Genomic DNA, 144179 nt, shown 5'->3' with positions numbered 1-144179 from the left:
ATATGCTTATTTTTGAACCATTCCATTGTAGATTTTGCTTTATGTTTTGGATCATTGTCTTGTTGGAAGACAAATCTCCGTCCCAGTCTCAGGTCTTTTGCAGACTCCATCAGGTTTTCTTCCAGAATGGTCCTGTATTTGGCTCCATCCATCTTCCCATCAATTTTAACCATCTTCCCTGTCCCTGCTGAAGAAAAGCAGGCCCAAACCATGATGCTGCCACCACCATGTTTGACAGTGGGGATGGTGTGTTCAGCTGTGTTGCTTTTACGCCAAACATAACGTTTTGCATTGTTGCCAAAAAGTACAATTTTTGTTTCATCTGACCAGAGCACCTTCTTCCACATGTTTGGTGTGTCTCCCAGGTGGCATGTGGCAAACTTTAAACAACACTTTTTATGGATATCTTTAAGAAATGGCTTTCTTCTTGCCACTCTTCCATAAAGGCCAGATTTGTGCAATATACGACTGATTGTTGTCCTATGGACAGAGTCTCCCACCTCAGCTGTAGATCTCTGCAGTTCATCCAGAGTGATAATGGGCCTCTTGGCTGCATCTCTGATCAGTCTTCTCCTTGTATGAGCTGAAAGTTTAGAGGAACGGCCAGGTCTTGGTAGATTTGCAGTGGTCTGATACTCCTTCCATTTCAATATTATCGCTTGCACAGTGCTCCTTGGGATGTTTAAAGCTTGGGAAATCTTTTTGTATCCAAATCCGGCTTTAAACTTCTTCACAACAGTATCTCGGACCTGCCTGGTGTGTTCCTTGTTCTTCATGATGCTCTCTGCATCATCAAAATTGGACTTGTTTTTGAATTATTTGGGGGTCTGTGTAATCTGAGGGAAATCTGTGTCTCTAATATGGTCATACATTTGGCAGGAGGTTAGGAAGTGCAGCACAGTTTCCACCTCATTTTGTGGGCAGTGTGCACATAGCCTGTCTTTTGAGAGCCAGGTCTGCCTACAGCGGCCTCTCTCAATAGCAAGGCTATGCTCACTGAGTCTGTACATAGTCAAAGATTTCCTTAATTTTGGGTCAGTCACTGTGTACTCTCTGTTTAGGGCCAAATAGCATTCTGGTTTGCTCAGTTTATTTGCAAATTCTTTCCAATGTGTCAAGAAATTATATTTTTATTTTCTCATGATTTGGTTTTGTGTAATTGTGTTGCTGTCCTGGGGCTCTATGGGGTCTGTTTGTGTAAGTGAACAGAGGCCCAGGACAAGCTTGCTTAGGGGGCTCTTCTCCAGGTTAATTTCTCTGTAGGTGATGGCTTTGTTATGGAAGGTTTGGGAATCGCTTCCTTTTAGGTGGTTGTAGAATATAACAGCTCTTTTCTGAATTAGCGGTTATTGGCCTAATTAAGCTCTGCCTGCATATCTGTCTCTCTGTGTGTGTGTGTGTGTGTGTGTGTGTGTGTGTGTGTGTGTGTGTGTGTGTATAAGCGGTTTCCTTGCAGGCATTTCACACCCCTGCAGTGATAATCAATCTTAATCAAGGTGCTTGTGAAATATTTGCCTTTGCCCAGTCTGGGAGTGGCTCTGGGCTGGAGAGGAGAATGCTTTCCGAATCTCCACTATGATGACTGAAGTCTCAGACACACAGTGGCCCTGTCCACAACCTCTGAATGATGGTGATGATAGCTATGTTGATGATGATAACTATTGTTGTTGTTCTTGCTGCTGTTGTTGTTGTTGTTTATTCAGATAAAATAGTACTATTCATATTCAGGGAAGAGCATTTGACAACAATCCTCTGTCTCGCTCTCTCCCTTCACTCTGTGCCCCTTGATGTGTTCTCTACCCCCTCCCCTCTCCGTCTTCTCTCACTCTCTTCCTCATTGCGGATGCAGAGAGTGTCGTTGCAGCCATAGACCTCTGCGCTGGAAACACCCAGCAGACAAGAAAAATGACGGCCGGCAGAATCTCATTTTCTGAGGGGCTGCAAGTCAGGCAGGAAATGGCTATTATTCCATCGACACTGTCGGTATTAAGTTATTTCCTTCTCTAAATGTCCATGAATATCTATTGAGTTCCAGGTGCGAGCGCTGGAGCTTTTGTTGCCACACACTCGGATGATTGCAGCCCTATATTCCGCCTGGTGCACCCTCACTTCTGAGATTGAAGTGAAAGACAATGGTATTGGAAATTGGCTAATAAATCCAGCGGAGGGAAAGGCCTGCTTGAGAGCTACCGCCAGCTCATTCCATTTTTAAAAAGGGATAAAACCCCTCACACTTTTTTCTAACTCGTATTTCTTCTGAAAAGGGGACTGACGACATGGTTCGCTCAAACAGCTCCAGCAGGCCCAGGCAAGGCCCTGTCGTCTGAACACTAACAGTGGTGTTAACATTGATAGGAGATTAATGCTGCAATGTGGCCACAGGAATGATACACCATGTCTTCACAATGCATCAATAATTCAGGCAAATAAGATCATAAATAGATGTCACTGAGAAAAGACAAACAAAGAGATGGAAGGGGAGAGAGCTCTGCATGTAATTGTTATGCTTGTTGCTTTAATGCTTGTTTATTATGAATCTGAGCTAGCTCACACACTGGAATAGGCCAGGGCTGGGAGGAGGGTAAAAAGAAGGGCAGGATGGTGGAGGGAAGGCAAGGCAAGGGTGTGAGATGATGATCACTGCATCCAATCTAGGATATGAGTGGGCAGTTACCTCCCAGTGCACAGCAACACAGTGGCCAGCCAGCATGAAAAACAGGGCTGGAGACCTGCTAACATGTGACCAGTCTGAGGCAGTCCACTGTAGTGGGGAATGGGGCGAGAATTGATTGAAGGTGTTGGACCATAAATTAAGCTATTGATTTTGGGGTCAGAGACGGGGGATGAGGTCTTGAAATAAATATATCAATATATCAAATATATTCCACACACACCGCATATACCCAGACTCTAACACATATATTATAAATCTTATTAAGCCTAATATATAGTTGAAGGACAAATGTGTAATGGCTTTATAAACAATAACTTTTGAGTGAAAAAACGCACACAGGAAGAAAATGGTTCCCAATCAACATTGTATCTTACATTTATATCAGACAAGTGCATCATTAGCTATTTAGGGTAAATTAATTATTTGTGATAATCAGGAGTGAATTCATGTTTGCGTTTGCTTAAAGGAGACATTTACCTATTATGCCTGTCTCAAATCAAGTAAACATAGTAAATTACTCTTGATTATAAGTATGAAAAGTAACAAACTCTTGAGGTACGAAAGTAACAGATTAAGTTTCACATTAAAAGGCCTCTTTTCAGACAGATTCATCTAGTCAGTGTGCATGATAAAATAATGTTAATGCACTTTAAAGTGAGCACTCAGGAAAGGTTAAAGTGCCAGCGATTTATGGGTCAGAGGAAGATACTTACTAGGAAGAGGCAAAGAGGAGGCAAGCACTGGCTGTCACCAACCAGCGCCAGGACCATGGACAGTTCTAGCACTCGTGGGATATCAACAGAACCGTCACTATTTTAACATCACCAACTAGCTTGGTTTTCTCGAACTCGCCAACCAAAATAGTCGTTGCCTATGTAGGCCTATTGGATATTTTTAAAATTATTATTTATTGAAGTTCTTGTCTCTCATCATTGAATCTCTGCTTGCTAGTCAAATTAATAGAATGATTAGAATGAGCGAATGGGTCAAAACATGAGGACTGCCGACCAGCCACCTTGGATATCAACTTAAAAATGCAAAAACAAATTTACTTGTTACAATAATGTTTTTAATAAAAACAATGTCATTCATATTTTTATAAATATGTTGGTAAAAAAAAGCCCCTCAAACCCGGAGATTATCATGTAATAACTCCCTCCTAAGGGCTGTTCCTGACACTTGGCTTTGATAATTCCCAGGTTCTCATGCCTTATTGCTTAAATAATCACTGCATAATAATCTATTTAAAAACAAATCTAGAATTCTTCTTGACCCAAGGGACTTGTAAAAAGTGGGATGACGCTGTTGTTCATCTGAAGTGCTTTTAATGATTGAAATCTTTGAAAATTACTCTTTGGTTAATTCAACCTATTCTATTCAATTTGTCTGAAATCAAATAACAAATTCGACAGATCAATGATATTTTTGGAATTGAATGAAAGCTTCTAAATTGCATACAACACCTCATGTGCATACATTGAATAGCAGAGGGGGCCATGTAGCGGCAGCAGCCTATCAGAAGAGTTGGAGGTGTGGCTTATTGGGGGCATGGCTTTCAGTTTGTTCTTCTTATCCACCCCTGTGAGTGAATGTAATTCCAGTTATGTGGTCTATTGTAGGGCTGTTACAGTGACTATATGACCGCCACACTGGCAGTAATGAGTCATGACTGCAGTCACAGTAAATAGGCTTCTCCAAAACTGAGCTTTTGATGCCGCTGATGGTCATTAGTGTCCTACCAAACTTGTAAACGGCCAGTTGCTAATGGCCTGGCACGCAGCACTCTATTGTCCCTCTAATCGCTCTGATCTTGCAATCTTGCAATGCAATCGAAAATCAAATCAAACACTTCATGACAGCCCTGGCATTCAGAGTTTGAGCAGAATCAGATCAGATGTTGCTCAGTGAGAGCCAGCTTCTCATAGCTGGTTGATGCATGGAATTAAATAAGTGTTCCTATAAACCCATGTAACGCAATAGTTCTAGGCTATGCTATGCAACTGAGTGAGAAAACAGAGTTTTGATGGCCTCTATTAAAAAGAGAAGGCTTTTTATAGGCTTATATTTATTTATGCGCAGTGGTCTAATGCATCACTACCGACCCAGGTTCGACCCTGGGCTGTATCCCAACCGGCCTTTAGGGTGACGCATAATTGGTCCAGGGTTGTCCGGGTTAGGAGAGGGTTCGGCCGGGATAGGCCGGCATTGTAAAATAATAACTTGTTCTTAACTGACTTGCCTACTAAAATGAAAAAAATATTAAGCACATTACTTCACTTTACAATCAGAGTAGCCTACCTGACTGGCATGAAAATGAACAGTGGGAAAAGCACACGGATGACATTACTTTTTTCCCCCTGCATAATAATGGCTCATTCTAAAAGGAATTTCACACATATATTATTTAGTGCAGTATATGTAAAGACAAGATTACATTGAGAATAGAGTGATGGATGAGAACATCATCACTTTTGATTGATGCCCAGCTTGTGCAGTCTAAGGTGTTTTTTTGTCACTTTTTCCAATCATAGTTGCATGCATCTTGTGGCCACAACTTTAGTTGTGGCCACTTTAGTTGTGATACAAACCTTATCAAAACATATGGCCTATATGTTTTGATAAGGTTTGTATCACAACTAAAGTGGCCACAACTAAAGTGTCCTTGAGAACTATAATACAATCATTGTGTTGGGTGATTTTAATATTCATTTTGACAAAGAGACTGACTCCAAGGCCATTGAATTAATGAATATTTTGAGCTCTATGGATTTTATCCAACATGCTACTGGGCCCACCCATAACCACGGCCATTCTCTGGACCTGGTTATTACCAATAGGCTTTCAATTGACATATCTTCTATTGTTGATGTTGCTTTATCTGATCATCACTGTTTATTTCTGACTACCTTGTTGCCCATAGCACAGGGTAATACTGAAAGCATTATTAATAAACGTTATCTTACCACTGAAGTTGCTACAGATTTGATTGAGTGTATGAACAATACTCCACCACCTATTCTGCCTTCCTCCTGTGATGATTTAGTTCATAACTTTAATAGCAAATGAAGGGCAACCATTGATGACATAGCTCCAGTAAAGTTGAAAAAGGCCACATCCAAACCCTTGGATGAGTGAAGAAACGAATCAATTAAAGAGAAACTTGCCGAAAGGCAGAGCGAACGTGGAGAAAGTCAAAGTTGCAGGTCCATTATGATATTCTGGAAGAACAACTTGGCATATATCACAAGGCAATTAGAAATGCCAGACTGGCTAATATTTCTAACTTGATCACTATTAATCAGAATCATTTGCGAATGCTCTTCTCAACCATTGACGGCCTGATAAATCCTACCAAACTTAAGTGAACTTTCAAACACATCTAAATATGATGAGTTTGCAACTAGACTACCACACAAAGGCACTGTGGATTTATTTTCCCTGGTTGACGCAGACATGCTCAGGAAAGTGTCACAATTTAAGCCTTCAACCTGCCTTCTCGGTCCTATCCCCAATACCTTCTTCAAAACAGTTTTTATTTGCACATCTGAAGAAGTGCAAGCTATTGTTAATCACTCCATGTTCACAGGCACTTTCCCCACTGCACTAAAAACTGCTCTGGTGAAACCCCTAATCTAGATTATTCAGCTTTTAGTTATTTTTGGCCAATCACCAAGCTTCTATTCTTATGCAATAATTCTGGAGAAATTGGTTTTCAAACAGCAAAATATTTTTTAAGCACCATCTCTATTTTTGAAAAATTCTAATCTGTGCCCACCACAGCACAGAGACAGCCTTAGCTAAAGTGGTAAATTATCTTAGCGCCAACACAGATGTCAAACAGCTCTCTGTCCTTGTACTCTAGATTTAAGTGCTGCATTCAACCCTGGTGACCATGGTGTCCATCTGGACAGACTGGAGAGGTGGGTTGGCCTCTCCGGTCCAGTTCTAAATTGGTTTAGGACCTATTTAACCGGTCGAGAGTGTTTTGTCACCCTTGGTGAACATAACTCAGAGGAAATGGAAATCACATGTGGTGTTCCACAAGGTTCGATTTTGGGTCCGGTACTTTAAAGTACTACTTAAGTCATTTTTGGGGGTATCTGTACTTTACTATTTCTAATTTTAACAACTTACTTTTATTTCACTACATTCCTAAAGGAAATAACATACTTTTTACACCATACATTTTCCATGACACCCAAAAGTTCTCTTTACATTTTGAATGCTTAGCCGGACAGGAAAATGGTCCAATTCACACACTTATCAAGAGAACATCCCTGGTTAACCCTATTGCCTCTGATCTGGCGGACTCATAGCACACATGCTTTGTTTATAAATGATATCTGAGTGTTAGAGTGTGCCTCTGGCTATCTGTAAATAACAACACAAAAAAGAAAATGGTGCTGTCTGGTTTGCTTAATATAAGGAATTTTAAATGATGTATTATTTTACTTCTGAGACTTAAGTATATATTTTTAGTTACATTTCCTCTTGATGCTTAAGTATATTTAAAATTAAATCCTTTTAGACTTTTACTCAAGTAGAATCTTACTGGGTGACTTTCAACTTTTACTTGAGTCATTTTTTTATTAAGGTGTCTTTACTTTTACTCAAGTATGATGATTGGGTACTTTTTCCACCGCTGATGTAACCCCTTGGCAGTGTTATCAGAAAGCACAGCATTGATTTTCACTGCTACACAGACGATACACATCATTTCTGTGTCACCAGAGGATTTTAGCTCCACGGATAAATTATTAGACTATTAGTGATTTAAATACTTGGATGGCTCACATCTTCCTCCAGTTAAATCAAGACAAGACCGAGGTACATATTGTTGGAGCCAAAGCACAGAGAGAGAATCTAGCCGCACATTGTAATTCACGGGCAATAAAGATAAAACACCAGGTAAAACATTTTGAATCAAACATTAGGAATGTAACCAAAATAGCTTTTTACCACCTGAGAAACATTGCCAAGGTGCGGCCATTTCTCTCTCAGGCTGATACAGAGAGACTTTTATTACAAGCAGGCTTGACTACTGTAATGCTCTCCTGTCTCCAAGAAAGCCATTGGTCAACTGCAAAACATACAGACTGATGCAGCATGGGTACTGACCAAGACCAGACGAAGAGCACACATTACATGGGGTTTAAGGTCTCTGTACTGGCTGCCAGTGAGTTTAAGAATTCCTTTTAAGATTATTCTATTGGTTTTTAAATCAATCCACGATGGTGTACCCCAATACGTGACAGACATGCTTTTAAAATATGTACCCAGTCAGTCCCTCAGGTCCTCTACACTGGCCTTTTAACTATCCCAAAGTGTCTCCAAGGCCTACGTAACAGACATATTTGGGAAACTGAACGCAAGCATGCAGGGGTAATACAAAATAAATCTACAGACTAGTGGCTGAATCAGCGAAATCCACTTGACTGTGATCCTGGCTCAGGTGACATGCTGTGTGCTAAGTGAAATCGAACAGCCGATCAAGCTGTCATGTGACCAAATGCTGCAGACAACGCATTCACGGGTCACCATGGAGGAGTTTTGGTTCCTGACTCAAAGGGAATACTGTGCTGTCTCCCTCGGAGCATTAAAACCCATGGTACACTGATTCAGTGCTCTCGTCTGCATTAAAAACAAATATCGATCCAGGTTGGATGTGACAGGAGAGATGAGGTGAGCACGTGACTTTGAGAAGCTCAGAGGTGACATGCATCAAGCACACCCATCTCATTAGTGGTGGTAAGAAAAGATACATTACGTCAGACTCATTTACAATTGACTGTCAACTACTCACATTAAAAGTATGATGGTGAGTTGAGAAAACAATCAGAAATACTGTTAGAATGTTTTGCAATTGACCTCCATAGCCCCAATAAATAAACATTGGCTGTTAGTTCCCTATTTTTTTCCACATCGTTGGAGTAGTGAGAATTTTCAGATATCAAAATGGGGTTGTGGTCAAAAAAGGTTTGGGAACCCCTGCTAAAGGCCTAGGACCCCAGGGACAGGGTTGGAGAGCCCATAGCCTACACAGCCTAGTGAAACATGTTCTTACAACCAGGGGTAAACGTAACATAGTAAATGTACATCCGGGACACGGCAACTAGTATGGTATGTATTCATTAGTGGATGTTCATCATCCACAAATTAATACATAACATACTTACTGCTGTGTCCTGGATTTAAGTTTACTATTGTTACGTCTACCTGGCTGTAAGAATATATGTTAAGAATTTGCTAAACGTATGATATGTTAAGAATTCCAATTTGTTGTGGCTAACGTTAGCTAGGTGGTTAACGCTAATGTTAGCTAGGCAAGGGGTTAGGGGTTAAGTGTGTGCATCCTGCGCAAGAAACAGAGCAGAGCGCATAACATTCATGCAACCTTTTTTCAAATCATTGTTAGAGTCGCAACATGCAGCCTTAGCATGTATTACAACATTATTATATTATATCATACATTTAGCAAATTCTTAACATAATGTACGAATTTACTTTAGTTAATTTACTAAACATTTTCTTAACTCTATTTCTTGAACTGCATTGTTGGTTAAGGGCTTGTAAGTAAGCATTTCACGGTAAGGTTGTATTTGGCGCCTGTGACAAATAGAATTTGATTTGAAATAAAAACATATAGCCTAAGGTTTGCATCACAGTTGAAGTTGCATCAATAACTCTAAATGAAGTATATAGGAGGACCTGTTTCAAATAATCACTTTGTTCAGCTCACTTGGAAATTGTTCAGGGGAAAAAAAGTACTTTACTCAGCTATGTTCAATTGTATTATTTTTACCATAAAATAATGCCTCTGGAATTATAAGCAAATATTGTCTGCTAAATGAACTAGTGTAGGCTGCTAGCCCACAGCCATATGGCATAGCCAGATCAGGGCCTAACTTAAGGACGACTTACGCTATTATGTTCGTCCAATGCATAAATGCCTGGAGATGCTTAACGTGTTTATGTCCATTAACTGTCAATTACCTGAGATTGGCAGTTATTTGCGTGACAGTTACCAGCTGACAAAATGTAATGACTGCCACAGCCCTAGTCTGTTGTATTCGTTATTCAAACTTAAACTTGTACACTGCCAGCATCTGTAATTACACTTGCATAAGTGCATGTGATACTAAATAGCCTTATAAGGTAGCCAATATTTGGTAACAATATTGTTGCTACTAAATTTGAAAGTGTAAAGAATATGTTTGAAAACATTAAAGAAGTTATTGAAACCAACTTGATTTTGGAATTTATTGTTAATTCGCTTGTGTTGAAAGAATGTTTTGTATTTACATGAAATATTCATTTGTCGGCTATTTGTTATGGATTAACCAAAGGGGGAAAGTAAGTTGAGTGTTGAAATAAATAGGTTGCAACTTGAAATATAGGTTTAGTAATAATAAAAAAACGGTTGACATTGAATCATAAATCTGGTTTAATTTTTTTTTTTTTTTCAATTGTGAAAACCTAACTAATTCATTTGTTGAACAGATGAAGTATTTTGGGGGGGTTGATCCAAAGAGTATTTTTTTACAGTGTTTAAAAATGTCATGTATAGCAGCACATAAAACTGCGGCCACAAAGTTGTACGTTAAGAAAAAGAGTAAGAGTTCCACCTCCTCCCAAAACAATTTAACCTTGGCATCTGCAGCACCACAGATTACAGACAGACCACTCCTTCAGTGTCATTCTGTTGTCAATATATCTCACCCAATGACAGTGACACAAGTCAGGGCACAGGGATCAGTGTGGTGATTGCTCTTCAGGTGCAGGGCTTTGCCTCAATTTTTAAATCACTATGTCAGACATTTCCACCCACCGACCCCTCCAAACCATCAACTCACACACACACACGCACACGCACACGCACACGCACACGCACACGCACACACACACACACACACACACACACACACACACACACACACACACACACCAATCCAATCCATAGATGATTTAGCATGTTGAACTTCTTGCGGTAAAATGTCAGTTGGACATTTTTGCCCCGCCTATATCTCCTGTCATTTTTCTCTTTTCCATCCCCTCTTATCATCTTTCCATGGGCTTGTATTGCATTACGCTTTGTGTTTCACAGTCTGAGTGTCGTGTGTTTGCGTGGTTGGAGGAGGTGGGGCAATGGGGGAGTCCAGATGATTGACAATGATGCATTGCCATAGACATACGACTGGCCAGTTGCAAATGGATATGAACCATAACTGAGTATGCAGGACAGGAGAGGGTACAATTATTGCTATTGTTCTCATGATGTTCAAGTGATTCTCAGATGGAGGAGCCCCAATATAGACCAGTAACATATTGTTTCTCTGGGCCCCACCCCTCCTTAAACCTACAGTAAAACATGAGGTCACACTGGAGTAACGTCTGAGAGCTGCCCTGACAGGAAGTGAGGTCATGGCGGCTGTGAAAGGCTCTCATTCTCCCAGACCTCTGGCCCCGCCCTCTTTCTCCCCTGGACACTGCCTCAGCTTCAGCTACACGACCATTCAACCATGGCCGCTGCTCCCTGGCTCATTTATGGAATATAATTTGGCTTTGTACAGTGGGTGAGTAGAAGGGGGTGTGGGAGTAGTCAAGCCCAGCTACACTACATTGTGAATGGAAAAAGCCAGTAATACATACAGCCACAGGGATGGAGGGAGCGAAGGGAGAGAGAGCCAGAAGATGGGAATCTGTTTGGGTTGGGGATTACATTTACTAAAGTAATGAGACAGAACCAAAGCCGTTGCTTATCAAGCTGTTCAAATGTATTCTTCATTTACTCCGCGTTGTTTTCAGATATGCTGCTGCCATTGAGAGACTGAACACTAGTGGCATGCTGTGCCTATAAACCACCTTTAAAATACTTTTAAGGGAAAATACGAGGTTTGGCACATCTTATTTTTACTCACTGGTCTCACCTGTTTTGTCCTAATACTGCTAATAATTAACCTCACAAGATACCATAGTATTGCACCTAAGGCCTTCACATACAGCAAAACAATAGAGGAAACATTGCTATGCATGCCTCCCATTACAGATACACAGTGATCATATTATTCTGAGATTCTGGGGGGACTTTGGATGGCGACACCCTGTCCTGTCATTACCTGCCCACACCTACCTCCACCTGAGGAGCAGCTGGCTGGGTACTAGCACATGGGCAAGGGAGTGTGGAGTGAGGGATGACATGGGTAACGGAAAGTGGCATGATGATTAGGCTGGTTATGTGGCACTGGGGGTGGGCTGACATGGCTCGGGAGGGCAGCCAAGGCCCAGGATGAAGGGCCAGGGCCATGAGGGGTTGAACTGGCCAGGCCACGGCCCAATAAGAGAATCAAAGAAGGGCTGGCTGCCAAGGACAGTCATGGAATACATTACAGACAACAGGGATGGTGGAACAGATCACTCAGTGTTAAGGAGAATCATGGGACCAGCATTTAGAATTAGCTGTGTGAGAGAGAGAAGGGGCGCGAGAAAACAGACAGAGGGAAAGTCTGAGACAATTTTTTTTAAAGAGGGGAGTTTCAGAGGAAGCACTAGACAAAGAGAGATCAAATAAAAATCATGACAGAAAGAGGTGGAAGTCTTTATTTTTCCTCTGAAGGAACAACAGGTCCTGGTGACACTTTGACCTGAGACATAGTACAACCTCTCCCAGTCCACCCCTGTATAACACATCCTGGGAGCTGACAGCACAGTGACATCTCGTCACCTCTCTGCTCCCTCTCCAGAGGGCTCCTCCATACTACCTCTCCATTCTCAAGCAACAGAGGCTGGGGTGAGGGGGCCGCTGACACTGCCCTGTCTAGATCTCTTTTACATTCACTTATACTGGATTTATCCCTCCACCAATGGGCTACAATAGATTTCCTTTGCATGTTTTGGCTTAATGCTCCAGGTCTGCCTTTCCGTGCTGTATGCCTATGAGTGAGTGCATGTACAGTAAGTCAGTGTTACTAGCTAAGTGACTGAGTGTGGTCCTGTCACTTTACAAAGTAGGTCTGGATGGTTGTGCTCTGTCATTTGGCTGTGTGCGTATGAGCCAAGTTGTTCTGCAGCGGGAGGCTGGAGGCTGAGCTGCATGGCCTGCCCTGGTGCAGAGGCCTCACTCTGGGGGGCTCTGGTCTTGGCAGCAGAATGTGTTTACATTGTAATTAGGACTTAATTGGTATGATTACACTCCCCAAACCCTGATTACCCCGAGACCTGCAGCCTGCTGAGCCCTGAGCCCAAGACCAACCTCTGTTGCCTCCAAACTCCTGGTGTACAACCTAGCATATAGAGAGGAAGTTCCAAGAACATGTAATATTCCTGTAAAATTGGGTACTATTCCCATAATATTCTCAAACGGTTATGACTGTGAGAAGCCCTTTTTATTACCCAAAATTGCTCTGGGAGCATATAGAAAAAATGACTTTCTGGATGTGTGATTTTTTTTATGTTGCCACACTCTTTAATCATTGATCTGGGGGTGTTCTCCCACTGGTTGAATCAACGTTGTTTCCAGGTCATTTCAACTAAATTACAATGTGGAATAGACATTGAATTGACGTCTGTGCCCAGTGGGCTGAGCCTCATCCCAGCAAAACAGGAACATACCCAGGACATTAGCTAACATTCCCAGGACATTAGCTAACATTCCCACAGTTCTAGTTAGGGTTTTATCAAACATTTGTTACAACTTCTAACAATGGTGAGTGGATGAGTCAAGTGCAGAGAGCAGGTAATTCTGTACGTGGATATTTTATTCCAAAGACTGTGGAGCCACGGACATGCAAAACACCAGGGCGCATGAAACAACCCGTCCCAAAATACAAAGGACTAAAACTGAAAAATATAGATAACACTCTTACACCAGATAACAGAGAACAAGCCCGCACAAATACCCAGCGGGCCTAGTGCCCTTAAATAGCCTGCAAACAAACACTAACTTCAAACAGGTGTACCCAATTAAACCCAATAAACAGAAACAAACGGAAAGGGAATCGATGGCAGCTAATAGGCCGGCGACGACGATCGTCGAGCGCCGCCCGAACAGGAAGAGGCACCATCTTCGGCGAGATTCGTGACAACATTAGGATGATAACATCCCCAAAATATAAAAAAAATATGTTTTTGATAACAACATGATAGTTTTTTCCCCAGAATAATGCAAAAGGAAATATCCTTGGAATGTTCTCCTAACATTCACAAAAATGTTGTGCACAACATCTGTATCAAAAACCGCATAACATTCCCCTAAGGTTCTTATTAGGTTTCCAGGTTATGTATAAACAATTGTTCTGGGAACTTTCTTGCAATATCAGGCACATTTTTCTTCAAACATTGTATAATCATCAGCACAACGGGACAGTGTTTGTGTTATTAGAACTTTTGGGGCAACCTAATGAATGTTCTGGGAACATTCACAGAACCAATTGTGGTTTGCTGGGATGTTATTGAAGTGTAGTCCTATGCAGTGTGCCACTCGGCTTCCGCAGTGCATACCTGCGCTGTATCTCATAACTGTACACTGTACCTTACATTGTCTGTGTCTGTACAGAAGCCAGGTCTTTGCATTTCAATATCTGACACACAATAAACTCTCTCTCTTTGTCTCTCTCTGCTCCCTCCCAAAACCCATGCAATGGGCAGCTGTCCTGGCCCCTGGAGGGGCAACAGGCAGAGCATAAACACACCTGTCTACCTCCCCACCCCTCTGCCTGCCCTGGCCTCGCGGGGCTGCTGGGCAGAAGGACCCATCAGCAGTCCATCTGAGCCCTGTGGCCTGCGCTGCCGAACCCAGCTCCCAGTGGGCCCAGCCAGGCTGATACTCCAGACAGAGCCTGGGATGCAGGGAAGGCTGGCTACTGTGCTGCAAGTAGCGTGGAGCATGTCAAACAAAGAGCCCGCCTGTGTCAAGGCTCTCCGGGGCTCTGCCTGGCTGGACCGGCCTGCCTCTCTCAGGCACAGCGACTGGATCGATCCTCAGCCCATACTGCACAGTAGGCCTCAACAATTTTTTACATTCATAACATACTGTACACATACAAATGACAACATACAGATGCACAATAACATCCACAACATAACCCGTGCCCAGACACACCTACTCACACTCACACCTCCATCTCCGGCGCCTGTATCACTCTCCGTTACATGGCCTCAAACTGCATCATTTTGTTTCTCTCCATCCCCCACGCACTTTCAACATTTAGATAATAAAGCATTTGACCTTTCCATTGTGTTTAGGTAATAAAGCATTTGACCTTTCCATTGTGTTAACAACGGCGGATTGGTTAATTTCCAGTTTTTTTTCCAAGATGATTGATGAGTAAAGTATCATCCAACCCATCGGGTATCTCACTGCACCCTCATACGCCATGTCTTGAAATATGCAGACAGACGGATTAAAAGTGCATTTACATTGTAATGCTTCGGACAGACATAACTTTTGGACTTAATAATCCATATCTCCTGGAAATGCTATTGAGTAATTAGTTAGTTTAAACCTTAAGACATGACTGCCATTGTGCTGTAGAATTTCTTACAGTTAACGAAAATGTAAACTTAATCCAGTATAAACTAACTGGATTAAGTGTACATTTCATTACTTATGTTCCAACATTCCCTCCACCTTGTGCCAATATCAGGTCTTTTTAAGTCTTGGTTCCAGTGGTTTCTATTTTGTTCTATATTTTTTTGTCACTTCTTTTCCACTTGCCTCTTTTTCTCTCTATCTCACTCTCATTATTTATTCTGCTTGACTCACTCACGAGAGCAGCTTGTTATCAATAGTTTCGGCTCTGAGTATTGTGTGTGTGTGACCCCATTGGCAGAGAGAGTACGGAGGTTATTCCACCCTGCTCAGGTGGGGGAGGAACAGAAAGGAGCGATGGCTTTACTGACCAGCTCTGACATTTATCGATACAACCTTTTAATTGTTTTTACTGTTTCCTGTAAGACTAGAGAGCATTTGAAAGACAAAAGGATATCTCAGTGTGAAGTTGCTTCTCTGTGCTCAGTGCTGCTGATGTGGTGGATAATTATCTTTTAGCATTCAGAGCCCTGGCCCCAAGTTCCTCACTAACATCAATTAATGAACCAAGCCCTTTCAGTAATGAGGGTAGCACTGGGCTCACAGGTCAAATTCTGGTTCAGCACACCCACATATACACACGCAAACATACTTACGTACACACACACACACACATACAGTACACATGCTGAAATGCACCAACACACACACGTTCTCAGTCATCCTCAGTCATCCTACCGATCCTTGACTTTGGCGATGTCATTTACAAAATAGCCCCATATACCACCCACCACTGCGACCTGTATGCTCTCATTGGCTGGCCCTTGCTTCATATTCGTCGCCAAACCCACTGGCTCCAGGTTATCTATAAGTCTTTGCTAGGTAAAGCCCAGCCTTATCTCAGCTCACTGGTCACCATAGCAACACCAACCCGTAGCACGCGCTCCAGCAGGTATATTTCACTGGTCATCCCCAAAGCCAATTTCTCCTTTGGCCGCCTTTCCTTCCAGTTCTCTTCTGCCAATGACTGGAATGAATTACAAAAATCACTGAAGCTGGAGACTTATACCTCCCTCACTAACTTCAAGCATCAGCTGTCAGAGCAGCTTAACAATCACTGCACCTATTCACAGCCCATCTGTAAATAGCCCATCCAACTACCTCATCCCCATATTGTTATTTATTTTAGCTCTTTTGCACCCCAGTATCTCTACTTGCACATCATCATCTGCACATATATCACTCCAGTGTTAATGCTAAATTGTAATTATTTTGCCACTATGGCCTATTTATTGCCTTACCTTACTTGTTCTCAACTGGCCTACCTGGTTAAATTAAGGTGAAATAAAAAAAGATATAAAAAATGTTTGGAAACACCTACTCATTACATGGTTGTTGTTTTTTCTTCTGTTTTCTACATTGTAGAATAATAGTGAAGACATCTAAACTATGAAATAACACATATGGAATCATGTAGTAAACAAAAAGGTTTTAAACAAATCAAAATATATTTTATATTTTTATATTTGACAGCTATGCACACTCTTGGCATTCTCTCAACCAGCTTCATGAGGTAGTAAACCTGGAATGCATTTCAATTAACAAATGTGCCTTGTTAAAAGTTCATTTGTGGAATTTCAGTACATGCATTTGAGCCAATCAATAGTGTTGTGACAAGGTAGGGGTGGTATACAGAAGATAGCCCTATTTGTTAAAAGACCAAGTCCATATTATGGCAAGAACAGCTCAAATGAGCAAAGAGAAATGACAGTCCATCATTACTTTAAAATGTTAAGAACTTTGAAAGTTGCAAAAAACATCAAGCGCTCATGAGGACCGCCACAGGAAAGGAAGACCCAGAGTTACTTAAAGTGCAGAGGATAAGTTCATTAAAGTTAACTGCCCCTCAGATTGCAACCCAATGCTTCACATAGTTCAAGTAACAGACACATCTCATAAATACATTGAACAAAAATATAAATGCAACATGTAAAGTGGTGGTCCCATGTTTCATGAGCTGAAATAAAAGATGCTAGATATTTTCCATACCACAAAAATTCCTCTCAAATTAAGTTGACAAATTTGTTTACAACCCTGTTAGTTAGCATTTCTCCTCCAAAACAATCCATCCCCTGACAGGATTGGCACATCAAGAAGCTGATTATCAAGAAGCATGATAATTACAAAAAACACAGCTGTGCTGGGGACAATAAATGGACACTCATAATGTTCCGTTTTGTCACACAACACAATCATTTGTCTGTAATGAAGCCCTTTTGTTGGGAAAAACGAATTTTATTGGCTGGGCCTGTTGCCCACTCAGGCCCACCCATGGCTGTGCCCCTGCCCAGTCATGTGAAATCCATAAATTACGGCCTAATGAATTCATTTAAATTGTCTGATTGCCTTATGTGAACTGTAACTCAGTAAAAGCTTTGAAATTGTTGTATGTTGCATTTATATTTTTGTACAGTATAAGTTAGCAGCATGGCAGTTTCCCAAAGTTTACTTAGCTATCAACCAAGTTGTTGGTCCCAGTTTTAGACCTCTGAGATTTGGCAGAAAATATCAAATCAAATTTTATTTGTCACATGCGCCGAACACAACAGGTTTAGACCTTACCGTGAAATGCTTACTTACAAGCCCTTCACCAACAATGCAGTTCAAGAAATAGAGTTAAGAAAATATTTACTAAATAAACGAAAGTAAAACATTTAATTTAAAAGTAACACAATAAAATAACAATAACGAGGCAATATACTGGGGCTACCGGTATCACTTCATGGATGCTATAGTCTCGTTTTAATCCGATGTCTAGAATTTGAGCTAGGTAGGCACAGAAAATACTCTGAAAACGAAATTGCTAATGACCCTGTTAAAAAATCCGGTATATGGTTCTCCGTAAAGGCCGGACAGCTCATAATGAGAGGTGGGGAGTGTGTTGTGTACATTGATTATGTTAGTGACTCTCACTCAGATATCATATTAACGTGGCATAAGTCATGGGAAAATGTATAGAATTGCAGGAAAATAAAATCTATATAGCAAACAAACTAAAATATGTTTTCTTCTATCAGATCCATCTGTACGCATTCAATTATAGTTTGTAATCCCGGTGCTGAGTTAATGCGAGTTCATGTGTAGCGCCTAATTGTTTAGCTAATAGGCTATGTGTTTGTAGATGAATTGAGGTGAATGAAGCTACAGCAACCAATATGATAATGGCTGGGTAAATTTGTGCTTGTTTTTGCTGTTCTCCAAATAGCATTTTCGTGTTTTTCAATTGGATAGAAATGCAGTAAATGAGCTTCAACTTTCTTAAAAATGATTGGAATCCTGTCCAGACCTGATTAAAACTCAGACCCTGGTTAAGGCCCTGGGTGTATATATGTGTGAGTTTCTAGGAAGAGTCCAGTGTGTATGCATAGAGTCAGTGCACGAGAGTTAGTGCAACATTTTTTCAATTCAGGTAGTTAAATCAAATCAAATTGTATTTGTCACGTGCCGAATAGAACAGATTTAGCAGTGTTGTTTGGCAGTCTTATGTTCAGGGTCCTGTTATCCTGTTGTACTGCTTGCCGTGCGATAGCAGAGAAAACAGTCTATGGCTTGGGTGGCTAGAGTCTTTGACAATTTTTTGGGCCTTCCTCTGACACCACCTGGTATGGTGGTGTTGTAGAACTTTTTGAGGATCTGAGGACCCGTGCAAAATCTTTTCAACCTCCTGAGGGGGAAGATGCGCTGTCGAGCCCTTTTCACAACTGTGTGGACCATGTTAATTCCTTAGTGATGTGGACACTGAGGATCTTCAATCTCTCAATACACTCCACTACAGCCCCATCGTTGTGGATGGAGGCGTGCTCGCCCCTCTGTTCAGTGTAGGCCAAGATCAGCTTCTTTGTCTTGCTGATGTCGAGGGAGTGGTTGTTGTCCTGGCACCACACTGCCAGGTCTCTGACCTCTCTATAGGCTGCCTCATCATCGTCTGTGATCAGTCCTATGAATGTTGTGTCGAACGCAAACTTGATGATGGTGTTGAAGTTGTGCGCGGCCACGCAGTTGTGGGGGAACTAAGCACACACCCCTGAGGGAATCCCGTGTTGATGGTCAGCGTGGCAGATGTGTTGTTGCCTATCCTCACCATCTGGGGGTGGCCCGTCAGGAAGTCCAGGATCCAATTGCAGAGGGAGGTGTTCTGTATCAGGGTCTGAGCTTGGTGATGTGCTTGGAGGGGACTATGGTGTTGAATGCCTTTTTGTCCAGGTGGGTGAGGGCAGTGTGGAGTGTAATAGAGATTGTGTCAGCTGTAGATTTGTTGGGGTGGTATGTGAATAGGAGTGTCTGGGATGATGGTATTGATGTGAGCCATGACCAGCCTTTCAAAGCATTTCATTTCATTATAGATGTGAGTGCTACGGGGTGATAGTCATTTAGGCAGGATACCTTGGCGTTCTTAGGTACGGGGACTATGGTGGTCTACTTTAAATTAATTGGTATTACAGACCGGATAAGGGATAGTTTGAAAATGTCAGTGAAGACACTTGCCAGCTGGTCAGCACATGCTCGGAGTACACGTCCTGGAATCTCCTGTTTCATATCAAACCATGGTGGACAATCAAACTGTAGTCTTCTCTAATCTACTCAGGAGACATCAATAGCCAATCTAAGGCTACATCATCTTCTTGTTTTGAAATCCAGAGGTCTCCTAACATTTCACATTTTGATGTAGCATTTGATCTCAATGCACCTTCAGTCTTGATTGTACATACATGATGTAGGCTACGCCACATCTGACAAGCCTTGAGCTTGTTATGACTCACAAACAATGCAGACAAGATTAAACCGGTCTTAATGTAAACTCTAAACAGTTTAATTTACAGGTCTTATACTGTATCAGCTCACTTGCACCTAGGTGGGAGGGGTGGAAATATTTGTGTGTCCTTAGAAACGTGCATCAATTTCAAGCAGTGCTAGTGATATTTAAGACACACCAAAAGCTGTTCTTAGCACTAACGCAATTGATTATGGCATTGATTTTGCCAGCGTACAGTAGCCTAATCCGTAGCCTTTAACCAATGTTTTATTAAAATATCACGAGCAGCAATGTACACGTCCATGTTCTCAGTCACCTTGCCATGTTTAAATGCGGTGGTTCCCGCTTTCAGTTTTGCATGAATCTATCCACATTTTTTGGTTTGGATAAGTCTGCATCGTCACAGTGGGAACAACATTCTTTATGCACTTCCTGATGAACCCTGTCACCGAGTCAGTGTAAACATCAATACTATTCTCAGAGGCGAGCCAAAACATTTCTCAGTCTGCTTGCCCCAAAACAATCTTGAAGCATAGATTCCAATTGGTCAGATATCCTTTATTAAAGTCCCCAGCTACAATAAATGCGGCATCAGCATATGCGGTTTCCAATTTGCACATAGTCCATTGTAGTTCTTTGAGAGCCATCGCGGTGGTGTCGGCTTGAGGGAGAATATACATGGCAGTGAAGATGAACAAAGAAAATTCCCTCAGGGGGTAATGCGGTCGGCATTTGATGGTGAGGTATTCCAGAGAACAAAAGGACTTATGTTCTGGACGTTATCACAATCACACCATGAGTTGTTAATCATGAAACAAATTCCTCCGCCTTTCTTTTTCCCGGAGAGTTCCGTCTTTCTGCCCGCTCATCTACTTTATTGTCCAGGGACTTAACGTTAGAGAGTAATATACTCTGAAGTGGTGGGTGGTATGCACGCCGCTTGAGTCTGACTACGGCCCTACTTCTTCCTCTTCTCCGCCGTTAGCGTTTTGGTACAGACCCCGGGATAAATAGAGCTGCCTCAGGAAGTTCAAACAAAGGATCCAGTTCATGGAAGTCACATTTCTGCTCAAATGTATGGTGTGACCGCCGATCTAATATCCCACAGTTATTTCCACTTGTAGGTAATAATACAAGAAATGTTCTGAGCAAATAATATAAGAAATAAAAAAAAGTTGGTTAGGAGCTAGAAACAGAGTGATCGTGTCTGTCGGCGCCATCTTGAAACCACATTTTTAACCATGGAGCACGTTCTGATTGGCCAGTGAAGGGCCAAGTCTCGACACATCCACAACTTCTTTATTCACAAAAACCTATAATTCCGGTTGTGAAAATAGCAAAAATATTTCTGACACACACTCAAACCAATAATGCTACCGCCAGTGCCAAGATTTACCATTACGTTAGGTTAAATAGAGTCTCTAAGGGCCTCCCGAGTGGCGCAGTGGTCTAAGGCTGTGCCACTAGAGATTCTGGGTTCGATTCCAGGCTCTTACGCACCTGGCTGTGACCGAGAGACCCATGGGGCTGTGCACAATTGGCCCAACGTAGTCCGGGTTAAGGGAGGGTTTGGCCAGCAGGGATCTCCTTGTCCCATCACGCACTAGCGACTCCTGTGGCGGGCTGGGCGCAGTGCACGCTGACACAGTTGCCATGTGCACGGGGTTTCCTCCGACACATTGGTGCGGCTGGCTTCCGAGTTAACTGGGCATTGTGTCAAGAAGCAGCACGGCTTGGTTGGGTTGTTTTTTGGAGGACCCACGGCTCTCGACCTTCGCCTCTCCCGAGTCCGTACAGGAGTTGCAGCGATGAGACCAGACTGTAACTACCAATTGGGTACCACGAAAAAGGGATAAAAGTAAAAACAATTATAACTAGAGCCTCTAATGAAATAACTCATTCTTGAGATGAACCACACAAAGAGCGGCTAATTCTGTGTAAAGGCATCCCTCACGTACATTAGCATACACACACACTCCCATTCTCCAGCAGCTCTGTAGGCGCTGTCATGGGCCCACTCCTCATCGGCTTTTTTTCTCTTTTCTCTAGCTCTCCTCTTCTTCCTTTGTTCCCAGCCTGTACACCACACCACATCACACAGTCATGTCCAGGTCTCCCCTCTCGGGAACATAGCCTGGCAGGAGCCTTGTTTTCACAGTGCACATATTTTTTTGTTTCTTCATTTTCTTGTGTTTTTGTCTGTACGGGTGCTGGCTAATTACTGGAGCATTCTCCTCCTGCCAACAGCAAGCGGCTGTCGAGCACCCATCACCTCCCACCATCACCACCCCCCCCCCCCCCCCCCTCTCTCTTCCGTCTCTCTCTTTCACCTTTCTCTCTCTCTCAATTATATTCAGGGGCTTTATTGACATGGGAAACGTATGTTTACAATGCCAAAGCAAGTGAAATAAACAAGAAACAAAAATTAGAAGAAACAAAACAACAAAACAAAAACAATTAGAAATTAACACTAAACATTGCACTCACAAATGCTATGTTATCAGTTGTGTACAGTGTTTTAGCAATGTGCAAATATTTGAAGTATAAATGGTAGGGTAAGATAAATACAGATGAATATTGGTTATATTTACAGTGTTGTTGTCCTCCACTGGTTGCCCTTTTCTCATGACAACTGGTGACAAATATTGATGCTTTGATTGCACACTGCAACATTTTTTGCCTCACAGATATGGTAGTTCATCAATGTTTGATTTGTTTTCAAATTCATTGTTATCTATGGGAAATATGTGTCTCTAATATGGTCATACATTTGGCAGGAGGTTAGGAAGTGCAGTTGTTTTCACCTCATTTTGTGGGCAGTGTGCACATAGCCTGTCTTCCTTCGAGAGCCAGGTTTGCCTATGGCGGCCTCTCTCGATAGTAATATAGTAATAATAATAATAATAATAATAATATATGCCATTTAGCAGACACTGTTATCCAAAGCGACTTACAGTCATGCGTGCATATATTTTATGCATGGGAAGGATAGCAAGACTATGCTCACTTAGTCTGTACATGATCACGGATTTTCTTAATTTTGGGTCAGTCACAGTCGTCAGGTATTCTGCCACTGTGTACTCTTTGTTTAGGGTGAGATAGCAATCAGGTTTGCTCAGTTTTTTTGCTTGATTCTTTCCAGTGTGTCAAATAGTTCTCTTTTTGTTTTCTCGTGATTTGATTGGGTTTAATCGTGTTGCTGTCTTGGGGCTCTGTGGGGTCTGTTTCTGTTTGTAAACAGAGCCCCAGAACCAGCTGGCTGAGGGGACTCTTCTCTAGGTTAATCTCTTTTGCAGGTTATGGCTTTGTCGTGGAATGTTTGGGCATCGCTTCCTTTTATGTGGATGTAGAATTTAACAACTCTTTTCTGAATGTTGATACTTCGCGGGTATAGTCCTAATTCCGCCCTGAACCCATTATTTGGGGTTTTAATCCTTATGCTAAGGATATTTTTGCAGAATTCTGCATGCAGATCAATTGGGTGTTTGTCCCATTTAGTGAATTTTGTGAATTCTTGTTTGGTGACAGACCCGGCGCCAGGACAAAGCTGCGCTATATCAGCATGAAAAAGTGGTCTTCTAGAAGTCATAAGGACAAAAATTCAGCAGGAGGAAGGCAGATAGAGGTCCAAATGAGCGTTGGAGATATTTACACAGCGCCGGTGTTTCAAAGATGACGCTGATATTTACAAATGTATATATATATATATATACAAAGTTCTGACTTCAAAATGTCAGCGTTCAAAAGAAAAAGGCCCTCATCAGGCAATAAAACACAGGTGGGGTCTACCAGGATCAGATACAGCCTCCCCTTGAGTTCCCCAAATATACCCAGGTATATTTATGCACGCTAAAGCGCGCGTGTTCACACAACAGTAAACATGACGGAGAAACCGGACACATGCTCTCCAAACAAAGACAAGGAAGAAATTGACAGTAATCTGGTAAATCTAATTAAATAAACCAAAAGTTGCACCGTTTGTGAGCTCGAATGAGAATGAGAATGGTATGCATGTATATTATATTTAATGAATTACCTACATTTCCAAATGAATGGGGGAATATGTTGGGATTAACAGTACCTTCACTGATGAATATATATTTCACGGGGCATTGATAAACATTGACACATTGAAACTAACATCTTCGACCACACACCCTCCCCTTATTCTGGTCCCAAAATTTGAAATGACGCTCGAGACACGTTCCTCACACATAACAAGTAACTGCATAAACATTGTCAGGATGTAGCAGTGGTCATTTTCCCTTCAACTGAAATTATTGCGGGTCAATATTTCGAACCACCACTCTTAGACACACGCCACCCAAACTAATGGACATGTGACAGCAAGGCAGAATGGCTCATTCCAAACGAGCACTGGGTACATGATACACATTGACCCACATGGTGTCAATTTGGTGAATGGAGATTGGCAGAGAAAATAAAGGAACATCACAGCAGTTGCTCCGAGTCAGATTAACATTTTGCACAGGCCCTGAACACTGTCCACTAACCATTTGGCGATGCAGGGGCCTTCCCCACATGGGCCTTTGTTGAAGCAGGTAAGGGAGCATTCTCCCCCTAACAATGCACAGTGGACAATGGGGTTGTCTCCAGACCCCCAAGCAGTAACGCAACTTCCATGCCATACCCAGGAACATTTTGCGGTAGAGTCATTTTCTCTCCAAGCCCGGAGAAAGTGTCAGAGCGCACCCTCTCCTCTCCAGGCTTCAATTCAGTGTCAGTCAATGTCGGGATGAAAACCTCACACACCTAACCAAAGGGCAGACACTCCTGCAAAGCACCCCACATAGGAACAGCAGAGGAGGAGGAACGAGACAGTAGGCCTCCAACAGGGCCCGACTGGTGAACTTGACCTCGCCCTTATACAGTGGGGCAAAAAAGTATTTAGTCAGCCACCAATTGTGCAAGTTCTCCCACTTAAAAAGATGACAGAGGCCTGTAATTGTCATCATAAGTACACTTCAACTATGACAGACAAAATGAGAAAAAAATCCTGAAAATCACATTGTAGGATTTTTTATGAATTTATTTGCAAATTATGGTGGAAAATAAGTATTTGGTCAATAACAAAAGTTTCTCAATACTTTGTTATATACCCTTTGTCGGCAATGACAGAGGTCAATCGTTTTCTGTAAGTCTTCACAAGGTTTTCACACACTGTTGCTGGTATTTTGGCCCATTCCTCCATGCAGATCTCCTCTAGAGCAGTGATGTTTTGGGGCTGTTGCTGGGCAACACGGACTTTCAACTCCCTCCAAAGATTTTCTATGGGGTTGAGATCTGGAGACTGGCTAGGCCACTCCAGGACCTTGAAATGCTTCTTACGAAGCCACTCCTTCATTGCCCGGGCGGGGTGTTTGGGATCATTGTCATGCTGAAAGACCCAGCCACGTTTCATCTTCAATGCCCTTGCTGATGGAAGGAGGTTTTCACTCAAAACCTCATGATACATGGCCCCATTCATTCTTTCCTTTACACGGATCAGTCATCCTGGTCCCTTTGCAGAAAAACAGCCCCAAAGCATGATGTTTCCACCCCCATGCTTCACAGTAGGTATGGTGTTCTTTGGATGCAACTCGGCATTCTTTGTCCTCCAAACACGACGAGTTGAGTTTTTACCAAAAAGTTCTATTTTGGTATCATCTGACCATGTGGCATTCTCCCAATCTTCTTCTTGAGCATCCAAATGCTCTCTAGCAAACTTCAGACGGGCCTGGACATGTACTGGCTTAAGCAGGGGGACACGTCTGGCACTGCAGGTTTTGAGTCCCTGGCGGCGTAGTGTGTTACTGATGGTAGGCTTTGTTACTTTGGTCCCAGCTCTCTGCAGGTCAATCACTAGGTCCTCCCGTGTGGTTCTGGGATTTTTGCTCACCGTTCTTGTGATCATTTTGACCCCACGGGGTGAGATCTTGCGTGGAGCCCCAGATCGAGGGAGATTATCAGTGGTCTTGTATGTCTTCCATTTCCTAATAATTGCTCCCACAGTTGATTTCTTCAAACCAAGCTGCTTACCTATTGCAGATTCAGTCTTCCCAGCCTGGTGCAGGTCTACAATTTTGTTTCTGGTGTCCTTTGACAGCTCTTTGGTCTTGGCCATAGTGGAGTTTGGAGTGTGACTGTTTGAGGTTGTGGACAGGTGTCTTTTATACTGATAACAAGTTCAAACAGGTGCCATTAATACAGGTAACGAGTGGAGGACAGAGGAGCCTCTTAAAGAAGAAGTTACAGGTCTGTGAGAGCCAGACATCTTGCTTGTTTGTAGGTGACCAAATACTTATTTTCCACTATAATTTGCAAATAAATTCATTAAAAGTCCTACAATATGATTTTCTGGATTTTGTCTGTCATAGTTGAAGTGTACCTATGATGAAAATTACAGGCCTCTCTCATCTTTTTAAGTGGGAGAACTTGCACAATTGGTGGCTGACTAAATACATTTTTGCCCCACTGTAAATCCAAATCAAATACTACAGGTGGAGGTATTTCACGTTATTCACTTAGCCTGCCGCAGAGATGAGAAGCATTTTTCCCTGCATTTTATGGAAACCCAAAGGAGGCAAAACTAACCTCCCAAGTGGCTTTCCATAGCCCCCTTACACACACCTCGGCACACTCTGTCCACTGTGCTGACACAGCGCAGTGGAAATTCAGATTAGTCTAGAGCCCTCGCTAATTCATTGATATAAATGTTGAAGAGGGTGGGGCTCAAGCTGCGTCCCTGTCTCACCCCACGACCCTGAGTAAAGAAATCTGTGTAGATTGCCAATTTTATTATTTGTATTTTTTGTGTATTTTAATTAGTTTTTTAATCCATATACAAACGTATACATACAAACAACAACTTATAGACGCACCCAAATAATGTTTATTGCCAATTTTAACTGCACATTTGTTATTTGTGTATATTGATTTTATAATGTTGTTTGTTTTCCTCCCAACACAACTTTCCATCAATTTGTACAGCAGGCCCTCATGCTAAATTCTCTCTTTCTCCCTCTCGCTCTTTCTCTCTCCCCACATTACCATGTTTCTGTCTCTCCCTCTGCTTGCTCTTTCTGACTCTCTTTCTTGCTTGCTCTCCCTCCCCTCTCTCTGTCCTCTTCCTCCTTGCCTCTCTCCTTCACTCTCCGGCTTGATGCCGCTGCTGTTTTGAATAATTCAGCAGAAGCCGGTACTCTCCAGGGCCCCATTGTCTGTGCATGGCAGGAAAATGAGAGGGGGTGATAGGGAGAGAGACAGTAAAGGAGAGAGGAAGAAAGTCAGGGCAGTGTGTGTGTGTGTGTGTGGGGGGGGGGGGGGGGGGGGTTCCTGCCTGCCTACTCACCTGGCTGTAGTTTAAATCAGTCCTAATGAGGCAGTGGAGGAATACCCGGGCCCAGTGACGGACCGCAGACCCCCTCCACACACACCACTTCTATTACCTCCGGCAGTGTGTGCTTCAGCTATCGACTTGTTGCTAAACTCAATCCCTTGTGTAGTCACCTCTGTGTGAGTTCAATGCCATCCAACTGGAGCAGGTGTATCGGCATGGAGAGCAGTGGTATGTAATGATAGAGCACACATAACCACAAACAATCTATGATACACCAACATCTATAATACAATATAAGAGATTGTAGTCTATTCAACCCATTAAACAATCAATAGCACATCATTTTTCAACCAACACATTTTCTTCCAACTGAGTGCAATTTCTGCCATAGTGGTAAGTTAGTGTTGCCGGTAGTTAGGGCCTATGTGCTCAGTCTCTCTCATCGTGAGGTAGATGAATGTAAGCATTAGTGTGAGTAGGACAGCAATCGCCATTCCTCCCAAACCACCAACTCCCAAGTTACCACCTGCAAGAGGGAGGGGAAAGAACTCGTTTTCTAAATCTTTAGGATTCTCAGGGGGGACAGAAAAACAGTCCCTCTTCACAAAACCCCCTGGGTGCTGTGAACGTCACGCAGCACTGATCTCAGACCAGATGACTGCAGTAGCACAAAGCTTCAAACACTACCATACAGGCTCCTCCATTCCCTACTGGTGATTTGTTCCTATAAGGAAATGTGTCAGTAATAGCGACACCTTTATAAATATCGACCAATGAAGACGCTTTGTACTGCCTACATTGTGACTTCAGTCAAATACTGCTCTCTTAGGAGATGACATACTATACCGTCAGACGGAAGGTTTTTAGTCGTAGAAGGAGTAGAAAAAAAAGACAACCATACAATGTCTAGACATCTGAGGAATGATGCAAATGTTGTGAAATGGCTTTCTTTGAGATGTTCTATGAACAAGACAACTGTCAGGCATTTGGGTGTAAAATATGGATACTGTACTAAACGCTTGGAGATTTGAGATAGTAAACTAAGTATTGATCATTATTTATATCAATAATCACAGTATTATTTCTATCTCCTGGTTTTGGGTGAGAAGCCCACACCACATCTCTCTCCAGTAAAAAGCAATGATCCTGGTGGATTTGACATGATTACTACTCTTTACAGGGTATATTGATTCCTTTTGTCCCCTGAGACATAACATTTAATAATGCAATAATAAAACATGGTAAACCTTTAGTGGATTGTTCATTGGAGGAAACGGGGAGGCATAAGAGGCAGTATATTGAAGGAAGATTTACACATTCAACCAGGTTAACAAAAGGAAGTAAGGAAATACTTGTAGAACCTGTGCTTTGGGGCATCTTATTTCAAATCAAATAAATTGCATTAGTCACATGCGCCGAATACAACAGGTATTCACAATATTCACCTTACAGTGAAATGCTTTCTTTCGAGCCCCTAACCAACACTGCAGTTTATAAAAATGCGGATAAGAATAAGAAATAAAAGTAACAAGTAATTAAAGAGCAGCAGTAAAATAACAATAGTGAGACTATATACAGGGGGGGTACCGGTACAGAGTCAATGTGCTGGGGCACCGGTTAGTTGAGGTAATATGTACATGTAGGTAGAGTTATTAAAGTGACTATGCATAGATGATAACAACAGAGAGTAGCAGCAGTGTAAGAGAGAGAGGGATAATGCAAATAGTCTGGGTAACCATTTGATTAGGTGTTCAGGAGTCTTATGGCTTGGGGGTAGAAGCTGTCCTAGACTTGGTGCTCCGGTACCGCTTGCCGTGTGGTAGCAGAGTGAACCATCTATGACTAGAGTGGCTTGGGTGGGTTATTTCAGTTTCTTTGTTTCTATCTGTCCCTCACTGTAGCGCTAGCTTTTCTAGAGCATTTCCTTTCCCCTCCTCCCTCTAGTTAACAAGTCAACATTAGAAGGTGTGTTTCAGTTTGGTCACATACTGTATCTCACATTAGCAAGCTAATACATCTTACTGTATCCAGGGGACTGATTGGACAGCTGGAGTGATTTTGGTTAGAAAGAGGAGTGAAGAGAATAGAGAATAGGAGAGAATAGAGAATAGGAGAGAAGAGCATAGGAGAGAAGAGAATAGGAGAGAGAGAATAGGAGAGAAGATAATAGGAGAGAAGATAATAGGAGAGAAGAGAATAGGATAAAGAGAATAGGAGAGAGAGAATGGGAGAGAAGAGAATAGGAGAGAGAGAATAGGAGAGAAGAGAATAGGAGAGAAGAGAATAGGAGAGAAAAGAAAAGGAGAGAAGAGAATAGGTGAGAAAAGAAAAGGAGAGAAAAGAAAAGGAGAGAAGATAATAGGAGAGAAGAGAATAGGAGAGAGAATAGAAGAGAATAGGAGAGAGAATAGAAGAGAATAGGAGAGAGAGAATGAGAGAGGGAGAATATGAGAGAAGAGAATGGGAGTGAGAGAATAGGAGAGGGAGAATATGAGAGAAGAGCATAGGAGAGAAGAGAATAGGAGAGATAATAGGAGAGAAGGAATAGGAGAAAATAGAATAGGAGGGAGAGAATAGGAGAGAGAGTATAGGAGAGAGGGAATAGGAGAGAAGAGAATAGGAGAGAGTGAATAGGAAAGAGAGAATAGAAGAGAGATAATTGGAGAGAGAGAATAGGAGAGAGAATAGGAAAAAGAGAATAAGAAAGAGAGAATATGAGAAAATAGAATAGGAGAGAGAGAATAGGAGAGAGAGAATATGAGAGAAGATCATATGAGAGAGAGAATAGGAGAGAGATAATAGGAGAGAATAGCAGAGAGAGAATAGGAGAGAGAGAATTGGAGAGAAGAGAAGACAGAGAGAATAGGAGAGAGAATATGAGAGAGATAAGGGGGTGAAGTATGAGTCCTTTGCCAGTAATTCTGTCCAGAAGTAGACTGTTCACCATTTACATTCTTTGAAAACAAAGCCATAAACTGAGATTAATTAGCTCCACATGTTGATAAACCCCCCCACCTCATTTTTGTCACGGGGGTCCCCTATTGCAAACTGGCCCTGCCAAGAACATAGACTGGAGTAATAGAGAATACCCATAGAACATTTAATTCTTTGGTAAAATCATGAGAAATGTTGGGAATTTTAACAGGTGGGATTTTGTTTAAACCTTTCTGTTTATGAGTTATTTTGTTGGCGTGTGTCCAACAGATTGATGATATGCTCCATGGAAATGATAGAGATCACTATTCTGCTGCTGCCAGCCGTTACAGATGCTATCTGTGTGGTCAAACAGCCTGACCTCAGAGCCATACAAAACATACTTGAGTTTGTATTTCTGAAAAGAAAGACATAGTTAAAGAAAGAAAGAGTCAAAGAAAGAGAATGTCTCAACATCTGCCTTGCAGCTGAGAGGATTTTGGAGAGAGAGCGAGACAGCAGGAGAGAAAGGAATTAAACATAAATGGGGGAAGGGGGGGGGGGGGGCCTCGGGGAAGGGTGGGAGAACAGAGAGAGAGGAGCCAAAATGGCAGGAGTGGAACAAAATGGCAGGGGTGAGGGAACACTAATGCATTTACTTGCTGAAGTCAGACAGGTTTAATACCCCATGCCATTCACATCTGCCCTCCTGTGCCCTGCCCCTATTGGTTTAGTTTGGCGATTAGGCCTTGTCTTGGTGCACCCACAGCTGCAGAGAGGTCAGTAGTGGTAGTGTTTTAGCTTGTTACCTTGGAACTCACAGCACTGAAGTACCCCTTCCCTTCTTTCCCCTTGGCTGGCTGGCTGTGTGGCTGGCTGTGTGGCTGGCTGTGTGGGGGGCCCAGCTGTCACTCCTACAGGGCCTGACAGTAATCAGGAGAAGTGAGTGCTGAGGACGTGTCAACAGTAACAAACCCTGCGCTTCGTTTAGGCCAGATTAAGCAGATTGCTCATTGCCAGTGACATAATTTAGATGAATGGTGGGTGTAATCCATCAGACGGGTGTGTGGGGGGGAGAGGAGACAGAGGGGGGCCCAGGGAGTACAACCTTCTCAGTGCCTAGCTGCTAGTAGAGATCCCATTACCCTACACCTGTTAACAACACCAGTCCTGCAGTGTAAACAGTAAAGTGATCTCTTTATCGGAGAGTGGGAACAGGACAGGAGAGGAAGGAAAAGAGAGGAAAAGAGAGAGAGGTTTAGAGAGATGGAAAGATGGGAGGGAATCGTGAGGAAAAGAGGTGTTTTCTTCTGATTTGGGTGTTGGAGGGACTAGCACCTCTGGACATGATGGATGAGCTTGGGCTCTGGAGAGACAGGTCATGGACAGACGCCGCCACAAGGAAACAAGCGCCTGACACTGGGGCAACAGGGACATCTAGTGGCCAGGAGCCAGGTGCATACAAGACCTATAACATGTTCCACAGGGATGTGCTCTGTGTGAGTAGAGAAGGACAGCGGCAGATGAATACCTCCATTTCAACTTCAACCTGGTCCTGGATAAATATCACTCTGATAAGTCAATGATTACAGTTACTGTGACTGCTAGAGAGGGCTCTTGACCCCACGATGTAATTCATGGCACACAAAGTATTTTATCTGTTGAAAACCATGTCAACAACCTTAATGCAGTGCAAGACAGAATCAATGTAACAGACTACAATCAATGAGAGGCAGTACTACAGTTCTCCACAACAGCCTTAAGTATATCATAGTAGTACTATGAAGTAACAGCAGATCTGCCCCAGACACGTGATAGAGATCCGTGTAAATATGCTGCTGGGAGGTATTGTAGAATGTTCCGAGTTTATTTCTCTCCCCCTGGCTGAACCGAGGCCCTTGTGACTGAATACCCAGAGCAATGTGTTAGCACTTACAATTAAGAGGAGCCAAATATGCACTGTGTGATTACTCTAATGGGAGCTTCATCTGCACACACACAGAGCTGTTGGAATTATTCCTGGTTTTGTGGATGCTAGTGGGACTTTTTCTTCAAAGGTACCAAGTCTCAGTTGAAGCATATGATTATATGAACCTGTAGATTCTAGTGTGAAACACAAGATAAAATACTGACTGCCAGCGAAGGCATTTTGCCTTTAATTGGTAATTGCATTTGTAGAGATTAGCAACTAAATAAAAAAAGCCCAAATATTAACTTGTAAATAGTTATACAACCTCACTTTATTTTTCCATGTGGAAAAATCATGTATTCTCCAGTTTAGAACATCTCCCTCCTCATAGCCATACAGGAGTATGAAGGTATAGAAGCACATATAATTGGACACTCCTCACATTGCACTCTCCCTATCATCTCCCCTGGCAACAACACACACACCACACTAGGCGTACAAGTAAAAGTTTGGACTGAGTCACCTGACTATTCCCTCTAGACAATGCTAGCTAAAATACTTCATAGCGGCTTCATATAATCGTTTTTCCAGAGTCCTCCTCCCTCCCTACTCTGAACATTGTGTCTCTGACGAGTCACGTCCATCTAGCAATTATGATGAAATTAAAGCTATTTTCCATGGCCAGTGTTTGCCTCGGTAATAACCGCGGTGAGATAGGCTTCATTCGTTCAGAATTTTAGTTCAGCTAAATTCCTGTCACATTAGGCAGAGGAGCAAAATCAGTGTCACTCAGATATTCCACTTAATGGTTTGGTGAAGGCCTGGGATTTTTTCTCTTCCTTTCGCAATCCTCCTAACCCTAGCTCCCCGCCAATTACGCCTTTTAATCTATATGTAGATAATGGTGTCCAGGACCTCCCTGTTGAAATGTCAGGTGTGAAGAGGTTATTAGCTAACTTTTAATTACTGTCCATCATTCAGCGCCGTGCCTGATAGATTGGGCCTCTCTGCCTGTCCGCTTATCTAGCCTCGCTATGTTGGCTGAACGCGGGGGTAAAGGTGACAGTTTAGAAAGCACCGGGTCGCTGACTTAATATCACCATTTTTACACAGGACTTTGGGGTGGGGAGAAATGAGATGAGGGGGGGGGGGGGGGGGGGGGGGGGGGAGAATGTAAAAGGAAACAAGACAAATTGTGTCGAATGGTAAAATGGAGGATATGAGGAGAGAGAGAGATCAGGAAAGGGGGAAGGACAAGAAGGAAGAATGAGGGTAAAAAAAAAGGGTTGTAGGGAACAGCTCTGGAGCAGCATCTCTAGCCACAGGTGAAGTTATGAGGTAGATTCATTCTATGATCAGTGGTTCGGACATACGCATTTTCTCATTCGAATAATGAATTGCAGATAAAACTAATTTTTGCAAGTTTAAAGTCACATGCAAGGTGCACCATCCATCTATTCATATAGACACATACACCTGCCCTTCACTGTCAGAGAGAGATCACGCTGTTCTTAGAAATTACTTTTCAATCTCTCGCTCTCTCTCTCTGACCATTTTCCTGTACTGGCCTGGTGTAAAAGCCCTTATTGTACTTCCACAAAAAACCCAACCCCATTCATCCTCCCCAATACTTCTAGTCCTAAATCCCAGAATAACATGACCACTGAGGCTCAGAGCTCTGTCTGTATCCATTAGCAATTTAACAAGCTGCAGATTACTTTGGCTAAATTTATGACACAGGAAGGAATTAGATTACCTAGCAATAAGAAAAATAATAATAATTAAAAGGAAAACATATCTTTTGTTTCGTTGGCCATTTTTCAGGGGTGAGATGTAAAAAGAGTACTCTTGCGGTTAAACTTTTAAAAAGCAGTTTGCTTCTCAATGTTATGGGATTGGAATGAATCCACACTAAACAAAAATATAAACACAACATACAACAATTTCTATGGTTTTATTGAGTTTCAGTTCATATAAGGAAATCAGTCAATTGAAATAAATTCATTAGGCCCTAATCTATGGATTTTACATGATGCGGCAGGGGCGCAGCCATGGGTGGGCCTGGAATAGCATATGCTCACCCACTGGAGAGCCAGGCCCAGCCAAACAGAATGAGTTTTTCCCCACAAAAGGGCTTTATTACAGAGAAATCCTCCTCAGTTTCATCAGCTGTCCAGGTGGCTGGTCTCCGACGATCCCGCAGGTGAAGAAGCCGGATGTGGAGGTCTGGTGCTGGCGTGGTTACACGTGGTCTGTGGTTCTGAGGCTGGTTGGATGTACTGCCAAATTCTCTAAAACAATGGCTTATGGTAGAGAAATTAACATTCAATTATCTGGCAACAGCTCTGGTAGACATTCATGCAGTCAGCATGCCAATTGCAAGCTCCCTCAAAACTTGAGACATCTGTGGCATTGTGCTGTGTGACAAAACTGCACATTTCCCCCTGTACGGTGTGCACCTGTGTAATGATCATGCTGTTTAATCAGCTTCTTGATATGCCACACCTGTCAGGTGGAGGGATTATCTTGGCAAAGGAGAAATGGTCACTAACAGGGATGTAAACTAATTTGTGCACAAAATTGAGAGTGAAATAAGCTTTTTGTTCATATGGAAAATGTCTGTGATCTTTTATTTCAGCTCATGAAACATGGGACCAACACTTACATGTTGCGTTTATATTTTTGTTCATTGTAAACTGTTCCCCCAGTTTATAGTCCCCCAGTTTTCAAATCAGCTTGTATGCTTCATTTACTATATGGTTCATTTTAAAGCTTTCCAGAGCATAACTATTGTGTTCTTTGAGAAAAACCTAAACTCAAATCCTGTTCCCAGCAGCGGACTGAAATGTGACATGATTCTGTGTGTTTATTTGAGTGTGTTAGCTAATACAGTATATGTGCTTCATTTGAGAGTGTGGAAGTGTGTGTGTGTACATTTTCCAGTCTCCCAGAGTGACCCATCAATAACACTGGAGCAAGATCATTACTTTTAATGTTGTGCCATGGTATTAAACCCTGTGTATTAAACCATAGACGCTTCATCATAACGTTGTTGAGACTCAGTGTACTCCTGGGTTTTTCAGGTGACTTACAACCTGTAATGTAAAACACGTTTTGTTAAACAGCCTTGGCACAGAAACAGATACATGGACATGTGTTTATTGGCTGTTTTAGAGCACTGAGTAATGCTGCTATTTAGGGTGGTTTTGAGAATGCACCAGGGAGGATTTTATGCAATTTACCCACACTTTGCCCTCCTTCCCCCTCCCCCTAGAGGTGAATTGGGGGTAAATTTAAAATACTAGGCCAACCCCATTTATCCCCCTTTCCTACTGCCTGAGGTACATAGATACAAACACTCAAAAACACACATGTGCTTATTCAAAACCACAGTGAACAGGGTTTCTTCCTCTTGGTCCAGCATGGAAAAGACTACAGGACAGTCTGGGATTTATAGGTTTCCTGGTTGTCTGATATGTTCACCAAAGTGTTAGATAAACATACAGCACATACAAAAACATACAGCTGATAGACATACTTGCAATCAAGACATTGGCTGAAACATTTTCACAAGCTCCCATTCACAACTGTACACAGCCTCGCACGGGCACCCTCACTGATTCAGGGAGAGCCATCACTATTCAGCCCTTGAAATGTCTTCGATCAGATTTACTATTGTAAACTGTGCATGGCCAGGCACTGTCACAATGATTAGAGCGCTGTGGAAATACATATTTCCCAAGCTTAGTTTCTCTCTCCTCCCTCACCATCTTTTACAGCTTAGAGACTAATTATGTTTGAAGCAATCTGCTGCTATTCCAGCACACAGTATATCTGGTTATTCCAGGGAACTCCCTGCTTTAGTGTTGAAGAGGAGAGGAGCATACAAAGGACAGAACTAAAAAAGTAAAAGAATTGGTCAAATCTAAAACATTCTTGCAAGAGGAGTTAATTTAGACCAAGCAAAAAAAGAAATCTAGCCAACCTACTTTTCCCTCTGTCTCCCTCATGTCTCCCCCTTACACCAGATATATACAGCACTGCTCTTCAGCTAATTTAATCTTTATACATTTAGAAGAAATGTTTATATACAATGATAGCATCCAATATGACAGTGAATCCCTAAAAAGTCATGCTTACTGTGCAAAATAAACAAGAAACTCTACTTGATGAATATGCATTTGTATGCTTACATAAATGCCAAACAGTATTGAAAAGTATATCTTGTAAGCCCTTGAGTTACCACTTGATATGGTAATGAATAAAGGTGTGACGTGTAAATTATTTCCTGGCCTGTTCTGTGAAGGGGTCCTGTGTGTTTTGATTCTGTGGGCTGAGCTCTGTGGTAAATTAAAAGTGACCCGTGAAGACCCTGGGCCCGGCCCCGCCGCTCCTACCTATGGAAACCCCTCATCTGGATCACATTGGGCTCAAATGGAAAGCAGAACCCCTTTTCTGATACAGGGAGAGGGGAGGTGGGAGTAGGGGTCTATCGGGAGGGAACAGGGTGGGGGCACTGGTGTTTCTACTCAAGCCTGTCCCTATGTGTATCAATGTGCAATACAATATCTTGGGCTCTCTCTCACACACACACAAACACACACACACTTTCCAGTCAAGTTCTCAGTATGGAGAATGAGAGACAGGTGTGTCCTTAAACTCAGTTAACATCTGAAATGGTGTGCAAGTTTCAATGCTTTAGTTACCCGAAGCAAATAAATGACCAAGTAAGAAAATACTACGGAGTGGCTGTGGATCAGACTATTCCTGGACGTTTCTTCCTGACAGCTAAAGGTCCAAGAGGGCCTGAGCATGTGCAGATGTAAGTAGCACAAACGTCTCTGTGGACAAATGGATATTGGTTACCATTGTACAAATGGTGGCTGCATAGCTTTACCATTAGAGAGAGTCTCTCAGTCTCAGAGAAATGCAGACAGCTGACATTTTGACCATGGTATCCATGGCAACAAGGATGTGAGGAAAAAGTGTGTTCCAGGTGAACTTTTTTTGTGAGCACTCCTGAACTGTTTTTCATTAATCGTCTCGACAATGTGTATTATCACCAATCTGAGTTTTCTGAGTATTAAATAATCATTATCATCTACGTAATTTAATGGTCACAATTATGTGTGTGTGGTTTTTCTATCCTTGTGGGGACCAGAAGTCCTCACAAGGGATTGTAAAACAAGGAAAATTCAAACAACTGGGGACATTTAGTCAGTCCCCAAAAGGAAAAAGGCATTTTAGGCCAGTGTGTGTGTGTGTGTGGTTGTTTTTCTACCTTATCAGGACCCCAACGTCCTAACAATTAACCCGAATGTCCTGACAACGTATAACTTTTTTGTTCTGACAACTTTTTTCATGTCCTGAATTTGTTCAAATGCTATTTTAAGCTTAAGGGTTAGGTTTAGGGTTTGGGATCAAGGTTAGGGTTTTTGGGGTTAAGGGTTAAGGTTTAGGGTTTGGGATCAAGGTAAGGGTTTTTGGGGTTAGGGTTAAGGGTTAAGGGAACATTTTATTTTTAATGGTCAAACATTTTTACTTCCAAAAAAGTCCTGAAATGTAATGAAAGATAATCTGCTTGTGAGATCTGCTATTATGATTTATTTATAAGCTATATTCTTAAGCTCTATTCTTCAAGAATCATTGGGTACATTTGTATAGCCATTTAAGGCCATGCGATTGCATATACTATTAGTCCTAAACACCCCAGGTGGAGGCATTATTGCAACAATTGTAACTTAATCCAGGATAAACACATATGTTTAAAGTGGAATAAATGACTCCTGTAATGTGATTGAAAATTCTGAGTAAAATAGAGCTTTCTTACACCATAAAAGTGTACAAATTCACATAAATAAGTAAAGTACATGCAGTGCTGGTTCAGAATGTTATCGCCCAATCATAATATATGACATCACTTTAAAGGGGCAGTCCGCATTTTAAACAAAGCGTTTCCCCACCACTGTCTTGGTAAAAAGCTGAGGGATGGGGCTGGAGAAATGTAACCAGTCTCAAAATCATAGACAGCTGTGGCCGCAAGGACTGACCCTCTATGATATCAAAAGTATAGTCTTAACCATGTTGAGGCTATACAGTGTTTGGATAGCCTTAATATATTGGGGGTTCTGATGGGGTACGTGAGTTGAACTAAGCTCATGAGGCATTTATAAGCTATATTCTTCAAGAATCATTGGGTACATATAACTCAATTATGTAATTTATTTAAGTCCAAAAATGGATGTAGCAACTGCATATTGCCCCTTGACGTGCCATCTATGGAAAGTGTGTTCAATATAAAATGACAGTACTATCATCCTTATCAGCAGTGGTGCAGACCTTGGCCTGATATGTGTTTAGGGACGGATGGGAGGGCATATTGGTCCAGGAGAACAGCATAGTCTTATGTTGGCCTAATACCTAACCTGGCTGACACACCTGATGCTATGAGCTAAACCAAGCACAATCCCACCTTTATCACCAAGCTGTTGAACAATCACGACCAGAAGAATAATCTAAGCAGGTTTAATTTTCAGACAGCAGCAACACGGTCTTACTTGGGGCGTTACTGCCCCCTGCTGTTAAACCCTAGGAACACAATATGATAACAACATGGAGGGAGAGTGGGGGCGACTTTGAACACAAACTTATTGTAAGGTGCTACTCATATACAGTAAGTCAACAGTTTGGACAAACTTACTCATTCCAGGGTTTCTATATTTTTGCTATTTTCTACATTGCAGAATAACTGTGAAGACGTCAAAACGATGAAATAACATATGGAATCATGTAATAACCCCAAAAGTGTTAAACAAATCAAAATCTATTTTATATTTGAGATTCTTCAAAGTAGACACCCTTTGCCTTGACAACTTTGCACACTCATGGCATTCTCTCAACCAGCTTCATGAGGTAGTCACCTGGAACACATTTCAATTAACAGGCGTGCCTTGTTAAAAGTTAATTTGTGGATTTTTTTTCCTTTGTAATGAGTTTGAGCCAATCAGTTGTATTGTGACAAAGTAGGGGTGGTATACAGAAGATAGCCCCTTTTTGGTAAAATACCAAGTCCATATTATGGCAAGAACAGCTCAAATAAGCAAAAGAGAAACAACAGTCCATCATTACTTTAAGACATGAAGGTCAGACAATATGGAACATTCCAAGAACTTTGAAAGTTCCTTCAAGTGCAGTCGCAAAAAACATGAAGCACTATGATGAAACTGGCTCTCATAAGGACCGCCACAGGAAAGGAAGATCCAGAGTTACATTACCCTTCAAAAGTTTGGGGTCACTTAGAAATGTCCTTGTTTAAAGAAAATGACATTTTTTGTCCATTAAAATGACATAAAATTTATCAGAAATACAGTGTAGACATTGTTAATGTTGTAAATGACTATTGTAGCTGGAAATGGCTGATTTTTTTATGGAATATCTACATAGGCATACAGAGGCCCATTTTCAGCAACCATCACTCCTGTGTTCCAATGGCACGTTGTGTTAGCTAATCCAAGTTTATTATTTTAAAAGACTAATTGATCGTTAGAAAACCCTTATGCAATTATGTTAGCACAGCTGAAAATTGTTATCCTGATTAAAGAAGCAATAAAACTGGCCTTATTTAGACTAGTTGAGTATCTGGAGCATCAGCATTGGTGGGTTTGATTACAGGCTCAAAATGGCCAGAAACAAATAATTTTCTTCTGAAACTCGTCAGCCTATTCTTGTTCTGAGAAATGAAGGCTACACCATCAACTTTTCAGAGACTGCGTGAATCATGCCTTCATGGTCGAATTGCTGCAAAGAAACCACTACCAATAATAAGAAGAGACATGCTTGGGCCAAGAAACACGAGCAATGGACATTAGACCACCGGAAATCTGTCCTTTGGTCTGATGAGTCCAAATTTGAGATTTTTGGTTCCAACCGCTGTCTTTGTGAGACGCAGAGTAGGTGAACGGATGATCTCCACATGTGGTTCTCACCATGAAGCATGGAGGAGGAGGTGTGATGGTGCTTTGCTGGTGACATGGTCAGTGATTTATTCAAGGCACACTTAACCAGCATGGCTACCACAGCATTCTGCAGCAATACGCCATCCTATCTGGTTTGTGCTTAGAGGAACGATCATTTGTTTTCCAACAGGACAATGATCGAACACACCTCCAGGCTGTGTAATGGCTATTTGACCAAAAAGGAGAGTGATGGAGTGCTGCATCAGATGACCTGGCCTCCACAATCACCTGACCTCGACCCAATTGAGATGGTTTGAAATGAGTTGGACTGCAGAGTGAAGGTAAAGCTGCCAACAAGTGCTCAGCATTTTCTTTTTTTAAATTCCAGCCCCCTTCCCCGAAGGAGGCCTTTTGCCGTTGGTAGGCCCTCATTGTAAATTAGAATTTGTTCTTAACTGACTTGCCTAGTTAAATAAAAAGGTCAAGACTGTTGGAAAATATTTCCAGGTGAAGCTGGTTGAGAGAATACCAAGTGTGCAAAGCTGTCAAAGGCAAAGGGTGGCTACTTTGATGAATCTAAAATATAAATATATTGACTTGTTTAACACTTTCAGTTACTAAATGATTCCATGTGTTATTTCATAGTTTTGATGTCTTCACTATTATTCTACAATTTAGAAAATAGTAAAAAATAAATGAAAACCCATGAATGAGTAGGTGTCCAAACTTTTAACTGGTACTGTACATATTCCCTGATTTACTTATAGTATAAGTAATTCAACCAGATGTCACACATAAATGCCACTCTGATAGCAACTTTATACTATTACCCCAATTCATAGGACACAAGATAATATTTCATTTCACAGGACACAAGATATTTAATTGATTGTGGACATTTTGACCATTAAAAGATGTTACAAATATTATACTTATGTTCACATTTGGACAATCCAATGTCTTGAAAGTATGCTTTCGTGATTTGATAAAAATATTTCCTCCAATTCAAACATTGGACAGGAAATTGTTGTTGAAGTGCTCTCCACAGTTTGAGGAGGTTTGTTAAGCACAGGTGTTTTTCAGCATTGTGAATATTAAGGGCTCTGCATGTGTCAAATACACTGTGGTAGTAATCACACGCCGCTATGATTACTGCAATTAGGAGACCAAAGACATAGCCCCAGTCACCTGTCTGTCACTCTACAGAGGCAGGCTGGGGTGGAGTGGGTGGTATGGGGGAGCAGTGACTGGCTGGCTGAGTGAAAGCTGCCTACTGCAGACAGAAAGAGCCTCCATGGGAGCCTTTCACACACTGGAGTACAGAGTGATAACGCAGTATGTTTGAGTGGCAACCTGCTGTTCCCACAGAGCGATAATATACATACAGAAAGATCATTCTTGGACTTAAAATTGGTCCAAGAAACACCAGGCCTGGAGAATGTTTAGCCGCTTTCTAAAAATAATTACAGTAGCGCTAAAACAAGACAAAGAGGCGCTTTTCAAAATGTCTGACAGTTTATTTCACAGTGAAAAGGACATGGGGAATGTGTTTTATCAATCCAGTATTCAGTAAATGGCAGTACACAAAGGACAGAGAAGCTAAGGAAGTAAGACCTCTTTCACACTGTGGTGGTCACTGATTAGTTAGGAGTTAAGGATGACCAACCTATGACTGAGCTATTCTGAAAAACTGCTTCATACAGTAGCTTGATCAATTTGATTGTCAAACTTTGACAGTGGTCTCATTTTTAGGCTAAATCACTTGTAAATAGGGGATGAGGACAACATTGCTATGCCATAATGTTACTCAGCAGAAAACGGATAAACATACTCATTAACACTCAGACACAGACAAATCACCTTGTCGTGCACACAGTTTGAGAATAAATGTACACACATGCAGGCGCACACACACACACACATGCATGCCCACACATGCACACGGACACACACACCAAAGTGAGGTGATGGTTTGTTGAACCAAAACCTCAAAACTCTGAGCACATGATTTTAGTTTGTTAGACAATTAGTAGGCTCGTTTTTGTTAGATGATTAGTAGGTTAGTTAGATAATTAGTAGGTTAGTTAGTTAGATAATTAGTAGGTTAGTTAGTTAGATAATGGGGAGCTATCATGTCCCAAAAGAGCGATTCCATGCCAGCGGAAAATATTTTTTCTATCTCAGATTGTTCTGGCAATTCTCACAGAAACTTCATTAGGAGATGGATGTTTGACATGCTTTTTACATTTGTATCATCAGTTTTTGTTGCTGTTGAAAATCATGATGAAAGTAGCTATTTTAGACCCTTTTAAAGACCCCTTGAACAGTACATGAGACATCTTGGTGTCATTATTCTTCTTATAGTGTACTGTAAAATATGTATATTTCTTGGTTCTGAAATAAAACCTTACACAACTAATATGAATATCTCAAAACTACCTTTAGAATTTGTTTCATTTTAAGACATTGTTTGGAAGCATATACTTTACAACAGGAATCATCAACTAGATTCAGCTGTGGGCTGATTTTACTTGAGCGGATGGTCGGAACATATTTACAAATCATTTGTAGACTGCAAAATGACCGTAAGAAACCTAAACGGATATAATATGACGAAAACAATCATTTCAAACCTTGCTTAAATGTGTATATGATTACCTATCTCTCGTGTGGGAATACATTCCCTAAATTAAAACTCACTTGGAGATGATTTCCTAGTGTTTTTGCAGTATTTTATGTCCAACAATGAAAATTCCAATAAACCAAAAAAAGTTGGGGGGGACAAATAAAACCACCAGTGAGCCTAATTCGGACCATGGGCCACCAGTTGGGGAACCTTGCTCTACAAGTAAATCAAATTTCCAGAGTGGGCTCTCCACTAATTCTGAAGGTATGATCAATTTGAGCATCACCAAAACAGTGAATGGACAAAATATTTCAAAGGGAACTCTGTGGGTGACCTAAAGGAGGACTGGAATTGGTTAGTGACCTATGTCAATATCTATGTATAAAAATGGGTCATATCATTAAAAGTATGATAGAGCCCACTCTGGAAATTCGACATGGTTTGAAGAGTATATTGTTACAATGTCTAAAAAAATAAGCCAGACTCCAGCTACCCAAGTCATAGACTGTTCTCTCTGCTAACACACAGCAAGTGGTACCGGAGCGCCAAGTCTGGGACCAAAAGGCTCCTGAACAGCTCCTACCCCTAAGCCATAAGACTGCTGAACAGTTAATAAAATGTCAACCCTGACTATTTGCAGTGAGCCCCTTTTTATTTGTACGGACTCTCTTGCACCGGCACTATGCAGACTCACTGGACTCCACCCACGCACATTGACGTCACACTCACACTATCACATACGCTGCTGCTACTCTGTTTATTATCCATCCTGATTGTCTAGTCAAGTTTAACCCCTACCTACAGTTGAAGTCGGAAGTAAAATTAGGTTGGAGTCATTAAAACTCGTTTTTCAACCACTCCACAAATTTCTTGTCTACAAACTATAGTTTTGGTAAGTCAGTTAGGACATCTACTTTGTGCATGACACGAGTCATTTTTTCCAACAATTTTTTCCAGATTATTTCACTGTATCACAATTCCAGTGGGTCAGAAGTTTACATACACTAAGTTGACTTTGCCTTTAAACAGATTGGAAAATTCCAGAAAATTATGTCATGGTTTTAGAAGATTCTGATAGGCTAAATGACATCATTTGAGTCAATTGGAGGTGTACCTGTGGATGTATTTCAAGGCCTACCTTCAAACTCAGTGCCTCTTTGCTTGACATCATGGGAAAATTCAAAGAAATCATCCTAGACCTCAGGAAAAAAAATGTGTAGACCTCCACAAGTCTGGTTCATCCTTGGTAGCAATTTCCAAATGCCTAAAGGTACTACGTTCATCTGTACAAACAATAGTACGCAAGTTTAAATACCATGGGACCACGCAGCCATCATACCGCTCAGGAAGGAGGCGCGTTCTGTCTCCTAGAGATGAATGTAATTTGGTGCAAAAAGTGCAAATCAATTCAAGAACAACAGCAAAGGACCTTGTGAAGATGCTGGAGGAAACAGGTACAAAAGTATCGATATCCACAGTAAAACGAGTCCTATATCAACATAACCTGAAAGGCCGCTCAGCAAGGAAGAAGCAACTGCTCCAAAACCACCATAAAAAAGCCAGACTACGGTTTGCAACTGCACATGGGGTCAAAGATTGTACTTTTTGGAGAAATGTCCTCTGGTCTGATGAAACAAAAATAGAACTGTTTGGCCATAATGACCATCGTAATGTTTGGAGGAAAAAGGGGGAGGCTTGCAAGCCGAAGAACACCGTCCCAACCGTGAAGCATGGGGGTAACAGCATCATGCTGTGGGGTGCTTTGCTGCAGGAGGGACTGGTGCACTTCACAAAAAAAGGCTTAATTAAGGACAACAAAGTCGAGGTATTGGAGTGGCCATCACAAAGCCCTGACCTCAATCCTATAATTTTGTGGGCAGAACTGAAAAAGCGTGTGCGAGCAAGGAGGCCTACAAACCTGACTCAGTTACAACAGCTCTGTCAGGAGAAATGGGCCACAATTCACCCAACTTATTGTGGGAAGCTTGTGGAAGGCAACCCAAGTTAAACAATTTAAAGGCAATGCTACCAAATACTAATTGAGTGCATGTAAACTTCTGACCCACTGGGAATGTGATGAAAGAAATAAAAGATTAAATAAATTATTCTCTACTATTATTCTTGACATTTCACATTCTTAAAATAAAGTGGTGATCCTAACTGACCTAAGACAGGGAATTGTTACTAGGATTAAATGTCAGCAACTGTGAAAAACTGAGTTTAAATGTATTTGGCTAAGGTGTATGTAAACTTCCGACTTCAACTGTACATGTACATATTGCCTCAATTTCCTCGTATCCCTGCAAATTGACTCGGTACCGGTACTCCTTGTATATAGTTTTATTATTTTTGACTATTTCCTTTTTATGTTTCTTACTTAAAATGGCTACTTTCATCATGATTCTCTCGAACAGTTTGTGATACAAATAAAAGCATTTCAAACATCCTTCCTCCCAATGAAGTTTCTATGTGAGAATTGAAAGAACAATCTGAGATAACAAAAATATTTTCTGCTCCCACTGGCGTGGGATCGCCCAATAGTTAGTGTTCTCACTCCATTTCAGGAGGTTAGTAAAATGTCATATGATCAAGGACACAAGGATGTCTATCCTCATGATGACTCAGGAAGTAAAGACAATATACTGCATGGCCTACTAGATGCTGTTTGATCTCACCAAGGGGCAGGGTGGAGTGGGTGACAGGATTAAAAGAAGAGTCACATATGAAAAAAATACTATAGTATACTATGCTCTAAATACTGTAGTATTACTATATTTATATACTATCGTATTCAGTGTAGTGTTTTATGGAAGTATATTATAGTTTTCACTGTAGTGTTTTTGCAGACATGACTAATATACTATAGTATTCACTGTAGTTTTTGCATAAGTATACTATAGGTTTCACTGTAGTGTTTTTGCGGACTTTACTGTAGTGTTTTTGTGGACATAACTCTAGTATACTGTAGTAAAGCTTACCACAGTATAAATACTGAAAATATTACTATAGTAAAAACTATAGCATATTCTATAGTAATTACTGTAGTTTTTACAGATATTGCTCTAGTATTTACTATGAGTTTTTTTGTAGTATTTGTTTGTACTTTTTACCCCATTTTCTCCCCAATTTCATGACATCCAATTGGTACAATTGACCCATCTTTGCAAACTAATGTTTGGACTCGGGAGAGGCTCAGAAATTGAGGATTTCTCCTTGAGGAAACCTGCTGGGCAAAAATAGCAAATGTTCCATAACCTGTAGGTAGGTAGAACTGGAGTCTGATCAGATAGTTCAGAGCATCTGTTATTTTTTTATAATCTGTAGGGAAGACAATATATGGTCTGTACGTGGCATGTATGCATCTCACTCATAGTTAGCACAAACTGAGATATGGGGCAATGATGAAGAAAAGCACAAAATGTTCATACTTGAGTAAAACTAAAGATACCTTACAAGTAAAAATGAAAGTCACCTAGTAAAATACTACTTGAGTAAAAGTATTTGGTTTTAAATGTATCAAAAGTAAAATAAAAATATTGTAAAATTCCAGGACGGCACAATTGTCTTGTTTTTTAAATTTACAGATCGCCAGGGGCACACTACAACCCTCAGACATAATTTACTAATGAAGCATGTGTTTAGTGAGTCCGCCAGATCAGAGACAGTAGGGATGTTCTCTTGATAAGTTTGTGAAATAGACAATTCTCCTGTCCTGCTAAGCATTCAAAATGTAACAAGTACTTTTGGGTGTCAGGGAAAATGTAAAGAGTAAAAAGTACATTATTTTCTATAGGAATGCAAAAGTTGTCAAAAATATAAATAGTAAAGTAAAAGTACAGATACCTCAAAAAAACTACTTAACTAGTACTTTCAACTATTTTTACTTAAGTACTTTACACCACTGTATGGGGGATGGGAATGTGAAGCATATGCAAATAAAAATAATCTAGTATAACTATAGTTTTAAAAAACTGTTTGTGGACATTGCTGTAGTATTTACTAGTGTTTTTTTGCAGATAATGCTGTATTATCTAATCTAGTATTATACAGTATACAATAAAAATATATAGTAAGCACTACACATGATCGAGGGATACTACGGTGTGTAGTATAGTATTCTACAGTATATAGTTAGCAGTACACGATAGAGGGATATTACAATGTGGAGTGTAGTATTCACCAGTATACTACACAATCCAATAGTAAGCACTATACAGTCAAGAGATACTACAGTGTGTAGTATAGTATTCTACAGTATACTACAAAAGTATATAGTAAGCACTACACGATCAAGGGATACTACAGTGTGTAGTATAGTATTCTACAGTATACTACAAAAGTATATAGTAAGCACTACACGATCAAGGGATACTACAGTGTGCAGTATACTATTCTACATTTTAGACATTTAGCAGACTCTTTATCCAGAGCGACTTACAGGAGCAATTAGGATTAAATGTTTCACCTTGTCGACTCAGGGATTCGAACCAGTGTCTTTTCGGTTATTGTATACCGAAATGATATAGTAATTTCTACACATGATCCAGGGATACTACAGAGTGTACTATAGTAAAATGTAGCATTGTTTTATGTGGGAAGATACAGTATGTTAGTAAGAGCAATGAATCAATGGCCAAATTGTTAGGCCTCATATGGGGTGGTTAGTATACCAGTCAGTTAGTTGTAAAGCAGGAAAGGGTTGCTATTTCCTTTGGTTTATCTTAGAAGATAATACACATCAGTGTCTATGCAGACTGCAAACCAAGCACTGAGCTGCAACACAGGGATAAACATTTGTCAGCCATTTGTTAAGATAGAATACTTCAGCTTTAATGAAATACAATTATTGAGCATAGTTAACTGTACGATTTGTAATATATATATTTTTTTGATCAATCGTCACCCTGAGCAGAAGTGTATGGTCGACCTAGGTGCACTTTTTCTTTAAATCTATTGGTTGATCCAGCTTTCCATCCCAGATCCTGGAATCACTCACCATTGTGCTTTAGGGGGCCAAAAGTAACATGTCTCAAGAAACATATCACACTTAAGGTTATAACAGATTGATAAATACATAGTTCTTGTATATGGTTTTGGGTGATCTGTGTCTGGCGGAGAAGGGTTTCAGGAAAATGTGAGAGGACTGTCTCAGACTCAGGGCACAAAGCAAAGGGTTAGTGAGTGTGTTAGAAATTACAAGTCCAGCCAACATCATCCATAGTACAGTTGAGTATTAGTACCAATAGGTCTGTTAGCAGACGTTAGTACTGTTAGGTATTAGAGTGTTATTGTATTTATTAAGGAATGACAAGAGAGCTGTTGGCAGTTGGGGGTTTGGTTTCAGAGTGAAAGAATATTAATGATAGTAACAGCCCCACTCTTAAACACACAATGTACACCCACACACACAGTGGTTTTAACAGACCATTAGGTTAAGGATGGTTTTAACCACAGAGTCAGACAAGGCACTTCTCCAGTGCTTGGGTTTCAGTTTGGTTGATTAGTGAATGTTAGACTGTTAGTCCAGGTTAGTAAACCAGGATTACCCCAGTGTTGGTTAGTTCTTTACGACTCCAGCTAAGGTTACTCAGAGTTACCAGTACATGCAGCAATCACAAGACAAACCAGGCCTCGGGAAACCATCTAAAAACTAGGGTGGTAAGATTGAGAGATCTTAGAACCCCCAACACAGCTACACACACTGACAATTCTAACATCCTCAACACTCCTGTAACGTTAGGGTAGACTAATGTTACTAAACCATCCGCACAGGCTTGTCATGGGTATGCTCCCTGCTAGCTTGCTTGGTTAGGAGCACATCATTGAAATTAACAGCAAGGCCATCTCAGCAGACTCAATCTTGTTAGTCATGTTAGACGTCAGAGATCGGAGGTGAGTAAGGCGTTAGTGTTGCCAAGGTTACAGAGAAGAGAAAGGACAGTGCTGACAGCATGAGGAGAAGCAGGCATCAGAGAGAGGTGTTAGTCAACTGCAGTGTCAGTGCTTTGATCAGCTGAACAGTGTGGAAGGGGATCAGAACGTGTTAGAGTTATTTTACAAAGGAGGGGGGAGAAAGCATCCCTCAGTTAAACAGTATTTCAGGGAAGGAAATGCAAAGCACCAAAGTGTCAGACACACAACACTACAACCCCACCCCTTATGAGTCTCTCTTATGGCATGAAATGTGGTCCTATCCAATAAAGTCCTGAGTAACGTGGCATAAAAGACTACAAGTATCCCTTTCCTGCAGTCAAATGACCAAATCTCCATCTAAATGGACTCATGGGTGGAATGTTTTTCATATATTTTATCATTAATAAACGTTATTTCAAAAACCTGCCGAAAATTCTGTGTTTCTATGGTTTTGCAATGTTTGTTCGTCTTTGATGTATATAAACTGTAATATTGGGATGCAAACTCCAAATTGAATACATTTCAAATGTATTTCTAATATGGTACAGGTATTTTTTTAAAACCCATAACCATGTGTGTGAGGTGTATACTCTTGTTGCATAGTAGATTTGTTTAACTTCTTGGTGACAGGGGGGCAGTATTGAGTAGCTTGGATGAATAAGGTGCCCAGAGTAAACTGCCTGCTACTCTGGCCCAGATGCTAATATATGCATATTATTAGTAGTATTGGATAGAAAACACTGAAGTTTCTAAAACTGTTTGAATGATGTCTGAGTATAACAGAACTCATATGGCAGGCGATAACCTGAGAAAGATTTCCCACTTCCTGGTTGGATTTGAGGTTTGTAGTTTTTCAACTCTGCCATTCCAATATACAGTGTAAATGGGGTCATATTACACTTCCTAAGGCTTCCACTAGATGTCAACAGTCTTTAGAACGTTGTTTCAGGCTTCTACTGTGAAGTGGGAGTGAATGAGAGCTGATTGAGACAGTTGTCTGCCAGAATGCCACAGGCTCCGAGGCGCGGTCACGAGAGAGTTAGCTCTCGTTCTATTGCTTTTCTACAGACATAGGAGTTCTCCGGTTGGAACATATATGATAAAAACATCCTAAAGATTGATTCTATACTTAGTTTGACACATTTCTATGGGATGTAATATAACTTTTTGTCCGACTTTCGGCTGGACCTGAACGCGCGTTTTGATTTGTTTACCAAACGCGCTAACAAAAGAAGCTATTTGGACATAAATGATAGACATTATCGAACAAATCAAACATTTATCGTGGAACTGGGATTCCTGGGTGTGCATTCTGATGAAGATCATCAAAGGTAAGTGAATATTTATAATGCTATTTCTGACTAATGTTGACTACACAATATGGCGGATATATTTTTGGCTGCTTTGTTGTCTGAACGCTGTACTCAGATTATTGCATGGTTTGCTTTTTCCTTAACGTTTAAAAAAAAAATCTGACAGCGGTTGCATTAAGGAGAAGTACAGTGCCTTGCGAAAGTATTCGGCCCCCTTGAACTTTGCGACCTTTTGCCACTTTTCAGGCTTCAAACATAAAGATATAAAACTGTATTTTTTTGTGAAGAATCAACAACAAGTGGGACACAATCATGAAGTGGAACGACATTTATTGGATATTTCAAACTTTTTTAACAAATCAAAAACTGAAAAATTGGGCGTGCAAAATTATTCAGCCCCTTTACTTTCAGTGCAGCAAACTCTCTCCAGAAGTTCAGTGAGGATCTCTGAATGATCCAATGTTGACCTAAATAACTAATGATGATAAATACAATCCACCTGTGTGTAATCAAGTCTCCGTATAAATGCACCTGCACTGTGATAGTCTCAGAGGTCCGTTAAAAGCGCAGAGAGCATCATGAAGAACAAGGAACACACCAGACAGGTCCAAGATACTGTTGTGAAGAAGTTTAAAGCTGGATTTGGATAAAAAAATATTTCCCAAGCTTTAAACATCCCAAGGAGCACTGTGCAAGCGATAATATTGAAATGGAAGGAGTATCAGACCACTGCAAATCTACCAAGACCTGGCCGTCCCTCTAAACTTTCAGCTCATACAAGGAGAAGACTGATCAGAGATGCAGCCAAGAGGCCCATGATCACTCTGGATGAACTGCAGAGATCTACAGCTGAGGTGGGAGACTCTGTCCATAGGACAACAATCAGTCGTATATTGCACAAATCTGGCCTTTATGGAAGAGTGGCAAGAAAGCCATTTCTTAAAAATATCCATAAAAAGTGTAGTTTAAAGCCACAAGCCACCTGGGAGACACACCAAACATGTGGAAGAAGGTGCTCTGGTCAGATGAAACAAAAATTGAACTTTTTGGCAACAATGCAAAACGTTATGTTTGGCATAAAAGCAACACAGCTGAACACACCATCCCCACTGTCAAACATGGTGGTGGCAGCATCATGGTTTGGGCCTGCTTTTCTTCAGCAGGGACAGGGAAGATGGTTAAAATTGATGGGAAGATGGATGGAGCCAAATACAGGACCATTCTGGAAGAAAACCTGATGGAGTCTGCAAAAGACCTGAGACTGGGACGGAGATTTGTCTTCCAACAAGACAATGATCCAAAACATAAAGCAAAATCTACAATGGAATGGTTCAAAAATAAACATATCCAGGTGTTAGAATGGCCAAGTCAAAGTCCAGACCTGAATCCAATCGAGAATCTGTGGAAAGAACTGAAAACTGCTGTTCACAAATGCTCTCCATCCAACCTCACTGAGCTCGAGCTGTTTTGCAAGGAGGAATGGGAAAAAATTTCAGTCTCTCGATGTGCAAAACTGATAGAGACATACCCCAAGCGACTTACAGCTGTAATCGCAGCAAAAGGTGGCGCTACAAAGTATTAACTTAAGGGGGCTGAATAATTTTGCACGGCCAATTTTTCAGTTTTTGATTTGTTAAAAAAGTTTGAAATATCCAATAAATGTCGTTCCACTTCATGATTGTGTCCCACTTGTTGTTGATTCTTCACAAAAAAATACAGTTTTATATCTTTATGTTTGAAGCCTGAAATGTAGCAAAAGGTCGCAAAGTTCAAGGGGGCCAAATACTTTCGCAAGGCACTGTATATCTCAAATTCCATGTATAACACTTGTATTTTCATCAACATTTATAATGAGTATTTCTGTAAATAGATGTGGCTCTCTGCACAATCACCGCATGTTTTACTACTGAACGTAACGCGCCAATGTAAAATTAGATTTTTTTTTATATAAATATGCACTTTATCGAACAAAACATACATGTATTGTGTAACATGAAGTCCTATGAGTGTCATCTGATGAAGCTCAAATGTTAGTGATTCATTTTATCTCGTGCTTTTTGTGACTCCTCTCTTTGGCTGGAAAAATGGCTGTGTTTCTCTGTGAGTTGGTGGTGACCTAACATAATCGTTTGTGGTACTTTCGCTGTAAAGCATTTTTGAAATCAGACACTGTGGCTGGATTATCGAGAATTTTATCTTTAAAATGGTGTAAAATACTTGTATGCTTGAGGAATTTTAATTGAGATTTTTGTTGTTTTGAATTTGGCGCCCTGCACTGTCACTGATTGTTGGCGAGGTGGGACGCTACACATCTCCCAGAGAGGTTAAGACAACCAAGAAACACTGACTGATTTTGCTCATTGCAGTAAAAGGTTAAAGGGGAACCAGCAATGTGCCAATTATAATCCCATTTTAAGTAGGCTAAGTAAAATATCCAAATAATCACAGAAAGTTGATACACTTCTACAACATATTGATAACTAAAGAAGTGTGGCTGTGCCCCATCAGCAGTGGGTGAATGCCAATGTTGTGCCCCTTTCTCAGTGGGTGAAAGCCATAGGTCCCAGTTCCCGTCCCAGTTCGGTAAGGATGAACCACGTTGACAACTGCAGGGGGAATGACATGACAACAGTCACTGAGTTCTGTTTTACACAATACAGTAAGATGTGTAGAAAACTGAGCAGCAGAGAAAGATGAAGACGAACTGAGTAGTAGACAGTTTGACAGGCTCTGAGAAATAGTCATTGTGGCAGTTTTATTGAAGACACCTCAACTAAGACAAATGGAGGGAGCAGAAAAGCAGGCATTGGTTCAGGCTGACATGGTGCTATGGTGAAGAGGACAACAGACATTTAGTCTGCACTTTACTGTTTCAGTCTGCACATGAAATGTCACTAATTTTGTCACAAACTTCAAGTCATAAACAAGAGGGCTTGTGTGAGTGCAATCAGGTTTTTGCCACTGGGTGGGATTCTAAGAATTACTACAGTTCCAGGACATGTGGGTTATCTTGGTCAACCACATATGTAGGTTACCCTTCCAAATGCAGCCTCTATTTCTCTCTAGCTCCTGGTTGACCTGACCCAACCAAACATTTTATAGGCCGATCTGGCATATGTCAGACATTAACTCATCAGCCATGAAAGCAGATTAGACTAATCTGATTTAGTTATGGTTCTGCTTTCAGGTTGCTTTGTTCTCCGCCTTTTTTCTCTGGCAGTATAGGTCGACTGCTCTGTTAAAATGCAGTGGATTTATATACAGTTGAATTCGGAAGGTTACATTCACCTTAGCCAACTACATTTAAACTCAGTTATTCACAATTCTTGACATTTAATCCTAGTAGAAATTCCCTGTTTTAGGTCAGTTAGGAACACCAATTTATTTTAAGAATGTGAATTGTCAAGAATAATAGTAGAGAATAATTTATTTCAGCTTTTATTTCTTTCATCACATTCCTAGTGGGTCAGATGTTTACATACACTCAATTAGTATTTGGTAGCATTGCCTAAATGATTTAACTTGGGTCAAGCGTTTTGGGTAGCCTTTCACAAGTCTCCCATAATACGTTGGGTGAGTTTTGGCCCTGTCCTCCTGACAGAGCTGGTGTAACTGAGTCAGGTTTGTAGGCCTCCTTGCTCACACACGCTTGTTCAGTTCTGCCCACAGATTTTCTATAGGCTTGAGGTCAAGGCTTTCTGATGGCCTCTCCAATACCTTGACTTTGTTGTCCTTAAGTCATTTTGCTACAACTTTGGATGTATGCTTGGAGTCATTGTCCATTTGGAAGACCCATTTGCAACCAAGCTTAAACTTCCTGACTGATGTCTTGAGATATTGCTTCAATATATCCACATAATTTTCCATCCACATACTTTTCCTTCCTCATGATGCCAACTTTTTTGTGAAGTGCACCAGTCCCTCCTGGAGCAAATCACCCCCACAACATGATGCTGCCACCCACGTGCTTCACGGTTGGGATGGTGTTCTTCAGCTTGCAAGCCTCCCCCTTTTTCCTCCAAACCTAACGATGATCATTATAGCAAAACTGTTCCATTTTTGTTTCATCAGACCAGAGGACATTTCTCCAAAAAGTACAATCTTTGTCCCCATGTGCAGTTGCAAACCGTAGTCTGGCTTTTTTATGGCGGTTTTGGAGCAGTGGCTTCTTCCTTGCTGAGCGGCCTTTCAGGTTATGTTGATATAGGACTCGTTTTACTGTGGATATACAGTGGGGCAAAAAGTATTTAGTCAGCCACCAATTGTGCAAGTTCTCCCACTTAAAAAGATTAGAGAGGCCTGTAATTTATCATATGTACACTTCAACTATGACAGACAAAATGAGAAGGAAAAAAAATCCAGAAAATCACATTGTAGGATTTTAATGAATTTATTTGCAAATTATGGTGGAAAATAAGTATTTGGTCACCTACAAACAAGCAAGATTTCTGGCTCTCACAGACCTGTAACTTCTTTTTTAAGAGGCTCCTCTTGTCCTCCACTCGTTACCTGTATTAATGGCACCTGTTTGAACTTGTTATCAGTATAAAAGACACCTGTCCACAACCTCAAACAGTCACACTCCAAACTCCACTATGGCCAAGACCAAAGAGCTGTCAAAGGACACCAGAAACAAAATTGTAGACCGGCACCAGGCTGGGAAGACTGAATCTGCAATAGGTAAGCAGCTTGGTTTGAAGAAATCAACTGTGGGAGCAATTATTAGGAAATGGAAGACATACAAGACCACTGATAATCTCCCTCGATCTGGGGCTCCACGCAAGATCTCACGCCGTGGGGTCACAATGATCACAAGAACGGTGAGCAAAAATCCCAGAACCACACGGGGGGGACATAGTGAATGACCTGCAGAGAGCTGGGACCAAAGTAACAAAGCCTACCATCAGTAACACACTACGCCGCCAGGGACTCAAATCCTGCAGTGCCAGCCGTGTCCCCCTGCTTAAGCCAGTACATGTCCATGCCTGTCTGAAGTTTCCTAGAGAGCATTTGGATGATCCAGAAGAAGATTGGGAGAATGTCATATGGTCAGATGAAACCAAAATATAACTTTTTGGTAAAAACTCAACTCGTCGTGTTGAGAACAAAGAATGCTGAGTTGCATCAAAAGAACACCATATCTACTGTGAAGCATGGGGGTGGAAACATCATGTTTTGGGGCTGTTTTTCTGCAAAGGGACCAGGACGACTGATCCGTGTAAAGGAAAGAATGAATGGGGCCATGTACCGTGAGATTTTGAGTGAAAACCTCCTTCCATCAGCAAGGGCATTGAAGATGAAACGTGGCTGGGTCTTTCAGCATGACAATGATCCCAAACACACCGCCCGGGCAACAAAGGAGTGGCTTCGTAAGAAGCATTTCAAGGTCCTGGAGTGGCCTAGCCAGTCTCCAGATCTCAACCCCATAGAAAATCTTTGGAGGGAGTTGAAAGTCCATGTTGCCCAGCAACAGCCCCAAAACGTCACTGCTCTAGAGGAGATCGGCATGGAGGAATGGGCCAAAATACCAGCAACAGTGTGTGAAAACCTTGTGAAGACTTACAGAAAACATTTGACCTCTGTCATTGCCAACAAAGGGTATATAACAAAGTATTGAGAAACTTTTGTTATTGACCAAATACTTATTTTCCACCATCTTTTGCAAATAAATTCATTAAAAATCCTGCAATGTGATTCTCTTTTCTCATTTTGTCTGTCATAGTTGAAGTGTACCTATGATGAAAATTACAGGCCTCTCATATTTTTAAGTGGGAGAACTTGCACAATTGGTGGCTGACTAAATACTTTTTTGCCCCACTGTAGATACTTTTGTACCCGTTTCCTCCAGCATCTTCACAAGGTCCTTTGCTGTTGTTCTGGAATTGATTTGCGCTTTTTGCACCAAATTACATTCATCTCTAGGAGACAACGCGCCTCCTTCCTGAGCGATATGATGGCTGTGTGGTCCCGTGGTGTTTATACTTGTTCATCTGTACAAACAATAGTACACGTGGTACCTTCAGGCATTTGGAAATTGCTCCCAAGAATGAACCAGACTTGTGGAGGTCTACAATTGTTTTCCTGAGGCTGATTTTTTTTATTGTTCCATGATGTCAAGCAAAGAGGCACTGCGTTTGAAGGTAGGCCTTGAAATACATCCACAGGTACACCTCCAATTGACTCAAATGATGTCATTTAGCCTATAAGAATCTTCTAAAGCCCATGACATAATTTTCTGGAATTTTCCAAGCTGTTTAAAGGCACAGTCAACTTAGTGTATGTAAACTTCTGACCCACTGGAATTGTGATACAGTGAATAAGTGAAATAATCTGTCTAAACAATTGTTGGAAAAATGACTTGCGTCATGCACAAAGTAGAGGTCCTAATCGACTTGCCAAAACGAGTTTATTAACAAGAAATTTGTGGAGTTGTTGAAAAACAAGTTTTAATGACTCCAACCTAAGTGTATGTAAACTTCCGACTTCAACTGTATAAACACACTGAACTAATCCCTTACTTTCTGTCTCACCCTCCCTTTCATATTCCCCCTCTCTCAGCACGAGGAGATACTGTACAGCACAATGGTAACACTGTTCTTTGTGTGAGTATAAGGCCCTTGAACCAGTGTGTAACGAGATGTCTCATTGCTCAAACGCCTAACAAAGCCTCAGTCATATCTAGAGAACAGAGAAAACAGTCTACCTCAATGTAGGTTACCAGATGGTCTCCTTAATTATCAAGGTCATTCAGCAAAAAATAGTGCCGTCTTAGTCAATGACTTCAATGGAAATCTACATTAGCTTGATAAATAGTGTTACCTGTTTAAAAACAGCTTTGTTGACAGCCTTGTCAGTCAGGACATGTTGTGGACTCATCTAAATAGGCTCTGAGGGCTGGCACCTTCCCAGCATCTTCCTCAGGATATATCTGGAGATAAACACAGAGCAGAGAGCAGCAGAAAGTGGAACGCAACCCCCTGGAACACCTGTCCCCAAAACCCTACCAAGGACGTACTGGACCATTGGCCTTGACCACTGCCAATAGATACTATGAACTGCAGTAGGCCAGAGTTACTAAATTAATCTGCAAAATCACCAAGAATCATAGGCGTTGAGGAACAGTATCTAATGGACCTGAATAACCTTTTTCTTCTAACTTATTTGACATATTTTACCTTGAACTAACCTAATTTAAATGAATAACTTGTTACGGCAGCCCCCACTAATACCAACAATAGTCAATAAAAAAATATCAAGGAATAGAGCACACAAGACAGAATTACCATCAATAACGGCTGTTAAACCTCTGCCTTTACAAGAACCCCCTCCACAGTATGAGGACACATACCCATCTGTCTCTCCCTACTCCTGTATTCACCAATCCGTCAGGGACACCAGGGAACCCCAGTCATCATGGGGACTTGCATCCTGCCAGCTGGGCTGTGGGTTTGGCCACTGTATACAGAGGGCATCCATTAGCACCATTTAAATGTCAGCAGTGGAGGTGGACAGGGGGAAATAAGAACTGTTTGTAATAAAACTAGATTGATGCACACTAGCCCTGCATCTTCACATGCTGATGCCATAGAGGGGCGGCAAGCATGAATGTCTGCCCAAAGAAAAATACATGTTGATTATTTCTATCCTATGATTACATTTTTTAAACTCCATAGTGGAACAGCAGATTGCCAAAACGGACAAGGCACGTGATGCTGTGGTGGCTCACACACACTCACTGCGCTGTTGCTGCATTCAAATGTCTCAATTATTAATGTAGGGTTAGACTAGTTGGTCCTGCGGAGCTTGTGTGTGCGTGTCTGCTTGTATTAGGTGTTTGCCTTTAAACTTCACTGAAATGGGTGTTGAAAGGGTATTTAGCTCTTATAAATCTGTCGTGCTACACGAGCGCATCATAAAACATAATTTCAAAATGCACCTCGCAATGACGATTTGTCAAACCCAGTTTGAATGATTAAACACCATACATTATGATTGTTTTAATGTTCTCCTGCGCATGATGTATATGGGACAACAATTGTATGTCTGAGGCTACGGTCTTGGAAGCTAATCACATATTAAAATGTAGAAGGAAATGTCATGTTATTAAACGAATATCAGAAAATCGGTCAATGGTCTCCCACCTTTTGCAATGATGTAAATTTGACCGCCGATCCACAATGCACCAGTCTCGCAGCATCTGTGTCAGTCAGTAAGGGTGCGATGAAGCGCTCGAGCTCTCCAATTCTCTTCGGGTAGGATGAGAGATGTGTAAAAGTATCACTCATATAGTGTAGATATTCTTAATTAAAAGCGAATCCTTACCAAATGTTTTGTGAAGCACAGTGCACAAAAACCTATTCCAACTTACCCATGCGTCGATCTCCTCTAAAATGAGGACGTGCAGTGGAGTGCGTCACGTTGCTTTGGGCAGAGGTCTGGTAAATGGCGAGCAGCTGCCTCTGATTGGCGGTTAAAAGAGAGTAAATAAAAAGACTGGACAAAGGAGTGTTTGGATGGCATGAGGAATTACTAGTATGCAGATGTCTGTATTTTGTATGCAAGCGCGTGTAGGCTACGGACTCCAGCTGCCATAAATTGTTACTGCAAACTCGTGACAGAATGCCCGTAGGTCTCCTCCACCATCTGCGTCCCCTCTGTAATCGAAACGTGTCTATGCGCTGTCCCAACCTTTTCAAATGGGCTACAACATCAACAATCTCTGCGGTGAGATAGAATATAATGAAGCATACTGTAAATATGGGTTCTATCCTATGCCACAATGTAATCCGTGTCCAGTTTGGTTTAAAAAAAGAAATAAATTATCACATGAATAGCCTTGTCTGCACAACATTGAGAAATTAAATGTAAACACACTCCTGTCTGTGACCACCTATAACCTAATCTCAATAAGAACTTAATCTCATACAGAAAACAATTATACACACACACACACACACACACACTACCAGTCAAAAGTTTGGTCCCGTCTACTAATTCCAATTTTCTCCATTGTAGAATAATTGTGAAGACATCAACTATGAAATAACACATATGGAATCATGTAGGTACCAAATAAAGTGTTTTGGAAGAATCTGAAGAATCTTATATTTGAGATTCTTCAAAATTGCCTTGATGACAGCTTTGCACACTCTTGGCATTCTCTCAACCAGCTTCATGAGGTAGTCACCTGGAATGCATTTCAATTAACAGGTGTGCCTTGTTAGAAGTTAATTTGTGGAGATTCTTTCCTTCTTAATGTCTTTGAGCCAGTCAGTTGTGTTATGACAAGGTAGGGGTGGTATACAGAAGTTACCAAATAGGGCTAAAACCAAGTCCATATTATGGTATGAACAGCTGAAATAAGCAAAGAGAAATAACAGTACATCATTACTTTAAGACATGAAGGTCAGTCAATACGGAAAATGTCAAGAACTTTGCAAGTTTCTTCAAGTGCAGTCGCAAAAACCATCAAGTGGTATGATGAAACTCTCTCTCATGAGGACCGCCACAGGAAAGGAAGACCCAGAGTTAACTCTGCTGCAGAGTATAAATTCAAGTCAAAAAGGCAAAGGGTGGGTACTTAACACTTTTTTTTTGGTTACTACATGATTCCATATGTGTTATTTCATAGTTGATGTCTTCACAATTATTCTACAATGGAGAAAATAGTAAAAAAATTAAGAAACGCTTGAGTGGGTGTGACCAAGCTTTTGACTGGTACTGTATATACATACACACAGCACCTGTTGCTACCAGACTTAACTATTGCTAATACTGTACAATTTAAAACACTTGCCCCCCAATCCCCCTTCCCTGATACATGTGTAAATATTATACTAGAAATTGGACCTTGCTGTATTATACTTATGCTAAAATGTCTACTTCATTCATCGCACACACAGCACTTTGTAATTTCGGTAAACTATCCCTTTAAAAGAAACGCGGTGTAAGATGTGGTCACTTCCGGATTCCGTAGCGGAGAAATGAACAGACGTCACTTTACTTCTTCCTGAAAAGAATGTGAGCCCGCGAACTGAATTGAGGTAGTTTGTATTTATTTTTTCAATGTTTTATAATTGGTAAATTATATTTTGGCAAAAGTATTGAACTATTTGAATAAACATCTCTGTACAAGTTGCTGTTGATTAGCCGCTTCCTAGCAACTGGCTGGCTATGTTAGCTGCATGGAGATATTTTTACATCCCCCGGCGGCTCCCCATTAAAGCGCGTTAAAGGGGCACCTGACGCCTTTGCAATTGAATGGAGCATGTTTAATGCAGAGCCGGTCGCCGGGGGACAAGTGTGTGTGTATAGCCGGCTGCATACGTTCCAGTCGGACGCAGCTGAAACGACGTAAAAAGGAATCGCGCAGTCACCTGGTCGGTTGAGGCTAGAGATTCTGGCTACGTTCCAGGCAGTTAGCTAAATATTTCAGACTCGTTGCACAAATAATTACGAGGTTAGTCATACAGAGCTGATCATACATTTATTAGTATTTGGGATGCAAGGTCAGGGGACTTGTTTTAGTGATTCTGCTCCGTTCAATCCCCTTGAACGTGGTGATAAAATAATCAGTTAAAGCTCATTTCCTGAAATTCTACACTTGCCATGTTAATGATATCTGATATGAGTGACTAAATCAATGGGGTTCCCAAGCCCGGTCGGTATTCGGCCATAATTACTTCAAGTTTAGGTAGACGACTAATTTACCAATCTAAAATATTGTTGAGTGACTGACATAAGACCACATCTCGAAATTGCAACTTGTGTAGTCTATTCTAACTCTAAGTTGAGCCCCCGACTGAGTTCCTAAATATTGTTTCAAAAGCTGCAACATACATACTTTAAGGCCGACTTACACAGCTCTAGCACAATATTAACTCTAGTGCCCCAAAGCCTGTTTTAGCATGGTCAGTGCCATTGAAAACTTGTCAAAGTTAATGGATAAATGTCTTACTCAGGCTGCTTACCATTGAAAATAAATACACTTGTCTGCTCAAAGCAGAGTTTTCCAACTCTCTCCTTTGGGGCCCCCATCCCCAGATCTTTCACATTTTGGTTTAAACCCTAAACTGGCACACCTGATTCAATTAGCCAACTAATCATCAAGCCTTTGACTAATTGAGTCAGGTCTGCCAGTTTAGGGTTAAAGCACAAATGTGAAAGTCTGCAGGGGCCAGAGGAGAGGGTTGGGAAACCCTGTCTTAAGGGGCTACTGTCCCATAGGCACCAATACCATTGCAGCTGGGTCTGGTCTGCTTAATTCAGGGGTGTCAAACTCATTCGACAGAGGGCCCAGTATCTGCGGGTATATGTTTTCTCTTTCGATGAAGCCCTAGACCACCAGGTGAGGGCGTTCCTTACTAATTAGTGACCTTAATTCATTAATCAAGTACAAGGGAGGAGCAAAAAACCCACAGACACTCGGCCCTCCATGGAATGAGTTTGACACGTGCTGTATATGAACCAGAAAAAAGTGAGTGAGATGTCTCTTCTGTCTCTGGACTTGACTTTCACCATTGTGAAGTAGTCAACTGGATGGGACTTCCTATGGGTTAAGGAATAATCACATCATTCCCTCCAGGTCATCAGGAGAGATCGGCCAATGAATTATACTCCAGAGTAAACGTTCCATAATTGTAGAGGGCAGTAAATCAGCAACCTTGTCTTTTATACCTGTTCAGACAACACACTTCAGGTGGCAGTAAACACCCTTGACTACTTTAAAAATGGAGAAAGCCCTCAATGGTGCTGCCCATTTTAAGGTATAGCTGTGATGTTCAACACCTGGCACGTATTCATTACGCCGCTGCAAAAAGTTTCTTAAACAAAATGGTGAGGGATCTACCTGAATTTGCAAGCTGCGTGACGAATGGCGCTTTGACTCCGATCTGCAGTTGCTCTCAGCTCAACGCTAGGATTGCTGTGGAGTAAGTTTGAGGGGTGAATGTAGCACATGGGGATGTCCACATGCACTGCCAAATAACTAGCTTTATTGCGTGGCACAACTGGTAAGACACTTCGTGCGAGCGGTCACATGTGCTAACAAGGCAGAGGTCCTGGTTTCAAGCCTCGGTGTGAGCCTAATCAGGAGTAGGGGGTACTTGCTAAGCAGGCAGCGTGATGTCCGCTACATATGGCCATGACACACTTATTTGCTTCCCTTCAATAATTTGAAAGGAAATTACTGGTCTAAGAAATATAGTGGAAACACCCCCCCTAGCCCAGCCCATGTGTGCGTCCCAAATGGCACCCTATTAGCTGCCTTTTATAGGTAGCTACTTTTGACAGGAGCCTTATGGGCATTGATCAAAGTAGTGCACTACATAGGGAGATTTGTGAAAGATGGAACCCATGTCTCTACCAAGCCAATGCTTTTAGATTTGTGTTAAATAGTCCGCAGGTGCTTGGAATGCAGCCAGATTATTCTATCAATTCATGTGTTGTTGCCTAACAAGTCTTTCTCCCATCTATTTTAAGTGTCATCTTGTCTGCCAGTCAGCTGTGGTCCACACACAACACTGCCTACGTACTTCCTTTGGTTAACCTGTTTCCATGCATCAGTCTGGTGAACAGAGACTTGCAGGTTTGTGTCAAATTACCGAACACCTTTTCCTCAGCAACGGCAGAGCTGCAAATGATAAGGCTGTCATATCTCGTTTCAACATCACTTGCATCATCAATGCCACACAAAACATCACAAACACTTCCACTGCAGAGGTGGAATATGTCCATATACCTGTTACAGACTCTCCATCTTCTCCTCTGAGCGACTTCTTTGATGAGGTAGCGGATAAAATCCAGCTTGTTGGGGAGCAGTGTGGACGCACATTGGTTCACTGCAATGCAGGTGTGAGTCGCTCAGCTACGTTATGCTTGGTGTATCTAATGAAGTACCATGGAATTACACTTTTGGAGGCACACAAAAAGGTCAAATCTTGTCGACCTATTATAAGACCAAACAGTGGATTCTGGAAGCAACTCATCCAGTATGAACGCAAGCTCCGTGGTTGTGCCACGGTCACAATGATCACATCCCCCATGGGTGAAATACCTGACATTTATGAAGAGGAGACCAAAGATATGCTTCCTCTTTGACATGCACTGTTTGTTAAAGTGATTGTCAACCCCATTGTAAAAATGCATTAGTACTCGTTTTATATCCAGTATGTTGAGTTGGAAGTGGTCCTCTCAAATGTATTTGTAAACTTTGATTCAGAAATAAAAATGACAGTTGTACAATGTCACTTTACGATTTACAACTAAAAGGTTTGTCTGTTTTGTAAAGGCTACAACTTCAATAGTGTCATCCAATGTAAGAAGTGTCCACGGGTAGAAAAGTTTAAAATAAATAAATTCAAACGACAATGAATTGTTAAATACATTTTATTCATTTCAACTCCCACCAAAAAAGAAAAACATTTGCATTGTTGTGACAGTGACCAACCACGGCAAGTATAGTAGAAAATGTCATTTCTAATCCAATTTAGCTTAAATTGGTCCAGCATACAAAAAGGATCTGTGCAAAATGACTACTTCCATTTGCCATATACTCAACTATTGAAAAGCACATTGTACGGAAAGTTCTCTGTGAAACAAGGCCCTGGGTAGAAATATAGTCATCATTTAGGACGCAGCCACAGGAGAGAAATATACACTGGCTCAGTCTTAGATATTCTTCAATTGGATAATATTTTTATCTTCTACATTCCTCGGAATGTTAATCAACTCTTAATTTTGCCAAAATGTCTACCCTACCTAAAGCCCTCAAAGGACAGCTTTGTTGAGACCATGAAAAGTTTGGGACAGATCAGCTATTTTTGGGTCCTGAGTGGCGCAGCGGTCTAAGGCATTGCACCTCAGTGCAAGAGGCATCACTACAGCCCCTGGTTCAAATCCAGACTGAATCACATCTGGCCGTGATTGGGAGTCCCATAGGGCTGCACACAATTGGCCCAGCATCGTCCGGGTTTGGCTGGGGTAGGCAGTCATTGTAAATAAGAATTTGTTCATAAACTGACTTGCCTAGTTAAATAAATAAAAATGTCCCTCTTTAGAAAGAACATAAATTACATAATGCCCCCCTTCGCATGCTAGATAGCTCAAATCCTTGGGAGAGCCCTGCACGTGCATTAATTTTCGCACTAGCCTACCCAGGCCCAATTTACTTCTGCCAAATTTAGTCAGTACATCAAGGTATTATGGACTGACTGAGAACAAAGGATGCCCCAAAGTACCACAATAACACAAGAGTGCAAACACAAGCATGCTTATCTTTCTCAGCAACAGTATCCTCTGCATAGTCATGCAATAAGCATCCAAAGACAAACATCTATTAAGTAATACCCATTTGTAAAAAAAATATATATGTTTTGATTAAACCAAGCAAGTCTTCTTTCCCCAGGAATCAGTTTGGTGCCTTATTTCATCTTAACACCTATATCCACAGTTTTCTGGCAATGACTTCATGACATTCTTCACTACTGAAGAAGAAAATAAACAAAATTAGTGCCAGACAGGGAAAGACCCTACAATCTGCTTCTGAAACCCTACAACGCACACAGGGAGCGTCATATCTTTATTCAGAACCCTCCATGTATGGACAGAGCAATAAATAAAACAATAAAAAGGGATTGAATTGACTATGGAATCCATATTTTTCATACTTACATTCTGTTCCAGCTTGGTGTACTCTGCGCCTTTGGGCCGACGTCCCGATCTCGACCTCTTTCCCTCGACGCAATAGGCAATGATCTGACAAAAACAGACAATAATAGGCCTGTGTCACAACTTGTTTAATTGACTGTTCTCTTACATGTTTTTAGCTAACACATTCATATCACTAGTGTCTTGGATGTGCTTGTTCTGGAGGTATCTTTTTATGGACTAATTCATATACTGAAGGAAAAATATAAAAACGCAATATGCAACAATTTCCGAGATTTGACTGAGTTACAGTTCATGTAAGAAATCAGTAAATTGAAATGCATGAATTAGGCCCTAATCTATGGATTTCACATGACTGGGCAGGGGAGCAGCCATTGGCCCACTCACTCGGGAGTCAGGCCCAGCCAATCAGAATTAGTTTTTCCCCACAAAAGGGCATTATTACAGACAGAAATACTTCAGGTTTATCAGCTGCAGGTGGCTGGTCTCAGATAATCCTGCAGGTGAAGGAGCTGGATGTGGAGGTCCTGGGCTGGTTACACATGGTCTGTGGTTGTGAGGCCGAGTGGACATATGGCGGCTTATGGTAGAGAAATAAACATTAAATTCTCTGGCAACAGCTCTGGTGGACATTCCTGCAGTCAGCATGCCAATTGCGAGCTCCCTCAAAATGGAGACATCTGTGGCATTGTGTTGTGTGACAACACTGCACATTTTAGAGTGGCCTTTTATTGTCCCCAGCACAAGGTACACCTGTGTAATTATCGTGCTGTTTAATAAGATTATTGATATGCCACACCTGTCAGGTGGATGTATTATCTTGGCAAAGGAGAAAAGCTCACTAACTGGGATGTATACAAATTTGTGCACAACATTTGAGAGAAATGTGTTTTGTGCATATGGAACATTTCTTGGGTATCTTATTTCAGCTCATGAAACATGGGACCAACACTTTACAGGTTGCGTTTATATTTTGGTTCAGTATAATAATGAATGTATTTTATATAGAATCTCAGACGCTCATTATGACCCAGATTATGACCAAGAATCAAAAGCTGTAATGTGTAAATCGATATTAGCCAAGTACCTTCCGCTTATTGTGGTAGCTAATGTAGAGCACTGCCACCAACACAGCTGAACACACAAGATAAGCAAAGAAGTGACTGCTCTCTGCCTCATCACGTGTGCCATGGGTTTCCTTTCCAGCCGGGTCTACTGGTGCCGTTTCCTTTCCAGCCGGGTCTACTGGTGCCGTTTCCTTTCCAGCCGGGTCTACTGGTGCCGTTTCCTTTCCAGCCGGGTCTACTGGTGCCGTTTCCTTTCCAGCTGGGTCTACTGGTGCCGTTTCCTTTCCAGCTGGGTCTACTGGTGCCGTTTCCTTTCCAGCTGGGTCTACTGGTGCCGTTTCCTTTCCAGCTGGGTCTACTGGTGCCGTTTCCTTTCCAGCTGGGTCTACTGGTGCCGTTTCCTTTCCAGCTGGGTCTACTGGTGCCGTTTCCTTTCCAGCTGGGTCTACTGGTGCCGTTTCCTTTCCAGCTGGGTCTACTGGTGCCGTTTCCTTTCCAGCTGGGTCTACTGGTGCCGTTTCCTTTCCAGCTGGGTCTACTGGTGCCGTTTCCTTTCCAGCTGGGTCTACTGGTGCCGTTTCCTTTCCAGCTGGGTCTTCTGGTGCCGTTTCCTTTCCAGCTGGGTCTTCTGGTGCCGTTTCCTTTCCAGCTGGGTCTACTGGTGCCAGTGTCGTTTCCTTTTCAGGAGAGGCTCCTGGTGCCAGTGTCGTTTCCTTTTCAGGAGAGGCTCCTGGTGCCAGTGTCGTTTCCTTTTCAGGAGAGGCTCCTGGTGCCAGTGTTGTTTCCTTCTCAGTAGATACTCCTGCTTCTGGTTTATTTCCAGTAGATACTCCTGGTGCTGAAATGTCCTTTGCAGAAATGTTCTGTGCTGGCATATCTCTTACAGATAGAGAATTTGGTAATAGATCCTTTGAGTCTCCTTGAGGAGGACCTATAGATTAAAAAAAAAAAATTACACTTTGAGCTGATTTCAAATGTTTTGAAAAACATTTGCTGGACTGCTTAGTGAAAACTAAACTGAACGCAGCACTTATTTATAGTTAGACCTGGAGCGACCCCACACCCGAATACATATGAGGAAGAAATCTGCAGCAGAATACAGTGTGTTTAAACCAAAATGTGAATAAAAAAACTAATGTGGCACTGGCAGTAGTGTCTGATTTGAGCTAGCTCCCGCCATTCAACAATTATTTGATCAGATTAAATAGCCAGTTCAGTATAACATTAGGACACTAGCAAATCTAGCTTTCAAAAACACTTCTCCGCAGGGTTTTCAGCAGTTAGCGTTGCCCACGGTTGCCTGTGTTTGAACTACAATTCAGACGCTGTGTTTTAACGTTTAGAAACGTAAAAAAATCACCACTTGCGAAACATATGCTGAAATGATATCTTTCATATCAGCGAGAAAGATACTTTAATTTTTTTTTTAAATATACACTTTGTGTAGCAGTTTTGTACAGATCCACAAACTGTGTGTGCCTCCAGTTGACAAACTACACTTCCTCCCCAGTTACGCTTACACAGGTGTTCGGAGCACACTAGATAGTACAGGTGAGCACCTCTTGTGAATCGCAGACTACTACCTTGCCCCTAGCAAGTCTCTCAGAGGGCCCTCTGTTTTCACCTGTTGCTGACGAAACTGAGGGTAACTTCCAGAGAATGGCGTGGGATCAATAAACCCATGACACACTCGTGACTTAAATGATGCAATTCATGTTCCACTTTTAAATAATAAAACAAGCATGAAACTCAAATGAACAAATATCCTGTCGTTTTACAAAATGTAAACCTCAGTAACAGTTAAACATTTAATTTGGGAGGTATTTATCTTTTACGTGTCAAGTCTCGACATCAGATGTAAACAAAGCAGGTGTCATAATTAGGCACGACCTCTCCATTATTTTGCATCAAGTTGCGCAAACTCGTGGGATTCCACTTTACTAAGAAGCCGGCAGCATTGCAGGCTCAGTCAAAGTTCATACCAGAGGGGCTAATTAGTCCTTGCACCCTCAGTAATTTCCGCTCCCTCAGCTTTTGCAGATGCCTGAGTGAATGTGCAAATGGAGGGGCGAGGGTGATTTGGGATTCAGCCACCGTCTTCAGTCTGTCCGCGGTAAACAAGCACTGTAACATATGGCCAGTGTGGGAACAAAACCCTATAAAAAGGGGCCTCCTGAGTGGCGCAGCGGTCTAAGGCACTGCATCACAGTGCTAGAGGCGTCACTAGACCCAGGTTCGTTCCCGGATTGTATCACAACCGGCTGTGATCAGAGTCCCATAGAGGTCGGCGCACAATTGGCCAAGGGTCATCCGGGTTAGGGGAGGGCTTTATCTGGCTCACCACGCTCTAGCGACTCCTTATGGCGGGCCGAGCACCTGTAGGCTGACCTTGGGCGCCTGTAGGCTGACCTTGGGCGTCAGTTGAACAGTGTTTCCTCTGACACATTGGTGTGGCTGGCTTCCGGGTTAAGCGGGCGGGTGTTAAGAAGCGTGGCTTGGCATGTTTCGGAGGACGCATGGCTCGATCTTCGCCTCCCAAGCCCGTTGGGGATTTGCAGTGATAAGACAAGATCGAAATTGGGGCGAAAAAAGGGGATAAAATATAAAAAATATATATCTAATACAAAAAAATATATATAAAGACGTAGTAATTTTAGCTTTTTCAAAATTGTTGATATGAAAGATACATTCCTTAATGTTTCCAAAACCGTTCCGCAAGCGATGCGTTTTAACGTTCAGAAGGAGTGTCTGGGCTGTTAACAAATTTACACTGGACAGAAGATACTACAGATGGGCTCGCTGACATCACAAAAACGATGTGTGCTTCCATCGGACAGAAGTCAGCGTGTTGTTATTCTGGTTGGCCAGATTACTAGCAAGAATGACAAGAAACTGTCATGTGGGAAATCGTAAACTGCTCGTTTCAGCTCATTATTGATATCATGTCTTCTTTTGACTGATTTCATGTCAAAGCTAATATGGCTAAAATTCACTAGCTTGCTAACAACTGTAACAATGTATTTTAGAGATGTGCTCATTGTGCAAATGTATTTATGTTTTCAATAAACATTGGAGAAGAAATATAGCTTACATGTTGTCAACAGTCTACGGGTGTGTTTGTAAATTCACTCTGTAGAGCCAGAGTGCGCTCTGGGCGTTCGTAAATTCAGAGTGTTGTCAGATTGTCCATTCATAAATTCAGAGTGTTTCGCTTTAACACACTGGACGCTCTGGCCGAGGAGTAGGGTTGATCGAGGGTTTTAACCTCACAACAGCAGTCAAGCACACAAGCTAACTGGTTAGTTGGCTACCTTGCTTGCTACCTACCTAGTTCCAGACAAATGAGAGAACACCTCACTCTGGCCATTTTACTACCCATAGTAGAGGTGGTTCATGCTATCTACAGCGTTGGTGACTAACTGTGCTGCTAACAACAATATAATTACTTTTTTTTGCCAGTGTTTACTCATACCAACCATATTCAACGGGTGTTGTAAATTCATCAGTTATTCTACGCTCTGGCACACTCAAGTAGGCTGGACACATGAAATGTTTAACAATGCTTTTTTCTAATAAAAAGTAGTTCATTGCATCCGCGGTGGAGCCCAGTTTCATAATATTACCATATCCCAGCTGCCTGCCGTAGTTTTGAAGTAATCACGAAAAAAAAACAGGCATTATTTTAGGGCCTTTTTGACCCTGCCAGCTCCTATTAGTTCTATTGAGCACTGTGGCACCAACTCGCCTTCCGAACATTCTAATCCAATTTCGTTGTACTATGTAACAATGGCAGCATTGCTATAGTTGGCAATGGAGACCTGCTCACGTTGTTTATATTTAAAATGTAAACAAAAATTACTCATGTTACTCTGAGGTCGTCCCATTGTTTACTATAGGGAAATATAGGTATGTCTGTCTATTTTCCAAATATCTCGCAATATGTATATTTAGATTTGAATTAACTGTACACCATTTTAATCATGAGAATCTCCTCTCTAATTATGTAAGGCTGGGCAGTGTATCTCGTTGTCATCAAACGCTAGTCCAGAAATAGTCAGAAGTTACAATTTTTTCCCTACTTCCTCGTTATGCAGACAAGCACACTTGGCACCATTGAGGTGCGGATGTTTACTTTCTACACAAGTTGTTATTTTTTCAGTTTCATCCTAAGAACAGATTGTAGTGGTAAAATAAAAAGGGATACATTGTTTTGGTGCCATTTAGACTAAATGGAATTCTAAGCTTCACTCCAGTCAAAACAGGCTCTGCGAACGTTCGATTCCGTTTTTCAGCTTTGGGTGAATTTTGACTCGTTCTATTGTCCAGCCTAACTCAAGCTTCATGTCCAACAGATGCATTCAACTTTTTGCGTTCCTGCGGAAGTCAAGCCTCGATCACCCCAACAGTGTTTTTGCATTTTGGTACACCAGAGGTACATTCATTTTCAATGGAACATTACGTTTGCCTTGCAGAAGCAGTTGCAGTTGTCCCGTGTTGGATTTATCAAACATATGCATCAAACGGCTTGACAGAAATGGTAGAAGGTAAATGTTGAACTTTTGTTGCACACATATCCAGATGATGCTGTGTACCATTTTGCGTAATGATCCTGTCGGTGTGATCAAGGCGTCATTCATTGTCAATAGAGCAGTCTGCAACGCTACATTTGGGATGCCGCACTAGGGTGCGGTGTATTCCATGTACCGCGTGCAATCAATATTTTCAACTTGTGCACTGCATGACTTTGCGGTGGTACAAACGCAAGATCATAAAAGTTCCCATGGCGGGGGTGACACCATACAGTTCCAAATGATGATGACTATTGTGTAGTTAGAGAAGAGACCGGCTGAACGACTAGAAAGTTGTCTCAGGTAAGAATGACACAGACAATTCATCATTACTACACTTGGGTAGTGCGCCCTGTTGGCTAGTTTTCAGGAAACCAGCAAACAGAATGGTGTGCGAAATTAATTACGCACAGAACTGTGCTGTGCACAATTTAGCCTGCCATCATGCAGGACAAGCTAGTGATTTGAAATCAGTACTCTATATCTGAACAACCAGTTCAATGTATTGATGTCTCTAGTGATGAGTGACAGGAGAATAGAAACAAACTAGATTAATTGTTGCAATGCACCCTTCTGTTTACCAGCCTGTTGGTAGCTCTGCCAGCCTAATAAAAAACTAGGTGAATAGGATAATAACTTTAATCTGTTCAAATTATTAGCTTTGGTCGAACAGGGCGAAAATTATTTTATCCCATGCTTCAAAACGCTCTGAAGCCTTGTGAAGCACATGTGCAGCAAATACAGACATCTGGCAAAAACATACAGCAAAACGCATGTGCCTCTGGTGGGCATACGGCATCAGACGAGAGTGCTCTGAAATCGGAGTAGATAGCCAGAGTCAATTTAAGAACGCACCCTAAACTAACCCAGTCTGTTTGGCCCCAATCGGTGTTTTGTCAAAAGGCACTAAAAAGTAGTTAGTTTTGCTATAACCCATTCATAGACGCTATGTAAATTGGCCCACGTCATTGGGGTAGCTAGCTAACGTTAGCTAACGTAAACTCACCCCATTCTGTACAAATGTGCGCAACCGCAACATTCAAACGAGGCTACAAAGAAAACTAATGGGACTGTGTTGACTTCAAAATCGGGGGTGTGAACTAGGTTTCTATTCAAGCGTTGAGCGACATGGTAATGGCTCTGTAGTATTGGAGAAAAGTTGAAAAAAACTGACCCTCCGTTACATCTTGACGTGTCGTAACGTACAGCACGCATAAAGCAACTATTTCTGTTTTACAATCTCTCTCCACCAGGTGTAGCACTTCTCTCATCCTTTAAAAACAATGGACGGGGTAAGGGAGGGATACCTAGTCATTTTTTGCAATCATCATTCTCAAAGCCGCTGTTTACTTCTAAGATCACTTTAGCACCGCCCTAAAAACCTGATTAAAATTCGACACAAACCTTCAAATAGGTATGTAATGACACATTATATAAACTCTTTAGTGTTTTATTTACATTTTAGAGGCGATAAGGTGATAAATTGGACAGCTCAAGTGAAAAAAAGCCATTTTCCCACACATATCCTCTTTTCACTATCACGCATTAGTTTCGCTTCCCCACCTGACATTTTTAAAAAGACCCAATGGGGCTCATTGCTGTCTTGAATCATGCAGAAACGGGCAGCGTTTAGGTCATGTAATTGGTTCTATTGGAAAGGGGAGAAATTGTGCTTTACAATGGTATTAACAATACAGTTGATCTGAAAGTATTACGTTTTGGGGGCGCTAAAATAAGGGCAATTGTACAGATCAAGGCGATGTACGAGTTTACTATAGCTGTCTCATGTTCAAATATCCCTCAGATCAAATCGATTATCTAACGTATAGCCAGTCTCGGTACACAACACGCATAAAAACAAAGATTGACTGTTCAAAGTTATTGTAACGTTACTTGAGGTAAAGCATTTGTTTAAGTAGCGTTATATAGTAGGTATGGCATGCACCTGGTCTAGGCAAATTAAGATTAGCAGATTGAACGCTAAATTAGCTAGCTATTTAAAAAAAATATTTTACAAAAACTCTCACCTCTGACACCACCAGACAAATAAACCAGCACGATAAACAACATAGATATTGTTTTCATTGTAGCTTTGAGGCAAAACAAACCTAGTCAGATATAAGAATTTACTACGGAAAGAGTTCCCAATAATGCTTGGCTCAAAGGTGATGACTCAAATCCTGATATAAACACTTCCTTCTTCCTCCTACTGTTCAAGTCTGCCAAAACCAAGAGTGTAATCATTAGTCCAAACAGTTCCGTTTTGCGAGTAAAACGACAGTTTCTATTGGACAAATTCAGCTAGATCCCGCCCCGTTTCTTTCCGTTTGCTTCCGTCTAAGAAACGTTTTGCAACAGAATAGGCGTAATGAATATACCTCTGATATCACGTCACAGATTGAATCATTGTCAAATAAATGATAAACTCACGATTTCCAATATCCGATTTTTGTACATTAAAAGTTGGCTATGCAACTGAATGTGATGTGCGTTCACACAACTCCAAGCGCTCCAAAATGTAGATTTTTTTTGTCTGCCAATTGCAATATTTAAAGGAATCCAGCAGAGATCAGTACAGGCCTACTGATGATGTGATAAACCTTGAAGTTGATCACCAGTATCATAGAATATCACATTAAACCATGTTTTCCAATATGTCTTAGAAGTGTATATTAGAAGAATATTTATACCGGTCTGTTTAGACGCCTATATATATACAGATTCATATTACATTTGTGAAACATTTCCTATAAGCATAGGCCTGCTAGCTACTAGAGCCTGTCACAACCTGTATAGGAGAAAGGCCAGTTTGCAGCTAAGGTCTAATGGGAGATGTTTACAGACCAAAATGCTACCTGGTCTCAGAGCATTTCGTATTATTCTATATGTAAATCCGAGACACTCCATTTAGTATAAAATGTTACATAAGACAGATGGTTACTTGGTCAGCGTGGATGGATGGGTGGGTGTATAACGCAAATGTATAGTAACCCAAAGGTTGTGAGTTCAAATTTCATCACAAACAACTTTCTAGCTACTTTGCAAGTTAGCTAACCCTAACCTTAACCCTTTTAGCTAACCCTTCACTTTTATTTTTTTAATGTAACCTTTATTTAACTAGGCAAGTCAGTTAAGAACAAATTCTTATTTTCACTGACGGCCTAGGAACAGTGGGTTAACTGCCTTGTTCAGGGGTAGAACAACAAATGTCTTACCTTGTCAGCTCGGGGATTTGAACTTGCAACCTTTCGGTTACTCTAACCACTAGGCTACCCTGCCGCCCCACATTGATTCTGTACCGGCACCCCCTGTATATAGCCCCGCTATTGTTATTTACTGCTGCTCTTTAATGTTTTGTTATTCTTATCTCTTACTTTTTTTGTTGTTGTATTTTTTTAAACTGCATTGTTGGTTTAAGGGCTTGTAAGTAAGCATTTCACTGTAATTTCACCTGTTGTATTCGGCGCATGTGACAAATAAAATGTTATATATGAGCCATAATAGCAGTCAGAATGAGTAAGTAATCCACATTCTACATGGGCTGTCTAGGAGGGGTAGGGCTGCAAAAAAATAAATGTAGTGCTGCTTATCTCAAATTTCAATTATGTTATTGTCTGCAGACAGAACGGAAAGAGTCTACCAGATTATCAACTAAAGTAATACATGCATACAGGGTTCAAATATAGGGTCAAATATGTCATTATTTCTGTACTTATACAATCACGCCTGCTTTTTCCTTTGCTATCCTCATCTTGGTGCCCATATCGATAGATATCAGGATGTTGGAAGTGTCTGGAAGGTTCCAGTGTGTTTGCTTCTACCCTGCTTTCTCAACGTGATATTAATTGATTGTTTCCCCCCCAGTTTGACAAGACTCAGCTGGCACCTCTATGAAGACAGGTATCACTTGCTGTGAGCTTAAGAACCCCATTCTTAATGTATTATTCATACCCATTTGACCTTAAAGAAGGGAATGCAAATGTAACTCAAGAATGAGATAGATGATCCAACTTTCTAAATGTCAAACACCATAATGAAGACACATTCATGACAAGAATCCACAGGTCTCTCGTTTCCAGCTGAGATGTAAAATACCTCTCATTAACATTTGGATGATTATCACTCCCACAATCTCAGGTTGTGTGCTCAAACAAGTTGCCTTTTATTGATGATTCCGTAAGGAAGATTATCTCAAGGCTTTTGCACATATTGAATGTTTACTTTTAATGTTTACTTTGCTGCGCCTAGGAGGATCTAGAGCTTTTTATCGCACAAATTGACAAACAGCTCCATGGTAGTAGTCAGACCCCACTGAATCTCTCTGCATTTGCATATGAATGTGTTCACAGTAAGATCGGCATGGATCCCAATGTAATTTAATATGACACCATAAAATAATAATTATATTTGTCCTATTTCACGCAACTAGCAACATTTCGTTCACTGGCCCAACACTCCAACCGCTATGCTCTGCTGACAAAATACATAAGAAACCTTTACTTAATAAAAACAATGGATTTCTTAAACCAATCCACCTTGAAGGATCAAAAAACGCTCCTTATGGGATTTGAACCAACAACATTGTGAAACCTGGTCTCAGCACATTTCGTATTATTCTGTACGTAAATCCGGGACACTCCATTTTGAATGATATTTACATTTCGTATGGTATGTATTAAATTGTATGATATGTTACGAACTACAATTTGTGTTATATATTATGAATTTGCAAAACTTGATATACACTGAACAAAAATATAAAACGCAACATGTGAAATGTTGGTCCCATGTTTCATGAGCTGAAATAAAAGATCCCAGAAATGTTTAATACACACAAAAAGCTTCTCTCAAATTGTGTGCACACATTTGTTTACATCCCTGTTAGTGAGCATTTCTCCTTTGCCAAGATAATCCATCCACTTGACAGGTGTGGCATATCAAGAAGCTGATTAAACAGTGTGATAATTACACAGGTGCACCTTGTGCTGGGGACAATAAAAGGCTACTCTAAAATGTTCAGTTTTGTCATACAATACAATGCCACAGATGTCTCAAGTTTTCAGGAAATGTGCAATTGGCATGCTGACTTAAGAAATGCCCATCAGAGCTGTTGTCAGATGATTGAATATTCATTTTTCTACCATAAGCCGCCTCCAACATAATTTTATGGATTTTGGCAGTACGTCCAATCGGCCTCACAACTGCAGACCACGTGTATGGCATTGTGTGGGCAAACGGTTTGCTGATGTCAATGTTGTGAACAGGGTGCCCCATGGTGGTGGTGGGGTTATGGTATGGGCAGGCAGGCATAAGCAATGGACATCGAACCCAATTGCATTTTATCAATGGCAATTTGAATGCACAGAGATACCGTGATGAGATCCTGAGGCCCATTGTTGTGCCATTCATCCGCTGCCATCACCTCATGTTTCAGCATGATAATCCAAGGCCCCATGTCACAAGGATCTGTACACAATTCCTCTAAAATGAAAATGTACCAGTTCTTCCATGGCCTGCATATTCACCAAATATGTCAACCATTACGCACGTTTGGGATGTTCAGGATAAACGTGTACAACAACGTGTTCCAGTTCCCACCAAAATCCAGCAACTAATGCACAGCCATTGGAGAGGAGTGGGACAACATTCCACAGGCCAAAATCAACAGCCTGATCAACTCTAAGAGAAGGAGATGTCGCGCTGCATGAGGCAAATGGTGGTCACACCAGATACTTACTGTTTTTCTGATCCACACCACTACCTTTTTTTAAGGTATATGTGGCTAACCGATGCAAATCCTTATTCCCAGTCATGTGAAATCTATAGATATAGGGCCTAATTAATTTATTTCAATTGATTGATTTCCATATACGCATGTTGCGTTTATATTTTTGATCAGTATAGATTTGTACAATATGTTACGAATTCTAGCTAGGTGGCTAATGTTAGCTTGCTTGTTAACGTTAGCTAGGGTTTAGGGTTAGTGGTTAGGGTTAAGTTTAGGAGTTAGGTTAAAGGGTTAGGGCTAGGTTTAGGTTTTGGGCTCCTGAGTGGCGCAGCAGTCTAAGGCACTGCATCTCAGTGCAAGAGGTGTCACTACAGTCCCTGGTTTGAATCCAGGCTGTATCACATCCGTCCGTGATTGGGAGTACTGTAGAACGCACAATTGGTCCAGCGTCGTTCAGGTTTGGCCGGGGTAGGCCGTCATTGTAAATAATAATTTGTTCTTAACGGACTTGCCTAGTTAAATAAAGGTGCAATGTGCTAGCCAGACCTGAATATTGTAGCCTATAAGCCACTACTAGGATTTTATGTCCATGCTACCTGCATATAATAACAGGATGTGAGAGTGTCTCCTGAATGCCAATCTGAATGGATCCTTCTCTATAATCCAATAGTATTATTTATTGAATTCAAGAATTAACCACTGATATTCTAACCTGAGAGGAGTCATATTAACTCATCTGTCTAATGGGGTACTTATTTGGGTCTCTACAGTGGAGACTTGTCTATGCAATGTCTCCATGTCATGCATTTGAAATATCAAAGGGTTAACCTGGAATGAATTTGAGATCAAAGGAGGGCCCAAAAAAGAACCTTGACAAGAGACTGCAAGAATTTAATGAGCAAAATTAACATGTATTAAATCTGACCTTGTGCACATGCAGATATCTAGTAGAGGCAACCAAATACAAAACTTATTATTATAAACTTATTATTATCTCATTCCAAAATCATGGGCATTAATATGGAGTTGGTCCCCCCTTTGCTGCTATAACAGCCTCCACTCTTCTGGGAAGGCTTTCCGCTAAATGTTGGAATATTGCTGCGGGGATTCAGCCACAAGAGCATTAGTGAGGTTGGGTACTGATGTTGGGCAATTAGGCCTGGCTCACAGTCAGTGTTCCAATTCATCCCAAAGGTTTTGGATGGGGTTGAGGTCAGGGCTCTGTGCAGACCAGTCAAGTTCTTCCACACCAATCTCAACAAACCATTTCTGTATGGACCTTGCTTTGTGCATGGGGGCAATGTCATACTGAAACAGAAAAAGGCCTTCCCCAAACTGTTCCCACAAAAATGGAAGCCCAGAATCCTCTAGAATGTCATTGTAGTATGTAGCATTAAGATTTCTCTTCACTGAAACTAAGGGGCCTAGCCCGAACCATGGAAAACAGCCACAGACCATTATTCCTCATCCACCAAACTTTACCGTTGGCACTAGGCATTTGGGCAGGTAGCAGATTTGCCTGTTGGAATGCCAAATAGTGAAGCGTGATTCATCACTCCAGAGTTGGTGAGCTTTACACCACTCTAGCAGACGCTGGGCATTGCTCATGGTGATCTTAGGCTAATGTGTGGCTGCTCGGTCAAGGAACCCATTTCATGAAGCTCCAGACGAACTGTTGTGTTGACGCTGCTTCCAGAGGCAGTATGGAACTCAGTAGTGAGTGCTGCAACCGGGACAGACGATTTTTACGCGCTACTCATTGGTCCCTTTCTGTGAGCTTGTGTGGCCTACCACTTCGCGGCTGAGCCGTTGTTGCACCTTGACATTTCCACTTCACAATAACTGCACTTTCAGTTGACCTGAGCAGTTTTAGCAGGGCAGAAATATGACGAACTGACTTGTTGGAAAGGTGGCATCCTATGACGGTTCCACGTTGAAAGTCACTGAGCTCTTCAGTAAGGCCATTCTACTGTCAATGTTTGTCCATGGAGATTGCATGGCTGTGTGCTCGATTTTATACACCTGTCAGCAATGGGTGTGGCTGAAATAGCCGAATCCACAAATTTAAAGGGGTGTCCACATACCTTTGTATATATAGTGTATGAAACAAGGTACATCTAATACTATTGCCTCATCACAAATTCTGCACCTGTATTCCTATGATAATTTTTAAACAATGATGCAGTGATGGATATTGACTGAAATTCATTGACATTGCTTGATGCAGCCATGTTTTAAAGCAGTATTACATGGCTTGAAGCCAGCCTGGAATAGCCAGCATATTTTAAGTCATTCACCTGGAGTCTCTGTTTTATGTGTTACTGACTATAGAGAATGCAACATTACAATAGATGTATAGCCTTGAGGAGACCGTTTCATCGGCTGTTTTTGACAACTCATTACCTGTCATTTCAGTGATGGATTGGAGAAGTAGCTGAGGGTAGGCAGGCATGGCACCAGAGACCACAGCCTCTGCCTGTGGTGACATAAACAAGCAGAGACTAATAATTAGTTAAAACATTGCTGGGAGACTGACATCTCAGTATCTCACCGCAGGGCAAAAATTGAAACAAATCCTCTGTGTGCACATGTCCGTCAGTCTGTCGTTCGCAGTTCAGGCCATAAAGAACCCAGTCTAAGAGAGAGCGAGACACCCTTGTCTGAGGGCATTGTCCTACAGCTGTGTTTAGGAAAGGGTTCAAGTTATCGATTATGGATAACACAAATGAATGACAGCTATTGGTATTGGTTGCATACATATAAAATTAGAATAAAACTCATTGTGTACAGAGCCATATTATTTTACTCTGCTCCATCAGAACTAGTCTAATCTGTATGTTCATAGCCTCAATCAGAGCTGATAAGGATGCTGAGCAGGAAATGAGTGTGCATGTTGTCAACCATCGTTAGTGTGCCACAGGAGGGGATACCCTGGGGAAACCAAAGAGGAGTGGATTTGGGACAGGAAGGCTGGTCAGTCTCCTACCATATGGATGTTGCAGGAATACAATGACTAATTGCTTACTTCTTCCATTTGATTTTTAGAATACCCAAACTACCAATTATCTCAATGGCAATCTAACTGTAGCTCTCCTCTCTCTCTTCTTTGTGGGAAGTGTGGTTAAGGACAAGGTAAGGTCTAAAACATAGAGTCACAGGGCAAAGGAACTTCAATGTGCTCTTCCAGGCTAGTACCACAGCTAGAGGCTAATTGGACCATCCCTGGCACTGGTCCTCATCTCCAAAGCCACCAAAAACTGTAACCTACCTTGTGTATTTTTGACTAACTGAATATCCTAATTAGGTCCCAGGAGCTACATCCCATTACCTCGGAGTTAATTAAGCCTCAGCACTGTGCCAAACGGTGAATAAAGATGCAGTAAAACTGTGCGAGGGAAAGGGCTTTGGTGTGCTGGGGAGGAGGCTGACCTGCTTGTTTGTCGTTGTTATGGAACTCTACATTCCAGGATGTCTTTTATTTTTTATTTGTATTTATATTTGGCTTAAAATGTTGTTACCTTGGCACAGGTTCTCATTTTCCAGCATGGTTAGCCTAAATTCACCCTATTAAAGATGAACTAGTGATTCTTCCCCCACTATCGTCATGATACATTTATTATCCACAACTAAAGTGCCCAAAATACAACATATCTGTTACTAACCGATGAATGACCACTTCCAATATTTATCTTGAAGAACTTCATAGTGCCTCCATCAGCTGTTGATAAGTTTTAAAACTCCCAGCAAATAGGCTTCTTCCAACTTAGTATCTGCACCTGTATTTACATCTACCGGTTTGAATCTGTAGGAAATGTGTACATTGTTTCAAAATTCATATAAATGTAACAATTATGTTATTGATTCATATTCAAAGGAATGTGCATGATCAGAGAGTGATGAAAATAACACTCATCTTGCAGAGTGCATGGAAGAAAAGAGAAGCAGGCATTTCTAAGAAACAATCTCAAAGGTTTATTTAACATGTCAAAAGGAAGGTCACACACTTGGGAATTTAAAAGGGATCGTTGAAATTAATGAAATAATTGGCAAAAACTATGAATTAAACTCAATACTAACATTAAATCAGGTTTTGGTTAAAAGAAGAGGGTGTTTTTTTCTTAAAGAAACATTTTATACATGGGTTATTTTATACAACTGGTTCATTGGATAAATGCATCAAAAAGAGAAACCAGTTCTGTAGTAAACTTTACAAAAAAATACACTTTGTTTCATTGAGAGTAGAAAAGGACAGGATCAAATATTGACCAATAATATTTCTTCCTTTTCATCATTTAAAAAAAAGTTGTTCTAATATCTATTTTTTGAAAAGTAAAAGCAATATACAGCACAATAAAAGAGAAAGGAATTGCTTTTGTAGATTTAGTCAGACGATTTGGTTACCAAGGAGAGGGGCTGTGACTGGAACAGGGCATGATGGGAATGCAGGGCTGCTTGATGGAAAGGAGAGGGCGGGGAGAGCATTGAGTGGTGTAGGGAGCTGAATGGGATTGGCCGAGAGAAAATTGGTGCGGAGTGGCTGCCTGAAGTACCAATAGGGATAGAGATGCTTGGGTGGGACGAGGAGGAAGAGGAAGAGGATGAAGATGACGAAGAAGAAGCAGATCCAGAGGGCTTGCCAGTTAGGAAATGATGGTGCAGGCGTCCCTCTGGTTTGGTGGTGAGGGACAGTGGCTGGGCCTGCTCTGAGTGGGTGGCGGCGGGCGCAGCCGGGGAGGCCAGAGCTGCAGAGGGTGTGGCTGGAGAATCCAGCATGCTGCCGTGAGACGAGGCAGGGCTGTCACACATCTTCTCTGAGGGTAGGTACTGCACACACTGATTCTTGTTCCTGATTGAGAAGTCTGGGTAAACAAAAGGAAGGGGCTTCGTCAATATTGCTGTTAAAATAGCCGACAATCTTGTCTTTCAACAGTGCCCATTTTCTTGTACACATGATAGCCGGCCAAAAAATACAAAACATTCACAGACAATGTACAGAACATGGAAAACCAAAAGGTCTGGGACAAATAGATCAACTTTGAATTCATTTATTTAAAAAAAGGTGAAGTTGCAGAAGTGAAATTAACATCAAAATGGCATATGCTTTTATAAATAAAACAAATCGGGCGGAAAAACATCTGTGATCATATAAACAAAGTCGATGACACGTTAAATGCCTGCATGTAAATGAGGTTTGAGTGTTGTGCTGCAACAGACCAAACCACTGCGGGTGGAGTGGAGAGCAGTGGCCTGCAGTTCAGCCACACTGGTTCATAACAGCAGACATACCTGCCACAACGTCACTATTAGCACTGAACCTCATATGCTGCTTGTCAAAGTATAGAGGGAATAGAGGAGTTAGTAAAGAAGGAAAAAACTGAAGTCAAAAACATAAAAAGGTGTTATTTTGCATATTGCATGTTATATTGGACCACTGCCAAGTCACATGACCAGCAAAGTGAAGCTTGAGGTACTATTTCACACAGGCCTATAGATGGAGTTCTTTCTGCCCTAAATCGAGAAGTACGGTCCAAGAGAAGGACAGAGAGAAAAGGGCCCCTTACCCTCTGGTGTTGAGTCTGGCTTATTATCTCTCTTCCTCTTTTTCCGCTTTCCCTGAGCAGATAAACAAAACAATGTGTTTAGAAAAAAAACTGGTCTCTATCCAAGTGACAGCAACATGCTTCAGCACTACCTCATACAACTTCAGTGTATGAGAACAACAGTACAGCTATTATTACAAATACAGTATTGAATCATTTTTAAACCAAGTGGAAATGAGGGGGCGCTTAAGCAACCCACATTTCCCTCATTGTTAAAAGATCCATGGAAAGATGTCCTACTCACATAGTTATCTCGTGCTGACCAGCCTGGGTAGAGTTGGGAGTGGAGTTGCCTCTCTTTCCTTGCCAGCTCATAGTATTTCGCTTGCTCTTCTCTCGAAAGTGAGTGCCACTGAACACAAACATGACAAAAGTCAGAGAACTAGTCGAAGCATGTACAGAATTTACATCCACAAACACATTCCCAAACTGTTGTGTGTGTGTTTTGTGTGGTCAGGCAGTGTGCTATGCTCACCCTTCGACCCAGTATCTGGTTGATGGCAGCGCTCTCCTTCAGAGTGCACTCAGCCACCACCTTGGCCCTCATCTCCTTCATGTACAGCATGAAGGCATTCAGAGGCTTCTTGATGTGGGGCTTCTTGTCCTCCTCCTTCTTCGCTGGGCCAGGAGACTTCCTGCTGAGACAACAAAACACACATTCAAATGTCACTTAAAATAGTCCTTTTGTGTGAGGTCTGATTCCCTTCCAGAAGACCTGGCTGACCCATTAAAAAGGTCAGGATATTCTTGAATCCTGGCCCTTTAAATGGAACTATGAATAGAGACTGGATACTCAGTCAATCATCCATTTGAATAAGATCAGAGTATAAAGAGTTTATATGTTTGGCAATAAGTAAATGTGAAGAATCTGTTAGTTAATGGTCCTTACGAATGCATAGAGGGGCTCATGTGGTCATGACTGTTGGGCTCCTGCTTGATGGCTGGTGATACGATAGCAGGATGAGGGATGCCAGTCTGGTGCATGCCGTGAGGGTGGTGGGGCATCATGTGGGGGGAGAAACGGCTAGACACCAAGCTGGAAAACAACAAAGACAAACACCTGTTAAACTTTTCACAGGCACTTTTTGTCTGCCCTGTCAAGTCAACTTCGACTGCTTTGACTGTCTGTCTGGAGTCTAGACTAAAGTAATGTCCAAAGTTAGCTACATATTTTTTTTCTTCTTCAAATAAAGGCTCAAAAACCCCTTTATCCGACCATGCCTGGAGAAAAGTGGAGTGTGTGGTAACCATGGTGACCAAGGGGCCCTGACACCTGAAACCACTTTCCTCCCTGTGTTCCAAACCATGGAGGGACTTCCACAGCTACCAGAACAGAACATTCAGATAACTGTCGGAAAATGAGAGTGGTGCTAACACAACACAATGGTACATTGTACATGGACAAAGGGGGAAATTAAGGTCCGTGCTCCTCTGCCACGCATTCCTGTTAAATACATGATTGAATGGAAAATCCTTTAATGCTTCATAAAAATCTCATAACATTTAAGACAGATATGGTCCATGATTTACTATAGCCTTGTACCGTAAGTTTGTGAGTGTGCACAGACGCTTTCCTTGCTTTACTTCCCCAGAGTCAGGTGAACTTGTGGATACCATTTTTATGTCTCTGAGTCCAGTATGAAGGACGCTCGAGGTAGTTTTCCGAGCGGTTCCCATAGACTTCCAGTCATTGCGATAATGCTAGTTAGCAATTGCGCAAACGTTAGTTAGCAACTTCCATCAGACTGCACCCAGACAAATGGTATCCACAAGTTCATCGGTCTCCAGGGAAGTAGATAAAGGGCTTCATTGCCAAAATCCTAAAGTATCCCTACAACAGTAACAAGTCAAATTGAGGATAAGGATAGGGTAAATTTTATGAAAATAATCTCTCCAATATTTTTGGACTTAAAACTATAATCTCATACGTAAGAGGGGCGGGCCTCTTTCAACCATTACCATCCCAGCAGCCCAAAAAAACAATGAGGAAAAGAAAATCTAAAACATAAAAAGTCAAGCAGACATTTTGCTACATACTGTATGAGATACCGTACATAAAGTAATATACTTGTGACGAAACTGTCAAGTATTACCTGACACACGTATCAAGTCTTGTTCAAGGGGGGCGGATGGTAAGACAAACTTTGTAACAATGTGGCAGGAACTGAGAGTACTATTGATCCCATTGAGACCCTGATGAATATTTCATCCCATACTAGCACCGGAAGGCTCGCTACAAATCGTTCACATTTTGACAGAGGGCAGAGAGTTAAATCAGATGGGAGTTGTCGGTTCAGATTAGCTTTGATTTGTCCTAATCGATTCTTAGCCCTTTCATCTTTGTGTGTGTGTGTAACAGAGCAACTCAGAACATTGGCCTGAGCGAGAAAATACAGTGCTGTCTACCGGGTAAGGTTTTGAATGCCAATAGTCTGTTCGCTTTCTCTTTGGAAGGAAGGCTGATCTCATCTTTAGAAGACTTAGCCCCCACATTCCTTTGTAGTCCCTACCCCACTGGCTGTCCATGGTTGGATACCCCTGTCCTAATACTGTTATAAACTAATGAGCAATGACAAGATCAGAAACATGACTACAGAGTGTAATGTAACCACTAGGTAACCACCAAGCACAATTTTTAGGGAGGGTTAGGGGTGAGACTGGGTGACAAAAAGCAGAGAGATCCACTCACCTGGACATGGATGCATTCATTGCGAGGGCGGGATAGGGGTGACGGAACCCCCCTGGGGGGATAGAGTACATGTGCTGGCCCTGCCTGAGAATGAGAGAACGAGAGGGAGGCAACAGTGAGAAGAGGATCCGACACAGCTGAGAGAGAACGCAGCAGTACTAATCCAGCCCTCATCAACTGCAATCCTCTGCGTGAGGAACAGCACCATTCAAATTGATTACAAGACCCATGGCAAAACCCATCGAATGTGAAGTATTTATCGTAAATATCTCAAATATGACAGTGTTTTAATATTTGAATATCAGAACGTGCTTTAACGTTTAAGAAATGTATCAGATTGTAGTCAATGTTTCTCCTATACTATAGTTGAAGTCGGAAGTTTACATACACCTTAGCCAAATACATTTAAAAACTTGGTTTTTCACAATTCCTGACATTTAATCCAAGTACAAATTCCCTGTCTTAGGTCAGTTAGGATCACCACTTTATTTTAAGAATGTCAAATGTCAGAATAATAGTACAGAGAATGATTTATTTCAGCTTTTATTTCTTTCATCACATTCCCAGTGGGTCAGAAGTTTACATACACTAAATTAGTATTTGGTAGCATTGCCTTTAAATTGTAAAACTTGGGTCAAACTTTTCAGGTAGCCTTCCACAAGCTTCCCAAAATAAGTTGGGTGAATTGTGGCCCATTCCTCCTGACAGATCTAGTGTAACTGAGTCAGGTTTGTATGTTCGCACACGCTTGTTCAGTTCTGCCCACACATTTTCTATAGGATTGAGGTCAGGGCTTTGTGATGGCCACTCCAATACTTTGACTTTGTTGTCCTTAAGCAATTTAGCCACAACTTTGGAAGTATGCTTGGGGTCATTGTCCATTTGGAAGACCCATTTGCGACCAAGCTTTAACTTCCTGACTGATGTCTTGGGATGTTGCTTCAATATATCCACATAATTTTCCTCCTCATGATGCCATTGATTTTGTGAAGTGCAGCAGCCCCTTCTGCAGCAAAGCATCCCCACAACATGATGCTGCCACCCCTGTGCTTCACGGTTGGCATGGTGTTCTTCAGCTTGCAAGTCTCCCCCTTTTCCTCCAAACATAACGATGGTCACTATGGCCAAACAGTTCGATTTTTGTTTCATCAGACCAGAGGACATTTCTCCAAAAAGTACAATCTTTGTCCCCATGTGCAGTTGCAAACCGTAGTCTGGCTTTTTTATTGTGGTTTTGGAGTAGTGGCTTTTCCTTGTTAAGCGGCCTTTCAGGTTATGTCGATATAGGACTCATTTTACTGTGGATATAGATACTTTTGTACCCGTTTCCTCCAGCATCTTCACAAGGTCCTTTGCTGTTGTTCTGGGATTGATTTGTACTTTTCGCACCAACGTACGTTCATCTCTAGGAGAAAGAACACGTCTCCTTCCTGAGCGGTATGACGGCTGCGTGGTCCCGTGGTGTTTATACTTGCATACTATTGTTTGTACAGATGAACGTGGTACCTTCAGGCATTTGGAAATTGCTCCCAAGGATGAACCAGACTTGTGGAGGCCTACATTTGTTTTCTGAGGTCTTGGCAGATTTCTTTTGATTTACCCATGATGTCAAGGTTTGAAGGTAGCCCCTGAAATACATCCACAGGCACACTCAAATTATGTCAATTAGCCTATCAGAAGCTTCTAAAGCCATGGCATCATTTTCTGGAATTTTCCAAGCGGTTTAAAGGCACAGTCAACTTAGTGTATGTAAACTTCTGACCCACTGGAATTGTGATACAATTAATTTTAAGTGAAATAATCTGTCTGTAAACAGTTGTTGGAAAAATGACTTGTGTCATGCACAAAGTAGATGTCCTAACCGCCTGGCAAAACTATAGTTTGTTAACAAGAAAGTTGTGGAGTGGTTGAAAAACTAGTTTTAATGACTCCAACCTAAGTGTATGTAAACTTCCGACTTCAACTTCAATATGAGATTTGGACTGTATGATTTAATGCTGTGTGTTACTCACTGTGGCACCAGCCAGCCCAGAGGATGAGGGATCTGTCCCACTGCACCTGGAGACAGGGGGTAGTATGGAGAGAGCTCTGATGGGTGGGGAGTCCGAGGAATGCCTAAAGGGAACACAAAAGGGGACAGTTTAAGCATTTAGGTCATTATACTAGTCACAGTCAAGGTTATTCTCTCTAAGAAATTAGCCAATGATTAAGTCAGACATACCTCAGTTAAAGTTGAATGCAAGCCATGCAATGCTTTTGGATCAGAGGCGGTATTAGGCAGCAACATGATATTCCATGAGGTTGTGTGTGTACCTGTCTTTGGGTCAAGGATCTCCGGGGAGAGGTGTGAGGGAGGGGTTCCGGGGGAGAAGTGTTCGTTGCTGTAGGTGATGAGGGGGGTCAGCGGGTGGACGTGGTGAGCATGCTGCACCACTGGGACCTTGTTGGACTGTAGGAGAGACAAGAGGAACACACAGAGGGACTTTAGACATGGGAAAGAGAGGATAGGTTAGAGCAGGGGTTTACTGGTATTCCTGGGTCTCCAAACACTCTCACAGAAATTGGCTCATTCATAACTTACAGATAACACAGTCTGGCATTTGTAACACGTTGTGCATGTTTGACATATTCATTGACATACATGTATAGCCTTCTGCATCATAATGTTCCAAATCCACCATGGAGCCAGTGAGCATGAAGGTACAGTGCATTCGGAAAGTATTCAGACCCCTTGACCTTTTCCATATTTTGTTGCGTTACAGCCTTATTCTAAAATGGATTAAATTGTCCCCCCCCCCCCAATCTACACAAAATACCTCATAATGACAAAGCAAAACAGGTTAAGAAATGTTTGTTAATATCAAAAAAAATAATAATACAAAATCGTAAATATCACATTTACATAAGTATTCAGACCCTTTGTTGAAGCACCTCTGAATGCTATTACAACTTTTTTAGTTACTACAAGATTCCATATGTGTTATTTCATAGCTTTGATGTCTTCACTATTAATCTACAATGTATAAAATAGTAAAAAAATTAAGAAAAACCCTTGAATGAGTAGGTGTGTCCAAACTTCTGACCGCTACTGTATATTTCCCGAGTTGTATAATATCTCCTAGATATAGGACAGACACTTGTGTTGTTTTCTCATTGTTATTATGGGGTATTGTGTGTAGATTGATGAGGAAAATAAATAATTTCATTGATTTTAGAATAATGCTGTGACGTAACAAAATGTTGAAAAAGGGTCAATGGGTCTGAATACTTTCTGAATACCCTGTATGTGGTTGGTAGTCACCGTGGCACTGAGTCATGTGTGTAAAGATGATGGTGAGCCCCTATGTCTGTGTCTGCCTGTCGCTCTTCCTCCCTGGTAAACAAAACAGGCTGTGGCAGTGCGTGTGACGGGCCCTATGATGCAATCTGGATCCCCACCAAGGCACAGTGAAAGCCTGTGGATACATGCCAACACCATTACGGCCATTTAGTGGCGGAGAGAACTGTTTGTTCAGCCTAACAGGCAAAACAACAGGGCCCAATATCCGAAAGTCACACCTGTAAGTACTCTAGGTACCTCAATGCCCATACACATGACTGGATCCCTTATCTCACGCCGCTAACTCACCCATGTTACCCCTATACACATTTTTAGGATCTCTCATTGATTTGGTCTGAGTACACTACACTGGTATTAGATCTATCTATATGGTATATGGGAATAAAATCCTATATACACTCAAAGCACTCACAATACAGCATAAATCACAATGGGAGTTGGGAAATACACTTCAATAAGTTTTTTGGACCAGACTCATTGTTATTTCAGCTTTTTTAATAGAGCTGTGTGGTGCCAGAGAAACTCCAGATCCCCATAGTCTGCTAGCTAACTGCACTAGAGCTGGCCAGGACAACCAGGAGGATGATGATGATGATGATAATAATAACCAGCGTCTCTACTTTCATTAGGCAGCGTTCAGCCTCAGTCATTTCCCCTGGCTGCCCCGCTCAATGGAACGCTTGTTGGCCCAACTCGTCACATGGGAGGGTCAGTGGTGGGGGGGGAGAAAGGAATCTTGTTCCTCCAGACCTAACCTTTCTTCAGTATCCCTCCCCAACTCCTTCTCAACCTCTCGTCTAACCAATGAGGTCCAGGAGGGAACAAGGTTTGCATTGAGACGGCTGTACGCTCTCTTACTTCACGCTGCTTAGAATTGTTCCAAATATCAGGCATACTTTTCCTTCCCTTTTTTATATCAGTTCCAACCGTTCCCCTTTTTTATATCAGTTCCAACCGTTCCCCTTTTTTATATCAGTTCCAACCGTTCCCCTTTTTTATATCAGTTCCAACCGTTCCCCTTTTTTATATCAGTTCCAACCATTCCCCTTTTTTATATCAGTTCCATCCGTTCCCCTTTTTTATATCAGTTCCAACCCTTCCCCTTTTTTATATCAGTTCCAACCGTTCCCCTTTTTTATATCAGTTCCAACCGTTCCCCTTTTTTATATCAGTTCCAACCGTTCCCCTTTTTTAAGTCTTAGCAAACTTGTTTCTCCTGCTCCCAAAGCCTGCTTTGATTTCAGAAATGCCAGTTGTGACGAAGATAATATGCAAAGCGAAACGAGATAAAATTCACTTAAAATGTTAAACGCCTTGTAAAAGGTGAAGTATACATTTGTTCAAAGTGCACATTAGGTGTAAACAAACAAAGAACCCATGATACGGATAAAGCTTTCATACAGTGCCTTGCAAAAGTATTCGGCCCCCTTGAACTTTGCGACCTTTTGACACATTTCAGGCTTCAAACATAAAGATATAAAACTGTATTTTTTTGTGAAGAATCAACAACAAGTGGGACACAATCATGAAGTGGAACGACATTTATCGGATATTTCAAACTTTTTTAACAAATCAAAAACTGAAAAATTGGGCGTGCAAAATTATTCAGCCCCTTTACTTTCAGTGCAGCAAACTCTCTCCAGAAGTTCAGTGAGGATCTCTGAATGATCCAATGTTGACCTAAATGACTAATGATGATAAATACAATCCACCTGTGTGTAATCAAGTCTCCGTATAAATGCACCTGCACTGTGATAGTCTCAGAGGTCCGTTAAAAGCGCAGAGAGCATCATGAAGAACAAGGAACACACCAGGCAGGTCCGAGATACTGTTGTGAAGAAGTTTAAAGCCGGATTTGGATACAAAAAGATTTCCCAAGCTTTAAACATCCCAAGGAGCACTGTGCAAGCGATAATATTGAAATGGAAGGAGTATCAGACCACTGCAAATCTACCAAGACCTGGCCGTCCCTCTAAACTTTCAGCTCATACAAGGAGAAGACTGATCAGAGATGCAGCCAAGAGGCCCATTATCACTCTGGATGAACTGCAGAGATCTACAGCTGAGGTGGAAGACTCTGTCCATAGGACAACAATCAGTCGTATATTGCACAAATCTGGCCTTTATGGAAGAGTGGCAAGAAGAAAGCCATTTCTTAAAGATATCCATAAAAAGTGTTGTTTAAAGTTTGCCACAAGCCACCTGGGAGACACACCAAACATGTGGAAGAAGGTGCTCTGGTCAGATGAAACCAAAATTGAACTTTTTGGCAACAATGCAAAACATTATGTTTGGCGTAAAAGCAACACAGCTGAACACACCATCCCCACTGTCAAACATGGTGGTGGCAGCATCATGGTTTGGGCCTGCTTTTCTTCAGCAGGGACAGGGAAGATAGTTAAAATTGATGGGAAGATGGATGGAGCCAAATACAGGACCATTCTGGAAGAAAACCTGATGGAGTCTGCAAAAGACCTGAGACTGGGACGGAGATTTGTCTTCCAACAAGACAATGATCCAAAACATAAGCAAAATCTACAATGGAATGGTTCAAAAATAAACATATCCAGGTGTTAGAATGGCCAAGTCAAAGTCCAGACCTGAATCCAATCGAGAATCTGTGGAAAGAACTGAAAACTGCTGTTCACAAATGCTCTCCATCCAACCTCACTGAGCTCGAGCTGTTTTGCAAGGAGGAATGGGAAAAAATGTCAGTCTCTCGATGTGCAAAACTGATAGAGACATACCCCAAGCGACTTACAGCTGTAATCGCAGCAAAAGGTGGCGCTACAAAGTATTAACTTAAGGGGGCTGAATAATTTTGCACGCCCAATTTTTCAGTTTTTGATTTGTTAAAAAAGTTTGAAATATCCAATAAATGTCATTCCACTTCATGATTGTGTCCCACTTGTTGTTGATTCTTCACAAAAAAATACAGTTTTATATCTTCATGTTTGAAGCCTGAAATGTGGCAAAAGGTTGCAAAGTTCAAGGGGGCCGAATACTTTCGCAAGGCACTGTATTATATGATGGTTGCATAAAGCATTATTGCATTATGTAGAAAACCCAGTGCTCAAATGTCATGTATACTTTAGGCAGGCTTTGTTGTTCTACTTCATGTACAATGTGATACAATTTCTCCTATATTGTGGATGCTGTTTGAGACCTCTGGACCTGAGTGCCAACATATTTTGGGAAGCACTTCAGTGAGAATTGGAAATGATCGGCATTAATAATTTGTACTTTGGAATACACCAATCGCGTGTTCACTTCGAACGGATTTTTAAGTTTAACAGCGCCAGCTTCAACATGGATACCAGACTCTGCATTTTAGTAAAGCGTTGCCAAAAAATGTGTGGAACAGAAATATGTACTGTAGGTGTGGGCTGTTCACATGCAAAACCATTTTGGCCAGCAGCCTACCTGCTTAAACAATCTCCAGAGGAGAGGTCCCTCTGTGGTCTACCTTAAGGGACATAGATGGTTACCTCATCAACTTCTACTGGCTTATTAGGTACTGACTGAAAAGTAAGTAAGTCCCTCCCACTAGATCTGAATATTATGAGTGGCTAAAATTAAATAAGAAAACTTTTAAAAATGAAGGCAATGGTATTACATTTCTTCAGTCTGTCACTTGAACGTTCAGCTGGAATGCAGTTCAACAGTAATTACCAGTTACTAAATGTGAAATTCCCACGACAAGTCGTCTTAACATGTAAAAGTGATTAAAAAAAAATACTGATTTAAGTTAGTTTAAGATGTTGGGGGGTGGGGTTCTAAGCTGACATATGGAATTGTTTTATGAAGGTCATACCATGGATCATTTAGCCATTTGATTTTGAATTTCAGGACCCCTTTAAGTAGGCCTCAAAAACATTAAATTTGATAAAATATTGAATTTGGCCTTTACTACTATAGCCCATAGATTAATACATTAAATAATTGAAAAATAGACAGTCAAAATAATACATCATAAAGAAAAAGGTTTTGAAGTGTCTGTCCTATATCTAGGAGATATTATAAAACTCAGGAAAAATACAGTACCAGTCAGAAGTTTGGACACGCCTACTCATTCAAGGGTTTTTCTTTATTTTTGCTATTTTATACCTGGTAGAATAATATAAAACTTCAAAGCTGTGAAATAACACATATGGATTCATGTAGTAACCAAAAAAGTGTTAAACAAATTAAAATATATTTTATATTTGAGATTCTTCAAAGTAGCCACCCTTTGCCTTGATGGCAGCTTTGCACACTCTTGGCATTCTCTCAACCAGCTTCATGAGGGATGCTTTTCCAACCGTCTTGAAGGAGTTCCCACATATGCTGAGCACTTGTTGGCTGCTTTTCCTTTCCTCTGCAGTCCAACTCATCCCAAACCATCTCAATTGGGTTGAGGTCAGGTGATTGTGAAGGCCAGGTCATCTGATGCAGCACTCCATCACTCTCCTTCTTGAATCAAATAGTCCTTACACAGCCTGTTTTGGGTCATTGTACTGTTGCAAAACAAATGATTAGCCCCACGAAGCGCAAACCAGATGGGATGGCGTATCGCTGTAGAATGCTGTGGTAGCCATGCTGGTTAAGTGTGCCTTGAATTCTAAAAAGATCACAGACAGTGTCACCAGCAAAGCACCCCCACACCATCACAAATCCTCATGAGAGCCAATTTCATCATAGCACTTGGTGGTTTTTGCGACTGCACTTGAAGGAACTTTCAAAGTTCTTGTCATTTTACATATTGACTGACCTTCATGTCTTAAGGTAATGATGGACTGTTATTTCTCTTTGCTTATTTGAGCTGTTCTTGCCATAATATGGACTTGGTCTTTTACCAAATAGGACTATCTTCTGTATACCACCCCTACCTTGTCACAACACAGCTGATTGGCTCAAACGCATTAACTTTTAACAGGGCACACCTGTTAATTGAAATGCATTCCAGGTGACTACCTCATGAAGCTGGTTGAAAGAATGCCAAGAGTGTGTAAAGCTGTCATCAAGGCAAAGGGTGGCTACTTTGAAGAATCTCAAATAGAAAATATATTTTGAATTGTTTAACACGGTTTTGGTTACTACACCATTGTGTCCAAGAGTGTCTCCCCTTTCTACAGTGAGGTCATATTAGTTTGTAGCCCAAACGGTTTGGAAGCAACAGACAAATGTTGGGACATCAACATTAGCATCTTCAGATGAGTCCCGTGGGGCTTGTAAGAGCAAAACAGAGAACACCACCGTGTTTGTGAGTCTTCCCTTTCGATAGAGTGATCATATCAGTTTGAAGACCAAACCGTTTAGATGCTACAGTGCTTTTTGTGAGAAGACCAAGAAGTCTCCTGGTCTGACAAACAGCGCTGTAGCTCTGCCACTTTCCACCGCAGGGCGACATGTGGGGATGCAGCTGATTGAGACGCAGCCCATTCAAAAAGCTAGACACTGTATTTCTAGCTTAAACGGACAGATTTTGATGGGGATTTTTTTTTTCTTATGCTGCGTTTAGATGGTACGAGGTAGACAGCAAACCAGATGTCATTCTTTTCAATGAGACCCCGAATGTAAATGCTGTAGAGGATGGCGGCGGAAGACGAGACTTGCCGCCAGAGTTCAAATATTTAAAGCTTTGCCGTCTGCTGCAGCATTTGTTTTCTACCGGATGTTGATTTGCACTGTTTGTTTACTGAAATCTCCGTAGCAACACATACTGTCCTGCTGGCTTGCTTTTGCTGTCACCCTCTTTCTTGCTTTCTTGTCCCGCTTTGCCAACAGGTGGTTTTTGCATCCCTCGTCTAAACGCAGCATTAGATTCCAGGTGTGTCAATAGACACTAGGTCAATAGACTCTAGCCCATCAATACCTCTATTCATCCTCTAATAACACTCCTACCCATGACAGCTTCACATGCTTGGCTTCATGATCACACGGGCAAGGAACATAAGATATGTTTGAAATATAAACATCTACATGACGGCCGGGACAGAGAAAGTGCAATCTGGAGCCAGATGGGCTCTGCATTGACCTGCCTTCATGTTGAAAACTGCCCAATCCACTGTACCAAAACACAATGCCTTCACAAATGGCGTGTGGCAACACTGACTAATGATATTAGATTTGAGTCGACACGGTACCAGGAAGAAAAGTTGCTGAGCCAGTGCAGAGACAAGGTCGCTGTCTGTTAAGCGGTATGAGGTGAAGTAGGCCGAGGTGGCAGTACCTCACTGGGCCATTAAACTTGGAACACTGCTAAGAAAACCACACTCCTTGGTCAATGTGGGTGTATGGGGTGGATTTCATTCAAGCAAACATGTTTTTGGATCCTGCACATCTGAATTGAATTACTACGCAAACAGCCGATGGGGAAAGAGAGCGCAGAACAAACTTTGTGTATGCCTTTCTACTACGCAATCACTTCAGGGTGGGAAGCTCAGAGGCCTTTCAAAACTACAGGAAAGAAAGTGTGAAAAGAGCACATGGCATGCTGAGAAATCCAAGCCTTGTTTGTCAATGACAAAAGGAAACAGACGTAAGAGTTGACTGACCGTGACACATGATTTTAGAATCAACCCACCAAAAACTATGCCATTAATCACAGATGCGCTACGCCACTTTGTCTGACCAGTCATCCCCTCTGAAAGGGTCAATTGCAAGAATGTTTAAGGTTAAGAAAATGACTGTGTCACTTTTCAGTGGCACGACTCAGCACCATACTCTACAGACCAGTGATGCATAACCAAATCAGGGCTGCACTATCCTTATATGCAAATAGACCATTGCCATATATGGATGTGTGCAATTCACTTTTAACCGGACTGTCTTTACAGCATTAATGGTGGCGAGTAGATGCGCTTGTTTTGAGATCAAAGCGAGAGCAGCATGTAGCCACGCATGCACATTTGTTCATATAATTTGCTAGTAAGTGAGTTATTAGCACAGTTATAGCTCATTTCTAAATCAGCAATGAGAGAGTGGTTGCTTCCTACAAGAGCACAAAAAGTATGCATTTCTATCCATCTTTGAAAAGCGAGTCAGGTAAAGATATTTTTTTCTGTCTTAAAGGGACAGTGTTGTACTTTGAGACTAAATAAGCCAATAGACAGAAGGTAGCATAATTTGTCTGATTTTCTGTAAAAATGGTATGGGAATAATAATTCACTTTATTTTGTAAAGTGGTTTCTTCTTGCATTAAACAGCACATTTTCAGTCACCTCCTTGTGTCACTTTCTGACCTTAGTTCCTTTGTTATGTCTTTGTTTTAGGTTGGTCAGGGTGTGAATTGGGGTGGGTAGTCTATGTTCTTTTTTCCATGTGTTTGGCCTAGTATGGTTCTCAATCAGAGGCAGGTGCTGTTCGTTGTCTCGGATTGAGAATCATACTTAGGTAGCCTGTTTTCCCCATTTTAGTTGTGGGTGATTGTTTTCTGTTGGTCTCATTCCAACGACGATCGTTACACCTTGTCTGAAGGACAAGTGGATAAACAGGGTAATGTCAAGCCCTGCATATTTTTTTCCAAAAGTCTTAAGGAATGTTTGCCTACAATGAACACCCCACATTGGCTGCTACTGTAGGCTGAATGATAGAACAGCTATTTCCATGTTAAAATGTTATGGGATGCATTTTCTCTATTGTTTTTGATGGTAGGCCACTTGATAGGCCTACATTATGATCAAATAGCCACAGTAGTCTACTTTGCCACTGTTATAACTGTAACTTAAAGCAAGTACAGCCTCAGTGTTCACAATAAACGCATCCCAGAAGTTGCACGGAATTTTGTTGTTCAAGTGTTCAAGTTTGCACTCAGCAGACCTGAAATTTGCTCAGTGCCCCCAAGTGCACTTTCTTGTTTATTAGTGGCTATGTACTTGGATAGTGGGACCTGATTCCTATCAGTGTGTGTCTATAAAAGCTGTGTTTCTGCAGAGCCATGGAAGGACTGCAGCCTTTCCATCAGTATTCAGTTCAGGCTTCCCAAAGCCTTTGATTTCATGATGGACTCTGGTTGTTCAATGCGTAATGCAACACTGGCAAATCTCAGAGGACACCCAGTCGAAGGTCTTTCAAACTATTTTGGACTGCGAGCTAGCAGAAAGTATCTTTGGCAAACCCAACCGGTACCATTCTCTGTCGTCTTTACAAAAACTTCTACTCAGTCTAATGTGCTGAAAAATGCACAGGCACTTCATGGAGAAGCCATCTTTGGAATGGAAACCCATGTCAATGCTGAGGTCTTACCACTTCAATTCAATTAACAAGCAACCAGGTGACTGCCATACTCCACTAAGTGAATTATGACATGCTGCTGACACACAGGGAACCAAGACAGCGCTCCTGTCATCATGACTGCGCTGTAATGGGGTATTGAAACACAGAGAAAATAATTATTCTACCTTTGTCAAATTCAGAACAGGAGGCCATATTTGAGCTGAGAGTACTGATCATCTGATGACTGAACTGGGCAGATAGACACTGAAGTCAGGACTATAAGACCTCGTTAGGAAGCCACATTACTTCGTAAACTTGCTTAACAGTGAGTCACTTGTTACCAATGACATGTCTAACATGGAAAAATCAGTAGGAATGGTAGAATGACTTGAATGAGCGGAAGTGTGTGCTAATGACACAGCTTGATCACCATGGTGATGATTAGGCAGAGTTAGTCTAGTCTGAGGAGTGTGTTATTACTGCTGTGATCTGAGGAGGCAGAAGGCAGGCAGTTCTCTCCCTGTCCAGTCTAGTCCGGCTGGCATACCACTACTGGTGACTGACAAGGCTGAGGCTGACACCCACAATGCATCACCTGGCCTTGCATCGCCTTTGATGTATAATACATGAATAGGCAGCTCTCTGAACACAGGGTGTGATATTGGGACGGTGGGGTGGTATTCACAGACAAGCTTGTTCCCTTCTCCATATCCAGCCCCCCACCCCAACTCCAAACCCCACCCCCATACTACCAAAAGCAATACCAACTGAATGCTAAATAAACCTGTCGTCTCGTGAATAATTGAGGATCTCGGCCGGAGCAGGCTCTGATTAGCATACGGGCCTTATGGACCCAATCTGCACAGCAGCGACAGGACAGACAGCCTTCCCTGTTTCCGGGCTTCTCAAATGCACAGAAGGGTTTCATTTCTATTTCAGACTCCTCTCACTCCTGGTCCACTAACACAACGAGAGACCAGCTCCATCATTCATTACAATGCACATTGTCTGCTGCAGGCCAGGCACCGTGAGGGACAATTGGTGATCTGAGGCACCAGGAATATGATCATAACCAATGGCTGCAGCTAAATGCTACAAACACATTTGAGGGCAGATAAGTCGTATCAATTAAGAGCCATATGTGCATGAACAGTGGAAGATACTTGACGGTCATCCCCAGAAGTCCCACATAATCAATACCAGACAAAAACTTGTCTCCACACCAGCCGTCATGAATATACAATTATAACATGTAATGAGTGCTTGCAGAAGAGAGCAGGAATACATAAAGATGCTGCTGTCCCCTGGCTCCCTCTCCTCAGGTCCCTCTGACTGGCTGGCCCTGGCCCCTGGGCAGTAATCCCTGGACCCCCACGGACCCCATCCGCTCCCCCTGCTCTCATTAGTGCAGTGCTGGGGCCCTGCAGGCCTGGGGAGCCTGCCTCCTGCTCCCCCTCTCTGCTGCTGGGGTAATGAGCACATAATCAGCCTGGCTCCCTGGCAGCAGCTCACCAGAGGGGCACGTGGGCATATGGCCATGGTGTGTGTGTGTGGGTGGGAGGTGATGGATGGTGGGGGTAAGGGCACAGTGGGGTGTTTCAGTCTGAATGGGTATCAGAGGACACTTCTGCTCACACATCTGATGACCTTGTCTCTCAGATCACCTGATTTTCTCTTGGCTACATCCTCTTCTGGTTAACATGACCACTCTAAAATACTCTGTGGACCGAAGAGATTTAGCTGAAGGGCAAGAAAATATAAACGAGAAAGGAGACCGTGACTTGAAATGGGAACAAGCAAACTGTCCACTACAAAATCGAAAGTTAGGCAATTAAAATAAGTAAAATATTCTCCTTCAAAATCAACTAAATCCTTCACATCTGAATGTCAAAGTCCTGGTCCTCATTCACTATAAGTCTCTCACTATCAACCTTCCTGGTTCAATGGACATTCAATAAAGATGAAGGTCGCACAAATATAGAAGGCTCGTCACAGACAAACATTTGTAGGTTTCTTTTATGCGAATCTTGAGTTCAGCCAAGGTAGGGCAGCATGGAACCAAGCCAAAGACCTCAGGTTCCTCGTCAAGTCTTCAATAGCCCCTTTCATTTCCTCCTAATTCAATTGCAATTACCCTGCTCCTTATTCACATTTTTTTGCTGCCCTAAAATACAGGCCCATGCATTTCATAATGTCATATATTAAGTAAATAAAATAAAATCCATTGGCAGGAACAAAACAGGGCACAGCGAGCCCTGTGTCCCGCAGACAAACGAGCCATACTCACAGAGAGTCACTGACAGGTCAGCACTGACAGGTCAGCACTGACAGGTCAGCACTCTAATAAAATATATTTAATTGGCTTCCAATTGAGAGGGAAGTCAGCTACAGGGAAGCCATGGATTCCCCAGGGCAAGGCCTGCACTGCTCCCACTGACAACAGCTTCCCATTGACGCCACTCAATGAAGACTTTGTCAAGTGCATCATTGTGTTTATGCGATCCGACAAACACACCAAACTAAACAGACCCGTCTAGCCGGAATCACTAAGGTCACAGGCTGAGTCACTGTGATTATTTAACCACAGTGTGGTAACCATGGGTGGCTCGCTGAGCACAACTACAGATCACTTCCCTAACCCCAGATCACCCAGATATGAGGTACAATACTGGGAGCCGTTACTAGACACAGTGAGTGGCTGGCTGGATGGTGTGGTGTACTCACTTGGTGTCCTGGGGTGGGGGAGCAGGGGTGGCTGGATGGATGGTGTTGTGTACTCACTTGGTGTCCTGGGGTGGGGGAGCGGGGGTGGCTGGATGGTGTACTCACTAGGTGTCCTGGGGTGGGAGAGTGGGGGTGGCTGGATGGTGTACTCATTAGGTGTCCTGGGGTGGGGGAGCGGGGGTGGCTGGATGGATGGTGTGGTGTACTCACTAGGGGTCCTGGGGTGGGGGAGCGGGGGTGGCTGGATGGATGGATGGATGGTGTACTCACTAGGTGTCCTGGGGTGGGGGAGCGGGGATGGCTGGATGGATGGTATGGTGTACTCACTAGGGGTCCTGGGGTGGGGGAGCGGGGGAGCGGGGGTGGCTGGATGGATGGATGGATGGTGTACTCACTAGGTGTCCTGGGGTGGGGGAGCGGGGATGGCTGGATGGATGGTATGGTGTACTCACTAGGTGTCCTGGGGTGGGGGAGCGGGGGTGGCTGGATGGATGGTATGGTGTACTCACTAGGTGTCCTGGGGTGGGGGAGCGGGGGTGGCTGGATGGATGGTATGGTGTACTCACTAGGTGTCCTGGGGTGGGGGAGCGGGGATGGCTGGATGGATGGTATGGTGTACTCACTAGGTGTCCTGGGGTGGGGGAGCGGGGGTCTTTGAGTCCGGCAGCTCCAGGGACATCCAGTAGAGGCCATTTCATCTGCAGGTACTGTGGGGTGAAGAATAGGTAACATGAAACACACATGTCTGGACACTGAAATAATACAGTAAGGACAAGCATACAAAAACATGTAGGGGGGGGGGTGAAAAGAGTGAAAAGGAATGTATTTCTAATACAATGATACCAAATCTGCTTGGTGCACACTCAAATGTACCACTCACACAATTTTACACCACATGCTGTTATCGAACTTGCTATAATGTGCTTAGACCAGTCCTTCTCAAATAGTGGGGCGCGCCCGTGTGACCCCCGGGGAACATGCTTTTTTTGGCCGCAGGGAGTATTTTTTTTTTTTTTTAATTCACCTAACAAGAGCACACAGCACAGAGCAGGAGGTATGAAGTGCAGATAACAAACCCTTAAGAGACACCATGGAAAAATATTTAACAGGGATGAAAAGAAAGGTGGAGAGAGACGGAGATAATGAGACAAACGTAAGTCTCCCGAAAGCTAAGACGAGGAAATATGACGAAGCGTATGTAGCGCTTGGCTTCACTGTGACTACGGTGGGAGACGATGAGATATGATGAAGCGTATGTAGTGCTTGGCTTCACTGTGACTACGGTGGGAGACGAGGAGATATGGTGAAGCGTATGTAGCGCTTGGCTTCACTGTGACTACGGTGGGAGACGAGGAAATATGACGAAGCGTATGTAGTGCTTGGCTTCACTGTGACTACGGTGGGAGACGAGGAGATATGATGAAGCGTATGTAGCGCTTGGCTTCACTGTGACTACGGTGGGAGACGAGGAGATATGACGAAGCGTATGTAGTGCTTGGCTTCACTGTGACTACGGTGGGAGACGAGGAGATATGACGAAGCGTATGTAGTGCTTGGCTTCACTGTGACTACGGTGGGGGACGAGAAGATATGACGAAGCGTATGTAGTGCTTGGCTTCACTGTGACTACGGTGGGAGACGAGGAGATATGACGAAGCGTATGTAGTGCTTGGCTTCACTGTGACTACGGTGGGAGACAAGGAGATATGACGAAGCGTATGTAGTGCTTGGCTTCACTGTGACTACGGTGGGAGACGAGGAGATATGAGGAAGCGTATGTAGTGCTTGGCTTCACTGTGACTACGGTGGGAGACGAGGAGATATGACGAAGCGTATGTAGTGCTTGGCTTCACTGTGACTACGGTGGGAGACGAGGAGATATGGTGAAGCATATGTAGTGCTTGGCTTCACTGTGACTAAGGTGGGAGACGAGGAGATATGACGAAGCGTATGTAGTGCTTGGCTTCACTGTGACTACGGTGGGAGACGAGGAGATATGGTGAAGCGTATGTAGCGCTTGGCTTCACTGTGACTACGGTGGGAGACGAGGAGATATGAGGAAGCGTATGTAGTGCTTGTCTTCACTGTGACTACGGTGGGAGACTAGGAGATATGACGAAGCGTATGTAGCGCTTGGCTTCACTGTGACTACGGTGGGAGACGAGGAGATATGGTGAAGCATATGTAGTGCTTGGCTTCACTGTGACTACGGTGGGAGACGAGGAGATATGACGAAGCGTATGTAGTGCTTGGCTTCACTGTGACTACGGTGGGAGACGAGGAGATATGGTGAAGCGTATGTAGCGCTTGGCTTCACTGTGACTATGGTGGGAGACGAGGAGATATGATGAAGCGTATGTAGTGCTTGTCTTCACTGTGACTACGGTGGGAGACGAGGAGATATGACAAAGCGTATGTAGTGCTTGGCTTCACTGTGACTACGGTGGGGGACGAGGAAAGACCGGTATGTTTACTGTGTCTAAAAATGTTGGCAGCGGACAGCATGAAGCCAAATAAATGAAGGCATCACTTAAAGACATTACACCCCAATCACGCTGATAAGCCGCTTGAGCAGAATATTGCCAACAATCGTCCCGCTTTGTGAACACTACTTCAGTAAACCAGCGAACACTGTTAGCATCATATTAGGTGAGGTACCAAATTGCTCAGTGAAAAAAAAAAACACTCCATAGCAGAGGAGCTGATACTGCCTGCAGCATTAGACATGGTCTCTGTCATGCTGGATGACGCAAGTGCTGCAAAAATAAAAGTACTTCCCTGAAAACAGTTCCCAATATGACTGGGTGAGAGATCCTTTCAATGCACCAACTCCAACTAGTTTCAGCTCCGCAGAGGAGGACCAGTTCAATGATATGATGTCTGACTCCACATTGAGACTGAGGTTCACATCACAGACACTGAGTGAATTCTGGCTGAGTGTAGAGAGGCAGTATCCACTCTTAGGGCAGAGGGCCATGGGCATTCTTCTTCCTTTTGCAACATCTTATCTTTGTGAGACTGGCTTCTCTGCTGTTGCTGCACTGAAGACCAAGTACAGGTCCCAGCTAAACATTGAGCAGGAGCTGAGAGTTGCAGTATCATGCTTCAAACCCCGCTTCGAAAAGCTGTGCTCTGCAAAACGTGCTCATTGTAGCCATTAATCCTGACTTCATTTTGATTTTTTTTTTTTTAAATCAGCAAATTGTTTTATTCATTTTTGTTTTATAGGTCAGTGTTTCATATATTGTGCTCCTGAGTTATTGTTGCTGATCAATTTGAATGTATTATTTATTGATTATATTTAATTGTATTTTTCAGTATCAAATACAATGGATACAATGTTATGCAGAGGTGTACTTATAACAATTTTATAGACAAATGATACTATTTACAGTCGCGGCGGAGAGTTGGGAGGCACGAAATGTTTTGAGAAGCACTGATGTAGACCAACTCGCTAATACTTGTTGAGACTGAACTGCATGAAATATGGTTGAGCTATTCCAGAGCAGATGTCATAAATGGTGTGAGAGCCAGCAGAAAGACAGAACTCTGACAGACACCTGTATGAGACTCACATGTTGTTGGAGTCAGACACTGGCTTTTGGCAGAGCGGGGGAGAGGGAAGTGAACACAGCAGACTGGAGGGGGACTGTGAAATCTCCGTTTGTCAGAGAAAAAAAACAAGAGTCCAGCTGTGGGCGCCCATCCACTAGCGGGTGGGAAGGCACAGCTGGAAGGAAGCTCCATCAGATCGGGCGGGAAAGGCAGGGGTGGGATCTCAACACTAAGCCTATGGCATCCTGGTGAATTGTTTTGGCCTTTTGACCCAAACCAAACTAATCCACTTTCCTTGTTAGCATTTTTCATCTTGTTATCATAGTCATCATTATATGGAGCATTAGTGTTTCCCTTTAAAAAAAAATTGGGGGGGAACACTAATTGTTATTTTATGGCAGCCCAGCCCATGCATCCTCGCATTGGAACAGGATCATGTATACAGGAGTTGTTTTATCTCCTCCTGAAAGCAACACGTTTCAAATATATCTTCCCTATCAGTCTTGGTGCTGTGTGGAGCTGGTGATCTGTTCCATGCAGAGCTCCACCATCTGCTTTGTGAACCTGTTTAAATACCGGATACAGCAGATTGTCATGCATGTGGATTTTCTCCATGGTATCCAACGACTTCAAAATTCATTAAAAGGGTTTTCATTTCAGCTTATAATGCATTTGTGCGAGCACACATAGACATGTGGTATCAAAGTTCATCTGAATACCAACATGATTCCAACACCTCTGCATGTGTCATTAGTAATGTAACAGCATTGCTGTTTAGTAATGGATCCACTAGTTGCGAGAAGTTTAGCACATTACTCAGTAGTTTAATTTATGTTGAGTACGGCACTCCCCAAAATGGCTAGGTCGGAAGCAGGCTTCATAGAGAGAGAATGATGGTCCCTGTAACCAACCTCAGCCACCTATGCTTAGGTCTTATCAGTGGACCTTCGACTGTTTCACTGCACTGATCTAAAGGTTAAGACCATTTTAACAGCTCAGCTGTTTCAGGGGCTAGTGCACTTAAACATACATGTGCCCACTCACTCACTCACTCACACACACACACACACACATCACATTTGACTCATACCGTAATTGTGTCCTGCTGTTCAACTTCTCAAATCCACATCCCAGAATCAAACAAATGAAAGAGTATTTTGCATGGGAAAAGGCCATCTTGTACAATAAGACATGGCACGTTTCCTCATATTACATAAACCAAGGCTGTGCACTTTCATTAATAAATTATACTGTTGCACAAAGTGATGTATATATGGTGGGGAAAACTCACTGCACGCATGTGAAAGATGACAAAAGCCTATTCAAGGCTTAAAAGACTTATCTATCATCTGTGCAGGATTTGATTTTTAAAGCTTCATTCATCACTCCGAGTTTGTAGAGAGGAAGGAAACTTGGATGACTGCGGGTTAAAAATGGAAAAGACATTATAGCAGCAGGGGGAAAGGGAGAGAGGGGAAAAAAACATTCAGGAATGAGTTTGTCGGAGCAGGCAGAGGGTATTGTTTCCTGACAGCTGGGGTCCAATAGAGTACTGAGGGAGGAGGGAGGGGGACCCTTATTCCCATCTAAAAGGGGGGGGAATTCTTGGAGTTGACATCAGCCCTTTTCATTTTCACCACACTGCTCAAGGCTGAATCGCAGGTTCCAACTAATGGGCCCAAGTCCTTACAACTGTCAGAAGGCCCTTGCTTTTAGAGGCTGCTAGCTCCCCATTGAACATGTATTATGCGCTGTGCATACTGCCTAATGAATGCTGCTTTCTGGGGGGAAAAAACAAAACAATACAGTTTTCACTGTCTAATCTATGTCATTCACGAGTCCCTCCACAAATGAAACAAGCCCTATTGTGAGCGTTTGGTCTACCCTGACCATGCCTACCCCCAGCTCCCCCCGTTCCCTTATTTGACAGCTTCTGGCAGGACTGGGGAACATGCCCTAGGGCACTTTTATATTCAGAAGAGTCAACCTCCTTTAAATAATTGCCACTGTACACGATGGAGCGGCTGGTTAGAGAAAGAAACCCTCAAACTACCATCTTCCACTACCCTCCCTACAAATGACTACTCAACCTTACACACCCTACCTCACTGTAGTCAACTACACACAACTCACTCACTCACTAACAAGAGAGAGAGAACAGTCCAGTGGGCTGTGGTAGGGGAGACACGGAGAGCAAGAGGGAGAAAAACAACTCAGGAATCAACTCAGAGGAGCCTAAGTTATTCAAATGCTTCTTATAAATCTTTCCTGACACAGTCTTACACACACACACACACAAATACAGTACATTCGGAAAGTATTCAGACCGCTTAACTTTTTCCACATTTTGTTACGTTACAGCCTTATTTGAAAATGGATTCAAATAAAAAAATATCACATTTACATAAGTATTTAGACCCCCTGTACTTTGTTGAAGCACCTTTGCCAGTGATGCGACTCTTCCTGGGTATGACATTTCAAGCATGGCACACCTGTATTTGGGGAGTTTCTCCCATTCTCCTCTGCAGATCCTCTCAAGCTCTGTCAGGTTGGATGGGGAGCGTTAATACACAGCTATTTTCAGGTCTCTCCAGAGATGTTCGATCGGGTTCAAGTCAGGGCTATGGCTGGGCCACTCAAGGACATTCAGAGACTTGTTCAGAAGCTGCGTTGTCTTGGCTGTGTGCTTAGAGTCGTTATCATGTTGGAAGGTAAACCTTCGCCCCAGTCTGAGGTCCTGAGCACTCTGGAGCAGGTTTTCATCAAGAATCTCTCTGTACTTTACTCCATTCATCTTTGCCTCGATCCGGACTAGTCTCCCAGTCCCTGCCGCTGAAAAACATCTCCACAGCATGATGCTGCCACCACCATAGGGATGGTGCCAGGTTTCCTCCAGACGTGACACTTGACATTCAGGCCAAAGAGTTCAATCTTGGTCAGACCAGAGAATCTTGTTTATCATGGTCTGAGTCTCCAAGCGAGCCGTCATGTGCCTTTTACTGAGGAGTGGCTTCCGTCTGACCACTCACCATAAAGGCCTGATTGGTGGAGTACTGCAGAGATTTTTGTCCTTCTGGAAGGTTTTCCCATCTCCACAGAGGAACTCTGGAGCTCTCATCGGGTTCTTGGTCACCTCCTTGACCAAGGCCCTTCTCCCTCGATTGCTTGGCTTGGACAGGCAGCCAGCTTAGGAAAAGTCTTGGTGGTTCCAAACTTCTTCCATTTAAAAATGACAGAGGCTGCAGACATTGCTGCAGACATTTTTTGGTGCCCTTCCCCAGATCTGGACCTCAACACAATCCTGTCTCTGAGTTCTATGGACAATTCCTTCGACCTCATGGGTTTTATTTTATTTGTATTTATTTTTTGCTCTGACAGGCACTGTCAACTGTGGGACCTTACATGGACAGGTGTGTGCCTTTCCAAAACATGTCCAATCATTTGAATGTACCACAGTTGGACTCCAATCAAGTTGCAGAAACATCTAGGATGATCAATGGAAACAGGATGCACCGGAGCTCAATTTCGAGCCTCATAGCAAAGGGTCTGAATACTTATGTAAATAAAGTATTTCCGTACATTTTTATTTGTTGCAAACATTTCTAAAAACCTGTTTACGCTTTGTCATTTTGAGGTATTGTGTGTAGATTGTGTGTAAAGTAATCCATTTTAGAATAAGGCTGTAACGTAACAAAATGAGGAAAGGGGGAAGGGTCTGAATAGTTTCCAAATGAGCTGTATGTTGGCAAAAGATCAGTGTTCCTCATGAAGAAGTTGACTTTACTCTAAGTACGGGGAGGAAGCTTCAAATCCAAATGGGAATGACATGTTCTCTCTGCAAAATAACAGAACATTTAGGCCAGAGGTTGCTAAAATGACCAGGAATTCTGTTAAAAATGTGTTTCATTTAGAAAATTGGTTCTCCAAGTGTTCCCATGAGAAAAAATTAAAAAGAGACAAGTGATCACGGCTCAATGTTATCTAGTTATGAAATGATTCTTATGTTCAAAACAATTGACGTGGTCAATTTGCAGTGAACAAATGATTAGAATTATGTTCCTGCCCCCTGACCATCCACTCCGGGAAAAAATCAGCCCGCGGCTGAATCTAGTGCCCCCCCATTCAATCAAAATCAAATCCAAATGGTGTTTTTGACTAGAACACAGAAACCTGGTTAGGAGACTTCATTAAATCCCCCCCCAAATAAAAAAGGTACTTAAAACCCAGAAAGGATGGCACGGTAAATAGGAAGATACTATTGAAAAGGAGGTTCCCATGGCTGCAGTCTTATTGAATAGTCTGTAATAGATTGAAAACACTGCTAAACTAAAATCAGCAATTACATTTTACAGTAAACTTCAGGCAGTCCTGTAATGCTTGACAGATGTCCTTAATTTCATTAGAAACAATTTGAGCAGGCCTATGTTTGGCCTCCATCGAGACGCTGGTTTCACTGTAGAGACTGAAGAGTGTCAGATAAAAAGCTGTGAGAGCTGTGCAAATAGTCAACTTCTGCAAATATCTGATCCATTTCCATGCCTCTCTGTCTTCCAGCCTCCAGAACTCAAAATAGACATCAGTAGAATACTGTGCTACATGTCAGGGACCCAGATGCAACAAAGGTGGCAAAGTCGCCACAGAAAATTTCCAAAAAGCCAAGATTAACTCTTTGGTTTTTCGAACAGAGAGAATACAGCATATGCTCTGGGGCATGCTGACTGCCAGAGTTGGGTTCTAATTGTTCAATTTCTCTCACAGAGCAGGGGGGGGGGGGGGGACATGGCCAAGTGTCTTTGTCATCTCTGAAGTGTGTGGTGCCATACTGCTGGCCAGGCAACATCAGAGCATGGAGGAGAGGAGAGGCAGATGTCTGGACATTTGTTGTCAAAGTAAATCAGACACTGCCAGAGAGAGAAATAAACAGGCCAAACTTTTCCACCAACTATCTGCAGACGTTGGAGTGTTTTAAAAAGTATTATCAATCTGATGTCAATGGCATCCTCAGAGTCTTCTGTTCTAGTCAAACAAAACTACAAAAATGTGTCTTTGGAGTGTCTACAATGTCTATTTTAAAGAGCAATCTTGTCTTTTATTTTACCTTTATTTTATTAGGCAAGTCAGTTAAGAACAAATTCTTATTTTCAATGACGGCCTAGGAACAGTGGGTTAACTGCTTGTTCAGGGGCAGAACGACAAATTTGTACCTTTTCAGCTCGGGGATTCGAATTTGCAACCTTTTGATTACTAGTCCAACGCTCTAACCACTAGGCTACCCTGCTGTCTAAAAACCCTATTGTAGACCCATTTTTTATGGTTACAAATTACTAACCAAATGACTTTAAAATGTTAATACACTGTTCTAAGATTCCAATGGCAACAGATTAATTGACAGTAACACTCCAGCTCAGACCTGCCCTAAAGCTGCCTTGCGCTGTGGCATCAAGCCCCCTCCCACCCCTCTCCTCTCCAAACAGCAGGGCCAGAGGAATGCTTCCAGGGATTGCTCCAGTAGATAATGTCAATCACCTACTGCGTGGAGAGCCCCTCCCTATGGTTTTCTTTTGCCCTCCAACAGAAAACAAATGGGCCACACAGCTTGCTGTTAGAGTGAGGTGTTAATGATCCTCTACCCATATGAATAGCAGCTCCACACATTTGCCTTGTCAACCTTACACCATAGTCCCCCCGTTTCTCTCCGCTCAAATCACCTGCTTATGCGAGCCATTGACACTTCCACTTGATCTATGCATGACTTACAATTATAAGCTTGCAGAGCAAAGACAATTGCTGTAAGTAGTCCCACCTTGTCACCGAGTTTGAATTAAGACCCATTGTTTGCAGACATTGCGGGCAATTACATAGACATAGGCAAAGTCCAGCCCTCATTGTGCTAATTAGTGGTTAATTGATGGGGAAACGACAAGTCGTTCCGCTGGTCAGCTTGGCTGCTACTGGGCACAGAAATAGTTGTTAGTGGGTCGTTCCACCTCATAAAGCACAAAGAGGACCCACCATCTCAGATTGTTCTGAAATTGTTTCATTATTTTGTTGAAATATAATTTGATCTGAGAAGCTAATTTATTGCACCCAAATTGGCCATTTAAATGTATAGGATTCGTTTAATATTAATTCAATATAGTACCTAACATCTGATTTGGACTAAACCTTTTTCTAACAATGAGTTAGACATGAGGAATCCAAAGAAAGGGACAAACGCCACCCATGGGCCCTCCGCACCCCACCCCAACAACGAGTATATAGTATCAGTTCTGAGTTCTCTATGTCTCACATGTAGTATGGTGATGTTTATTTCCCCTGTTCAGAGAATTAGTCATTTAAGTTAGGTTTATGTCCCATCTTACATCCTGATATTACCAGGTTCTGGCCACTAGATGGTGCTGTTCTAGGTCTTTTTCAAAGAATCCCCACACCTCAATGTAAAAGGGATAGTTCACCCAAATTCCCAAAAAACTAAATACATTACATAGGATAAATAAATAATACTCCGAGACGCATCTACACTGTAGATGTGTTGGTTCCATGTCATACGCACAAAATGCTTATTCCTCTCACAAATTTGTTTACATCCCTGTTAGTGAGCATTTCTCCTTTGCCAAGATAATCCATCCACCTGACAGGTGTGGCATATCAAGAACCTGATTAAACAGCATGATCACTACACAGGTGCACCTTGTACACAGGTGCAAAATAAAAGGCCACTAAAATGTGCAGTTGTCACACAACACAATGCCACAGATCATATCTCAAGTTGAGGGAGCATGCATTTGGTATGCTGACTGCAGGAATGTCCACCAGCGCTATTGGCAGAGAATAGAATGTTCTGAAACAAAGCTGAAAATGTCCCAGTTCTTCCATGGCCTGCATACTCACCAGACATGTCACCCATTGAGCATGTTTGGAATGCTCTGGGTTGACATGTACGACAGCGTGTTCCAGTTCCCGCAAATATCCAGCAATTTCACACAGCCATTGAAGAGGAGTTGGACAACATTCCACAGCCTGATCAACTCTATGTGAAGGAGATGATTTGCATGGCATGGTCACACCAGATACTGACTGGTTTTCTGATCCACACCCCTACCTTTTTTTAAAGTATCTGTGACCAACATATGCATGTCTTTTTTCCCCAGTCGTGAAATCCATAGATTAGGGCCTAATGCATTTACTTAAATTGACTAATTTCCTTATATATAACTTATATGTAACTCAATACAATTTAGCATGTTGCATTTAGATTTCTGTTCAGTAAACATACTACTTGTCAAACATAGAAAACTGGTATTGTAAACTTCTTGTTAGAAATAAAATTATACTTCAACAAAATAATGTTGCGGGAATGCTAATATCTGTTTCTAACTCCAGAAATGATTTCAGAACAATCGGAGATGGTGGGTGTCATGGCTTGCTGAAATAACATGGAACGATCCTAGTGGAAAAACAGCCCATTATCCAGTCTGACTCTCTGCAGTAAAGTGGATTACCTTAGGAGGAAGTTGTCAATGGAAACAATCCTGAGGAAAACTAAGGAACTTACAAGGAGAAATAAAACATGGAGAAAATATTATGGTGCGTACATAATTGATGGAAATAACAATTATTTACTGTGAATATATCCACACACTGTATTTATCATGTCATACCTAAACATAGATATACACTGGCCACCTTTTATAGGGTTGTCAGTAAATAACAAGATGCTCTTCACATTAAAGACAAATATTGCCTTAAACAGTTATATTCTTAAACTAAACAATGTCGTGTTTACATTTATCTTGGTGTCTCCTACAAATGTATGAACTACTCCAAGGCAATACAAAGAGACATTATCAAATCACTTTCAATGTCCTTATCAGTGTTGGTACCATAATCCCCCCCAAAAAACTATCTTTTCAGGAAAAACTGTGTTCCAAATGCACATGCCATAAAATGGATACAATACCAACTACGCCATTTTGAATATGAGTACATCAAAAACTATAGATGTGTGTGGTAGGATATGTGAATAACAGAATGATATTGCTCAATGCCCCCCAGCCCAGAGCAAACATCCAGTTTATGTTTGGGGCTAACCCTGAGAAGGTCGCTGTTTCCAGCAGTGTCACTAGCATCCTGCTAATGGCTAGCACATTTGAAGTATCCATTAGTAAGTAGAGGAGTGAAGTTAAGTGACTGTGACAGGGGCACTCCCTCCGCTCGTTGGGCCTCTATTGTGACCCGGTTGGTCGCCCTGCTCTCTTATTCACAGCCGGGGAAAATGGGTCAAAGGTCAGCCATCCAGAGTGCACTGGTTTCTATGGCAACATGGCCTATGAAGGCCAGGCTCATTTGCCTCTTAACATGCTCTTGTACACAAAATAACTATTTGTGCAAAGAGGGAGAGAGGAGAGTGAAGAGGGAAGGCAGGCTGAGGGAGGTCTTAAAAACACAGTGGAGGGGCTTTTCGAAGATTCCCCAACAGACTGTGCCAAAGAGTCCCAGATAAATCCAACATAACATTCATCGATGCTTTCTCACAACTATCAGTCTTAGTCCAATACAGAGCTGACATCATTGCCATAGTCGTCTACAAGCTATAAAGCTGAGGTTTAAGACACAGACAAACAACTTGCTAATTCATCCACACTTTTGGTATTGGTTTGATACTCAACAGGGAAAATACTTCTAAATATTTCACAAACATACCAGAGATTCAATTTCATTGAACTCAATGAGCTTTCGTGTCATATGACTATCTCATGCATATTTAGAAAAATGCCAGACTGGTCTTCAAGCCCTGAGTTATTTAGGCTGCAAACATTAGGTTTTGTTTGTAAAGTCCCACTAATGAATTTGGACTTCAGTCTCAATACACCATCTCTTTTTACATGAACATGAAGTGCAAGCCCAAGTTATGTGTTGGATTTTGCTTACTCTTATTTTGGCCTTTCTGAATAGTGCCTTGGGGGTTTTACTAGAGAGGGAAATACTGTGGCTTTACTGAGACTATGCATTTTTACAGCTCACGCAGTTATTTCAGGGTTAATTTTTTTTTTTTTTTATGTGATCCTGAATTATTGCTTCCTGTAGCCAGAGCTGTTGCTACGGCAGCAGAGTGAATGCCTTTTTTAAAGGAAGCACAGTATAGTTTTTATTCTATTTAATTGACTTTAAGGCAATTTCAATAAGATGTGGTTAAGGAAAATAAGCACTTTGTGAGGCCTTGTTGGGGCGAAAGTTTGGAATAAGTGAGCAATTGTATTACAGAACACAACAACAGGCAGGTCAAATAAAACAGAATGTATAATTAGAGCCACAAGAAAAGAATCATGCGTCTGGCATGAGAGGACAGGAGGCTGCCATGCTGTTGTAGTCAGTTATGTGGTTTTCCATACCTGGGGTATCTGGTTTAAATTCTGATAGGCTTCTCTGTTAAGCCTAGTGTTAATGCAGTCCAATATCAAACCATGCTACACCAATAACGAAGAAGACGTTGTCTGTCTTTCGCATCATTTCTACTGGCATTGTTGGTCCAGTTGTGCAGGGACACAACATTTTATTGTTTGGGGAGCAGCCTACTTTCATTGAAATGCACGGCCGTAAACCTCTGTGTAATTAACTCCAGAACATGTGGTGGTTAACAGTGATTGGCTGGATGTTTACTGTAAAGCGCAACAGAGAAATCAAATGAACTCTATGTGCATGTGTGTGCGTGTGTGCGCGTGTCTGTGTGTGTGCGTGTGTGTGCATGTGTGTGCATGTGTGTGCATGTGTGTGCATGTGTGTGCGTGTGTGTGCGTGTGTGTGCGTGTGTGTGCGTGTGTGTGCGTGTGTGTGTGTGTGTGCGTGTGTGTGTGTGCGTGTGTGTGCGTGTGTGTATGTGTGTGCATGTGTGTGTGCGTGTGTGTGCGTGTGCGAGGGACGGAAACAAAAGTGCAACATCTAAACAAATGGCACATCATTGAAACCTGCATTTTTCATGTTTAACCAAAACACAGACTAAAAGGGACAGCATGGGTTACCAATATAATGGAGAGTGTGGTGCCTGCCAAGCTGATTAAGACGCAATAATAAGTCCACCATACAACCTCACACAACAGGGAAAATACCACTACACAGTAATCACTTCTAAACTGAGGGAGAAACATAGAAATACACTTTTTACAGAAAATGTAGATAAATATTTACACCTCAGAGTAAATGCGATGATAAGTCTGCCAACTTTTCTATAAGTGCTTTCTGACAGAGCAAACCAGGCCGATTTTGTCTAGTCTTTTAAAACTTCCTCAGAGCAGCGGACAGAGGTAGGAGACCATGAAGCATCTTTAAGAAAAAGCACGTTTGAAAAAGTGGGGTCAGTGGGTGGGGTGCTGGGGAGAAGGGGAGAGAGAAAAAGGGCCTAAATTAAACACATTTGTTTCTGCTCTCACATACCACAAGTCTTATGAAAACAGAGGGATGATTGTGTTCTCTCTGCAGCCACCCCCCAATGCCACCCAGCCTCCTCCACCAGCTCCACCCTCCCCACCACACACACACACACACACACAGCTGCCTGCAGATGCCTCCAGTGTTTGCATTGCAAGCAGGCCCAAATCTCAGGGCCTGAAGTCTCAGCCCTGCCTCGTCTCAGTTTTACTGCCTGACATCCCTCTCACCCCACTGCTAACTCTCTCTCCCTCACACACACACACACACACACACACACACACACACACACACACACACACACACACACACACACACACACACACACACACACACAGGGTATCTATGCCTGAACACTATGTTCCTCTTGCGGTACTTCAGCCCATACATCCAAGTCACATTGTTCAAGTTCAAGTTTAATATGGCAGCATTTTGGACATCGTATTCATGTAAAAATTATTAATCAAACAAAGTTAGACTGTGTTGCTGACTCACCTTTCAAGACGAAAATGTTCAAATGGGCCAAACAACGGTTACCATATAAAATCATTCAAATGTTCACTAGTACAAGTGTAAATAAAATGACACTTTCTTAAGAAAGTCCATTTAAACCCAGAGCAAGCATCCAGCACATACTCCTGCTTGCCAGTTTCCTAATTCCAGAAACATCCGCCTTTAGGAGGAACACAGAGCAAAACGAGCCTGGGTCATAAGGTCATTAAACCTCTTCAAGGATCACCAAGTCGCCTGACAGCTAAACAATGGAGTAGTAAACATGTGCAGGGGAATCTTCACCTTCCTAAGCACACATTAACCTCTCAGTCCCTGTCAATACTTAGGAAAAACCTCTTGAACAAATCATTTTGAGAGGGTTTGGAGGAAAAGGGAGGTGGATGAAATTCAGTGATCTTAAAGAAATAAAATCTTTACAGATAATAAATGCCATGTCAAATGAAATAAAATGATCTGTATCTGAGAGGAAAGAAAGGAAGTCCCAAAGGCACAATGTTAGCCAGTAGTCTTGATGAATGCCAATGATATCATGGAGGCTTTTATCAGGGAGAATGGAGGGCCACTAAATGCCAATGGAAAGATATTGAAACCCATAAAGATGCTGTAACTACACCGACATCAACTAAATACTGACCTTGCCATTTTCCAAAAATATTCCAGTCGCTGCATATTACTATAATTCAAATCGGTATACATTCGTATGAGAGGGGCAAGGTGGTTATGTTCAGGGGCTGCAGCAAATATCAGATTCCCAGGCAGGAACAGGGCAGTGTACCAATTACACTGAGAGTGTTGGGGAATGTAGAGCCAAGACCACGCAGCCACAGACCTGAACACGGACCACTCTCCACAATCACCACTGGCCATAGCAATACCGCACATGCTGTTTAGCTCACGTAGTAGTTTTGTTGATGCAGAGTGGAAGAAAATATATTTATTTCCAGATATATTCTTTCCAAAAAAACTAAACCTATCCTACTTTACAGTGTAACAAACTTCTTCCAAATCCAAAGTGCTCACTCCTGCAAAAAAAATGGAGATGACCCAAGCACTGTAAGCTGTGTCTCAGAGTGAGACAGAGACAGAAAGAGAGAGGGGGGGGGGGAGAAAGCTGATGGAGGAAGGAAGGGGGAGGGTGGAAAGAAGGGAGAGGGGAGCTTGTGCACAATTACAGTAGGGATTTATGGCCTGAGAAACAATTTATAAATCACATCGCCTGAGATAATGTGATCCAGATTGCTCTCCATGCAGCTGCAATTTTGGTCTGCGTGAAACTGCATAATAAACCTGACTGGAGGACATTTTGGGGGTGGGGGAGGTGGGACGGAAAGAGGCTGGAGTTGTTGGTGGGGGCTGACGAGAGAGGTCTTTGGCTCACAAACTTTGGAGGTGTTATGGACAAAAAGGCTGAGAGTCTTTTATATGTGTGGTGTGAAATTTTGCTGAGGTGCAAAACAAGATTGTTGATCTTGAGGCGGAGAGTCCTTGCGTAAACCTCACAATATGGCTTTTCACATGCAAATAATAAGTCAGACGTTTATGAAAAGCTCAATCAATCTAAATGCCATTATGTATGGAGGTGAAGGGTAATTATTGAGGGAGAACCAAAAAGTAGGCCTGCAGAAAAAATACCAATAACAGTTATACAACAAGACACCATATCCATATCTCAGGTTCTAAGCCAATGTCATTACATCCATGTGAAAGTATTTAACCACCATAATCACATCAATGGATTAGAGTGAACCCAAACATTTATTTGAGATAAATCATGGTGATATAATTGTTTTTTTTTTTAAACAATAGAGTGGCTTTTTCCCTCTCTTTTCACAGCTTAGAGCTGGTCCGAAAAAGGGAACGGATGTGCTCGGTGGGGTTTGGTGCCCACTCAGCCAAGTGGCCCTGAACCTTGACCTCTCACCCTTCACCTTTGGGGGGCAAACAAAGCTCTGAGTGACATCTGAAACAGGAGACCCTATGGGGAGAGAGTGTCTGGACAGGGCTGAACTGACCCATTAACGCTGCTGATAAGATTGTGCCTTTTTCTTCTTATGAGCATCTTAAACCATGGGGTAGCAAGCACACTGCTCAATCAAAATAACGAAGCAAACAACTAATTTGAGGTCAAAGTCTTCATCTCATTTAATCTAATTTATTTGCCAACACCTCCGTATTATCCGAGAGCAAACAAAACTGTTCCCTAATGAACAACTTCACCCGCCTGACGCCAAGCAAAGCTGTGGTTACCAACAACAAGTGAGAGAGAGGTTCCATGGAGCTAGTTATACATGTTTAACGAGGGGCTTTGCTAAGCCAAAACTAATATGAGTTATAGCAAAGAAGGAGAAAATAAATGGAATAACATGGCAAAACAAATTATCGAAAAATAGATGAAACAAACCAATAATAACCAGTCTGTTTATAAGGAATTCACTGAGGCATATGCACTTCTCTTCCAAAGATTCAACACAATAGCTCAAGTAAATAGCCTCCAAGCAGTAGCATGTTGTAAACAAAAACACTGGAGAGTGTTGATAGCCAATGTGGCATATAGAAGTGAATGTAAGCCTTGGTCTCCAGAAAGCTTAAAGCCACTGTATTATTTAAATCAGGCAAGGAGAGAGGAACATTGGGCGAAGGCAGCATTCTGTAGCTCAGCTGTGAGGCTCGAAGTAGTTGCCCTGGGGTCTTTGTCCTGCTTTTTAGGGCAAGTCTGAGGTAGTCAAAGACCCTATTCATGACCAGCGCTCTCGCTGCCAACACAACCATACAGCCTCAGTCAACTCAGCCCACAGCTATAGATCCTTCCCATTTCACATGAGAATCAAACCTGCCCCCCAAAGCCTGCTTCAGGGATTTCCAATAGCAGGCCTTTCCAGCCCATGTACAAATCAAACAAAAGGACTCCTTGGCTTACTCCATGTCATATAGGCTTGATTAGAGATTTTTTTATGTAGCTAACTGGTCTAACTATGCAGCAAAAAAGTCATTCACGTTTGTAAGGATTTTGTATCAAACCATGTAAATGGAGGAGAAATTATACCAATGGAAGGTGTGGAGGAGTTGGCTTCTAATCATTCCCACTCGCCATATTGCAACTGCACCTATAAAGACCCCTCTCTTAAACATGTTTAATTCTGGACATTTTTCCAGAATAAATTTGAAGTCTTATCTTTTATTATACTATTGATCATGCTAGGGGACAACTGTTTCAAAGTTTTGAAAATATATTTAAGCCAAATAAGGACAAGCGTCAAATGAACAAATCACAAGGATAATCTAAAGAATCAAAAACACAGAGAATCTCACTTCCTCTAGGTACTTATCACAGTAGGAGGCCATTTCTACTCTTGCTAGAACAAAAGTGGTACCTGCTGCGTGCCGACATGGTAGTGACGAATCTGCCGTTCCCATTTGTAGAATCGCAATGCTAGTCAGTGGCCAACAACTTGACTTTGAGTCAATCAGTGAGCACAACCCCCCATGTGGGGGAGCCAACAGGGGTGACAACAAAAAAATAAGAGGGAATTGTCAGTACATTCACGGTTAAATGTCATGAGCCAGTCACACTTAATATTTTACATTTTAGTAATTTAGCAGACGCTCTTATCCAGAGCGACTTACAAGAGCATTTCGGGTTAAGTGCTTTGCTCAAGGGCACAGACAGATCTTTCACCTAGTCGGCTCTGCGATTTGAACCAGCGACCGTTCGGTTACTGGCCAGCTAGGCTACCTGTCGCCCCATATGAAATGTAGGCTATGGGATGGTAGCTAGCTGAGTGCACAGACGCATTGCAAACAACACTAAATACTTCCTCCAAGCTAGATAACCACAGTAGCTAGTATTGCCATTATAATGAAATCACAGTGTATTAGTTTCCTGGAAACAACTGCCTTTGTTAGCTGCCGAGTCGGTGCAATGTCCTTAGCTAGCTAACCAGCTATGTTGTGCTAACTAATGAATATGCTAACATTAGCTAGCTAAACATTTGGCTATGGGCTAGCACTGGCAGTATGTGATTATGGAAAGTTAATTAAATAGTTTCTTCGTCATCTTGGTAGGTAATTATCTAGCTAGTATCAACAAGGGCTTTCTACAAAATAGCAATATTAGTGCAGCTAGCAAACTAACATTCGAATCTAGACCATAAACTAAGCAACACAAACGGACAAGCATTGCCAAACAACGCTACAGCCACCTTCTGGTTCGGAGTACTTTAACCAGGCTGAGTGACTGACGACCAAAGTCTTTGCTGTGTGAACACAAAAGAGAGTGACTGCCGACACTGTTCAGAGGTGCTAATTATTCGCGGCTGGCGAACGTTAGACAATCCTATGTGCATGTCCCTGCTAAAAGGCAGGAGAAGGGGAAATCCCAAAATCACTTGAAACCAAAGCTTGACGATCTCAGCTGGAATTCATCAGCGTGTATTATTCATGGTAATCAAGTACATTGCATAATGGTTTGAAATATTCCATGAAAGGACATAAAAACTACAAATCAAACAATTAAAAGCTGTGACCATTTTACAACTCGTCTAACTAACTAGATCCACAAGTGGAGACAACGAAGCTACACATTTCAGGTGAATTGTGTCTTTGCTTTAATCAAATGTGATGCTCTGCAGAACATTGGGACTCCTTAACAAGTACAATTGGTATACAGGGGTTACATGGAGGCAGCTAAGGCAACCAGAGGCAAATGGGGAATTTAAATGTTAGGACAACATCCACATCAACAAGCTGAATGATAACTAAATAACCATTTCAGTTATGGCCTTACACTGAAAGCCCTGTCACAGGTCCAAAAGTGATGTTCCACCTACATGCCTTATCCAAAGAACCTTGTTTGAAAGTCTTGCATCTTCCCCAGACATCCTCCACTGAACAAGTTAATCCTTATCTCCAGAAGCTTAAAGTGATTTAAGAAATGTTGACATTCAGTCAAATGGGTAGCAAGCTACTCTCTTCCAAGAAACATTCCAATACATCCATCTGCTGCTTGTAAATGTATGCAAGCTTACATTACACTAGTGTACTATAAACACTAGTGTTATTACACTGTTAAATATGTATGAAATTGTAATAAGAGTTGAAATGGGAGTAGCACACCAGTTCACACTTTGGTGAACTTGTTTGACATTGTATTGATTCCATGCACTGCGTGTTCATTAACACACGTTTCTCACAAATCTTTCAAAGTGTCATGTAATCACCAAGCACGTAGGTCTTATGACAGAGGGACACTATGTCCAATGTCCATGTGTGTCCAAGAAAAGATGTCCTCATCTTACTGTGTTACGGTGGTATCTAGGACCTTTTAGAATGCATGCAGGTGCAACGTGATGGCTCTACAGCCCTTCACCAGGAGACTTAAGCCGGGACCAGCAGTGCTGGAATGAGACACACTGATTTACAACTTCAACATGAACAACAGCTGCTCCGCTCACTGACAACTAAACTCATGCTGGAAAGATACCCAACCATTTCTTTATATAGTATAGATTGGAGAGTCTAATCTGGCCCTACTAGTATATACACTTCACAATTAACCTATGGTTACCACTTTATCCTGCGTTCCTGAGAGTAGAAATAGCAGAGTAAGCCTTAAAAAATGATTTCCATGGCCGTTATATGAATTTAAGTGAGACCAGATTAAGACCAGTGAATCTAGATCTGTAGGATCTGACAGTGTCCTGCAGCTCTCTGATTGGCCTGTGAGGAAAGGGCAATGCATTCTGGTCCATAACAGAGTAGTGCAGCTCTGTGGGGGAGAGAATCCCTCAAATGAGAGCCTCAAGGTCTGGAAGCTGGCCGACCTCGGGATAACAAGCAAAGGAATAGTGAGGCCTATATCTGCCCCAGTTTATGCTCCCACCACCACATCTCATCAACAATCTCTGCTCTTACCTTCTCTGCTCCCCTCTCCCTCTTCTGCTGCATGCACAACTTAAACTGAAAACAGCTGTTTGTAATACCAGACTGATAAAACCTATTTAGATTAGATTTTGTTTGCTGTTCAATCAGGTTTTATTAGCATGGAATGAAAACTTTAGTGTACACTTTGAGAGCTAACCTTAGTTAATGTAATATAAACAAGTCTCTGCAAAGTGCGGGGCCACGTACAAGGAACCCCAAAGCCGTGAGTAGTGGTGTCGTCACTGTGCCCCCTTCCCCATCAATCAGCCATTGGCCCAATCACCTGTGAGGCAGATTGATTACTCAGATCCCCTGATAAAACTAGGGAGAAAAACTCCCTCTTAAACGGAGGCTTACTCCTAATAACGGAGACCATAGACATTAGTGAGCATGAGACATGCTGGCATTCATATGATATATGATCCAACCCCCACAACCTCCTGCTCATGTTATGGCAACCTTTCTACTTTCAATACAGTTAACAGCTGTATGGCCTTGCTGGGAGCTCTGTTGTTTAGTGGGAGAATTCCACATATCACACATGGCTTAGCCCTTACCTTCATGCCAAAGATGACAGGTTTGTCAATGAGAATCATATTGCATTTCCACTACCTTGACTCCTCTGACTCTCTGAACCCCATCATGGCCTATCCTAAAGACACTAGAAAAATAGGAGAATCTGCTAAAAGAGGGCTGCAAATATCAACCCATCCATGTACATCAAACAGTGCTGTGCTGTCTTTCTTTTCAGGCATGGAGAGGGTCAGGAAACTGCCTACACAGTAACAATGTTGAAGATATTAGGTGAAATTAGTGATAGACAGGTATATATGATCAACGTGTGGTTTCCTGAAACCTGCTGCTGGGGTTTGATGTTGCACAACATTACATTGACTCAAGCCATTGACTCATGGTCATAAAGACTTACTCAGATGCCTTCTAACCTGCTCCTAACGTAAACCTGGAAAACTAGGCCAGGTGATTTGTTTCACAAATAACATATACATTTCTACTTACTGTATCAAGTAAAACAGATGCTATCAAAGTGGATTTGAAAGGTATCCATGCTTTGGTTGGCAAAATATCTATCAGGTTTGACAAAAAGTAGTCCCAATTTTTTTTCATGAAGACAAGTACTGTACTACATCTCAAACTCTGCAGTAGTTCTGGTTAGACCAACACACATATCTGGGATAAATTGATAAAAACACATTTGCACACATATTCATATGGGCACTTCAAAAGGATTCATTGATGTCACAGAACGTAGGGAGTCTGCGGCTGAGGGGGTGGTTATCCTTTCCTCAAAGGGTGCCGAGATGCTCCTGATGGGCCCTGCTCTTGAGAAGCCAGCGAGTGCTATAAACAGAATTTCTAATGGCAGGCGGGAGGGAGGGTGGGTAGGTGGTGCGCTAGTAGGCGAGGGGATGGCGGTAGGATTTGACGCCAGCTCATGCTTTCCACAGAGACCAAAGAGGGAGGAATAGAGACCAGGACTGGCACCATTTCACACACTTCAATACAAGTGCTGTTATGAACCGAACATGAACAACCCTGAGTCCGAAAGATGAAATACGGAGAAATATCCATCCTCCCCGAGACACAGGAAGATATTTGGGCTGAGAATCCAGAGCAAAGACCTAAGTAGCACCTTCACCACTGCATGAAGTAATCAGTAGAAAACCAAAATCTAAAAAAGTGTAAAACATGATTTATACTCTATTCATTCAATTAATATGGGTGGGTACTAGAGAAAGGTTTTCAAACCATCTTTAAGACATATCAGAACTTCATCTGGGTTAGAGCTGTATATTCAAGGGTTAGTAGAACACCGTTCTTCAGATCTGTAGTTTACTTCAGTTTAGCCAAATAATAATGCTTTTTTTGAGCATTTAATTTCCCCCATTGCAAACAATGAGACCATTTATGACAAATAAATCATTTTAGTTGTGAGATGTTAGCTGGTCTTGACGTTCCTGAGGGCGCGTGCAATCTTTTTTTAATCAAAAAGCTGCTACTAAATTGATGTAGACTTGTTTGCCTTTGAAGAAAAAAAACTTTTCTAAAACATAAACCTAGTAAAAAAATGTTAGCTCTGTTTACACAGTCCTTGTAAAAAAATATTTGCCAGCTAACATTGAGATTACTTTCAGCAGTCGCACAGTATCGAGGCTTGTCAGAATGAGCGTCCTGGACACTGTCCCCTCTGTAGCAGAGCAGCCACAGAACCTCCCCTGATGCTCGTCTCCTCAACCGCCCCTCCACCATTGGGACTGCAAGGTTAGTGGAAAAGGCAGTGTCTTACCTGATGAAAAGACTGCTCCACACAAACACTGTTTGCTTATACAAGGAGAGGTCCGTTTATTCAATAGGACAATGCCACTGTTTACTTGCCTTTGTCTACCCATTTTTAAACACCAAAACCATCAGCAAGGCTGGAAAAATGAAGACGTCAGTGAAGCATGCAATTGTAGTAACTGACATGTTCAGACATAGTAACACCCCTATTTCACAGTCCATGATTGACTCGCATACATGCATTTGATTTTGTTGTAGTCAACTGACTTTAGCCGAAATGACAGACACCTCTCACACAAGAGGTAAATCACTGTTACTGACAACATTGTACAAAGGGTGTCCCTTTAAAAAAAGAAAACAATCTTGACTAAAATATAATAGAGCCGATGAACATCGTAGTCTGGAACACCTCCTCCAGCACTCGTCACTGAGAGATCTTAATTACATCTACACTAGGCCTAAAAACAACACCGTCTGACATTCTACCTCACAAGGGACAGCCTCCTTGGCCCTCCACCCATGACAAAAGTCTAGTGAAACGGAATTCCAAAAGCAAAGTTCCTCCTGAACCCTCAGCGGATTACAGTGGAATGTCAGCTCAGAACAGCCACTAAATCAGTTATGCTTCTCCATCTAGGGATTTGTGTTGTGCTGAGCCAAAGTGTCTTACCATTGCTCACGTTAGGGTTGTCATATCCACATTCTCAAGTTGTGCCTCAAAACAATTGACATACAATACTAGATTAAACCAGAAACACTAAAAGAAACCAGGCGTATTCTGAGAAATCATGGTGGTCTCTTGAGAAGCCTCTGTCCCTGCTCTCTTCGTCTGGACATTACACTGCTTCTTCTACAACATGGCATATCAATTGACTGAAAATGCCCATGTATTATCATAGTATCTATATTACTGGGGGAGGCCAGAAGGGGGAGTTGTCGACAACATTGTCCCAGAGACAGAGAGAATGCACCTTGGGGAGAAAAAGCAAGACTTCCCAAACAATTCCACATAAAGGTTAGAGATATGAAGCATTCACTAATTACTACTAAAGTTATGATACATCCATTACGCTTGTTATCAATTGGTTGATGCAAAGCGAGGAAGACCGTGTTGTCAATGTACCCTTACTGCTCCAATATCTGTGTTTACATTCCTTATTCTGAACTCTGTTTTAACTGAGCTCCAGAACAGAATATTTGCAACACCAAACTACTGTATGAAACTGATTTGAAGTTGAAGACATGCTCCGGTACTTTGGCAACTAGTAAATATTTTTTTAAACCTCCCGCTTTAGGCCCGGGATGTGCCAATGTGTAGTTCATACATGCATAATCTATGTGCAGAATTACAGTTTTACCTCAATTAGCCACAAAATCCCTAATTTGAAAGCAACATTTACTCCCCCAACGTGGGCCTGCCCCCTAGCAATTTGAGTTTCAGCCAATGAGCTTCAGCCCTCGCCATTTGAGTGACAGCTAATAAGATGCACACACAGTAGAGAGAGAGAGAAATATGATGTGGTGCACATATCTGCACATTTGTGACGTAGTACGCACATTTCGGGGATCACTTTTGGCTCGCGGGCGCTACTTTTAGAACTAATGGATAAAAAGTATACAAAAGTACTGTAGAATATCTTTCTGCCCTTAATTCATTTCTGCCCAAATCTGGAGCAATGCTGTCAAACTCAAGACTAATTATCTACTCTACGAGCCTGTATAGAGACCTCAGTCACACTCTCCAGCTAACTAACCAATTAGGAAACCTTGAAGGTATGTACAGAGCAAATGTTACTGTGGAACTCATTAGGTTAACAAACTTGTTAACCCAATGTTTGAGCGGAGACCAGTGACAAGTATTCTCTATTAAATGCAGCTGTATCCAACTTGGCATAACGGTTCAATATCTGTCCTTGTAGGCTTAAAAGATGATAAATTATCAGATTATTCGAATTCAGAGCATTTTCTGTTAGATCCCAGGCAATGAGTTTTATTCAGCTCAATGGGGCAATACCAGTAAATGTGCAGTTTAGGACTACTTGTTCAGTAAATATCCTGAGTATTCCAGCCAGCCATTGTCTCACTGTAGTTTCTCTACCATGGTTGTGCTGATTGACAGAGTGGGCTCAATACATCCCATTGACCTGATTCTGTCCTCCCCATGTCATTAAGGGGATATAGCTCCAAATTGGAAAGGCTTAGAAGGAATGTGGATCCCTCCCTAAAGCGTATAACATTGAGAAAGAAAACTGACAGCTATCCTAACCAACTTTTTGTTTAAGAGTTTGTTTTTCTAAACCAAATCAAAACCATGCGGAGGTGGAGCTCTAGGTCCCAGCATGTTTTGTGTGAGGGGTCATGGAGGAACAACGCGAGTTCAAGACAGGGTTAAGTAAAATGTACTTACTTATTATTTTGCTAACTTAACATAATAAATAGGCTATTTGATCACAAGTTCTCCTAAAATACCAAGTGCTGCAAGGAATACAACATGGAAGCTTATTAGTAAATAGGGCCTGGCACATTTGCAAAAAATAGCCATATTTTTTTCTGATATCACTGACCTTGGATAGGATTTCCATTTTGGTCAACTCACACAGAAAAAAAAGAGGAAGTGATGAACAACATCAATAAGGAAACAGTGAGAAGGAAAATATTGTATATTTGTCCACACAATTAATATTTTTGTGATGTGAGAGAGCAGCATGGATTGCTTGCACAAACATGGACCATACAACATTTTGTAAAGAAAATTATCTTAATTTGAAAAACTTTTTTAATCTCATTGCCAAATTCAGGCAAGGAGTGTACAAAAAAATGGTATGGTTCAAACCATAGATCGAAGGAACCGAAATTAAAGCAAGAATTGGAATAGATCTAGATAATGTCCATGAGAATGAAATTTAAACATGGAAAAAACACAGGCATGCTAATTAAATGCAACAATTATGCTAATTGCCTATCCCTACAAATGGCTTGAGGAACAAAAGAGGATCTCCACAGTGGTATGCAACTTGTCTGTAGAGAGTAGCCATTTAGTTAATGAGCCCCAATGGAGACCTCCAATGAAGCCATCAAGCGCCTGCTCAGAATAACAATGGTCAACAAACGCCTCCCTAATTGAATGGAAGGTACAGGGAGGCAGGGAGAGTTGGTATGGAACAGTGAAAAGGAGGCAGGGAGAGTTGGTTTGGAACAGTGAAAAGGAGGCAGGGAGAGTTGGTTTGGAACAGTGAAAAGGAGGCAGGGAGAGTTGGTTTGGAACAGTGAAAAGGAGGCAGGGAGAGTTGGTTTGGAACAGTGAAAAGGAGGCAGGGAAAAGCAGAGGAAGAAAGGGGATAATTGCTTTTCACTGAAATGCTTGACTGGTCCCATCCAAATCACTTGCTTTTTAGGGTGAGAAGGACTGGGGGATGGAAATGCTCTTAACAACAACATTATTTCATTAGGTGGTATTTTAATGACGTTTGCACTATTATGTAGTTGATAATGATGCACATTATTTAATTGTGAATTACATACACAATGGATAACATTATCTACATGAAATGCATACAGATATCTAAGGTGATAAATTATATTATTTTTATTATTAAAAATATATATTTTATGCAGAAAACTAGAATTTACCTGAACAGGCAGGTCTCAGTATTTTTACAGTGGGCATTATTTTAAAGAAGAAAATGACTTTCTAAGTCATGGGCATATGATTTTGGGTAAATAACTGGGCTAAAACAAATTTTGACAGGACAGTCAACTCCTGAAAATAAGCACATTCAGAATGACAGGTTATTGGACACTACTGTGGCCTACTACATCATGTTTTTCTCAGGTCTCTTTGACTGCAACATCTGATGATGCCCTGTGCATAAAGTGTCTGTTTGTAAGAGTACATGTTGGCTATCACCCACAAGTTATCAGTATTGCAAAGTTTTCCTTCATACTTATTGTTGAATTTGGGCTCTATGGAACATTAGATGGGCTTTGGAATTCATGGTTCTCAATGTAGTATGTACTTAGTACCTAATAAGTTGTTAACCACCCGAATGCCACAGCTTCCGTTGAATAATCACATTTACAAAACACTTAACTGCTCATATTTATCATAATCACTTCTGCTTCGAAATAAATAGACCAACACATAGATAATCATGGACTTCATCTGAATTAGAGATCGAGCCTAAAAATGTGAAGTTAGTACCCTACAGAAGGCTGACAGGAGGAAAAAAATCCCAGAAGAACAAAGAACTAGTTACCCTACTCCTTGAGAGGCCACTCGAAGGGAATATGGCGGTCTGGTTGTGCATAACCAATTTTTACACATGCCTTCAGTGGAAAGCAACGCGGATAACTGTCAACACTAAATAATAGCCTACATTGTAGATTAATGTTGTTATGGTCACTCACCGTTCTTGCGCTAGGGGAGAGGGCCCCATTGGATAGGTAGGGGTTGGTAAGATCTGGGATCATAAGAAACGGGTACCCAGGATAATGGGGACTCTTGAAAAAGCCACCATCTTGCTGTCTTCTGAGGGCTGCAAGGACAGAGCATGAATGTCAGTAAATAGAAGGGACATCACATACATATGAAATTCATTAAACAAATGTAAAGCAAATGTAACAATGTAGCATTGCAAGTGACAGATTTTACCTTCACTAAAGTAATCCCTGGTTTTCTCGTAACTGTCCAAGTCCGGTCTTGGTTGAGGGCGCCGCTCTGCTTGCTGACAAGGACAGAGGCGCACACAGAACAAAAAGGGGAAAACATGTAAAAGTGGTCTACTTCAGCTATAGGCTATACCAAAAATAACAATTTTTAAATTGGCATGTAGTATAAAGCATATAGGCTATAGACACGCGTTTGCAATAGATCAGACTTCAGATCAGCATACAACGGCCTTACCTCGGAGTCTGACGAGCTACTGTTGTTTTCCGATTCGTTCACTAACGAAGACTTCAGATCATCCAAATCCCTCTCCGCTGATACATTTTCGGATATTTTTTCCTCTTGCTCGCCTTCATCTTTGAATGATATCATTTCATCATTCGCCCCCAAATCATCACCACCACCTCCGTTAAGTTGTGGCATTTTGCTGATGAAAAAGTTTCTCCCTGATAAAGTTGACAAGAATGCACGATCGCTCCAACAAACCGAAATAAATCGACTATCTGCAAAGGTTTACGCACTAGAATAAACCCAAAACTGACAGTGTGAAAACAAAGTGCAACGTTTTCACATCTCCATTTTGATATACTGAATAATCTCCAACTTTTCCATGATGATGAACTCCCCAATAATCCACCAAATGCAACTGTTTTAATTTCGGCGTCAATAGCCGGATAAAGCAACTTCCCAGAAGTGTCTTCTTCACTCTACCCAGTGGGCTAGTTGCAACCCACTCTCCCTCCGTATGGGTGCTGAAGAATGCAACTTCGATATTCTTCCCGAGACGCTCACAGGCAAACAAACTGGGCACGAACCAATTTAAATTCAAGGATGACGTCCCATTTCACTTCCTAATATCATATGTGAGTTTCAATTCGACAGGCAAAAGATGAGTCTTATTATAAGCATGGAAATCGAACCACAGCTATTGCTTTCTTCACAGGACACTCGTTCAGTCAAGAGTTTCGATCAAAACTATATTTACTTCGAGGAAGTTTACCTTTAATAACCGACCTTCGTATGTTCTTATATTAACTGTCAAGTGATATCCGGTGCCAAATCTATATTTTCGGGTAGGTAAAAAAAAAAGAACCCGCTTTCCCTCCACATTAGCTAACGGGGAATGCGCTTAGAAACTACTTGGTTGTTCAAGTGTAAGAAACAGCGCAACTTGTTCAGAATGCAAAGGAGGAGTTAGCGCTGAAAAACGACACTTCATTCACCATGTAGACGGGTATGCTTAAAGGAACAGTTTGACCATATTATACATTACAACGTTACCATTCATATGGTAATAGTATCCTGTTGTTTCAACATCAGCAAGATATCAATGGTTATTATGTGACTAACAATGCTTCCAAGATCCATGACAATGTCAACTAATAGGTCTATACTTTAATTTAAATCTTTAAAATTCTACGTAGCCTGCCTGCAGTAGCTACTTTTTGTTGTATCTTATTTTTAGATATATTGTTCTACGAAATAGAGAAAGTAATATTCATAAACATTTGTTCCAGTGGGCACTTACAGACAGAACTTCACTTTCTGACAGAGAGAGAAGTCGGGTTTTCTATCAAGCAGACCAAATATTATGATATGATAATACTATACAGTAATCTTTAGAAACACCTAATCCTCCAACAACACTGTATTTATTTCCTTAGTGCTGCTGTATCCATCAGCAGCACTATCTCTCATGCTCATGTCATCCCATGCATCCCTAACTTCTGTCCAAGCTGTGAACCCAGCAGCAGCACTATCTCTCATGCTCATGTCATCCCATGCATCCCTGTCTCCTGTCCAAGCTGTGAACCCAGCAGCAGCACTATCTCTCATGCTCATGTCATCCCATGCATCCCTGTCTCATGTCCAAGCTGTGAACCCAGCAGCAGCAGCATGCAGGAACCATGTTGGGCTAAAGCCATGTGATAATGACAGGCTCAGAGAAAAAAGTCTTAATTACACGCCGCCATGCTAATTGTGTGTTGGTGTGTTCCTGGAACAATACACTTGGAAAGGCAAGGCTCAGCAGCATGGGATAAGCATGGTCTGTTAGCAGAGCTTAGGTTTAGTTTGGTAATGAAATCCTCTTGTTATGAGGTTGGATCTCCAGCCCTCCCACCTAGACAGGACTGTCCTGGCCATTGCACTAACCCCAGCTGCATGATGCCCTCTGCAGTGAGTTGGGGCTTTTGGAGGTACCTTCGAGGGGAATCTACATGTGTGATGTTGACTAATAAACAGGGACGACGACAACACGTATACCCATTCCAGCTAATATAAGGAGAAATAAATGATTAAAGACATTTTTCTACGATACTTATATATTTCCAAAGAGGTGTGCTATATTCTCAAAGATAAATAGATTGCTTATTTTAAATGCACCTCCCCCTCTGACCATCACCTATTACGAATCATGTCTATCGCTGTGACTATCAGATGAGTTCAGAAATGTGGCAAAAGAAGAAAAATTGTCAAATGATACCTGTCACTGTGCATTAATATACTAGTACCTGTCTGTCGCATGCGATCTTTTCCTAACCCTGGAAACTGTGCATTTTTCTATGCTCAGCATTATATACTGGTGTAGCCTAGTGCATTTAAGTGCACAGCTGTGAAGCTGAAGCTGACCCATGAAAACTTTATATATTGATTTCAACTCTATATAGTCATTTTTCCCTGCATGGAATCTATGTACAGCATCTATTGATCTGTACTGAAAATAAAAAGGGCGAAGTATCATTGAGGAAGGGCATAAATGATTATAACTGTCAGAAAGGGATCTGTCTGATCATCTAGTTGAAGTCAGAAGCAAGTTGCCCTCATCTGAGGCACATACTTCACTCTCTTGCACTGGCTTTATGCACACTCACTGGACTCTACCCACACAAATACTACACTGACACTCCAACACACACACACTACATTCGCTTACACACACAAAACACAAAACACACACATGCATATTGACGCCACACTCACATAAACACACTTTCACACGGTTTATTATCTATCCTGATTGCCTAGTCACTTTTACCCCCACCTATATTGTATGTACTGTACAAATGACATCAATCACATCAATTACCTCGTACCCCTGCAGATTGACTAGGTACCGGTACTCCTTGTATATTGGCTCCCGAGTGGTGCAGCGGTCTAAGGCACTGCATCACAGTGCTAGAGGTGTCACTACAGACCCTGGTTCGATTCCAGGCTGTATCACAATCGGCAGTGATTGGCAGTCCCATAGGGCAGCTCACAATTGGCCCAGCATCATCCGGGTTAGGGTTTGGCCTGGGTAGGCCGTCATTGCAAATAAGAATTTGTTCTTACCTTACTTTCCTAGTTAAATAAATATAGCCTCGTTAATTTATTGTGATACTGTTTCCTTTTTTTATTTACCTACTTTTTCTTACTTTTTAACTGCTTTGTTGGTTAAGGGCTGGTAAGCATTTCACCGTTAAGTCTACACCTGTTGTGTTTGGCGCATGTGAGAAATACAATTAGATTTGATTTACTGAATGATTCATAGTAAACAGATCTACAATATTATTCTGGACGAGTGGCACAACAGAAAATACACTACATGACGAAAAGTAGTGGACACCTGCTTGTCGAATATCTCATTCCAAAATCATGGGCATTAATATGGAGTTGATCCCCCTTTGCTGCTATAACAGCCTCCACTCTTCTGCGAAGGCTTTCCACTAGATGTTGGAACATTGCTGCAGGGACTTGCTTCCATTCAGCCACAAGAGCATTAGTGAGGTCGGGCACTGATGTTGGGCGACTAGGCCTGGCTCGCAGTTGGCGTTTCAATTAATCCCAAAGGTGTTCAATGGGGTTGAGGTCAGAGCTCTGTGCAGGCCAGTCAAGTTCTTCCACACCGATCTCGACAAACCATTTCTGTATGGACTTCGCTTTGTGCATGGGGGCATTGTCATGCTGAAACAGGAAAGGGTATTCCCTAAACTATTGCCTCAAAGTTGGAGGTATAGAATCCTCTAGAACAGGCCTGGGCAACTCCAGTCCCCGGGGGCCTGATTGGTGTCACACTTTTCACCCATCCCTAGCAAGCACACCTGATTGAAACTAATTGCATTTTTAACTGAGGATCATGAATAGTTGATTATTTGAGTCAGGTGTGTTAGATGGGGCTGGGACAAAAGTATAACACCAATCAGGCCCCCGAGGACTGGAGTTGCCCAGGCCTGCTCTAGAATGTCCTTGTACGCTGTATTATTAAAATTTCCTTTCACTGGAACTAAGGGGCCTAGCCCGAACCATGCAATACAGCCCTAGACCATTATTCTTCCTCCACCAAACTTTACAGTTGGCATTATACATTGGGGCAGGTAGCGTTTTCCTGGAATCCGCCAAACCCAGATTCGTCCGTAGAACTGCAAGATGGTAAAGCGTGATTCATCACTCCAGAGAACGCATTTCTCCTGCTCCAGAGTCCAATGGCAGCAAGCTTTACACCACTCCAGCCAACGGTTGGCATTGCACATGGTGATCTTAGGCTTGTGTGCTGCTGCTCGGCCATGGAAACCCATTTCATGAAGCTCCCGACGAACAGTTATTGTGCTGACATTGCTTCCAGAGGCAGTTTGGAACTCAGTAGTGAGTGTTACAACTGAGGACAGACGATTTTAACACGCAGCACTCGGCGGTCTCGTTCTGTGATCTTGTGTGGCCTAGCACTTCATAGCTGAGCCGTTGTTGCTCCTAGACGTTTCCACTTCACAATAACAACACTTATAGTTGACCGGGGCAGCTCTACTGACTCGTTGGAAGGGTGGCATCCTATGACGGTGCCACGTTGATAGTCACTGAGCTCTTCAGTAAGGCCATTCTACTGCCAATGTTTGTCTATAGCGATTACATGGCTGTGTGGAGATTTTATACACCCATCATCAATGGGTGTGACTGAAATAGCCGAATCCACTAATTTAAACGGGTGTCCACATACTTTTTGCTATACTGTATAGTGTACATTTGGAGGGAAGAAAGGTTTCACCATCATCTTCTCTTCCATGCCCACAATTTCTTTCTCTCTGGCTTTTCATTCATTTTCTTCTCTTCTTCTTTTTTTACTCTTGCCCTCTTTCCTTTTGCTTTTACTCTTCTTTCCTCATGTCCTCCCTCAGCCCTCCCTCTTCGTCTTTCTCACTGAAACTCCTATGGACTTCTGATCCCCTTCTCTTCTGATGCAATCTGACAGGCTTTTATCTGTTTGGGAAAAATATCATTGATGTTGTCGACCGCGTGTCAGCATGCAGAGGCTTGATTGACGATCCAGCAGTCTCCAAGGGCCTCATTAGAGCCCCACTCCCCCTGTGTGTGTGTGTGTGTGTGTGTGTGTGTGTGTGTGTGTGTGTGTGTGTGTGTGTGTGTGGTTTGCAGGTATGGTGATCATGAACAATAGACCCAGCTTAGAGTTCCACACATGCAGATGAATTTTTGCTCCAAGGGCTACATCCCAGTGTCTTCTTGCCCTACCGCATGCCCAGCACACAACACAAAACCCTTTCCCCATGATGCACAGGAAACTCTTGCTCTATTGTATGTCAAAATGGATAACCTAACCACAACCCCAATACTTACTCCTACCGATTGTTGGCGCTTACACAATTTTTCAGGCATAGATTATTTTAGACAAGTCAATTATCATGAGGAAAGGTACAAATTATTTTCTATGTTTTATCCAATTGTTTTCAAGGATTTCAATTTCTAATTGAAGGGCACCTTGCATCACATTACATAATAGTCCTTTGACTCCTTCCAGAGTGTGTGGTGTGTGTGGTGTGTAGTGTGTGGTGGTTGAGCAAGCGTGAATGAATGTGTGTATGTGATTTTGATCCTGTGTCCCAGTAGACATAACCACACACTTATGAAGGATTTACCCAATCAAATGTTTAATTAATTAATTACAACAACATAGATTTTAGGTCTTAGATCGCCCTGAACCAAAAATCTCCAACACACTGACAATTATCATGGATGCATCAATGTCACTGAGCTATGAAGTACTACTGCTGAAAAACATGCTGTTATACACGTAACCAAAAGCAACACACTGCGACATAGCACTTATACCTGAACGATGAAGTGAAAACTCAAGGGAGTATACAGCAAGGTAATGATTAATACAGTAGTGCTTCATTAATACGTACTATATATTCTTGAATAAAATTGAAGGCTCTTTAACCCATTACAGCACTTCTACAGTTGATAATAGAATTCCTCTCTCTTCTAAATATCCACTCTTATCATGTTTTTCATCTCTCATTTTCTCCATGTCTTCCTTGTTCGTGAGGGATTCGTTTTAACTGGGAGCTCATGAGGGGTCAGGAGAGATGCGAACAGCCACAATCTTAGCCTGAGGGCAGATCGACTGGTGGCCAGAAAATGTATTCAGATGGTGCTATCCCTGCATATGCCTTACTTTGAAGTTGTTCTCTAAACTCTGGCTTGTCTTACGTGACTTTATGCCCATTTTTCCTTTCTGAAGAGAGAGAGAGAGAGAGCAAAAAGAGAGAAGTAGAATGAGTGTGTGTGTGTGTGTGTGTGTGTGTGCGAGAGAGGAAAAGAGAGAAGGGGTGGGATAATCTGTGCCTATCCATCCTTGCTTAAGCAAATTCAAGGTCATTCTATTAGGTTTTGCCGATCTTCACTCAATCAGTTTTCCATCAAAGTAATGTTTAATTCAGAGCTAATTCCGGCCTCCTGTTCACGAATTTGCCTCACTGTTTTCTAGGTGCTCTTTTCTCTGCTCTGATCTGCAGTGCTATGTTGAGCACATTATGGCATGCAGAGCCCACCTAGTCACTGTGACATGTATGTATGGCTGGATAGAGACATGTCAGACTCCACACTGGCTGTCCCCTCTGTCTCAGTCCTTACAGGCTCAAGTCTCACTCCACTATCCACAACTTCAAAGCTTTCCTAAATGTACATGTTGATCCACACATGAACATGACACATGTTTTATTAACCCTTAGGACCATTCAGTGTGTCACAAATTGAACAATGAAGCCAGTTAGCAACTGTGAATATAAAGCAGGTTGAACTTATTCAACTGGTTTCACAGATGGAAAAATTCATAAGTTGTTCTTTCTGTCATACTGATCTTTGATTTGATTTACTTCAGAACGTACAAGTTCTCTCTTCAAGTGGGATTTTTCCATAACACCTTTATTGTTATTCAAGGATCTTGTTTATTAGAATTGTTGCTGGAAGTTACTCAAGCATTTTCCCTTAGTTATTCAGAGGCAACCACATATTTTTTCCACTTCATTGGGAATGTTTTCTGATGTTTTGTTGATTGACAGGGCTACCCGCAACTCATACAGCCATGTCCCCATGTTTATTTATTTGTCTAACTCCCCCTCCTATCTCCTCCACAGACAGCACTCTGACTTTTACTGGGAGTGCCTCATGCAATCATATGTTTTATTAAATAACTTCATATCCGTTTTCTCTAAAGAAAGGCCCCTTTTTCAAGCTGGTAGGGCGTACGTGGTAGTTAAGACTGTATGATGACACTATATTAGATGACAGTTTTTACTGCCAAGAGGGTGTAACTGAAACACTAAACTGTGCAGAGAAGAGAAAATAAAATACTGTTTCAGCGTTTTATTCATTCAGTTTCTCTTGTGTTGCCCTTAAAGTATTCATTTTCAAAAGCTATATTTTTCAAGATACAGTAAGGTGTTTATTTCTACATTGATTCAAACTATGTTTTGTTCACACTCAAGATTCACATTATCTCTGTCTAAAAACAGTGAATCTTAACACTGAATATAATCCCAATTTAGCCGGTTTTAAAGCTCACATGAGCACGTTTTAATTGTTCATACTGATAATCCTGTCATACGTTATACAGTTCGGCTTTATAAGACTCCCCAAAAACACAGTCAAAAGGAAAAAGAGGAAACATGTATCAGTGCATCTTCCATTGTGTGTTTACGGTTTACATGGCTCCCTAAAATTGTGCCCGGTCCTTTGATTGAAATACCTTTTTGTGTTCTCTGTAATGCAGAGGTTTCTTTTAAGGTGCATTATTGCCAAGAACTTCAAAGCCTGCCAAATGCACTCTCCTCTCCTCTTAAAAACATCCTTATATTTTCCAAATGGACAGGAAGAGGCACTCGCTGGTATTGAGGTAATGTTAATGCAGTGCGGCGCTTGTTTTCCACATAACCCTGTTTGTCCCCGGTGACTGAGCCAGTACTGTACTCTGCACTATGAAGATCATTCATGTACAACTCTAGATTAACCCTATTTTCACTCTAATGAAAACTGAAAAGGGAAGAGTGCCATTCATGACAACAATTTTACTAAATTGCTTGAAACAAATCAATATTTTAAAAACTGAAAAAAGCTCTGGTACACAATGTTAAGTTTTACAATGCAGTACAAAATGTAAAGTTACAGTAATATTAACTATACCCTCTGGCTAGTTTATTCCCAATTAGTGCAGTTGGAATCCCAACGCAAGATTACTGTAATTTACCTAAATCACTGTTAAAAATGTAATATACTCTACTGTCCCCTGTATTGAACTGTGCAAAATAAATTTAGTCTCTCTCCAGATATGGGGCTCTCCCATTCTGCCATCACACATTTTATTGATCCAGTTAGCAAGGCAAGCACTTCTGAACTGTCTGGTGTTTTGTCAGCTGAGGATGCACAGCAGAGCTCCTTGGAGGATTGGAGGTCCTTTCCTGTGATGTAAACCCTATACAAGTGAAAGAATGTTGACTCCATTTAATATGTCCACCAGATTTGAGGAGTTTTATGTGTATGAGATGGTTTTCATTATGCATGAACCATACGTTGAGCAGAGGCATGCATAGCTGTAGACAGCTGGAAGTAACTCGAGACTCTCAGTCACTTATCAGTACTGGCATCCCTGCCATTTCCCATAGCCATCCTCAACCAAGAAGAATCCACCCATTGTTTTCATCTCTGTGGGCCCTGTGTTAACCCAGCAATGCCTTGCTGATTGTTGCAGAGATATTTAAGAAAATGGCTTTGTCCACATAAACCCGCATCTTGTGACATTCAAGCTGTGTGCGTGTGCGTGTGTGTGTGTCAGTGTGTGTGTGTGTGTGTGTGTGTGCGTGTATTGAGGGGGGTTAGTTGATAGGGTTTGAGGGAGCAGCTGCACCTGTCCTGTATGTCAACACAGGGGACTGGAGCAGACACTGAAGTAGAGAGATGGTTTTCACACCACTGCCCTCACTAAAGTTGCTTACTTTGCAAAGACAACAATAACCATGGTGCTCTGCTGTAGAATGGCCAAGGCCATACTACAACACCATTAACTGGGCGCCTGGTCTGTGTGGGCCACGGATTATCTCTTGACTGAGCCCTGCTATGTACAGGCTTACTGGCCTTCCTCATGTCCCCTGATTCTTTTGGGTTTAGAGTTTCCAGGATGCTTTTTGACTGTCTGTTTTACACATAGAGACAGGATCCCCCGTGGGGGTTGTTTAGAGGTTACAGGGGTAGTGAAGAGGTCAGGGAGAAACTGTCAGACTATTTCCTTTCTCTGTCCTTGGGAAACTGCACCACAAGTCGTTTGCATATTTTTAGTGTCCGAGCTGTTTTTCTCAGAATGAATCCACAGGAGAAGTTGCAGTTATTCCCAGTTTATAGGATCTTTCATTTCTCTCATGGATTACTTTTTATAGTTTTTTTTTCTTTCCCTTTTTCACATAAGATCCTGTCCAATATAATGGACAGTCTGGAAGCCATCATTTTTATGTGTTAGTGTGTAAAACTCTGGACCATAAAATTACTACACAACCTTCTACAGGCATTTGCCTCGTGCTCCTGGGTACCAACCGTGTGTCTACAGCTGTGATTTGGGTGTGGAAGGAATGAATGTTGTGGAAAAATAGGCCTGTGTTATTTCTAGGCTTTTCTCTCCACCTTCGGTGAGACTATACTAATGGGCACAGGAAAAATCTCTGTGTGCTGATCTACGATAATACAGTATCTTTATTTATTAGCTCAGAGAGAAAACACTCTAGGTGAAAAATAGATACAGGGGTTATTTTCTGGTGATGTGGAATTATACTGAAGGCTCTCTTCAAATGTCGAGGTCATCATGTTTGAATGGACAACTTGTTTTTATTTTTCAGCGTTTAAAGGCTGGCATAGATATTATGTTTTGGTAAAGAGCAAACCAGGATATTCAGTGAAAGGCTGACCCCCTTTCCCTCTGTGACGGATCCGTCCTTCCCAAGGCCTTGCCAAGTATTGAGAGGGTGCATTCAGATGTGAAGGTACTCATAAACCTGCTGAGCGGTCATGCTCATTCACATTCAACCTGTCTGAACCGTCTGACCAATCGCATGGAAGGTAGTCCTACCTGCTGCTCCACATTCCTTCTTTGTGTTTAGGAATCACACATGCATCACAATACCTCCCACTACTTCATCACGTTCTGTCTTTATCTGATGATGGACACACTGACCAATCACCCCACAGTAATAGTTGATAGTGTTAAAAAGAGTAGTTGATTGTGTTAAAAAGAGCTACTGTAAAAAAAAAAAACAACAACATATATATATATATATTTATTTATATTTAAATGTATATATTTATTTACTAACAGCATAAAATACTCCAAAACGCCCCAAAACAGAAGACATATTTGCGCACATTAAAATTGTCTTAGCCAGACTGTTGTTCTTTTCTCTACTCATTTTGCCACACAATTATCACTTAGTGAAAGGGATCGTATGTGCCAATAAAAACAAGTAATTTCTGCTTAGCACTGGCCTACTTACTTTTAAATGCTTGGCTGTGCAGCTGCACCGTGCTCTGAAAAACAAACAGTGCCGTGCAGCTGGGCTCTTCAAGACACAGCAAAAGGGGAATTTTAATCCCATGTTTTTTTTGTTCTTTGGCACCGGTCAGATTTATTTGGTCATAAAGAGAGTAAAAGCACCCCACCATCTGAAGGGGCTGGGGAAGTGGGAAACCAAGTCATGCCAGACCCAGTTGTAGACAAAGAAACACAACGGGCCAGGAAATGTATTCTGAGGGGTCAAAGTGCACCCAGAATATTCAAACCATACATAGACTAATCAGCTCAGATAGTGGCATATTACTAGCATACCTGGAGATTTTAGGCAGATAGCCCAGACCACTCATGATGATGAATACTACTCTGGGTTTGTTATCAGTGTAGAACAGATAACATGCAGAAATACAGGTTTTATAATAGTGACATCAATGACAGTGTTGTTTGTCTCATTAAACATTTGACAAAGGACTGAAACCAATAGTTACATGTCTCCAAGATCCATTTCCTGCAGCCTGATATGAAAATAACCCCCCCCAAAAAAGCAGGGTGAGGGCAAGAAGGGGTGAGGGTTGAGACTCGAGGAAAATACAAGATATGTAACTCAAACTACAAGTACTATGCTCCGAATCGCTGTTGGATGAAAAACAAGCCAAGTGTAACACATACACTGAATCATATTTCAGTTGCATATAACTTTAAGCCTTCACACAGATACAACTACAAAGCACTCAGAAACATTTTCTGTATGCAAAAAGTTTGAATGCTTGTTCAAAGTAGAATTTCAATCTATTGAGTAGCAATTAGTTCATAGCAGTCAGAGCTTTAAGGACTTTGAGAGCTGCAGTATTATTACACAAATACTGTTAACAAACTATTTTGCATCTTTATAATTTACTGTAATGTACCATAACAACCTGTGTGTTGATGACAGAACAGATAACATGTCAAGATAAACATGCAGTAACCTGACAATATCCTGGCCAAAGAGCATCTGGAATATCACAGAAAGCTCAAGTCCTAGTACCATAAAAAAATATGGATGTGTCTCTGAGAATGTCCAGAGACCGCACATAGACTCATCCAAATCCCTCAAGACAAGGTTTGAAGACAGACTGGAGGTCTTAAATCTCTCTTTGGTTAAAGTGCACTAAGCTCAAGGGCAAGAGCATGTGTACACTGAGCAATAGAGAAATAATTCACATATTCCCCTGTAAAGCAAGCAGGGCATTTGAATCCCACATCAAGCTAATTTTAGATTAGGATATGCACAACAATTTATGATAAACAATTTAAACATTGTACTCTACTGATTTAGATGTATTCTTAAACCTCTGCACCACAACCACTCTGGCTGTCATACACTTCTGCCACTTCTGTCTCTCTTTAGAAAATGACTCTTACCCTTGTATATTTGGCTTTCATTATTCTGATTTTACCTGAGGTACCCACAGGTACCCACTGTGGCTAAAAAAGCTCCTATGCACTTCTATCCCCCTGTACACTTCAGTTGAGTGCAAGCATAATAGCGTTGGCATATGCCTCAGCTTGAAGAAAGGTCTGGGAGGATGATGTGTTATTGTTTAGATAAATGCAAATTATTGGGAGAGATCATTACATTATCATACTGTATATAGGTATGCATGACCGCAAGCAGTTACTGTGCAGCTGCTGTGCATCAACTTTAATTTTGCAAAGCATAGCAGTTTCAAGAGAGAGCAAGTCTGAGACATTTCTTCGATTTTTGTAATGGTTGTCTGCTTCTTCTTTGTATGTACAATTCCAAGTCGTACTACGAGATTCAAAAACGAGCTTTGTATGCACAATGTCACACATTGTATTTAATATTCTGTTGATAAAGCTGTTAATTTATCAACTATTCAGCATGATTTTCAGACAGGACCTTCCAGTATAGACTTTGCCAGGCCTGTCGTTCTGTAGCTGAGGTATAAGCAGCATTGTATGCTAGAGAACCCAAGACACAAGCAGTCCTTTCTTAGTTGTTTTTTCTATTTAATGATCTGCATTACCTCCAATTTGGTCAAAATGTAATTCCCATACTTTTGTGGGAAAGCATGTATACTATGTCCCCCTTTGAAGGAAATCACTATATTGAAGTACCTAATTAAGACATACATAGAACGCGAAGAGGGAAGAGTGTTCTACTCAGATGAGAAAATAACTAAAGGCAGTAAAGTCAGGAAGTTTATTAAGAAATGGTCAGACGTTCTATTCTAACCAGAAACTCTACTTTAGTTTGAACAAAACTCTTGAAATAACAGTGTTTCAGAATAAAAGAGAGAAAGACAAGAGAGCAAGAAGAGTACATTTTAATGTTTTCTTTTCTCTAGAGGGGAAGGCTCTTTATCATGCTTCACATCCAACCTCTCACCTCCCCCTTTGGGCCTTTAGAAGCATCCTGTGACCCCTGACCCCTGGACAATAGAGGCCAGGACGTTTCCCAGTGATCAGCGACGTAGCCAACAACAGGAACATGAGGGGTGCTCCTGGGAAACAAACTGTTTATTGTGCGACAGGATGGACAGGGCCCTCACTTACTTTCACACAAACCCGTACACATACACACACACATACACACACACACACACACACACACACACACACACTCACAAATGCCTCCTGTTGATTCATAAAATGCAAGAACAGCTCCACACGTCTTGTCAGCTGATGTATGCACCGTCCAAACCTGCTGCTCTGAAATTAGCTATAGATTACTTAATGTTTGGATGTGCTATTGTTACACTAAATAGGGACACGCCCGTCACTTATCTGTGGGCTTCAGTGTCTGCTCACGTGGGGGATGGTCCCTGGTAAGGAGTGTGTGGGGGGTAGGGGTTAGGGGGACAGAGAGAGAGAGAAGAGAAAGAGGGAGAGAGAGAGAGAGAGAGAGTAATAGATGAGGACATGGCTAGGGAAGACATGTTGTCTCTACTCACAAAAGTTTGCATCCGTCAGAGTGCATCATCTAAACAAGTTTAAGGATTTTAGTTATTTTCTTTTTTGTTTGCCTTTTGCCTTTCTTTTTGTATAGGTTGACTGTGCCCTTTTTTTTTAAGGTTGACTCATGAAGTAATTGGACTTTCTATCTTTTGTTGTTTTTATTCAACAAGACATAAAAAGCCCTCTGTCATGGACACAGTCAATAGAGAGGGTACTTCTTTTGTGGAGAAATAAAGCGCCTTTCTTACCAACCCCCCTGGTTCATATAGAATATATCCAGTTGAGAACTACATTTGTCCAAGCACTACATTTGAATAAGTTGACGAATACGACGGCCAATACATATATCAAAAATTCTGTCCACCCTTTTGAAAAAATATAAACAACATCAATAGGAAATACGAGTAAAGAAGTAAATCAAATCTTCCAAATTCCACACTTGTGTGGTGGTAGTATTCAGAAACAGATCTTCTTCTCAGAATGGAAGGTGAGAGCGGCAGCATGGTGTCAATAAGCACACGGAAAAGTGTACTAGTACCGCCTTCTTTCTGCCTAGCACCAAAACATGCCTGAGAAAACGAAGATGAGATGTACTCTGGTCTCATGTTACTGATTTTTTAAATTATCACGTGGCTGGGTTGGCTCAGGTAGTCAATCGTTTATATCTCTGACTGATGTTTTTTCTGATTAGACTAGTACCAGGAGTACTTGGTACTGCCACCATCTGTCTGTTTGAGAGGAAATCCCTTCTTTGTTTCTCAAGGAAGCTTAGCGAAATGAAAACCTGAATAAGACATCAGAAGTCAAACGGCTGGAAAGCATTTACTAATGCTCAGGCTGTGATGGTTCCAGATACAGCAACAACTGTGTTAGTTAATGCAAAGGACTATACCTTACCTAAGGCTCTGGAGACTACTCATAGCAATGGCAGTGTAGTAAAACAACTTTTCCAGCAGGCACGTTGTCAGCTTTGCAGTTAAAGACAGACAGAAAGACAGACACAGGGGGTACAAGGCTCCTCCCTAAAATGCTTACCCCCCAAGGATCACTGGCTATGGTTGAGTGTGTTTAAAGTTTTCCTCCTTTCTCAACATGCTCAAAGTCTGCATGTGGTGGGGTTGAATATCAACATTAACTACCTTTCAAAAGTTTGGGGTCACTTAGAAATGTCCTTGTTTTTTAAAATAAAAACACATTTATATCCATTAAAATAACATAAAATTGATCAGAAATACAGTGTAGACATTGTTAATGTTGTAAATGACTATTGTAGCTATAAATGGCAGATTTTTTAATGGAATATCTACATAGCCGTACAGAGGCCCATTACCAGCAACTGTCACTCCTGTGTTCCAACAGCACGTTGTGTTAGCCAATCCAAGTTTATACAGACGCCTCACAAGTCCTCAACTGACAGCTTCATTAAATAGTACCCACAAAACACCAGTCTCAGCGTCAACAATGAAGAGACGACTGTGATGCTGGCCTTCTAGGCAGAATTCCTCTGTCCAGTGTCTGTGTTCTTTTGCCCATCTTAATATTTTATTTTTATTGGCCAGTCTGCGATATGGCTTTTTCTTTGCAACTCTGCCTAGAAGGCAAGCATCCCGGAGTCGCCTCTCCACTGTTGACGTTGCCAGTTGAGGACTTGTGAGGAGTCTGTTCCTCAAACTAGACATTCTAATGTACTTGTCCTCTTGCTTAGTTGTTCACCGGGGCCTCCCACTCCTCTTTCTATTCTGGTTAGTGCCAGTTTGCACTGTTCTGTGAAGGGAGTAGTACACTGGGTTGTACGAGATCTTCAGTTTCTTGGCAATTTCTTGCATGGAATAGCCTTAATTTCTCAGATACTCAGATACTCAACTAGTCTAAAGAAGACAAGTTTTATTGCTTCTTTTATTAATCACCACAACAGTTTTCAGCTGTGCTAACATACTTGCTAAATGGTTTTCTAATGATCCATTAGCCTTTTAAAATTATAAACTTGGATTAGCTAACACAACGTGCCATTGGAACACAGGAGTGAAGGTTGCTGATAATGGGCCTCTGTACGTCTATGTAGATATTCCATAAAAAATCAGCCATTTCCAGCAACAATAGTCATTTACAACATTAACAATGTCTACACTGTATTTCTGATCAATTTTATGTTATTTTAATGGACATAAAATTAGATTTTCTTCAAAAAACAAGGACATTTGTAAGTGACCCCAAACTTTTCAACGGTAGTGTATATAGAGAGGATTTGGCTCCCTCTCTCCTCATCCAATGGCTAGGAGGTCTGTGTAGGGCCGTAATGTGCATAGCTCCTTGGGGGGGGATGGGTACTCATGTCTGTCTGAGACTATGAGGGTCTGTCAAATAATCTTCGGGGAGGGTGGGGTGGCTGACTGCTCTTATTGTTGCTACAATGGCCTCCCTGATGAACATGCTGATGTAATCCTGTAGAGGACAATGGGCTCTTATTTAACAAAAAGGTGCTAAAATTGTTTCTGATGGCCTTGTTTGACTTGGCCCACCTCCTCTTTTGCACATCCCTTCTTCACTTTGTATTAGTCAGTTACGGTGTTATAGATTATACATTTCAAGCAAACGGTGTGTAGGCTAGCTGTTTTTTGCATAACATATTTGTAACATATTTGTAACATATTTGTAACACTTTGAACTACCAATGTCATGTTATAAAAGCCCATGAGTTGTTATGATTTGTTATAAGAAGTCTTACATTGTAGTGCGATTTGGGTGCAGTAGAACGCAATATAGATTCATTAAACAAAGGCGGTTGGAAGAAAGTGTTACTTTAAAAAGTTATCGGAATGCTTTTGATTGATCCAATTATGAACTTGTAAGCACAAGAATTAATGAAAAGCCTTCTTAAGAAATGTCCATATTGGAATCTCCAAAGTAAATAATATACCCCCACTCCTGCAGGGGGGAGCGGTCCCGCTGAAACTATGAAAATACCAGGGGCAGATAGTCTCAGTCTCACCCCTGAGTTATGTCTATAAATGGCATGTCTGGGATCATGGGCTTTTAACTATGTTAATCAGGTAAACAAATAAATGAGGCGTTATTGGGCAAGGACCCCTGCTTCTAAATGAGACACCCCCTCAACTGTTCACCAATTAATCCAATTAAACACTGCAGAGTTCACTCTGGTAACTGTTAAAGCAAATAATGCCATTTAATGAGTACATCCCTGAGGCCATAAATGTTTACACCACTGTATCATAACAAGATTTGAACATGCCCCTCACACAACAAACCAATGCAGGCTAATGCTTAGTCCTGCACCAGCTGGTTTGAATTTCCATTGTCTAAGATAGGGAGTAACTTCTGTAGACTTTTATATTGCACCATTAAAATGGATATATGAAAATATATACAGTGCCACAAAAGTTGTTATCTATGCCTTGGAAATATTTGTTTCATTGTTTTGTAATTTTCATACTTCACAGTAATGTGTGGTATGATGTCCCATGGTCTTTATTAATATATCTGCTTAGTCAAAAAAAAACTATTGTGTGGATTGCTGGTCTGAGTCCATGTGGTTTATTGAGGTCAGAACCAGGCTCAATAAAGACCCGTCCTATTCATTAAATTTCTATGCATTTAATCCTATCCGATAGAATCAAATGTAGACCGCATTATCTACCAAGAGAATTATCTTCGATTATAATCACAGCCGTATATATCCCCCCCCAAGCAGACACATCGATGGCTCTGAACGAACTTTATTTAACTCTCTGCAAACTGGAAACAATTTATCCGGAGGCTGCATTCATTGTAGCTGGGGATTTTAACAAGGCTAATCTGAAAACAAGACTCCCCAAATTTTATCAGCATATCGATTGCGCAACCAGGGGAGGAAAGACCTTGGACCATTGTTACTCTAACTTCCGCGACGCATATAAGGCCCTGCCCCGCCCCCCTTTCGGAAAAGCTGACCACGACTCCATTTTGTTGATCCCTGCCTACAGACAGAAACTAAAACAAGAGGCTCCCACGCTGAGGTCTGTCCAACGCTGGTCCGACCAAGCTGACTCCACACTCCAAGACTGCTTCCATCACGTGGACTGGGAGATGTTTCGTATTGCGTCAGATAACAACATTGACGATTAAAACATTCCCTAACCAGAAACCGTGGATTGATGGCAGCATTCGTGTGAAACTGAAAGCGCGAACCACTGCTTTTAATCAGGGCAAGGTGTCTGGTAACATGACCGAATACAAACAGTGCAGCTATTCCCTCCGCAAGGCTATCAAACAAGCTAAGCGCCAGTACAGAGACAAAGTAGAATCTCAATTCAACGGCTCAGACACAAGAGGCATGTGGCAGGGTCTACAGTCAATCACGGACTACAGGAAGAAATCCAGCCCAGTCACGGACCAGGATGTCTTGCTCCCAGGCAGACTAAATAACTTTTTTGCCCGCTTTGAGGACAATACAGTGCCACTGA

At 41.8% G+C, this 144179-nt stretch overlaps 3 protein-coding genes and 1 long non-coding RNA gene across 10 annotated transcripts; 1 reads left to right on the top strand and 3 right to left on the bottom strand.

Annotated features, from left to right (window-relative positions):
• Nucleotides 1-33973: 33973 nt before the first annotated feature.
• LOC110525677 (uncharacterized) lies at nt 33974-58679 on the bottom strand. 2 transcript variants are annotated; one of them, XR_016496606.1, is made up of 5 exons: nt 58350-58481; nt 58123-58227; nt 57330-57436; nt 56801-56909; nt 33974-34477 (listed from the first exon to the last, which is right to left on the bottom strand). It is a non-coding gene; the product is annotated as an uncharacterized LOC110525677 (long non-coding RNA). The 2 variants fall into 2 exon arrangements; XR_016496605.1 differs by lacking the exon at nt 33974-34477 and adding an exon at nt 47560-52587 and having other exon boundaries at nt 58350-58679.
• A 784-nt stretch (nt 58680-59463) lies between these two features.
• zgc:153044 (dual specificity protein phosphatase family protein) lies at nt 59464-63249 on the top strand. Of its 2 annotated transcripts, none has more exons than XM_036979786.2 (2): nt 59464-59553; nt 62462-63249. In XM_036979786.2, the coding sequence occupies exon 2, from the start codon at nt 62537-62539 to the stop codon at nt 63077-63079; it is 543 nt and encodes a 180-aa protein (XP_036835681.1). In that variant the 5' UTR covers nt 59464-59553; nt 62462-62536; the 3' UTR covers nt 63080-63249. The 2 variants fall into 2 exon arrangements, with proteins under 2 accessions (XP_036835681.1, XP_021461695.1); XM_021606020.3 differs by lacking the exon at nt 59464-59553 and adding an exon at nt 59952-60024.
• A 102-nt stretch (nt 63250-63351) lies between these two features.
• tgoln2 (trans-golgi network protein 2) lies at nt 63352-72562 on the bottom strand. Of its 2 annotated transcripts, none has more exons than XM_036979782.2 (4): nt 72311-72562; nt 65736-66646; nt 64652-64735; nt 63352-64464 (listed from the first exon to the last, which is right to left on the bottom strand). In XM_036979782.2, the coding sequence occupies exons 1-4, from the start codon at nt 72366-72368 to the stop codon at nt 64462-64464; spliced, it is 1056 nt and encodes a 351-aa protein (XP_036835677.2). In that variant the 5' UTR covers nt 72369-72562; the 3' UTR covers nt 63352-64461. The 2 variants fall into 2 exon arrangements, with proteins under 2 accessions (XP_036835677.2, XP_036835678.2); XM_036979783.2 differs by having other exon boundaries at nt 63352-64461; nt 72311-72533.
• A 7397-nt stretch (nt 72563-79959) lies between these two features.
• LOC110526333 (transcription factor 7-like 1-A) lies at nt 79960-127150 on the bottom strand. 4 transcript variants are annotated; one of them, XM_036979781.2, is made up of 13 exons: nt 126174-127148; nt 125922-125994; nt 125678-125805; nt 99184-99267; nt 86614-86749; nt 86313-86415; nt 84301-84384; nt 82501-82647; nt 82087-82249; nt 81856-81963; nt 81573-81624; nt 81298-81334; nt 79960-80870 (listed from the first exon to the last, which is right to left on the bottom strand). In XM_036979781.2, the coding sequence occupies exons 1-12, from the start codon at nt 126357-126359 to the stop codon at nt 81315-81317; spliced, it is 1284 nt and encodes a 427-aa protein (XP_036835676.1). In that variant the 5' UTR covers nt 126360-127148; the 3' UTR covers nt 79960-80870; nt 81298-81314. The 4 variants fall into 4 exon arrangements, with proteins under 4 accessions (XP_036835676.1, XP_090093619.1, XP_036835675.1 ...); XM_090237493.1 differs by having other exon boundaries at nt 82087-82246; XM_036979780.2 differs by lacking the exon at nt 81298-81334 and having other exon boundaries at nt 82087-82246; nt 126174-127150.
• Between the last annotated feature and the right edge of the window lie 17029 nt (nt 127151-144179).

This window comes from Oncorhynchus mykiss, chromosome 6 (genome assembly GCF_057628025.1).
Source record: "Oncorhynchus mykiss isolate SJ-2025 chromosome 6, ASM5762802v1, whole genome shotgun sequence".
Lineage (NCBI taxonomy): Eukaryota > Metazoa > Chordata > Actinopteri > Salmoniformes > Salmonidae > Oncorhynchus > Oncorhynchus mykiss.
The sequence above is the reverse complement of the archived record's forward strand: the minus strand, read 5'-3'. Positions and strand labels throughout refer to the sequence as shown.

Coding starts and splice junctions, on each gene's coding strand:
- zgc:153044 (XM_036979786.2), top strand. CDS start 62,537: ATGCATCAGTCTGGTGAACAGAGACTTGCAGGTTTGTGTCAAATTACC.
- tgoln2 (XM_036979782.2), bottom strand. CDS start 72,368: ATGAAAACAATATCTATGTTGTTTATCGTGCTGGTTTATTTGTCTGGT. Junction 66,647..72,310: donor TTTGTCTGGTGGTGTCAGAG/GTGAGAGTTTTT, acceptor TTTAATCTATAG/GTCCTCCTCAAGGAGACTCA. Junction 64,736..65,735: donor GCTACCACAATAAGCGGAAG/GTACTTGGCTAA, acceptor TGTTTTTGTCAG/ATCATTGCCTATTGCGTCGA.
- LOC110526333 (XM_036979779.2), bottom strand. CDS start 126,359: ATGCCACAACTTAACGGAGGTGGTGGTGATGATTTGGGGGCGAATGAT. Junction 84,385..86,312: donor CTGGGCTGGCTGGTGCCACA/GTGAGTAACACA, acceptor TCTCATTCTCAG/GCAGGGCCAGCACATGTACT. Junction 82,250..82,500: donor ATGAGCCCCTCTATGCATTC/GTAAGGACCATT, acceptor TTGTTGTCTCAG/CAGGAAGTCTCCTGGCCCAG.